Genomic DNA, 144179 nt, shown 5'->3' with positions numbered 1-144179 from the left:
ATGCAATATCAGGACTTGTATGCACTACATACTACAATTTTCCAATCATTGATCTATATGTGGTTTGATCTACCTCCTTATAATCATCATTTTTGGAAAGCTTATGTCCAGTTGACACAGGAGTTCCAACTGCTCTTGACACAGTGCAAGGCTAGGAGAATCCCCAAAGGAGATGTCCTATCCTCCAACAAATAACCACACAATGGAAACACAATAAGAATGCAAGATCTAATTTTATTCATAAAATAACTATTACATGCAACGTGTTAGGCTATAAGGCCTTCCCAGTTATGGCCAAATACAAAGCAATTACAATAACAGTTCTGCAAGATCCCTTAAGATCCAACCCAAACACTAGCCAGTCCAGATCCACACTCTGGTAGAAATCTCCAAGGAAGATCTCGACTTGTGCTTGCAAGCCCACCAAACAATCTCTTTATTTTCCAAGCTATAGCTACTAGCCCTTCTCAAACTTGATCCAAGATCCAAGTGTAAACTGCCTCACATTCGGTGCTCTGTCCACACACTCACAACTCCACCACAATCCTATTGTAAACTGCCTAACATTTGGCATTCTATCCATAGACTCAAGAAAAAATTGCTCTTCAGCTACTCTCCACACTCACTCCTCCTTTGACTAAATGAATCACTCCATGAATGAAACCCAAAAGACTCCACAAGACCCCCTACTTATACCCAACTAAGCCACAAGTTGGCCTAGCAATTAAAAATTAAAACAAACCCTTCATATTAAATATATGTTGAGCCATAAGTCGGCCATAAAAAAAATTAAATACCCATACATAAATTAAATGTTAAAAGTCAACTCATAGACAACTCGGCACCACCAGAAACCAAGACCAAGTCGAGCACTAGTAAAACCAAGCATCACCGAGCTCCCACAAGCATTACTAAGTTCCAATGCATGCCAAGTGCAATAGACCATGTTGAGCTCCGTAGACCATGTTGTCCTCCCAGAGCATGTTGAGCACCAGTCCTTCCTCAATTGAGTATCAGTCCAAGCAACCTCCAAAGCAACTACTAAGCCTCCTCCCATGAACTCCAAAGTAGTCACCGAGAAAACCCAAGATGCTGCTGCATCAGACTCCCTAGCTAAATAGATAAGTGTGTCCCACAATTTGATGCCCAAAGAAAGATCAACAACTGTCATCATCTTCACCAAAGCCTTCCACTCCAACAGGGACAAAAAAAACCAACATGAAAATCATCCACATCTACATCAAGCTGTCAAACACCATAATCTCAACCATCTAATCGACATGCTCACTCCTAGGAACAAATTGAACATAATGCTTCAACATCAAATCCTCATCGACATCAACAACTAGTGAATCCACACCAACAACAACAAAATATATATTAGCAACAATATGCAGATCTCCATCAACACATGCCAAACTCACAACACTAACAATCTCATTGCTCACAACAAGATGCTATGCAACATACAAGTCACCACCAACAACAACCAGATCATCCATGACCAAGTGCTTTGGAATTTCCATGTCAGACCCAACCGACTGATCATGAAAATTAACCTCTGTCCCAACATCAACAAGGTTAGGAATATACTCAACAACAACCCCTAGTTGCTCTGCAGGTTCTATATTAGGTTCCACAAATTGATCAAAAAAAGCAAACTCTTCCAACTTGACCTTGCTATATCATCTTCTCTCTTGAATAAGTATCTTAATTGGCTAGACAATTCTCTTCCAAATCAGTAGACTCTAGCTCCACAAACATCTATGGAATGCCTTCCTCATCCTATCCTTATCTTGATCAGTTGAACTAGTTTCAAACTGAGAAACCACCTCCTTAGCTCAATCAATCAAACTAGCTTCAAAATGAGTAGACATCTTAGAGAACCTCCTCTCCACCACATCACAAAGATTTGCAATCATCTCAAGGTCCAATCATCTTGGAACCATCTCCCAAGATCTTCGTAAACCCTCTGCAACAAATCCTTCCCACGCTCCTTGTGACAAAACCAAATTGTTTGCAAGTTAGATTGCAACTTGCCACCTTGCATGAACAATTAGGAATCACATCACAAGTCTAGGATCATAGATCTACAATCCATAAACTCTCTTTGATCATGCCTCAACAAGATTAGTCTTCCATCTTTGCATCCATTGATCCATCTACAAGCCCTCTATAATTGCAAGTCAAAATCACAATTTTCCACCTCACAACCAAGAGATCTAGGACTCTAGAAAGAAAATCCACCACCAGGTCAAGATCAACTCAGATCTACTTCTCCAACCCAATTTCTGGTGCAAACTACCACAACTTTGGTGATCTGTCTATACACTCAGGAACAACCTTCACTCTGATAAACTTCACCCAACCAAGGTCTTGGTATAAAATGCCTCACACTTCAGTGATCTACTTGTACACTCAATAACAACTGAGCTCTGATACCAGCTGACACAGTGCAAGGTCAGGAGGATTCCCATAGGAGATGTCCAAACTTTTAGCAAATAATTGTTGGAAATACAAATGGGAAATGTATACTTCTAAGAGCGGGGGAGGGTGAATTAGAAGTGTTAAATGCTAAACAATAAAACTTTCAACTTTAAAACAATGCATGCTTAAACATATTGAAATAACATGTAAAGTAAATGCATTCACATAAACACTTGACACCAGATATGAATACCCAGAAACCCTCCAATGAGAAGGTAAAATTGGGGTGGGGATGACATCCACAATTCTTCACTACTACAGCAATAAAGTTCACCTATTAAGGTTACATGATTTGACCATTCTCAGGATTTGCCTTGTGAAAGGCCTGCCCTATTAAGGGCTTACAAAGGATTGTTAGATCCTACCTTGTTAAAGGATTTTAACACCCTGTTAAAAGTGTGCCTGGCTAAAGGACTTTAGAAAACTCACTTGGAATGTCACCCTATTAAAGGATTTCTCAATGACTATTAAATCAACCTTGATACAAGGATTTCATCCTACTGATATAGTTGTTAGAAAGTACACTAGAATGTTTGATCTGTTACACTTACAATCTAATATTGCTGATTTTAGATCTCAATATAGTTCATCTCGATCCTCTTTGATCTAATATGAAATTGTTGTAACTTTGATCCTCTGTTCTGCTAACTGATTCTATAATTCTATTCTTCTTCTAAGTCACCTTAAATGTATGCTGATCAATTCACCCCTTTCACTACTATCAAATATTTTCTAGCATTACCTCCTCACATGGATTCATACATACTCATCACTAAATTATTGGGCTTCATCTCCCTTTAAAAAGACTTTGGTGGCTTAGGGTTAGATATGAATCTATGATTGAAATTCATCCAACTTTCCCGCTCAATTCCCTCCATTTTTCTAATTGGTTGCATGTTGATCACACAGGGAATCCAAATAGATTTGATCTTATCTTCAAAGCTTCAAGATCTATCCATATGTTGGCTCAAAAATAGTTTACATAGTTGTTTTGTGCCATCACAAACAACTAAGTCAATTCAGTGTTACTCGACACTTGTTGATACTGATGCTCGGTACATACTATAATTCTATCTAGCTCGTTACTTGAACTTGCTCAGCACTAACTATTCACTCAACACTTTAAACTTGCTCGGCTCTATATATTTGCTTGACACTTACTATTACTTAGCACTCATTGCAACTCAACATCTATTACACTTGGCATATGTTACTAGCTCGACATGAGCTTAGTAAAATTCTTAAGTGTGTTGACAGTCAATTGTCAAAACCAATTTTACGATAAAAAATAACCACATAGTGAAAATATAATAACAATGCAAGATCTAATACCAAATTACAATAATTTATTCATAAAATAATTGTCAGATCCAATGTGTCAGGCTATAAGGTCTTCCTGGTTACAACCAAATACAAAGCAATTACAATAACAATTCTACAAGATCCCTCAAGATCCAACCCAAACACTAGCTAGTCCAAGTCCACACTCTGGTAGAAACCTCCAGCGAAGATCTCAACTTGTGCTTGCAAGCCCACCAAGAAATATCCTTATTTTCCAAGCCACAACTACTAGCCCTTCTCAAACTTGATCCAAGATCCAAGTGTAAATTGCCTCATATTTAGTGCTCTGTCCACACACTGACAAATCCACCACAATCCTATTGTAAACTGCCTCACATTTGACACTCTATCCACAAACTCAAGAAAAACTCCCTCTTCAACTACTCTCCACACTCACTCCTCCTCTGACTAAATGAATCACTCCATGAATGAATGCCCAAAAGACTCCACAAGACCCCATAGTTATACCCAACTAAGCCACAAGTCAACCTAGTAATTATAAGTTAAAATAAACCCCTCATATTAAATATATGTTGAGCAACAAGTCAGCCACAACACAAATTAAATACCCATACATAAAGTAAATGCCAAAAGTTGGCTCATAGACAACTTAGAACCAACAGAAACCAAGACCAAGTTGAGCACCAGTAAAACCAAACATTGCTGAGCTCCCACAAGCACTATCGAGTTCCAATGCGTGTTGAGCTCCATAGACCATGTCGAGCTCCCAGACCATGCCGAGCACTAGTCCTTCCTTGACTAAGTATCAATCCAAGTACCCTCCAAAGAAACTACTAAGCCTCCTCCCATGAACTCCAAAGTAGTCACTGATAAAACCCAAGATGCTCCTACATCAACTCTTGAATCTTCCATTCCAAACTTCTTTAGTATCTTCTTGATATATTTAGATTGAGTAATGTAGATACCATCTTTCTTTTGTCAGATCTACAATCCAACAAAGAATTTTATCTCTTCAAACATAGACATTTCAAAGTCTTTACTCATTTCTTCTGAAAATGCTTTGCATAAGTCATCATTTCCTGTGAATAAAGTATCATCTACAAATATTTTTGCCAACACAATTTTTCTGTCTAGTCCTTCTTTGATATACAAATTGTTGTTATCATTTGTTCTTTGAAAACCAATCTTTATCAAGTAGTTATGAAGTCTTTCATAGCAAGCTCCAAGAGCTTGCTTGAGACCATACAATGTTTTGTGTAATTTGCAGACCATATCTCTTTTGCTAGGATCTACAAAAACTTTAGGTTGCTCTATGTAAACTTTCTCATCAATAATTCCATTCAAAAAAGTATATTTTACATCCATTTGATAACCTTTAAATCCTCTGTGAGCTACATATGCTAGTAAAGTTCTAACACCTTCTAATCTTGCAAAAGGAGCAAAAGTTTCACCATAATCAATACCTTCTTCTTGAGAATAACCTTTACATACTAACCTTGTTTTGTTTTTGGAAACTTCTCCATCTTCATTTAGCTTATTTTTGAATACCTACTTTGTGCTAATTACATTTTTTATCCTTGGGTCTTGGAACAAGATTCCAAGTCTTATCTTCTCTATCTGTTCTGTTTATTCATTCATAGCTTCAATCCAACTTTCATTATCCAAAGCATCTTTAACATTTGTAGGTTCAAATTCAGCAACCAAACATGTACCTTTCAATTTGTTTCTTGTCATTATTCCATCTGACTTGTTTCCAATTATCTAATTAGGTGCATGATGCCTTCTAACATATAGATTTGGATTTTGTTCCACTGACCTCTTTATGATCTTCTATATTAAGCTCAGGTCCCACTGTCTATGACTCAGGTCTATCAAACTTGGTTTTCTCTAGCAATAGCTTGGTAGCTTTTAACTGTGACTCGAGTCCTTCAAATTGTGACTCGGGTTGTACTAGTTGCAACTTGGTAGCCTTTGGAGATTTTGAGGACTTGGGAGGTGAGGCTTGTTGACTTTCAAATAGATTTGGCACTATATCGAGTTCAAAGTAAATAAATCTTTTTTAATCCTCAGGTTCCTTGTTGCTCTCTTCTTCAAATCTTTTCTGCAAAGTCATCAATTCTCACATGTGCACTTTCTGTGATTTTATGAGTAGACAAATTCAAACATTTGTATGCTTTACTTCTACATGAGCATCCTAGGAATATGTCTTCATCACCTTTGACATCAAATTTACCTTTTCTAGATTCTTTCAAGATATAACATTTTCTACTAAATACTTTCAAGTAACTTACATTAGGTTTGTAGCCATACCATAGTTCATAAGGAGTTTGATTTGTGTCTTTCTTCAACTATACTCTGTTCAAGGTATGTATTGCAATACTGATTGCTTCCTTCCAATATTTGATTGCAACATTCTTTTCTATCATCAATATTCTTGTACAATCCATGATGGATATGCTCCTTATTTCAGCTATACCATTTTGTTATGGTGTACCAGGGGCTGATAACTATCTTCTAATTCTTTTTTCAATGTAGAATTCATTGAACTCATTGGAAATGAATTCACCACCTCTGTCTGATCTCAAACATTTTAGTTTCTTTCTAGTTTCCTTTTCTACTCTTGCCAGATACCACTTAAATTTTTTAAATGCTTCAGACTTTCATTTTAGATATATTACAGTCATCATTCTAGAATAATCATCAACAAAAAGAATGAAAAAATGATCTCCATTGTAACTCTCTATTCCAATAGGTCCACATAAGTCTGTATGTACAAGCTCTAAGACTTCTTCAGAATGACAGTTCTTGCTTTCGAAACTAGTTTTTCTCATATTTACCAATTTGACAATTTTTGCATAGACCCATATCACGTTTCCTCAAGCTAGGAATACCTCTTACTCTTATGTTTTTGCTTATCTTGACTATATTACCAAAGTTCACATGACATAATCTTTTGTGTCATAACCAACTTTCTTCTACTTGAGCAATAAAACATGAAGTTTCACTGAGATCTAGGTAGAATAGATTACCTTTTGTTTATTTTCTAGACCCAACTAGATTTCCTTTTCCATCCAACAATTTGGCCTTCCCATTCATAAATTCCACCTTGAATCTAATGTTATTCAAATGTGCCATATCAGTAGATTATGCTTTAGTCCTTCAACCCAATAAGCATTGTCACATGTAAGTTCATTGGTTAATGAGATACAACCTTTTCCCTTTATGAAACAGGGTTCATTGTTTCCAAATCTTACACTATCACCATCATAATGTTTCATGTGTTCAAATTTTGTTTTGTCTCCAGTCATATGATGCAAGCAACCACTATCAATAATCCATTTATCATTTATCATTTTTGCTAACATGAGAGATAAGTGCCATTTTATCTCCTTCATCATCAAATTCATCTTTTACAACAATATATACCATTCCATCTTCATTTTTATCATAATCTTTAGCCATAAAACAAGATTTCTTACCTTTGTTCTTGTAGTCCTTGTAGTTCTTGAATTCCTTCTTGCCTTTGAACTTATTACTTTTCTTTTCTTCTCTGCTTTGTTTGTTGGGACATTTTGTAGCGATTGACCAATTTCTTCACAAGAAAAATATATTAGAGGAATCTTACCTTTGTACTTTCCCCTATCTTTGGAATATTTCCTTGCAATAGGGCTTCAACAACTTCAAGATCACTGTGTGAACTTTCTTCTTCTTCTTCACTTTCACTTTCTGATTGATTGACTTTTGATTTCTTACCTTTTTTCTTGAGTGAAAGCATGGCTTCAAATTCAAACTCAATACCTTTAGAACTAGGGACATAGTTATCATAGTTATCCAACTCAAAAGTTGTCAATCTTCCAACTAGAGCATCCAAAGTTATATTGCTATTTGGATCACATCTCATCTCTTGAATAGCGGATGCTCTAATTTCATAGATAGGAAGAAGGATTTTGAGTACCTTGCTCACAATTATTTTTTCATCAATGTCTCCTCCAGATGCTTTGATTGTGCTTACACTTGCTTTAATTTTCTCAACATATTTTACAATGTTTTCATCTTCTCTCATCTTCATCTAATCAAATTATCCTCTAAGACTTTCAACAGTAACTCTTCTTACATTTTCATCTCCTCCATAGATGGCTTTCAATTTGATCCACTTATCATAAGTTGTAGTACAACTTTTGACTTTATCAAATTCAACATATTTAAGAGCAGAAGTAATATAAATCATCATTATATTATGATTTTTCTTTTCAATAATCTCTTCAACTGACAATGTTCTAATAGGAGTCTTGTATTCACTATCAAGATATTTACAACTTGAATCACTAATAGTCTCCAGATGTAACCTCAAAAGTCCTTGCCATGCTACAAATTTGTCTTTGTTCAACTTGGGAATCTCTCTTATGTAAAACATCCTAATCTTTAGCTTAGGTCCTTGAAACCTTCTCTACAAGCACCAAAAGCTCTGCTACCAATTATTGGAAATATAAGAGGAGTAACCAAGAGAGGAGGGGTGAATCAGTTACTACAAAAATAAATCCTAGATCCCTTAGATGTTAATACAAATCAAAACTTTGTGTAAACTGAACTCTGTTGTAACTCGACAAACACACATGCAAAATGTTGTAACTTAGTAAATGCTTAACATGAAAATCTTAAGATATTATCTGTGGTTAATCTTACTTCAACTTAGTTGTATACACTTAAAATAAAAAGCATGAAGACAATTGACACCAAGATTTAACATGGAAACTCAATTTGGGAAAAACCACCAATTGCAACTAGTTACTAATTTTTACTCTTCTGAAGTGAGTCTTGTTAGGAGCCAACCTTGTTAAAGGTTACAAAGTACACTATTAGGTATGACCCTATTAGAGGATTTAATCACCCTATTAAGAGTGGCCTTATTAGAGGTCTTTAGACACTTCAATAAAAATGTCACCTTGTTAGAGGATTTACAAATAGTCATTAAGCCAACTCTATTAAGAGATTTAGATCACTGCTACAATGGTTAGAATGTAACAATGAGATAACCTAATTTCTGATGTAACTCAATTGTTGATTATTGATCCAAAGGATATTTTCACCAAAATTTTAAGGATCTTGAAAACTCCAAAAAATAACACCATGTTAACGTTCTCAAAATTTTGAATCCAACACAACTCGAATGGACGAAAATGGAGTCCATATGCTCAAGATATGACTAGTCAAAGTTTGGTCAAACCAAGTACAAAAGTCATAAAAAATAATGAATTTCAAATTGAAGATCTCGTCGAGAGCTTTCTAATGACGTTTGTTTCATCGAAAATAAAATCCACATGTGAAAGATATGGCAGTTTGAAATTAAGGTAAAAATATAAAATTTGGATGATGTCAACATGACATCATCATTTTGACAAGAGAGCTTGGGCAGCAAGTGGCAAAATTTCCTAATGAGATTCAAACCTCTGACCACCAACCCCTAAAACCCGACCAATGACCATCGCATCACAAGTCATGTTTAATAATCACAAGTCATGTTTAATACTTATATGCACGACATCATATTTGAATTTTAAATTGCCGCCAAGTTGGAAGAAGGGAGGCCACTGGCGGGATTGGAACCCCCGACCGACTGCTTGATAAAATATTTAATTGCCAACATACCATTTGTGCAATTAAAAATATAATATGACGATAGGCTATTTAACCTTAATCCAACCACCTGCCAACCTTATAAATTAAGGTTGTTTGTTATTTTTTACCCCAAAATTGTCATGAGCCAAATCTTTCAAAAAATGGCTAAAGGGTTAATTTGAGAGGGGAATTAATTGGAGGGTTATTTTTGTAAATTTTTGTTATAGCCTTATTTTGGCTAATTTTGTGTATAAAAAAGGGGGTTAGGAGGCTTTTATTATTCATTTTGAAATGGAGAGAACATCCAAGTGCTGAGAAGGAAAGAGAAATTATGAAGGTGTGATTAGTCCTCTACTTTGGAATAGCATGATGTTGTTGTATTTGAAGGGAGTTATTTTGTAAACACTCTATACCTGATCTTGGAGCTAATTAGATCAGTCCCCCTATTGGAGCAGGACCCGGAGACATAGTCCATATGGACGAACTTTGAGATCAAATTGTTTTGTGTCTTCTATCTCTTAATTTTCCTTCTGTCAATTTAATTTGTGTTGTTTCGTTATTTCAATTATGTTAGTTGCTTCATTTAAAGCTTTAAAATTTACTTTATGTAATTAGTTAGCATTCCTCTGTAATAGTCCTAGATCCTAATCAGATCAAATTTGGTATCAGAGCTCTTGTGTGACTAGTATTGTAGATTTGAATGCTAAGAAGATCCAAGATCGAGAAAGGTGAAGGAAAGCTTGAGGAATACAATCTTGCGATTGGAAAATGAAGGACTAAACCATCATCACAAATGGCAGATGAAGGTGGTGGACAAGTTTTTCAAGGTAAGAGTATCCAGAAGACATTTTAGAATTTGCAAACAATGGTAGAAGTTTTGGCACATGAAAGAGAAGAAAAGATGCGAAGACATGTAGCTCGGAAGGGCAAAGGGAAAAAGAAAGGAGATGATCATGATCCTCCAAACACACCTCCTTCTTCTCCTTCTTCCCCCTCTCTCCTTCTTCTACCCATTCTGAGTCTTCTAACATTTTTAAGGGTGGACATAAGCCTCGAATCAAGTTGGATGTAAAGTTTGGCTTGCCAAAGTATTGTGGGCAGTTAAATGCTGAGAAATTAGATGACTGGATTCAACAAGTAGAAGTGTACTATAGAGTTAAAAACCTTGTAGATGATGTTGATAGAATTCAGTTAGCCACTCTTTAGTTAGGTGGTGTAGCTCTAACCTGGTAGGAGAGTAGGACTCAAGATGAAACTTCACAACATGGTAAGTTCAAATTGTCTTGATCAGAATTTGCTAGTGCTTTAAAGAAGCAATTCTACCCCCTAGGCCACATGCAATAGTTAATAATGAATTGGAAATATTTTAGGTAGGGAAAAGGTCAGTCTATCTAGGAGTACACCCATGAATCTCAAAAAATGGCTATCTCATTAAATGTTCCATTATATACCTAGGATACTTTACTCAAGTACATAGGTGGTCTTCATTCTTACCTTAGACATTCTATTTTGGTTTTGAATCCATGTAATTTGGATGAAGTAAGTGTATAGGCAACACACTTAGAGTCAAGGGGTAAGGTTACTTTCATTGATAGGGTTGAAAAGAAGCCATTTAAGTTTGAAGGTAAATCCAAAGACAAAGGGAAGGGAAAAAAGATAGCTACAATAAAGAAAGAGAGTGAAAAACCCACATGCTCACATTACAAGAAAGAAGGGCATGATGACTCTAAGTGTTGGAAGTTGAACCCATAAAAAAGGCCAAAGAGATATGGTGGAAATAAAAGCAAACAAAAGACTACTAACAAGATCTGGGATCTAATTCCAGAGATAAAACAAGGATCGTTTCCATGGGGATCCAAGGTAAGGGAAAAGGTATATCTCTCCCATCAGCTACAAGTTCTTCTAGCATAAGTGCAAGTACAAGTAAAGAATATACTCCTAAGAATGATAAGCAAAGGAATGAATTATTTCACAATCAAATTGTTATCAAGCATACTAAGGTTGATACATTATTTGATACAGGTTCTCAAGTTAATTTGATATCTGAGGAAGTTGTTGAAAAACTTAATTTGACTACAACACCTCATCCAAAACCATATCCTCTTGGATGGGTTTGCAATGATGCATAGTTATAGGTAACTAAGCAATGTAAGTAAAGATTTGCTATCACTGCAAAAATTGTAGATGATATTAGGATTAAACCACAGACAAAAATAACAATTACATACAAATATAACCAATGACAAAAAATAATACATCACACAGAAAAGAACACAAGACACCAAGATTTAACATGGTTCACCCAATCCCTGGGCTATGTCCACCAAACAACAAGTTTGATATTATTACAATCCAGTGATTACAAATTGATTACAATCTGTAATCCCTTACAGCTCAATATCGTCGCAAGAACCAATTTTCACATCACCTACTATAAAACAATCCCTAACCCTAAGCCCTTTTATACAAGTATTTTATGTCACTTTAGGATTACAACATGTCGGCCATATGTCGGCCACAACCCAGAACCCCAAAGAATTTATGAAGTATGTACAATATTTCCCTAATCAGCCACCACAAAGTAATAGATGAGGTAGAAGCTGATGTAGTCCCTTTAGATAATTATGGTCTTGAACTTGGGAGTCCCTATTTGTATGAGTGATAGGCTATCTTCCATAGGGGGGAAAAATAAGTATCATCTTTTTAAAGATAAGATTGAATACATTGTACAGGCACATAAGATTAAGACTAATCTGGCATTAGTCAATGCTGGTTAAATGAAAAGGTTAGTCAACTCTAGTAAGAATTTGGTGTTAATGATTGTAAAATCCAAAGAAGAAGAAACATCTGAGGCATTTAAAGGATGTCATCCAAAACATAAAGTTGAATTGGTCAAAGTTGTTTCTACTTATGATGACTTGTTTTAGGAATCAAAAGGATTGCCTCTTAAGAGAGAGATACAACATGAGATTCAATTGTAGCAAGATGTGCCACTTCCTAATATTAACATGTACCACTTATCAATCTTACAGAATGAAGAAATCAAGAAGCAAGTTTAGGAACTAATTGGGAAAGGAGTTATCCATCCTAGTACTTCTCCTTGTGGTTCTCCTATTGTGTTGGTTCTAAAGAAAGATGGGACTTGGAGAATGTGCATTAACTATAGGGCTCTGAACAAGATAATGGTAAATAACAAGTACCCTCTTACTAGAATTGATGATTTACTTGATCAGTTGAAAAATGCAATTTATTTCACTAAGCTAGACTCACATAGCGGATATCATCAGATAAGAATTATAGAAAATGATATTTGGAAAATTGCTTTAAAGACAAAATAGGGACTATTTGAGTGGTTGGCCATGCCTTTTGGGCTTTGTAATGCACCAACTACATTTATGAGAGTCATGAATGATGTCTTTTATCTCTTTATTGATGATTTTTTCATAGTCTATTTAGATGATATCCTCGTATTCAGCAAGTCTTGGGATGATCATGTAACTCATGTAAAAAGAGTCTTGGATGTATTGAGAAAAGAAAAACTTTATGTAAAGATGTCTAAATGTGAATTTGCTAAGACATCATTAGTGTATTTAAGCTATGTCGTAGGGGATGATCAATTGAAAGTAGACCCTGTGAAGGTCGAATGTATTGTACAGTGGCCTAATCCATGTACAGTTACAGAAGTCAAGAGCTTCTTAGGTGTAGTTCAATACTAGAGGAATTTCATTGCAAACTTTTCTTACATTGCATCACTATTGCATGCATTAGCCAATATGAGGATAATTTTTTAGTGGGGAGGTTTGCAATAGAAGGCTTTCAATACTTTGAAAGAAAAGTTGAGCACTACAACAGTTCTGGTTCTACCTAATTTACATCAACCATTTGAAATCAAGACAGATGCGAGTGGGTTTTCCATGGGAGCTGTATTAATGCAAGGAGGTAAACCAGTCTGCTACCACTCTAAAAAAATTTCAAGAGCAATAAGTAACTATCCCACTTATGATAAAGAACTTTATGCTTTAGTTCAGAGTGTTAAAAAATGGAAACACTACTTAATGGGAAAAGAAACTATAATCCACACTGATCATCAACCACTTCAATATTTGCACCCACAATCTAAGTTGCAACAAAGTAGGCACTTTAGGTGGATGGGTTTTCTACAATAGTTTCATGTGGTAATTAAGTACAAGAAAGGTGTCCATAACAAAGTAGCAATATGCTCTTTAGGCCTCCTGTTAAGAATGCTTTGATAATCCTTCAGAATAGTTATATGATTCATGAAAGTTTTTAGGGACAATATGCTAATGATGAGAACTTTAAGGATATCTATACAACTTTAATCCAGGGTAAGCATGTAGAAGAGAAAGATTACTATGTGCAGGATAATTTGTTGTACCACTTGCGAAAACTATGCATTCCTAAAGATGAATAGGCACATATGATCTGGGAAGCACATACCTTTTTGATTGCAAGACATTTTGGGGTAAGTAAAACATTGGATCAATTACAAAAATATTGTACTGGCCTCGTATGCAAGAAACTGTCACTAAGTATATTAAAGGATGTGTAATGTGTGCAACTAGCCAACCAAGTAATAGGAAATTGGGTTTGTCCACACCATTACTTGTACTATCCCATCCATGGGAAAGTGTATTTATGGACTTTGTGGGGGGTTTACCTATGTCTAGGAAAGGTCATGATTATTTTTATGCAGTAGTTAATCGGTTCAGTAAAATGTGTATTTTAGTGCCTTGTAAAAAGTAGGTCATTGTTGCACTGATAGCTCATCTGTACTTTCAATTTGTATGGGTTCATTTTGGGTTACCTACTTCCATTTTATCGAATCAAGATTCTCAATTCTTGGGGGAATTTTGGTCATCTTTATGGGGACTCATGGATACCAAGTTGAAGAAGAGTACAACCTTCCATCCATAGACCGACGGACAGACAAAGGTAGTCAATAGAACAACTGTTCATCTGCTTAGAGGTTACTACAATAATCGTCCTAAGTTATGGGATGAAATTATTCATCATGTGCAACATGCTTACAACCATGCAACACATTCTTCTACAAAGAGGTCTCCTTTTGAGACTTACTTCGGTTATTTGCCTATGACACCAATGGATTTTTCTTTTGGGAAGGACGACATTATTGATGGACACCATGATGCAGAAAGGGCTTTAAAGTTCATCCAGAAGGTCCAAGCAATCCATCAGGTGGTAGAAGCATAGTTGGAGCATAGCCAAGAAAAATACAAGGCTCACCATGATAAGCATCACATTGATCACCATTTCCAAGTTGGTGATAGAGTTTGGTTACATATCAGCAAGGAAAGAATGCAAGGTGAAGGAAGGAAGCTCAAGCCTATTAGGTGTGGTCCTTTTGAGATCTTGGAAAAGATTGGTACCAACACCTTCTGCCTTAATCTTCCTCCATACATGCAAATTTACTCAATTGTCAATGTAAAGACTCTGAAATTGTATGAGCTTCCAATGATCTTGGATGAAGACACCGACATTCAGATTCCATTAGTTGATGATCTTTCACCAGAGTATGTGTCAGAATTGCCAGAAGATGTTGTCCTAGACAGGAATGTCAGAACTTCACGAAGAGGAACAGTTGAATACCTCTGAGTGGGATTGAAGAGGATGCATCCAAGCAAGTCAAGATGGACAGAGATTGGTAAAGTAAGGGAATTATACCCTCACCTACTTTATGAGTAATCCAAACTTTCAGAGGTCTGAAAGCTCTTTAGTGGGGAGGATTGATCCGAAGGATATTTTCACCAAAATTTGAAGTATCTTGAAAACTCCAAAAATCAACAACATGTTAAAGTTCTCAAAATTTTGAATCCAACGCAACTCGAATCGACAAAAATGGAGTCCATATGCTCGAGATGTGACTAGTTAAAGTTTGGTCAAACTAGGTACATAGGTCGTAAAAAAAATCTCGAAAGTGGTCAACATGGATTTCAAATTGAAGATCTTGTTGAGAGCTTTCCAACGACATTTGTTTCATCGAAAACAGAATCCATATGTGAAAGATATGGCAGTTTGAAATTCAGGTAAAAATATTAAATTTGGATGATGTCAGCATGACATCATCATTTTGATAGGAGAGCTTGGGTAGCAGGTGGCAAAATTTCCTAATGAGATTCAAATCACTGACCATCGGCCCCTAAAACCCTGTTAGTGGTCATCACATCGCAAGTTGTGTTTAATGCTTATATGCGCAGCATCATATTTGAATTTTTTACTGCCACCAAGTTAGAAGAAGGGAGGCCGTCGGTGGGGTTGGAACCCCCAACTAGCCGCTTGATAAAATATTTAGTTGTCAATGCACCATTTGCAAACTTTAAAATATAATATGTCGATATGCTATTTAACCTTAATCTAACCACCCACCAACCTTATAAATTAAACTTGTTTGTTATTTTTTACCCCAAAATTGTCATGAGCCAAATCTTTCAAAAAATGGCTAAAGGGTTAATTCGAGAGGGGAATTAATTGGAGGGTTATTTTTGTAAATTTTTGTTACAACCTTATTTTGGTTAATTTTGTGTATAAAAAGGGGGGTTAGGAAGCTCTTATTATTCATTCTGAAATGGAGAGAACCTCTAAGTCCTAAGAAGGAGAGAGAAATTATGAAGGTGTGATCAGTCATGTACTTTGGAACAACGTGATGCTATTGTACTTGAAGAGAGTGATTTTGTAAACACTTGTACCTGATTTTGGATTTAATCAGATCGGTCCCCCTATTGGAGAAGGACTCAAAGATGTAGTCCATATGGACAAACTCCGAGATCAAATTATTTTGTGTCTTCTATCTCTTAATTTCCCTTCTGTTAGTTTAATTTGTGTTGTTCCTTTATTTCAATTACATTAATTGCTTCATTTAAAGCTTTAAAATTTGCTTTATGTAATTAGTTAGCATTCCTCTATAATAGTCCTAGATCCTAATCAAATCAATTATAGATGTCAATTCTGGCTTGTATACTTGATCCTTCCTGATCGAATGTATCTTTGTAGCTCAACAAGGATATTATTCATATCCTTCTAATTCACTTCCTCTAAGCATCATCAAATCTTCAATTATGTTCCACACATTGAGTCCTCAACTTGACCTTATATTTATATCTTACACATTTGTCAAGTTGGCTTGAATACAACTTAGAATAATTAATATTCATCTTCTTATTTGGCTAGAACCAACAAACAAATCAATTGAACTCAATATGTCAAAACAAGAAAATCCTTCATTAGCTGACCCTGCTTAGTAGATACTAACTCAAAGCAATTTTCTCATATTAACCAAGTGAACTCGGTTAACACTACATATTCACAAAGTTCCTTTGGTAACTGAGTGAGCTCGGTTAACACTAGTTTCATCCAACATTTCCTTCATTATCTGAGTGAGCTCGATTAACACTCAACTTCTACAAACTTTCCTTTATTGCCCGAGTGAAGTTGGTAGACACTGTCTTGTGAACTAGGCAAACTCTGGAATGCTCAACAAGCATAGGAAACTGTCTTCAATGCCTAAGTGAGCTCAGAATATATTGACTAGCAATGATATGACATTTTGTGTAACATAAAAGACAATACACAATTAATCAAAATTTTCCAACAATTTGCATGTTATTGACAGGGTCAACACCATTTAATAAAGGTGAAAGCATCATATTTCAATGTGGACCAATGGTACCTAAATCTTAATATTTTATTGTCTAGGACCATATGACTCATGTGGGAACTACAAAGTCTAGCATAAACTTCTTGTAGGGTCGTAGCAGTCTTGTTCAACTCTAAATACCTAGAGAGGGTCTCATGATACCATCTTTTAGATAAGCATGAATTTCATGGTACCATAAGGATTGGGGACCAACCAAAATGTACACCATTTTCAATTCCTTGTTCTCATATGCAAGTGCATCGAAATGCTTGACTAAAAATTTGAACTGTGAAGCATCCCAGGGAATTTTGAGGAGTGAGTCGATAATCTCCATGGTATTTTCAACCTTGTTCTATTATCGAGGAACTTGTGTGAACTAAATTTTGATAAAGTGTTTCATTATTTTATCCACCATTTCTTTGATGGTAGTAGCTTATGATCCTTTGTCTAATATTTATTGATGACCCATTTGATTATCAACTGAGAGCCACCAAAGATGTGTAAATCTATGATGTTCAATTCAATATGTGTTTTGATTATTGCAATAAGTGCTTCATACTCTTATATGTTATTTGTACATTGAAAACCTAATTTGAAGGACATAGGAATGTAGTCACTTTGAGGTTTGACATAGATTATCCCTACTCTCAATCCATGAATTTATAGAATCCATCAAAGTATAGTTTCCAAAGAGGTTATTCCTCAACCATGCATAGGTTCTCATCTTGAAACTCCATAACTGGGGGAAAAGGGGTCTACTAAAGGTGCTTTGACCAGTTGATCTACAATGAATTTCCCCTTGATTTCCTTTTTGTCTATGTATTGGATATCAAATTCACTCAATAGCATAACCCATTTAGCCATCCCCCCATGAGATGTGTACATGAGATAATGTATTTCAATGGGTCCACCTTATAAATGAGCTTAACTGTATGACTAAGCATATAGTTGTGAAGCTTTTGAGTTGAGAAATTTTTGCTAAACATGCTTTCTCCATAGGAATGTATTTGAACTCATAGCTAACAATGGTACAACTGAAGTAATATATTGCTCTTTCTTTGCCATTATAATTAAGTTGAGCCAAAAGCACCCCTAGTGTAGTTGGTGTTGTAGATATGTATATAAATAATAGTTCTCTACAATGGGTGGAACTGAGCTAAACTAGTTATCTAGGTACTCATCAATCTTCTTTAAGTTCTATTGACATATTAGATGCCACTTGAAGTACTGATCCTTACATAGTAGGTGAGTGAATGGTTAGTACTTGTCAATGAGCTATGATATTAATCTTCAGACCAATTGCAACTTGTCTTGAAGGTTGTGTAATTATCTCAATGTTCTAGGAGGTAGCATGTTCATGACTGTTTAAACCTTTATGGGTTTAATCTCCATGTTTCTTCATAATAGTATTAATCCCATAAGCTTTCCTAACATGAGACCAAAGAGACACTTTTTTAGATTCGTCTTGAGATGGTATTTGTTGAGGTGGTTAAAGATATCTTCTAGGTTACGGTGGTGATCCATTTTGTGAACTAATTGATATATCATCCACATAATCCTTCAGTTTTTTGTGGATCATGTTGTGAGATATGGATATCATCGCCCTTTGTTAAACCATAGGTATTGTGTTGTAATAAAAGGTACCCTAGGGGGTTGTGAATGTTGTCTTATGTTGGTCTTCTTTTTCTATCCATTTTTTATTGTATCCTAAAAATTAGTCCACGAGAGATATCTCATGTATAATTGTGAGATTGATGATCATATCAATAATAGGGAGAAATAAGTCATCTTTTGGACAAGCCTTGTTGAGATCCTTGAAATCCATGTAGATATGGATGTCGCCTAATGACTTTGTGACCAGTACCATGTTAGAGATCCATCCAAAATAATCTATAGCCATGATAACTTTAGCATGTAGGAGTTTTTCCAATTTGACTTTTACTAGTAGTGAAACCTTGGGATGCATCTTGTGTAGCTTTTATTTTATTGGTTTTTCATTTTTATCTACAACAAGATGATGCACCACTAACTCTAGATCTAATACTCACATGTTTAGTCAGACCATGTGAAGTTTTTGATGTTTTCTTTGAGGAATTCAATGAGGCAACACTCTTCCATTTCTGATAATGATGTTGTGATGTATGTAATTCTTTAGATCTCAGCTAAATCCAGGTTAATGGGATTCATTTCCTTGATCAAGATGGATGATACCTTTGGTTTTTAATCCTATAAGGGAAGGAAAAAATCTCCACCCTCTGGCACCTCAGAAAGATTTTTATCATCAAATACATCCTTTATTTTTACTTTTTTTCTTTGAGTCAGTTGGCACTCCATAGGATTTTTCACTAAGAGCCTCTATTGTTTTCTATATTTAAAAATTTTTGTTTTCTCTTTTTCAATTTGAGATTTCTTCCTCCTTGAACTATCGCTTTGGGTCCAATTTATAGATGTATGCAGATGGAGGCTCTGGTTATTTGTGTGGTAGTTTAGATCCCATGAATTTTAGGAGTGAAACCTCACTTGAGAACTCATTAATGTGCAGTACTCTTGGTTGGTTCTAATCAATGAGTTCAAGATGGATAAGGGGTATGATAATGAAGTGAATGGATAGTTTGCAGAGCATAGAGGCTCCTAGGAAAAAACCATCTTCCAAAATATCACCATAGACTCTCTTTTATTCCTCTTTAGGGGTTGTCCTCAACTTCCATGAGTTCACCTTGGATGTTTATGAAGGTAATACCAGCCTCATTAGTGCCCACAATTATGGGTAGTCTGAAACCAAGACCTTGATTATAGGGTTGAATGTGGGTGTACAAGGGGTGGGATACGATTGTGATGGTAATAAGTGCAATCTAGCATGAAATAATGATGCACCTAGGCATGGGATGCAACTATGATGATGGTAAGTGCAAATTGATACCCAAGACCTATGATTTGGATAACTTCTAAACTAGGATGCAAGAATTTTCCTAAAGTCTAAAGATGGGTGGTGCAAATGGGACAAGATGGATAATGTTGAGATGGTGAATGCAAGTCCTAGGGATAAGGTGTTTTAAGGACCTAAAGATTACTTGATGCCAAAAATGGATGTGAGTTGTGTTATAGTGGAGCTTGATGGGGTGGATTTATTGACCTAAGATAGACTGGTGATATTTGGAAATGTGTGATTGTCAAGTGTAACCCAACCTATAGATCAAGGTGATATAGATCACAAGTGACAAGATTAGCTGACCCAAAACAACATTTAGTCAATGGGAAATTTGCATGGATGTGTAAAAGGTAGGTGGACAACTCAAATGATAATGACACTAAGCTTTTGGGATTGAAATGGGGTTTGATTCGATTAAGGTTTGGTTTTCTATAATATGATTTTATTTAAGGATGGTCGATCTATAAATTCCTAGAGGATAATGTCTAAATGATGAAACTAAATGAAAGAATCTAAGATGTGATGGTGACCATACGAGTGTGTGTGAGAAAAGAAAGGATGGATCTAATCTTAAAATTGGTAGTTCACGAAGGAAATAAAGTTTATGTTTACTCTATGTCTAGCTTCCATATTTTGTACTTTGGTTTCCCACTTGACTTGATCTATGCTTTGGAATGCTTCTTTATCTACCAATAGGGATTTCACTATCTCTTTGCCTGGGTTCAATCATTTTCATTTTGTTATTTGTTCTAATAGAAGGTTTGAGCTTAATTTTTTTGTACTTTGGATGGGGTTGATCTGGCGTGTGGTTCAACTTTGAAACCTCTTGATTTATAACTTTTTAAATCCAACTAGTGACTATGCTAAGTGTTCCCTAACTTTGGTTTGGCTACATATGATGATTTTGGGCCAAGTTAATAAATAGTCCCTCAAAGGACAAAAAAACTTTGGAAGAGGCAACAAATGGATCTCTTGTGGAAAAAGGACTTTGATAAACCAACTTTGTGTATGTTTTGACAATTTTTTTCATGAAGTCAAGTCACAATAATACACTTCAAGAACACATTATCCCCATGGTCATTTGTTCATAGTACACTATTCGTAGGTCTACAAGGAGGAGCTTAGTCTTGACATTTTTTGATTCTCATGCATTGGGTCCCTCTCAATCTAAGAGGTAAGTCAATGTAGAGATGAATGAAAACCAATTACATGTAATAGAATCTTCAAGGTATGGAAAATAGAAGCCCCCTTTCTACAAGGTTGATGACTCTCGGAGATAAAGCCCAAGTAGCCTTATGCCTACAACCAGGAAAAACACAAAAGGAAAATATCTTCAGAGAAACCTTATATTCTCTTGTACTATGAATATTATACCAAGATAAAGGTGTGGTTACTAAGTTGGTTCGTAGTTAGATCCAGAGTCCTCCCAATCCATTTGTACACATGTGACTCACTTAAGACCCTAGTTGACCATGCCAAAATTGTAGGGATATTCGCCTACCTAGAACTACCATCAACACGCATCACTCAAGCTTGAGGGGACAAGATGAGAGTTTAATCAATGTCTTATTTGTACACCAATTGGGATGTTATTAATTTGAAATTGTCTTCTAATGGAGAAGCATGATTCCACTAAATAAACCTTTCTAGAAGTGAACCAAGACTAGTTGAGATTTCTCATCGCCCAAGTTCCATGAAGTCAAGGGGATAGGATACAAATACAAACAACATTTTTCCTCGTCATGTATTTAAGGGTGGTAAGAAATGCAAAGAAAAGCTTAAGGTAGTGTTGAAAAACACTCCTTCAAACACACACAAACATGTTCATTTCCAAATTGAAAGCTATTTAATCTAAGTGTTTTCTATCTAGGACATTAAATACTAATGATTAAGCATGTAAGGTTCTTTTTGGAATTCAAAATTTGCAATTCTTTGGAAGGAAAAAAATTGGCAAAGTGTTACAATCCTTTAAACATTCAAGGTTTGGTGAATTCTTTTTAGATCTAAATGGAAAAGTTTGTAATTGAATTATTCCTTCAACCTTAGGCATTCAAGATTGTTTTTGATTGATTTTTATAACCCAAAGTTGAAGTGTTTGATGTTTCCCTTGTTCAATTTTATTCTTAGTTGATTTTATGTCCAAAAATAAAATGTGTAGTTTTTTTTTGGCATACATTGTTCATTTTAAACACCTAACTAAACATGGAATCATTTTGGTTAAACATATTAGGAGCTAACATCTCCACATTCTTGTACACTTGATAAAATACTATCAAATACAAGTACAAATAGTGATCTTGCAGGTCCCTACTTGTGTTCTTATCAATTGTATGTAGAAACCCATGAGCTAAACATAATGCAAATAAACCAAAAAATGCAAGGACATATAGGATATACATATCTGTAGAAATATCACATAGAGAGACTATGTTCTTGCTGGGGAAATTGGTAAAGTTACTTAGAAGTTGCTTGAAGGTTTTTAGGAAGTGATCCCAAGGGTCAACTTGTGTTCCGATAGAAGTTTTTTTTTAGAAGAAGACAAAAGATAGAAAGGAGAGGGTCTTAGGTTTTGGTTTATCATTGTTCGATGTTGCATTCTCATTGATAGTGTCTTCAATTCTACCGACCTTGCTCATGTTCCCACCTATAGATGTTTTTGTTGTTGTGTAAAAACTGAAAGCGAGAATGGTGGTGCCTTGACCTCCTTGCTAGCCTCCAATCTTGAAAAATGTTAAAACCCTCACAAAAACAATAAAACATCAAACAATGTTACATAATGGGTTAGTTTGCAAGCAAGTAAACCCAAAAATGGATGATTTAATGACCCTAGAAGTGGGTCCCACTACGTGAGACAAAATTTATGCAATGAAATGTGAGTTAGGAATGAAAAGATAAGATAAACATTCAACAAACAAAAAAAATACAACACTTAAGATTAGACCAAGAAAATAGAAAATAATGACAATGTAAACCTTGCAATACCAAGATCCTTTGTTGAAGTGGATGTAGTCCCAATGAATGTAATTTATGCCCAATGCTTCAGTGCTTTAAAGGATGAGGGATTATTAAACAAAGGAAATAGATAAACTTGTGGAGGGATTTTGGTATTATAATGGTATGGTTGTGCTTCTTGGCTCTCAAATGGGCATGATAACTTTGCATAAAAGGTGGATGGATAATGAAGGGGAGAGGGTTCACTTTATAGGCAAGGAGAGGGTGAAATGGACGGTCAAGATGAAACTTGGAAGATTCTTAAGAGTGGCTAATATGCAAGGAAAAGAGAACACATGGATTGTGCTTTCTCAAATGCATAATCTTATGACACTTGTCACAAGGAGAATGCATGTGAGAATATTACATTTTTTTAAGGGAATGTGACCATTTAAGGGGATGTAAAGGGAGAAAAGGTATAAGAGGTGGATGGAGTGTGTAAAAGAGGTGTATGAGAATTTAAGGTTGATATTGATGCATTTTGGTTGGGGAGTGGTAGGATGTAACTAGAGTTAACTTGGTTTGTGCTAGGATTTCTTAATCCTCATGTTTAAAGTTATGAAAATGATTAAGATTGGATTAGGTTTGGATTAAAGTGTGATTAGGATACAAGTGAGAATGTTAGGAGAATGCATGTGGGTCATTTAATTAACTAGATTTAATTGGTTAATCAAACAGGTTTAATATGGGTGAATAGGTTGGGTTGAGTCTGAACTAAGGTGTTAGGACTGGGTTAAGGGTTAGCCTAGGGTTGAGGATTTCTTAAAGGGTATTATTTAATAAAAAATGGATTTTTGGGAATTATTAAATAGGATTGTGCAATCATTCAATTTAATAGAGGAAGGGGTATTTAATTAATAATCATACTATTGCTTGTCAAATTGATTAATTAATTAGATTATAGTCAATTGATTATCTTAATTAACTAAGGGATGACATAAATTAATTAAATATTAAATATTTAATTAATAGAATCTTTGAAGAGAACTACATATGCTTACTCAAATTATGCAACCAAATTTAAGTGTCTACAAGTTTCAACTCTATTCTTTCAAGAGGACCTGAATAATTTTAGCTAACTATATGTTCAAACTGTTACACTTTGTCTTCCCCTATTTTAGCATAGAGTTTTCTCATTCAATATTTTTCCTCTAGGCGTAAAGAATATTTTCATCTAACCCCTAAGAAGATTTTTCAGCCAGGAAATTTAAGACACAATATTTCTGCACTTCCTAGATGTATGATATTATTTTAAGCCACTTCGATTCCCCTTTTTCCCATGTCAATAACTGTGAGTTCAATTCCCTAGAAGTTGTAGTGAGATCCTCATACACCTTCCTAGATTCTGATGCACATTAAATGCCTTGCTATAGTATGTGTTCCAACCATTTGTCAAACGTCCCAAGTAGCATTCTCCCTCATTCAACCTAATCAATAATCTGTTGACTCATAAGTGATATAGGATCAAAGGCATTTGTACCTTGAGCAAGTGGTTGTAGAGATAGCCCATTAATAAAATCTATATATTCAACCATGGTCTTGAGCATTTAATTTAATTTCTTCTTGTCTTTCTCATCTTTTCATGACCCATTCATTAGTTTATCAGCGAAGGCCTTGAAACGACAGTTATCCATTTCTCTATTTTTCATACCAAGGTCCATAGTCTTTGTTTTGTAATCTAAAGTAGTGGGTCCATCCACTTCTCCATCATTTACTGGTTCAATTATTTCAACTTTCCACACAACCATCTAATAATCAACACTTAGTTTGGAAGTGGTATTGAGTTTCTTAGCTTTTGAGGATGTATGAAGCTTTTTTTTACCATGTCATCAAGTGGAAGGGCTATAAGTACACATTTCTTCTTTCTTATAAAGACTTCTAGCTATTTTGGGGTAGAAATGTGGGCATTGGTTTGTAGAGTGTGTTGATGTGGTGTATGATTAATCACACTTAAGGATTGGGCAACATCAATAACATCATCAAAATTAATAGTCATGTGGATTTGATAGTCTATGTCCAACTTATCCAAATCCATTTCATCCCTAACATTTTTTTTTTAATCTTCTTCACTTGAGTCTAAGTTAATTAGAACTTCTTTCCTTTGCACCTATTTCTCCTTCCTTTTTGATCTAGCTAGGGTGACCCTTACTGAAGAAACTTCAAGTGTCACACTACTTGGTTTTTCTTTCAAAGTGGATGTTAGATAAATGAGAGGGGGGATTGGGGGGGGGGGGGGGGGGGTGAATCAATTGTAATCAATTATCCTACAAGAATTTAAGCACTTTTCCACAAACTTAAACACTTTAAACTTTTAGATCACTAGTTCAATAAACATATCAGACATTCAACTTAATCTTCCAACAGAATGTTAACTTCATATACAGAGTACTAGAGTTAACTTCACACAAGTATTTAACGTGTAAACCTTGTTATGGTAAAAACCACCTAGGAATAGCAACCCAAAAATTTCACTCTTTTGAAGTGAGCTATGTTAGGAGCTAACCTTGTTAAAGGTTATGTATACATTGTTAAGGTGACCTTGTTAGAGGATTTTCACCAAAGATTATCTAGACCTTATCACTCCTAAATATCTATTCTGTGGTTTGCTCTAAAGGACTTACAAAACATTCAACAAAATGTCACCATAGTATGGATTTACAAATAAGACTATTAGGTCTACTCGGTTAAGAGATTTTTTGTTACAATGGTTAGAGAGTAATAATGAAATGATCTGTTTAGAATAGCACTACCTTTGCTTGTTCAAGTCTTTGTCTTGTTGTAAGTCTTTCCTCTATTCATACTCTTTCTTCCTTCTACTCCCTTCTAACTGATCCACTCACTCACAAATCAACTTAACACTTCTCTTGCTTGATCTTGAAAATGTAATTTTGTTTGGTTATCCTCTGGCTATCAATCTTCTTCTTCAACTTGATCAACAATGATGAACAATGTGTTCATCCCTTAAATGAATTTGTTTTTTCGCTGCTTCACCAGATTCTTCCATGTTTTTCCACTTAATAAGAATCATCTAGTCTTCATCCAACTCAAATTCATTTAATCTAGACACTCCAGTATCATGCCTTCATCTTGAATTGTGTGCTCCACTTGAAATCATCAAATCTTCTTTGAATTTATCTAGTCATTGATCACATAGCTAACTTCATACTTGTCTTTGAAATGTTTCAAATAATCTTTATTTTCACCAAATCTCAGCCTCAAAGTAAATATTTTCCAAATTGTTCCTCCTTTCCTTGCTCAATAAACACTATAATTCACTCAATCAATACTAGGATCGATTAACAATGTTCTTTCTTGGTTAATACTGCACATCCTTCACTTCATCATTAGGTGCTCAGTAAAAACTATAGTAACTCAGTTAATAGTAGGACTCTTCATTCACCGACCAAACTATCTTTCTTATACATGATATCACCACTTAATCAAATCATGTAAAAAAATGAAACCAACATTATATTGTTAGAGTCGAACTCATTCAAGTGCCCATTGAATACCATACAGTTATCAACACTTTGAAATGTCCCTTTTCTGATTTTACATGATATTTCAAGCCTCAAATCAGTTTTTTAAAATCAAACAACTAATATCACAAAGATCCACCAATTTCTCAAATAAACCCCAAATCGGGTATGCCAGAAATGGTGCCAAAAGCTTCATAGCTTCACCTATTATTAATAAATCTGAAAATGGACATTTTTACAGAAATTTCAGCAGCATAATGGCCTACAAAATGACATTTCCAGATCTGTATAGCCTTTACACAACAACTCACAAATGTAGGACAAAAACTATGCTCATCGGGCTCCCGAAATTAACACAAAAATGCCCGAAAACACCACAAAACACTAATAAACTATCTCATAAGTTTAATCACGTCCCAATACATATATTCAGCTCTATTTTAACATCTTAAAGTCTGAAATACAGCAGCAACCCAAACTGATATGAAATACTCTACTGAAAACACCAAACTCATACCAAAAAACAACCCCGAAAACTCACAAATCTGCATTATTCAGCACAAAGGCAAACTCTGTATGAGCATGCACATGGAATGGCTTCAAAATCTCGTCCTTAGCCTTCCTGGAAACCTGCAAACTCCCGTTCTTGGGTCCCCCTGAAAACCTACAAACTCCCGTTCTTGGGTCTCCTTCTCCACAGGTTTGGCAGCCTCTGAAGAATAACAAAGAAATGAGCAAAATCAAGTTCTGGAATCCGCCCAAAATGCCTCCAAACCCCCTTAAAAGAGGGCATAACTGTAACTCATGTCCAAGAGAGGTTAATGAAACATATTTTAATAATAATTTTCATTTATTAGTCCAACGGTTTCCAAAGATTAACCCCCTTTTTCCGAAACTTCACTTTCTTGGGCCTGCCTGCCTTAGCAAAGATTATTATTTTTTAATTATTTGAAAAGGGGACATGCCACACTTACATCATCATTATACTTTCTTCAAATCCTTTTCATCAATCAAATGACATGACACTCTACTGAATTAGCCTAATGTCTCACCAATTAAGGCTTGACATCAATGAAAAGATAATAAGATACGACTCTTTCACATACATTAACACCATTATCAATTGGGGGTAACAGTGGATTTCTTGGCTTTCCTTGTTGAAGTACCTACATCGCATAGACCAAGGTTTTCGTCAGACAACTTAGTACTAATTTCATTTGCTTCTAAGGTCTTAACAACCTTGCCTTGCGGGGCTATAATTTATTGAACCTCTTTTCATTCAACCATTTTTAGTCCTTCTCATGACAATGAGGGTTTTGAGCTCCAAATCATCACTTTCTGGAATGGTCCAATCAATTTTTGGCACCAGAAAGGGTTGAGCCTTTTCATAACATCTTTCCAACCTCTTAACCAACCAACACAATTTTATGATGATGACATAAGATGCACCAAAAAAGGCTTTAAACCAATCGAATTATTTCAATGGGTTTGAAAGGTTCAAAAGGTCCAATGACCCAACACCTAAGTTTATCAAATTTACAAGTTGACTTCAAAATGGGGCCATGCCGAATGAAGTAAGTGACAAACTCTTATTCAGACCAGGAAACTCACAAAATTTGATTTTTTTGGGAAGGGTATTAACAAAACCATAATTATTCTAAGATATTGCCAATCCTAATACTATTCCAACTTAAACACATAGAACCATACAATTTTCAAATTGACCCATTTTGTCATGAGTTGGAGTTCACATATTTCATCTCCCATGAACATGAATGATCCACTTAATATTTATCATATTTAAATTAACCCATTTTTCTACGAGTTGTAGTTCAAATAACTCTTTTCCCATCAACATGAGGGGTCCACTCAATAGTATTATATTTAGATGGTATTAACACATGTTAAAGACCATAACTATTCCAAGAGATTACCAAACTCAATACTAATTTGACTTAAACATGCACAACCATTATTATTTTTCGATTGACTAGTTTTAAAATGAGTTATAGTTCACAAAACCCATCTCTTGTGCCCATTAAAGATCTACATGATACTTATAAAAAATAGATTGACCCAATTTTTCATGAATTGTAGTTCATGCAACCCATCTCCATGAACACGAGAACACCGCTTAATACTTAGCATATTTAGATTGACTCATATTTTCATTAGTTGTAGTTCACATATCCCATCTCTTAATAACATGAAGGATCCACGTATCATATTTAAATTGACTATTTTCTTATGAGTTGTAGTTGAGAGAACCCATCTCCCACAAACACGAAAGGCCCACTTAATGCTTATCATATTTAGATTGACCCATTCTTTTTCTTAAGTTTTAGTTCAAAGTATCCATCTCCCATTACATGAGAGATCTACTTATTATATACTATTTAGATTGACCATTTCTTTATGAATTATAGTCAAGTCCATTTTATACTTCATATATTTAAATGGTACTTACACATGACACATTAAGAATCCACATTTCCAAGAGATTATCCATCCCAACAATATTCCAATGAAACAATCGTAATATTTTTCCTAAAACAAGTTCCATTATTCCATTTAATAAGTATTATATTTAGATAGTATTTACACATGACACATGTTAAGACTTTAGCATTTCCAAGGAATTACCTATTCGAATAATATTCCAAAATAACAATCATAACTATCTTTCCTAGACCCAAATCCATATAATACAATACAATTTGCACATTTTTGAACACAAATGGGTCCCAAAACCAAGTGGGAATTTAGCTTATAATCACAACTATCTTTCCTAGAATCGAATCCATATAATATAATACAATTTACACATTTTTAACACAAATGGGTTCCAAAACCAAGTGGGAATTTAGCTTGTTTCCTAGGCACTTCCAAAAAAAACACAAGGAATAAGGGAGCTGATGAGGAAGGTATGGATGACAAATTGTCGATCTCGCTAAGTTTCGAATCGTCCAATACCCATTTCCTCCACCCTGCTCCATTTATTTATATCGGGAAAATGCAGCGCCAACAAATACCACCCTGCAGAGAGGAATTTGCATAAGAATGGCGGAGGGCAAGTTGGCGAGGGCCAAAGCGAAGAAGTATGACAAGCTCCGCTACAGGATTTTCTGCTGCTTTACTCGCCACTTTAACACTGGTCCTCGCGAGCCTCCCCAGGATGTGCGCACCCTCTACGAGACCTACTGCGACCCGGGTGGCTCCATGACTCCAGAGCTCTTTCAGAGGTTTCTCAACGAACATGGCGCCGCTGAAAATGATGCACAGCGGGTGATGGAGATGCTTCGGGAGCGGGGGCAATTGGCCTTCTACCACCACCACCACCTGCCCCTGGATTCATTCTTTGCGTTCCTCTTCAGTGATGATCTTAATCCTCCTGTCGATACGAAGGTAAGGTTTTCCCGCTTCTCACTTTTGATTCCGGAAATTTAATTGTAGATTTGGGTATAAGCTATCTATTTCAGTGTTCAATTTCATCTCCCTGCTTGCATTTCTTGTACAATTTCGTCTCCCTGCTTCGCATTTCTGGTGCAATTACATTCTTTGTGTTACTTGTAATGATGATCTCAAGGTTTTCCTGCTTTTCTGTTTTGCTTTCTGCACTTTAATTGTGGATTTTAGGTATCCATTTCTATGTTCAATTTCATTACCCTGCTTTCGTTTCTTGCTCAATTTCATCTCCCTGCTTTGCATTTCTCGTTCTGCAGTGATGATCTCAATCCTCCTGTTGATCAGAAGGTAAGGTTTTCCCGCTTTTCTGCTTTGCTTTACGCACATTCATTGTAGATTTTGTGTATCACCACCCAATTCATTGTTCAATTTCATTTTCCCTGCTTTCATTTCTTGTGCAAATTCATCTCCCTGCCTTCATTTCTTCGGCATTTTCATCTCCTTAACCAAATGGGGACGTGAGTATTAACAAAACCATAATTATTCTAAGATATTGCCAATCCAAATACTATTCCAACTTAAACACATAGAACCATAAATTTTTCAAATTGACCCATTTTGTCATGAGTTGGAGTTCACATATCTCATCTCCCATGAACATGAAGGATCCACTTAATATTTATCATATTCAAATTAACCTATTTTTTATGAGTTGTAGTTCAAAGAACTCTTTTCCCATGAACACGAGGGGTCCATTTAATAGTATTATACTTAGATGGTATTAACACATGTTAAAGACCATAACTATTCCAAGAGATTACCAAACCCAATACTAATTTGACTTAAACATGCACAACCATTATTATTTTTCGATTGACTAAGTTTAGAATGAGTAACAGTTCCAAAACCCATCTCTTGTGCCCGTTAAAGATCTACATGATACTTATAAAAAATAGATTGACCCAAATTTTCATGTATTGTAGATCATGCAACCCATCTCCATGAACACGAGAACACCACTTAATACTTAGCATATTTAGATTGACTCATATTTTCATTATTGTAGTTCACATCACCCATCTCTTAATAATACAAAGGATCCACTTATCATATTTAAATTGACCATTTTCTTATGAGTTGTAGTTGAGAGAACCCATCTCCCACAAACACGAAAGGCCCCCTTAATGCTTATCATATTTAGATTTACTCAATGTTTTTCTTAAGCTTTAGTTCAAAGTATCCGTCTCCCATTACATGAGAGATCCACTTATTATATAATATTTGGCTTAACCATTTCTTTATGAATTATAGTGAAGTCCATTTTATACTTCATATATTTAAATAAGACTTACACATGACACATTAAGAATCCACATTTCCAAGAGATTATCCATCCCAACAATATTCCAACATAAAAATGTAATATTTTTCCTAGAACAAGTTCCATAATTCCATTTAATAAGTATTATGTTTAGATAGTATTTACACATGAGATATATTAAGACTGATTTCCAAGAAATTACCTATTCCAACAAGAGACGCAATGCGTCATAGTTCCTGCCTAACGCATAATGGTTGTAGAAGTGTAGATGAGTGAGAATCTAAATTAACATTGTGAATGCATTAATTTTTGCCTAGAAATGCACTTGTGATCTGATAGGATTGCTCATATTTTGTTGTTAAATTCTCGTCCTAGAAATGCGCTTGTGATTTAATAGGATGACTCATATTTGTTGTTAAGTTCTTGTGCCATATTATTATATCTTTGGGCATTTAAGCCCAAGAATAAGAGGCCAAAGTCCCCAATATAACACTAAGTACTTAATATCATACTACAATCAGTACATATGCTTTAGACAAATTTGCACCTTCTACATTGACAACTTAAATTATGTGCAATGAGGAAAGATATTCATACCAATATTTGAATTATAGAACTTGAAGAAGTGATGAAGCATTTGGAGTATCACATTATATGTTTAAGCATACCATGCATGCTACTAGAGAATCATAAGTAGTTGGAATAACTCTCCCAACTATGTATTATTCTTATCTTAATTATCAAATGAAACTCACACTATTTTTAATCATTAGCACTAGACAAAAACTAGGATAGAGATATAGATAGAGATAAATATCAGTATACAACAATAACAACATAAACATATATGCAGAGGAAAAAAAAGGATAGATAATATAGAGGAGGAAGAGAAAGAGATATAAAATAGTAAAATAGAGTGATAACAACATAAGTTGTGTGTGTGAGAGAGAGAATTAAATATAATTATTTTTCTTAATAAAACAAATAGTCAAAATAAAATCATGGTTATAACAAAAAATTAAAATATATTATATTTTAATTAATGAAACTAAGAATTTAATTTTTATATTAAAACTCACATTTCTATAAGAAAAAATGAAATGTATTGAAATATAAAAATATTTTATAAGTAAAACTAATTGTTTAATTTTACACAATTAAAGAAGGTTTAGGCCCCGTTTGGTTGCTGGCATAGGAATAGAAAATTAGAATAGAAAAATGGAATGAGAATGGAAATGAGGAATGGGAATAGAAATAGGCAATTCCAATCATGTTTGGTGCACTTGGAATTCGACTGGGAATATGTTAATCTATTGTTTGGTTGTACAAAAATAGAATAGGAATAAGGTTAAGTTTTGTATTTTTAAAAACATTTTTCCTAAATTTTTTAAAATTTTTTTTTTTTTTAGTTAATTCATTTTCATTTTCATTTTTTTAAACAAATAGATATAATTTTAAAAAATGTTATTAAAAAAAATTTAACAAAAAAAATTCAAAAATAAAAAATCGAAAAAAAAAATTCAAAAAAAAAAAAATTCAAAAAAAGAATTAAAAAAAAAAATAAAAAATATTTTTTAATGGAAAATCGGAATGGGAATGGAAATGGCCTATTCCAATAACAGATATTTTTTGGCATAGACATATGCTCATTTTAAGGGCAAAATTGGAATATGTCTTCCTATTCCCAATTCTGATTGATCTTACCAAATAGCGAATATAAAACATATTCTAATTTCATTTTCCTATTCCACTCATATTCCAGCAACCAAACGGGGCCTTACTATTTAATGTTTTGTATTTCCAAATTTTTCATTAAATTAAGTAATTCTTAATTATGAAATAATATCTATATAATTTAATATGTACATTTGTAAATAATAAATAGATGTAATAAATATAAATTTGATGTTGATGAATAAATATGATGTAATAAATAAGAAATAAAATATAACTATTTAATTTTAATACATAATTTATAAAAACATAATAATAATTTATATACCTTTTAGAATTGAATTATTTCTTTAGTATATTTTTTGATATAAAATATAATTATTAATTTAATATTAAAATATATATTTAAGTTTTAAATGTATTTAAACTAAATGATAAATTGTGTAAATAAAAAATATTAATAATAATAAATGATATAATTTATAAATTGTAACACTTATCAATTATACATATTACAAACACTATTATAAAATATAATTAAAAAATAATATTGTTTAATTTATTTTTATAAAAGTAAAATAATAGTAATAATTTAACTACTTTTATTAATAAAAACAAAATAAAAATAAAAATTAGAAATTTGAATACAAAGATATAACATATTGAAATTATATTAAAAAATATATATTTATTAGTGTTATATATATATACACTTATGCATGATGATGTTTTAGAAACAAGTTATATCAAATAGTGAAAAATAAACGTCAATGTACAAGAGACGCAATGCATCATAGTTCCTGTCTAACGCATAATGGTTGTAGAGGTGTAGATGAGTGAGAATCTAAATTAACATTATGAATGCATTAAATTTTGCCTAGAAATGCACTTGTGATCTAATAGGATTGCTCATATTTTGTTGTTAAATTCTTGTCCTAGAAATGCACTTGTGATATGATAGGATGACTCATATTTTGTTGTTAAGTTCTTGTGCTATATTATTATATCTTTGGACATTTAAGCCCAAAAATAAGAGGCCAAAGTCCCCAATATGGCACTAAGTACTTAATATCATACTATGATCAATACATTTGCTTTAGACAAATTTGCACCTTCTACATTGACAATTTAAATTATGTGCAATGAGGAAAGATATCCATACCAATATTTGAATTATAGAACTTGAAGAAGTGATGAAGCATTTGGAGTATCACATTATATGTTTAAGCATACCATGCATGCTACTAGACAACCATAAGTAGTTGGAATAACTCCCCCAACTATGTATTATTCTCATCTTGATTATCAAATGGAATTCACGCTATTTTTATTTAATCATTAGCATTGGACAAAAACTAGGATAGAGATATAGATAGAGATAAATAGCATTATACAACAATAACAACATAAACATATATGCAGAAGAAAAAAGGATAGATAATATAGAGGAAGAGGAAGAGAGATAAAATAGTAAGATAGAGTGATACTAACATAAGTTGTGTGTGAGAGAGAAAGAATTAAATATAATTATTTTTCTTAATAGAATAAATAATCAAAATAAAATCATGGTTATAAAAAAAAATTAAAATATATTATATTTTAATTAATGAAACTCAGAATTTAATTTTTATATTAAAACTCACATTTCTATAAGAAAAAATGAAATGTATTGGATTATAAAAATATTTTATAAGTAAAACTAATTGTTTAATTTTAAACAATTAGAGAAGGTTTACTATTTATCGTTTTGTATTTCCAAATTGTTCATAAAATTAAGTAATTTTTAATTTCGAAATAATATCTATATAATTTAATATGTACATTTGTAAATAATAAATAGATGTAATACATATAAATTTGATGTTGATGAATAAATATGATATAATAAATAAGAAATAAAATATAACTATTTTATTTTAATACATAGTTTATAAAAACTTAATAATAATTTATATATCTTTTAAAATTGAATTATTTCTATTTTGTGGTTATTTCTTTAGTATTTTTTTGATATAAAATATAATTATTAATTTAATATTAAAATATATATTTAAATTTTAAATGTATTTAAATTAAATGATAAATTGTTTAAATAAAAAATATTAATAATAATAAATAATATAATTTAAAAATTGTAACATTGAACACTATTATAAAATATAATTAAAAAATAATATTATTTAATTTATTTTTATAAAAGTAAAATAATAGTAATAATTTAACTACTTTTAATAAAAAAGCAAAGTTTAAAAAAAAATAGAAATTCAAATACAAAGATATAACATATTGAAATTAAAAATATTTAATAGACTGTGATAATTAATATTGATTAGACGTGTGAGGTGGAAGATAAAATAATTGAAAAAATAAAATCTTATCAATTTGTCACAAATGTGGAAAAGATAAAGTTATAATTAATACATTCATTAATGCAAGATGAAATTGTTAGAAAATATTTGTATTTTTTATTGAAGAAAAATAATTTCCTTCCCCACCAAAAATAGTATGGACCAATAGAATGGATGAAAAATGTGATTTATAAATTAATGGAAAATTAGAAAAAAGATATAAACATTGGAAATCTCATATAATCTTTAAAATTCTTGGATTTGATTGATGAGTGTTAATGTCATATTTGGATTGACATGAATGCATAAGTATTCCTCCCTTGACAAGAACTAATAATATTCCAACATAACAATCATAACTATCTTTCCTAGAACCGAATCCATATAATATAAATATAATAATATAATTTACACATTTTTAACACAAATGGGTCCCAAAACCAAGTGGGAATTTAGCTTATTTCCTAGGCACTTCCAAAAAAACCAAAAAAAACACAAGGAATAAGGGAGCTGATGAGGAAGGTATGAATGCCAAATTGTCCATCCCATTAAGTTTCGAATCGTCCAATACCCATTACCTCCACCCCGCTCCATTTATTTATGAGGGGAAAATGCAGCGCCAAAAATACCACCCTGCAGAGAGGAATGTGCATTAGAATGGCGGAGGGCAAGCTGGCGAGGGCCAAAGCGAAGAAGTATGACAAGCTCCGCTACAGGATGCTCTGCTGCTTCACTCGCCACTTCAACACTGGTCCTCGCGAGCATCCCCAGGATGTGCGCACCCTCTACGAGACCTACTGCGACCCGGGTGGCTCCATGACTCCAGAGCTCTTTCAGAGGTTTCTCAACGAGCATGGCGCCGCTGAAAATGATGCGCAACGGGTGATGGAGATGCTTCGGGAGCGGGGGCAATTGGCCTTCTACCACCACCACCACCTGCCCCTGGATTCATTCTTTGCGTTCCTCTTCAGTGATGATCTTAATCCGCCTGTTGATAAGAAGGTTAGGTTTTTCCGCTTCTCTGTTTTGATTCCGGCACTTTAATTGTAGATTTTGGGTATAACCTATCCATTTCAGTGTTCAATTTCATCTCCCTGCTTGCATTTCTTGTACTATTTCGTCTCCCTGCTTCGCATTTCTGGTGCAATTACATTCTTTGTGTTACTTGTAATGATGATCTCAAGGTTTTCCTGCTTTTCTGTTTTGCTTTCTGAACTTTAATTGTGGATTTTGGGTATCCATTTGTATGTTCGATTTCATTGCCCTGCTTTCATTTCTTGCTCAATTTCATCTTCCTGCTTTGCATTTCTCGTTCTGCAGTGATGATCTCAACCCTCCTGTTGATCAGAAGGTAAGATTTTCATGCTTTTCTGCTTTACTTTATGCACATTAATTGTAGATTTTGGGTATTACCACCCAATTCATTGTTCAATTTCATTTCCCCTGCTTTCATTTCTTGTGCAAATTCATCTCCCTGCCTTCATTTCTTCCGCATTTTCATCTCCTTAACCAAATGGGGGCATGGGATTTTCTTTTTGTCGTTGGGGATCTTTTGGGAAAAAGATTTGAGAGTTCAAACCACAATTTCATCTCTCTTGGTACGGGGATTTCGTTTTGTCATTGGGCATCTAATGGGAAAACGATTTGAAAGGTCAAAGAGGGTCGAATTTCAACTGATGTGTAATTGGGTGCCTGACGACTAAAAAAGTGATGTAAAGTGTACAATTCTGGATTTTATGTTGGAAAAAGGGTGGAATAGATAGCACGGCCATTAACTTTAAGCGGGTTAAAGTTGACAGGTCGTTGGTTTGGAATCAGTCTTCCAGTTCCTACTGCCGCAGAAGGCTGGCCCATCACGATACAAACCGTTTAGGACGGGCTGGGCCATAGATACCACCCCAAAACATGATAGCTATATTTGACCGGAGGAAAAGGCATTGATAGTAACGAACTGTTTAAATATTAATATTCATTAAATATTATACCAAAATGCTATTTGTATATTATTAAGACTCGGTCAACCTTCTCCCCTACTAAATCTCACTTCCATAATTATGTCAAGTATTTTAATATTTTAAATATAAAAAAATAATGTTCAAGGTCTTTGGTTATAATTTGGATTAATAATGTGGAGACCTTAGTTTAATTCTTAAGGTGTATATAATGTGGAATTCTAAGTTTGCCTTTGGACTTTTGTAGTAGATTTCAACTTGGTCTTCTACAGGTGATTTTTAATGTGAAAAATACATTTTTAAATAGGGGCAAATATCTTTGCTTTGAGCTATGAATCAATGAGGTCACAAATTGGGAGCCTCATTCATGACATAAACACTTGACAATAATGGAACTCTCAATTCTACCTCCTTAATTTTCACACCTTGATTGTAAATATGAACATGATATTTGTAATTGATATTTAATTTAAAAATATAATAACCCATTTTAATTGTATTTAAAGTAATATCATTTTGGTTTAAAATAAGGGTAAATACTTTTTATCAATCTATAAATCAACGAGGCTACAAATAGGGGACCTCTTCGTTGACATAAACACTTAGCAATATTTGAATTATAAGTTGTATAAACAATTTCTAATGTGTTTTGTCTTGAAGAGCTTGTATTGGTCTAATATTGATGCTAATATAAGCATGATATTTGTAATTGATGTTCAATAAAAAATAATAATAAATTTTAATTTTTAAAACCCTATTTTTTTAAAATAGGGTAAATGTTTTTAAATAGAGCAATGAATCATTATGTTCACAAATAGGGCTCCTCATTCTTGGGCTTCCTTGGTTGGCTTCTAATGCGGAGGTGGTTTGTAAATAGTAGTGGAACTATAAGTAGGAATTTTTGGTGTTCCATAGCTGATTTTTAACGTATTTGATTATAAAGAGCTTGTTGATGCTAATCTAAGCATTGTATTTATAATATATAATCAATAAAAAATAATATTTTTTAATTGTATTTAAACAATATTACATTTTATTTTTTGGTTGGTAAGATATTTATTATTATTATTATTAGTAATAGTATAAGGTTCCCAAATTACAAACATTTGGAACCAATAAATAGAGTTTCTACCACCTACCTTGGCCTTAGGTATCTCATTAGACTCTACAATGCCATAAATACAATATCAAAATTTCAAACCCTAAACAAACTATCAACCCATTATACATTTACGACTTGTCATCCATTACATGCGTTGGTGAAAGTAACTATCCATAACTAGACAACACAAATTCATAGTCATGACATAATGGAATAAAAAAGTCAACTTTAACAGAAAATGGAGCTTGAACACTTGAATCACGAACATTTTGTCGTATTGCACGCAAGCCTCCAACATGCCAAAATTGCGACCATGAAAATGCACTAGATCACACCCAATATCCCCTCCCATGTCCATGCCTACATTGTCTACCACCCTTGCGACACTAGCCCCTGCCTCAATCACAAGTTAGATTTTTTCTCAAAAAGTTTGCCATTTTGAAGTTGAGTAGTTTTTTTTTATCAATTTCCTCCTTCATGGTACCCGAACCATCAAAAGAATCTTGCAGCTATGATTATAATCTAGATTCTAAACAATAATATATATAATTTGAATAGGGGTAAATGCATTTGATTGGAACTATGAATCAATAAGGTCACAAGTAGGGGACCTCATTCTACATAAACACTTACTAATAACATTTTAAATGGGGTTTGAACCTTGGTGGCAAGATCTACAACACCAAAACTTAACTATACTATGTTAATGGTGGTTAAAATAATTTTAAATTAATATGATGAAGGGAATAGTTTTTTCCAATATATATTATTTATGATTTTATATTATTTTTTATTGTAATTGGGGTATGGATTTGATTTTGCGGAAAATCTGATGGCTCATTGAATTTGACCAAAGTAGTATTGGGATGGATGGTAGTTATAGAAAGTTTTGATGCTTTAAAGTTGTGAGCTTTACCTAGGTGCAACGAGTGTTAAGCAATTTATGCTCACGAGAGATGGGTTTGTGCAAACACCAACCGTGAAATATGGATAATAGTTTTAACTCATAATTCATACAATTAGATGTGAACGAAACAACATAATTTGATACATTACAATAAATACCTCCTACTTGTCATTTAATATGTTTATTTGATTTTGTAGAAAATCTAACAGTGCTTTGAATTTGACCAAAGTAGTATTGGGATGGGTGGCAATTATAGGAAGTTTTGATGCTTCACACTTGTCACCCTTACCTAGGTGCAATGACTAAGGAGATCACTTATGCTCATGAGAGATGGGTTTGTGGGAACCAATATTTGTGAAATATGGATAATAGATTTGACTCAAAAATCATATAATTAATTATGAATAAAACAGCATTAAATTTGATGCATTGCAATAAATAACGCCTGCTTGTCATTTTAATATGTGGATTTGGTTTTGTGAAAAATCTAATGGTTCATTGAATTTGACCAAAGTAGCATTGGGATGGGTGACAATCATAGGAAGTTTAGATGCTTCCCACTTGTGAGCCTCTCCTAGGTGTAATGAGTGCTAAATAGATCATTTATTCTCATGAGAGATAGGTTTGTATGAATCACTAATTGTGAAATATGGATATTATAAGATTTGACTTGAAAATTATTTGAATATTAAATGAAACAACATAATTTGATACCTTGCAACAAATACCTCCTAGTCATCTTAATTATGTTAACTAATTAATTGTAAATATTTTTAAAACTATTACAATTCATATTATTTTAATAGGATATGCATTTTTTTAAAATCACTCGTTTAAGAGTATTTGTATACTCTTGCCAATTCTTTGGTAGTTGTAGTCCCATTTTGAGAGGATGGTTTAATATAAATAAATAACTATATATTTTGCAAGGTTTGACACATTCCCTTATATCATTATTTGTCTCCATTTACAAATTCTCCCAAACATGGTTCCTTCTTTTTGATATATCTAAAACATTTTTATATTGCATTACTATAACGTCAATTGTGTCGAGATGCACAATGAAGTATACAACTTAAAAAAATTGAAAAATCTAATATTTTGCTCAATTGTGGAGTTTTATTTGAAGTAGAGAACACCATGACGACCTTTTGAATGCTATCAAAGATTTAACAAATCATGAGTGCACTTGTTAATCTAGTAGATGCTACTCAACATAATCCTTTTTGCAATTGATTATAACAATTGCATTGCTTAGGCTACAATTTGTTCTATGTTTTTGGAAAAAATATTTATCTATTAAATGCCACTATTACACTCTTACATGTTTCTGGTCAAAAATATTTATATGGAAAATACCTCTATTTATTCTACTTTACATGGTTCTGTTGAGTTTTTGGTTGATGATTAGGTAGTCATTGTTAAGGCTGATCCCAATGCCATGCATTTATGCCATAATGTTGTCATGGGTTAGACCTCAACTACATTACCTTTGCAAAAGTATACCCCATTGATGTCATCTTACATGTTGACATCCTCCTCTTACTTAAGGTGGATACCCGAGAAAAGGTTATCCCAAAGGAAGATACATTGGATAAGCAAGACCTTCCAAAATAGAGTCCTCCTAAAGAAGATCCTCCCAAGGTAGAAAGTCCTAAATTCTACCCATGTTGAATCAACTTCAAAGTCTTCTTGATCCAAGTTCAACACATGTTTGGGTGATGATTGGTGAACCTTACACTTCACTACTTCTCATATTGGCGAAAATCCCCTACACTTAAGGATTTCCAAATCTTTTTTGTCGTGGCTATAAAGGAAGACTGCACTTCTATAAAACTAAGTGATACTTACCATGTTGATCATATTTTCCTATAATGATACCTTGAGTTCTATGAAACTCAATCGAGATATGGACCGAGGTATGAGTTTGTGGCCCTAATGTGGAAGGTATTTGAGCTCTTTTAGATTTTGAGCTTTGGCATTAAAATATTGGACTTGGATAAAGTACCACATCTCACAAGAAAAAAACATGGTTGAAAATCAACATGATTATTGCCAAACATTTGCCTCTCAAGTTAGTTCACCTTGAGTAATTGACACTAGTGCAAGATCTCAAAATGTTTTGCTAGACATTTCTCTTCGGACAAAGCTTTAGAAGAATTCATGGGTGCTTACATTGTTTTGCCATCTTATTGTCACAAGCTTTGATTTTGTTATTGCTTGGAAATCAAGCATACTTTGGAGAATCCGTTAAAGATGATGATGAGGAAGCAACCTTGTCTCATGATGGTAAGAATGATTCAATTCCACATCTTGAAGAGCGTAGTACCCTTGTGAGGGAGATACTGCCGATGTCATTATGTATTCAAGACTCCTTGAGAGAATCATAGAGATTAGTAAATGCCCCTCCATAGAGGAAGTTGTCACATGTTGATTTTCTACATCAATATTCCAATATTTTTGCTTTGTCAAATGAAGAATTACCCTGCATTGGTGAGTTTGTAGCATCTCATAATATTGTGCTATGTCCTAGTGCTAGGCTTGTCAAACAAAAGGTCCAAAAGATGAATCCAAGGGGCACTTCACTATTCAAGAGTGAAATAGAGAAGCGCCTAAAAGAACGCTTTGTCTATCCCATTGACTATTCATATTGGATATTGAATATAGCCCCGTTAGTGAACTTGATGGCTATATTTGCATATTTATTAACTTTAGAAGATTTGAATCTTTAAAAGATGATTTTCTGCTCCTTAATATCAATATGACTATTGAATTTGATGATAGGCCATGAATTCCTTTGTGGATGACTTTTTGGGTTACAATAAAATTCGTATTAACTTGAAAGGTCAATACTAGACAATCTTTACAACCCCTTGGGGGATATTTTGCTATGTGGTCATGCCAATTGGGTTGAAGAACATTGGTCTCACTTTCCATTATTTTATTCATAAGATCCTGAAAGACTTTGTTGATGACATCTTGTTGAAGTACAACCCCTTGGGGGATATTTTGCTATGTGGTCATGCCATTTGGGTTGAAGAACATTGGTCTCACTTTCCATTATTTTATTCATAAGATCCTGAAAGACTTTGTTGATGACATCTTGTTGAAGTCAGCGCTCCATCAAGATCATGTTGACTATCTTCAACCTATCTTGGAGAGACTTAACATCTACAAGATAAGACTAGATCCCCTAAAGTGTGTCTTTGGTGTAGATGCTATCATTACTCTTGGTATTTATTGTCTCTAACCATTGAATCAAAGTTGGTACGGATAAAATCAATACGATTGTTAACATGCCTTCACCCAAAACATCTATCAACTTTGTAGTTTGCAAGGAAAGTTTCAAGCCATATGGATATTAATGTCTCAATTGGCTGATCGTAACCTTAAATATATGCAAGTGCTAAACACAGTTGTGGACTACCAATTCTTTCACCTTTAGCAATCACCATAACACCTCAGCATTTTGCATCTGACATTAGAATAGACTTCCCATGTAGTTGAATCTATTAGCCTGCTTGCAAATATCAAATTTCACTTTAGACTAGGGAGATGCAACACAACATTAATCCTTCTTAGTTTAACATCAAGAAACTTGATTCTAACTTTACCTTGGCCAATAGTATTTAAACGAGAATTATTATCGAAGTACATCTTATCTTCATCAAATTCTTCATATTCAGAAAACTAATCTTTATTAGAGGTCATATGAAAAGATGCACCCAAGTCAAATAACCATGCATCATCACATGTGTGAGTGGCCAAAACTATAACAAATGCATCACCATTTTCCTTCTTGGGTCCAAAATTAGAATCAATTTTTTTTTTTATCTTCTTCTTTTCTTCCTTGCTGTCCTTACGGATGTGTCTAGGCTTACTGCAATTCCAACAAATAACTTTGGATTTTCTAGGAGGTATAGATCTCCCCATAGATTTCGATTTATCTTGCCTGTACCCTTAGGTCTTCCATGAATAATGAAGGATTCCTTGGCGTTGATAGATACCTTCCTCTTCATCTAATAAAAAAACAAGAACCCACCACATATTTAGCCTTCAGAATAACTAAAGTATTATTGATGGTCATTAGAAGAGAATACCATGAATCAGGCATTGACTATGAGGAAACATTTGCTCCCATTGCCAAAATGTGGAGCATTCAACTTGTTCTCGTCTTTTCAACTCAATTTGGATGGAGCATCCTTCAAATGAATGCCAAGAGTGCATTTCTCAATGGTGATTTGTAGGAAGAGGTTTATATGACATAGCCTCTAGGCTTTCAAGTTACAAGTAAGGAATGCCAAGTCTGCAAATTGGTGAAATCTCTCTACGACCTCAAATAGGTGCCTTGTACATGATACTTTAAGATTGATAAGTATTTGATTATGAAATTGTTAAAAACGATGTAATAATTGCATTATCAATGAACTCTTAAATAGAGTTTACAAGCGCTAATAATAGTGTGAACAAAAAGCAAAGTTTTCTTAATTAAGACAACATCTAAAAATAGAACTAAATGAGAAAACTAAAAAGAAAGCTTAAATGACTATTAACTAGAACTAGCTAAATATAGTGAGAGATTAACATAAAACTTATTCTAATACCCTCTCTTAATGGTCATTCTATCAACTATCCTGTAGAAGACAATATATGTCTTGTAGTCATATATAATTCAGAACATTTTGTTTCTAGTGAGATCCTCCCCGGATCTGTAGAAAGTCAATGACCAATAGTAGCCTAGAAAAAAGACAAAGAAGGTGGTCTCCTTCATTAGAATGATTTACTGGTGTGGGAGTAGAGCCTACCACAGACTCCTTCTAGTAACCCTTCAATGACAAAACCACTGACCAGAAATCACCCAATCTGATGTTGGATAATGAATTTTCATTCCCAAGAAATAGAGATACACTGAGAACATGTACAGAACCCTCCAAACTATTAAAGATGAGAAGAATGCTCCAAAAATGACTGCAAAATACTATGCTTTGAAGAGTACAAAGTATCTTTTTTTGGAGAAAAATTGTAAAGATTCTGAATGACCACGCAAACTTTGCATATTACAAAAGCTAAAATGATTTTTGAGGTGGAAAATTAGTCAAAACCAAACAATAAAAATCTGTTTTTGAGGAAAAAAATGGTAAACCCAACTAAATTTTTCTTGTTGGAGGCTTGCGCTGGAAAGACCGCCTATTCAAAAGAGGAGGAAATGTCATGACTTCCAAACTGTTACTTCCATCTATCCTATTGTAGAAGCTTGTTCAAAAGATCAAAGAATGTTAGGGCAGCCCGCTTTTCAGCAGGTTAACTACCATATCTTCTTCCTCCATCTTATAGCCAAAAACCACTAACTGGTCATGTAGATCATTAATTTTCAGTAGATGTGCCTGTAGAGTTGTTTTCTCATCTATCATGATAGAAAATAACAAATTCTTCAAAAATAATGCGTGAATCTTGTCAGACGTCTCATAAAGATCTTTCAAGATGTCCTACATTTCCTTAGTTGTCTTATCGGAAGGTACCTAAGGGATCATTTATAATTGAGAGTTTGAGTAGCATGACAACTTCCTAATTTTGTTCCTATCATTTATCTTGATCTATCTGATCTCAAGGAGGACATGCCTTTGTACCCAAAACGATCCTTTCAAGACAACGATATCCGAATATTGTCATCATGTCCTGCTTCCAAGTATTCTGATTGCAGCCATTGAACCGTCAATTCCCTTCGAGCATGATGCTGATCAAAGAGGCCATGACTAAAATTGAGGTTGCTCGTCAACCTAGTGAAGATTCAAAAATCAAGACAAAGAAAACATGCTAAAAAAAAATAAATTAGATAAACTGGTATTTATAAATCGCAGGTATGACTGGAAGATGCCAAAAACTTGACACAAAATGCCAAAAAAGAGTGCTACTATCTGCCAAAAAAAGTAGAGTGGGTAAAATGCCAAAAATGGCCAGGTTGGCATTGACTAGGTAGAGGCTGAAAAATTGCACACCAAAGATTGACTGAGAGAAGGAAAAATTGTTGTGTTGTCACATTTTAGGCCAAAAATGATGGAAGGCAACATGCTTGTTTTCTGGGCAGGGCCGCACTAATTGGAATTGGACTTTCAACGCTAACTAGACAGAAAATGCCGAAAAGAAAGTCCAATGCAACCCTAGAACAAACAAAATCTGCAACTTAGCTTTGATAGGCTCCTTCTTTCTTTTTAACACCGAAACCAAAGGAAAAAATTGCTGCATTGACTATTGGAGATGAACAAAAATCGTAGACAAAATGTGATGCGACTTTGACTCACTAATCATAGCTGGAACAAATACGAACTAATAGTCAAAGCCCTAATTTGGGTTTTGTGGCAGATTGGAAGTCATTGGAGAAAAAATAATTAATGTTTCTTCACATATTTATTTTTTTAAACATGAATTATAAAAAAAAAGCTCCCAAAATATTTGCTCAGACACCATGAAATTGTTAAAAATGAGATAATAATTGATTTATCAATGAACTCTTCATAGAGTTTATCAATGCTAATAATAGTGAGAAAGCCTAAACAACCATTAACTAGAATTAGCTAAAGCTATTGAGAGACTAAAAATATTCAAATAGATTGATCGATCATTTCACTATATTCCTTTTGATTATAATCAAGCAGGCTAGTGCTGCGATTCTTGTTGTCATTTATGCTAATGATCTGATCATTATTGGTAGTGCAACATATTTGGTCGAGTAGGCCAAACATAATTTGTGCTAGACATTTAACATGCCATATTTGGGACTTCACTTCTCAATAAAAGTATGTCAAAAGTTTGTTGGGGAAATTTCAGATGCAAGATTGCAAACCCACCTCTATAACAATGGATAAACTTACAACTAAATCCGATTCACTAGTGTAGAATGAATCCACATTTAGACAACTAGTGGGCAAACTTATCTATCTCATTGTCGCTAGAATTGGCACTAGCTATGCTTTGAGTTACATTTCTCACTTCATGTCAACCCCTAAGGTTGATCATTGGGTTGTCACGAAGTGTGTGCTGTGATATGTGAAGGACACTCCAAAGAATAGTTAAGGCAGCTTGTGAGGCAATTTGGTTTAGGCAAATGCTTTCTGACTTGTACATGCCTAAACCAATTGCTACTCCCTTGTTCTGTTATAATTAGTGAGTTTTGAAGTTAGCCAAGAATCTAGCCATTCTATGAATGGACAAAGCATGTAGACCTTCATTGCCACTACATTCGCTAGCTCGACGAAGATGAATATGTGATATAGTATTTATGCACTGAGGACAATATTGCATACATTCTCAACAAGTCTCTTAGTCTGGAAAAGTTTGTCAAGTTTAGGGGCAACTTGGTGTAGTTGATAGAATGACCATTAAAGGAGGTTCTTAGAATATTTTGTCTCATATGTTCTTACTATTTCTATCCAGTTGTTCTAGAGTCTTAGTTAATGGTCATTTTGGCTTTCTTTTTTAGTTGTCTTACCTCAATCTATTTTTAGATGTCTTTTTTTAGACAACTTGCTTTCAAGTTGACACTATTTTTAGTGTTTGTAAAACTCTTTATTTGTTTATTGTCAATACAATTTATTTTTTTTATAATAATTTTATATCAAATGTGCATCTTATTTTCATCCCCAAAATAGAGCAGATTACAAAGGAGTGAACTTTGAACTTTACTTGCAATCAATACTAGATTGTACTTCCACTCGTGATTAATACTAATATTCATAGTTGGGAGTAGCTGATATTAATGGAAGTCTTGTGTTGATCAGTAGTCGATATAAGATGGAGGGTAGATGGGCCATACAAAGAATATCGCTTGAGTTTCTAGCACCAAAAGATCACTTGAATCAATAATTGATCCATGCTCTTTAAAGTCACACAAATCGTTTATTATTAAGTCCCCTTATCATAAAGAGGGCTTGGTTTCATCTCGTTCATTAGTAGAGTGTCGAGTATTGTTTATGGAAGAATACTCTTGTGACCTCTCTCCAACTCTTGGTGGCAATGAAATCTTGTGTACAACTTACAGTATCCACCTTTGGCAGTAGTCTTTGATTCCACCATAGACAAAGTTCATGTAGGGTAATCTTTTTACTTGACAAGTATTTATTTGAGAACCTCAATTTCCATTCCTATCCTCTACCTAAAGTTGCATCATTTTCATATTTGCACCTTCAGTATTATGATTCCTGGCACCCATTTATTATTGTTGGCCTTGCTATTATAAGAATGTTCAATAATGTTTTTGATTAAATCATCGTGTCCCAATAACGAATCTCAAACCATTGTACTTCCATTGTAAAAATAAGATTGGCCCCATAAACTTATTCTTCAAATAATATAACTTTTGACGAATATAGCTCAATACATCCAAAAGGATTCTCTGCCATTTATGTGCAACTGCATGAAATTATAATATCTTGCCAAATGGTAATGTTTAGTGATGCCAATAACATGAGCAGTCGTCCATGAAATTATTAATAGTCCACATCAAATTCATGCCCTTAGATCATGATATGTAGAAATATTTTATTGCAACATATTACACTAGACAATTGAAAGGTAATAAAGTTTAAGATACAATAATTGCTTAGTTACCGATTCGGGATACGAATCCGATTCGGGCATGTGAATCGGATCCGTGGATTCGTGATTTTTTTTTTTTCCCGTTTAGGATTCGTGGAGGATTCGTGAATATATATATATATATATATATTTATTTCTCTCATTTATTAGTATATATAATGCATAAAAAGGTCATTTTAGCACTAGAAAGCCAAAGAATATATTTAAAAAAGTCATATTAAATAATTTAGACTCACTTGAACCTGTCGATCCTTGAGGATTCATGCTGGATCCTTGAGGATTCGTGTCTGGATTCATGCAGATCTGGGCAGGATCCTTGTTTTACACAGTGGATTCGTCAGGATTCATGGCCCACGAATCCGGACGAATCCACTGTGTAAAACAAGGATCCTGCCCGGATCTGCACGAATCCAGGCACGGATCCGGATCCGGATCGGACCCGAATCCGGATCCGGCCTCTAGGGCACGAATCCGGTAACTAAGAATAATTGTTCAATGAACCTTTAAATTAGCATTAGCTCCTTGAAATACAATTTTGTCTCCAACAAAGACTTCACAAAGTTTGAGATATTAGTAGACTTGGGAGGATCCCCACCTCTAGAATTGTGATTACTAGACTGAATTCTGCATTGGAAGTATAAAATAAGAAGATGGACGATTGATGCCTAAGCTCTTTTGTGAGAAACGTATATATATGAAATTTGCAAGCAAGATCTTGTCCTATATCAAACACAAGTTGGTGCAAGGGATGGAACTAAATGGCCTCATCACAAGAATGCATCAAGATATTGGGCCCAATTAGTCTTCAACTTCATGGGCTCTCAATATTTAATTTAATTCTTTATCAAGTAAAGAAGGGGATATTATAATCCTCCCAAGCCAAAAATTGCTTGTCCTACAGTAACTTGCTGCTCAAACTGATTATCCTCTGAAGAAAACCAGGATCCCAAACCAAAGGTGGATGTTGGTATGAAGATCTACCGAAGTCTCTATGCTGCACCATGCTGCAAGTACTTCCTCCTTAACTCACAGATGTAGGATGATAGCGTACTCCAATGCTGTGCAAATGTCCATCAAGATTTCGCTGTTCTACTCTGATATAAACATCACCATATTTAGAGTTGTGAAGCAACTGATCATGATCCCACTGAAGTAATGTATCAAGATCAATGTCCTCTTCCCAAATCATCATGATCTCATACCAATCAGCAGATGTTGGAAAAGGCAATCTGAATTCTCAAGGGCTCAGTTGCATCCTCTACAAGAATGTACACATTGTTAAGCAAGACTCAATCAACTATGCAAACATCTATGTAAACTCCCTCAAAGCCTGGTCCAAAAGATATATTCTGTCCTGTGTGAGCCTCTTGGAGAGATACCTTTTCGAACTCTCCTCAAATGACGAAAGGCCCAACCACCAAGTTGCTTGTGTTACCCTCTACATGAGTAGGTATAATACTAGTGGCTGATCACCAAGTACATGCACTTATATTCCATCTTAATCTATTGTTTGAGCCTGGTCCTCATGATGTATACACACATACCTCTTTTGCCCACACAAATCTGAATGTCCCTATTGTGTGTTCTTTCTCGCTTGGGTAGTCAACCACTTAGCCTTCATACCTCTTTGTAGCCATCTATCACATTTACTTTGTGACTAAATTACATCCTCCAAGATCCGATGTACAATATCAAATTCTTTGCAGCTTGAATCTTCAAAACAGTCTTCACACAAAAATTTAGTGTGCATATTGGGAGACTTCTCAATACCATCATCCTCATGTGAAGTGGTTGCTATCTCATTATTAAGGAAAGGTGAGGGATTGTTGTTGCCAAGCAAAAAAATCAGAATGTCTGTCATACTTATCTGTAGTCTTCTCAACAGCCTAAGCACTCCTTTGTTGAAGCTTCTTCATCAAGTGCCACTCCAAGAGATGTCTGCAACTAAAGATCACACACTTCAATCTTAATTCGAACCTTCATCCTCTTCACTGTCATTTTCATAGGCGCACCACTAATTTTTGTTGTCCCAATGCATGTACCCCACCAAAAACATCCTCCAGGGTGCTTACTATCCCAAAAACTTTCTGAGTTTAGGAAAGCGTAAAGTCCAATCAAGAAATCATTGCCAAAAATCAGAAAATTAGTGTTTTTTGAGTTTAGGGTAGCATCAAGTCCAACCAAGAAATCCTCCTCATGATGAGATGTCAAAACACAAGGAGACCTCTCTATTTAAGAATCATCACTATCATCTCCCGATGACCTGTAAGGAGTATAAACAATCTCTTCTCTTTTGATCGTAGTTTGATGCTTAATTATAATTGCTTCACTAGGGGGCTGCTCCTCAACACAGGCTGATCCACAAAAAGCATCCACTGAAAATTATATGAATCTTCTTCTTGATTGCAAACTACATTGTCTTTTTCATGAAGATCCTCCATACCCTCTACTATTTGTACAATGTCTGCAATTTTTTATTATGTTCCTGGTTCTTAAAGAGCCATTTGAGTATTCTGCAAGGAGTCCATAACATCCTTAAGCTGATAAGTATGCTTATCTACTTCATCTTCTTTTCCTCTCAATGCATCCAAATATATCTCTTTGGGTTGGAGGGGATGATCTCTATCTGAAAGCAAGAGTAGGAAGTTCAATTTTATCACAATTTAAACTTCTTGGAGTACTTGTAAGTCTGCAAGAGATAGTTCTCCTTTAAGGCCTTTGTGCCCTCCTCGAGTTTTCCACAAATAATCTAGCACTATCTGTTGAGTATCATCAATGGGAGTGAAAGATGCAATAACCATGTATTCATTTTAGCACTCAATTGACCTTCCAAGTGATGTGACTTGTTGACTTGAACATTTTCAAAAAAATGTTCTGATTTTTCTACATCTGTAAAGTTCCTTGCCTAATCTAATCAGAAATTTAAACTCGTGCTGAAGGAAATTTTGTCAAACAGTTGGAGTACGCATGCTGTATTAAACTATGAGGCCATTGGTAATAAACCGACTCTAACAATGTATGTCAATAGTCTAAGAAGATGTTCAATAAAGATAGCAATGCTAGGAACAAGAAGTCAGATTATTATTGTTTACAACAGACTAACTGAAGTATGGCGAGGACAGTGGAATGAGTTCAATACCATTACTTACAACAGTTAATTATAACCTTACAAAACAATAACTAATGAACCTGGAGATTTGTTGCTGAAGATGAACAGTCCACATGACCTGTTATGATCAAAATATTGCCGGCTACACTGTTTGACTGCAACCCATGGCACTCTTTCTTGACGTGAACGTGTGATACTGCTGCTGTGAGTGGTCCAACCTGGTGACTCCTGCCGCAAATGGAGGAACTCCGGCATGTCTGTTAGTCTACACCCGCAAACTATACTCTCTCTTCCAAACGATCTTCACTGGTGAAAGGCGAGGATACCGTGTATTGTCTGGGCATATGCTTGATGACTAGACTGTGGCGTACAACCCCATACTCTCCTTGCTCTGCTGTAGATTACCTAATCGACTGCCAGTGTGAAGTCACGCACTCAGTCCATATCCACATGATTCTGTTCTGGTTGCTACCATTCTTTCTCGGCCGGCAATAACAGCTGTGCAAACAGTATGAAGGAAAACCAATACAGCTGGTTCCAATTTCACTATATAATCTGACCAAATAACTTACTTCCAGTTCCTGAGATGCTGTTACTTCCTCCTTGCTGATATCTGCCTGAAAACTGTATGTTAACCCAAAAATGAGGTGCTGGGGTGATGTCCAACTTCCACACACAACCCGAGGGGTTTCGTCCTCAGAGTTACCAGTCACATTAAATCAACCGCCTGAAACAATCTTTAATATTTATCATATTCCTTGTGTGAATCCCAATGCAAAAAGCTTCCTTTTATCACCTCGAAGTGTGGGGACATACAAACAACTTAGCAATGTGGGATAAAAGAGTATTTTGTCTTTTAGTCACCTAAGTCAATTTGTCCTAAAATGACTTTAAATAATAAAGTACTTTACATTTCAATCCAATAAAATAAAGTGACTTAAACCTTAGGATTTTAAATCTCCTCAACTGGAACCCAAACTCTTGTGACTGGCCGACATCCTAAAACATATGCCGTTAGCCTATCCGGATGGAAAGATAGACCAACTAGGTGCCTTTAAGGCTAGTGCGGAGAAGGGGACATTGCAACATCTCCTTCCACAATGTTTCTTCTTCCAAAGTCATGCTCAAACAATGAGTATCAACATAACTCTGAGTAGGGTCATTCACCTAATGCTCTTCTTCAACTTCTGATGCAGAATCTAGCTGTGAGTAATCTGAATTTTTATCCTTTACCTCGTGTTTAACAATCCACACTTGGCTGTCCTCTTTGTAAGGCTTGTGTGATGACAAAGGACTGCTGGACAAATTCAGAAAATCAGAATCATATTCGTGCCCCTTAGACTATCTTTGTTGTCCTTTATAACATCTTTGTCAATGGTAAGTTACTTCTCCATAAGTGCTGGTTGAGGTATGTCCAGATGAAAGTCACATATTCTCCTAACTGCCTTAGTTGTCATTAAATGATCCATACCTGCACCTCGTGAGCTGTAAGTTCTTTGCCTTCAACCAGCTCCATGGTGACACAACCATGAAAAACCAGATATTATCAAATTGTACGATCACATTGTCAGGCAATCTCTTAGTCTCTACAATCAGCCCTCTAAGACAAGATACCTCTTGTAAACAAGTGTTTCTCCAATGTACTTCGGTGGATGAAACAAGAGAAACCAATCTTACTACATAACCAACTTTCTGCATTGCTTCATATGTGCAACATCATCACTATCCAATTCACCAATTAATTCTTCACCAACAAAATCTAGAGCTAGATCAGACAAAGGGACATTAATTGAATTCAGATTTCCAACTTCACTTGGTTTTCTTCAACCTCGTGGTTATCTCGAAGACTTATGTGTTCTCTACTTTTTAGGTGCAATAGTTGTTTCTTGCCTGTCCATGATATCCTCATCTGACTAAAGTGAACATGTGAACATGTCTTTATCCTCCTTAGGTCTTCCACTTATTTGGCTAGGAGTCCAAGCTTCCAAAAATGTTGATTGATCATTTTTGGGCTCAGGTTAAAAGAAAGCAATTCCTATTTCTCATTCACCCTTTCTTCACTCCTTGCGTTGGAAGAATCAGCCTTTGCTTTCTTTTTGGCTAGAATATTTTGCCCAAGATTTTTCTCTTTGCTGAAAGGATTGCCTCAATTCTGATAACTGTTTTGACACTTGCATCTGATGTTGTCCCTGTCCATGATCTTGACAAACTATCTATTGCTTCCATTATTTTTTTCCCCTCTTGCCAAATCCCTTAGTATTGCCAAAAGTTTTGGGTCTATTTTTTAACATTTTAGAAGCTTAATACATAGCTTTAGACTTGAATTGATATTTCACATGTAAATCAATAAGCAAATTAACAAAATTCAAATGCTTTCGTTGTCAATAGGTGGTATATGTATAGAAAAAATGCCTAAAGGCTCCAGGCTTCAAGCATGGATTACATAAAATAATAAAATGTAAACAATAGACATACTATAACTAAACTACTAAATACTAAATAGGAAACATAGAAGTCCAACTCCATAATTAGATGTGAATAATATTCACAACATCAAGATACGAGTAAATATATGGCTGCCCATAAACAACACATGGTAGGCCTAGGAATATAAATGAATATTAGAACTAAAACCTAGTCACGGCTAGGATGAGGGTTATCCTCAACCAATGGAACCCCAACCAATCTTGAAGGTGTGTCATCCTCCTCAATTTGCAAAGCATCTTTATGATTAACATCCCAACGTAAGGTTGGAGTATGACGATTCTTAGTAGTCCACTGATCTTGTAGCCACAATGCACTGTGGACAACCACTAACTTCTCCAGTTGTCCAGAGGTAAGGTTGTTCTTCTTGACTGATTCGATAAAGCTATATGTTGACCAATTCTTTGAAGTAGAGGAATTGACAACCTGTGAAAGAAGACGAACGAAACATATTCTTAGCTCTGGTGCATCCCTACCATTTCATGTCCACCATCCAATAGGGTCATTTTGAAATAATGTAGCTACATCTATCCTTACCTTTGGTTTGTCAAAGGTTGGACCATAAAGATTGGTGAATGTAAATTGAGCACGGAGTTTAGGAGAACCATATTCATTGTACATTTTTGCAAGGATCTTAAAGAAGGTTTCCTTCACCTGAGTTGAACAAAAAAAAATCTTATTAAATAATGAAGAGAAAAGATCATGAATGATCTACTTTGCTATTTAAAATTTTAACTTGAGAACCACCTCTTCATTACTAGATGGAGCCACTCTCCTAGGTCTCAATGCATACCATTTGGGGTTGAGAGCAAAAATTACCACATAAAGAGGGGTGCTTATAATGTTCCACTATTACGCCATAATGGGCACAAGATGCTCCTCATGAAAACCCAAATTAGGGTCTCTGCTATGAATAACTTAATCTGCCCAAGCATGCTATCAAAGGTCTCATAAATCTCTCCAAGGTTGGGAGAGTCAATATCAACATGTCTAATGACCCACACAATAGGCTCAATTAAGGAGCAAATGTATTTGCAAGTTCAGACAAGTTACAAGCTAGAAATATCTTAATTCTTAAATAATAAATAATAAAAACAACGAATACCAAAATCAGAAATAGTTTAATAAAATCAGCAATATCAATTTTCTTATATCTTGTGGACCAATAATTATTATCAAGAATTCTTTGCTTCACCCTTCTTCTCTCCATTGTGTTTGACTCATGCCATCTACCACTCTCTGCATTGACCACCATGCATTCTAGACCCTTGCGGACCTGAAGTATCCTGTCCAACAAAATAATGTAGCTGTCATATCTAGTGGCCATGGGCTTCAAGAATTCCTTCTTCGAAAATGTTCTGATCAATGCAAGAGAAGTGTGTCATGCTCCTTTGGTTGAAGCTAATTGGCGATATCCTCATCTTGTCCACACCAGTTTTGTGAAGTCTCTAAGAGACAAAATTACAAAAATGACATAATGGATATTGTCTAAAACTCTACTGTATAAAAATCTAATAATAAATAATAATCAATATATAAAAGGTAGATAAACAAAAATAATATTATCAAATAAAAAATAAAAATAAAGATATAATATAAATCAATATAATAAACTATAATTAAAGATTACCATTATTATAAATACAATATAATACATAAAACAATATAATAACAATTAAGTAGTAAATGAAATATAAAAACAGATATATACATAAATAATCTAACGTAATTATTTATAAGAAAACAAATAATATATTATTAATAATATCATACAAATTATTATCAATAAAATAATATATGACATACCTATCAATTCATATATGAATTGATATAAATGAAATATTACACGATTCAAATTATTGGAAAGTTGAGAACTTTGGAGGAATTACTTTGCAGGCTTTATATACATGTGGAACCACTATTTGAGGAGGGATATTGTAATAGGGATACATAGTGGCAAAATCGTCGGGAGAATGAGCAGTTTCATTTTCCTGTTAGCCACTAGTTATATTGATCATCATTTTATAGGGTACAATCAGCAATGTGAGGAAAAAAAAAAGTCTCGTATAAAACAAATTAGCTATTACTAGTTTTCAGGAGAGCATCACAAGTACATAAGGATTAGAGAGCAAATGCATTTCTTGTTGACTGGGGATAAATGAAATTTCAGCCTTAATCAGTAATTGAACACTAGAGGAGATTCTGGTTGGATTGATGTTTTGCGCCAAGAAATCAGTTGCGAATTTTCTAGGCAGGAGTCTTGGGAATTAGCATTTAAAAACCATAACAGTTAGTAGTGTTGTAATTTTATCACCGCATTATCATACTCCCCCCCGAACAGACAAGTATCAAGCTAAACTATATATATGTATGTATGCATTTATGAATGCATGCATGCATGTAGTTGGACATCTGCTCACATCCTCTAGCGTCAACAATATATTTGAGCAAGATGCTATACTTGGAAGACACAAGTGCTGCTTCACATAGTGTTTGAGTCCACTGTTCGTGGAAGTGATTCTAATAGAAAAATCCCTATTTGACTGATATTTATAAAGGTTTATCTTTATGAATTCTGAAGGCCTTGGCAAACAAAATTTATGTGGGGTCCCATAGGAATATTGCAAGAATTGACAAGTTCCTTTGTGGGGAGCATCAGAATATAAGTTAAACTTACATTTCCAATTACAATCCAAATCCTGATTTGGAATTTTAGAGTAAATCAAGTATTATCCAAATAGGGGACATTACAAAGTGGGATGGTTGCAAGTAAACATTATACCTTTGACATCCTTCCCTTTACCCATTCAATTATTCCAATGTCCAACAAGTTATTGTTCAATGCGATCACATAACATGGAGTTCAAACAATGGGCTTATAAGCACCTTACACACATGCTGAATCACTGACTACTTGCACAACATTAGAGGGTTCAACCTTTTCTATAGCATCTCTCAAAATTTAAAATTGGAACGATGCAAGTTGCTTCCTTCCTTTTCCGCAAACAATCTATGGCTCTAAGAAAATAAGAGTCTGTTGTGCTAGTGACAGTAAGATTGATGAGTTACCAGTGTTGTTGGTCCACCCATCGTGAGTATGGAGCATCCATCCCTCAACCATGTATGTCTCATATGCTTTATCAAAATACTCACTTTGGAGAACTCTTTTTCAAGAAGGATGTGCGTAGTTCAATTTCTCCAGGTGGAATGAGTGAGGGACCAACAACATAGATATCTTTAAACATATTGTTTAACATATGATGAATGTGAGACATGGAAGGATATGGCATATGCATAAGGGAATTTAGCAATAGATGATTCAGCTACCTCTTGTGCATGGAAATCAAACAAATCAGCAACATTGGTTTCTCTTAGTCTTTTTTGCCTTTTCTTTACTAGAAGTGGGAGTGGACATGACACATTCTTTCCTAAGAGAAGGATCATCTATGGATTTTGTAGTCATTGACAAATGAGCTTGCACATTCTCTGTTGAAGTCCTTGTTTTTAATGCCTTCCCCTCAATTTGCAATCAAGTTGCCCCAAGTTTTTGCAATTGTGTCTTTCACTCCTTGACCACTTTCTACAAAAGATGGCATTAGACTCTAGAATATCTGCACCTATATATTTTTTGGCACAAATGTCATTCTCATGCTTTACTACCCCTAGAATTTCTGTTTCTTATCCTTATAAACTCTCGTACCAACTTGTTGGAGAGGCTTCTGAGGCTGAATAGGCGTTTTGCAAAGTCTTGATGGGCTTTGGAAGGGCACTCAAAGGTTGCTGATTTTTCTACATTCGCATTGCTTGAAGATCCTAACAACTGCTCTACTACTAGCTCTATTTCGATGAGATGCTTCTTCCATTCTAAACTACTCCCCTCACTCCCACTACTGCTTATGATTTTATTCTTTTCAAAATATCAAATAGACTGTAAGTTCACAGAACTAAAAATAATAAGCTTACAATGCCCTCTCTATGTGTTGTTAAGATTGAAAAAAATTCTGAAAGAAATAGCCAAAAACAATTGGAAAATGGAAAACATACCTCTAATGAAGAAAATTTGATGCAAAGACTACCTCTTGCAACTTCTGTTCACTCCCTCGGAAGTTGTATCTCTTCACTTCTTAGTAAATGATAAAATGAATAAGTTTTTAGTGTTTTATCTTCTCAAATAGGGTTTTTTATATATTTTAATATCTTTTATTTGTCATGTGGGGCTGACCAAATGAAGGTAAGTTAAAATATGTTTTTTTAATGTTTGTGATGCCGCTTTTGTGGTTTGGCCGTGAGGATTGGAATCTGTCCCAGGGATGGTTGAGGGACAGCCAGGTTGTACTTGAGTTGCCTAAACCATAGTTCACAAACTCCCTGAATTGCTGAGTACTCTAATTTTTTCACTGGGCAAGTACTCACAAGTAACTCTAGCATTTTTATAGACACAAAAAGCCATGGGTAAAAATGTTGATGCAAATAAAACACCATTTAAAATGTGTTTTTGGCATGCTATTTTTGCTAGAAAACTATTGCATTTTCTCTTTCAAGGTGTCAATTTTTAATTTAATACATTTTTGTAATTAAATTTTACAAAACAAATATGTTTCTTTAAGAGATTTTAAATTCTAGTTCTTTCTAAGTTGTTGAGTTTTTGCCAAGCTTTTGTCGAGTTTACTCCGAGTTTTTGCACAGTTGAAAATCTTGGGCTTTCCAAGTACTCTCTAAGCCCCAGGTCTGCAAACTATGCCCTAAACAATTGGCTGGCTGTTTCAGGTATGGTTTTTTTTTTTTTTCAAAATTCTAATGGCATGGGGGATGGGAAATTGAAGTCTCCGTGTCCTCGTACTGTATTGGGGATGTAAGTGGACCATAAAGGCCAAGGGACACATCCATGTGGAGTATAGGATAGCATAGCTTTATCAAACAGACGACTTACCTTCATTTTCCAAAATAGAACAGATTACAATAGAGTGAAATTTGACCTTTACTTGTGATCAATATCAGATTGCACTACTCCCACTTGCAATTACTGATTGAGTAATATGGACTGTTGGTAGTCACTGATAATAATGGAAGTCTTGCATTGATCAATATAGATATAGGAAGGAGGGCAGATGATATGTAGAAAAGAATATTGCTTGAATTGCTAGCACTCTAAGGACACTTGAATTAGTATCCGATCCATGCCCTTTGAGATCACACAAATCTTTTCTTGTTAATTCCCCTTATCACAAGAGGGTTCAGCTTCATCTCATGTGTTTTTAGAGTTCTGAATAGTAGTTGCATCAAAATACTCCCATGACCTCTCTCAGACTCTTGGCTGGTAGAAGAATCTTTAATGCAGATTACAATACCCACTTTTGGCAAATCTTCGATTCTGCTACAGATAGAGTTCTTTCTCAGTAATGTTTTACTTGGCAATTACTTATTTGAGGACCTTAATCACCATTCCTGTTCTTCAACTAAAGTTGTCTGATTTCCATATTTCCAACTTCAGTATTATCATTTGTGGCTCCTACGGATTATTGGGCACCATTATCATTAGAATGCACAATAATCCTTTTGATTTAATCCTTGTGTCCTGATAATGAATCTCAATCCACTATAGTTCTACTTCAGAAATAAGATCGACCTCGTGCAATCAATTATTATTCAAGTAATAGAGTCTAACGATCATAAACTCAATATGCATCAAACAATAATATTTCACCAAAATATTAATCATAGTTACGCCAACAACATCGGCTATTGTCCATAACAATATTAATATTCCACATCTAAATCATGCCCTATAAAATTGTAATATCCCCTCCCAAATAAATTTAATTATAAACTAGGTTCCAAGTAATAATAATTAGATAAATGATTAATAATTAAATACAATTCCACAATTAGATAACTTATCCAATGATTAATACTAATAATAATAAATAATAATTGAATTCAATAAATAGCAATAAATTATAATATAATTTATTATTAAATATATTCATGAGCCAATATTATCATCTATTATTATTAGAATGATGTAGACATTAGAAAAATTCAATATAAATAAATAATATCTAATAAAATATAAAATAAGATAACATTGAGTTAGTCAAATATCTAAAGACACGACCTTTCAGTAGAGAGGATATATAAGGAGCTACTACAGTATGAAAGAGGTAGCTTCTTTTGGTATCTAAGCACCCATATCCGAATATCATGTAAGGGGAATTAAGTCTGTAATAGAAGGGAATCAATGGACAATATTAATATTATCTAGCACTCAGCAAAAGGAATATCAAGCGATCAGCAACCAAGTCAGACGATCGAGAAATTGACGGGGAAGATTATAATAAAGAGTATGACATGTACAATAGACAGAACAGATAACCAAGCATTTCCAAGATGTTAAATACACATCGAACAAAAGGAGATATATTCAGAATCCAACTCAACGCTAATATCAATTAGCATTGAAACCCAGCAATTACAGACATCAGGCAAGGAGGAGGACAGATCATTCAAGGAAATCCATTCACGCACACCCAACACTTTAGAGCCACGCAGGTAGAAGACACCTCATATGCAGATTGGCCCATGTTACATTGTACCAAAGCGGAGGATTATTTACAATTGAACACAGCGATAGATATTGAGCGTACTTGAATTGTACATAAAAATGCTTCTGGCTATCGAGTGAATCTGATCATCCTTGATTGGGACATAGGCATATAGAATGGACCAACTCAGATGATACAAAATCCACATATAGAGGCATAATATCGCGACAGGAATTAAGATGGACAAGGGTCAAATTCAGAAGGATGTAAGAATGCCAGTTCTGCAGAGAAGGGTGTCTAATCAGTAAAAATAAACAAGAAATACTCCAACAAAAAGGTACAAGTCAGGAAAGAGGGAAGGTTAGAAAACAGTAATCTTTACACATTGATATTTGGAGGAGCCTTGTTGAAAGTTAATATAATCCCATCAACATCGAATCTGAACCATATTGTAATCCTGTCAGCAATAGGAGGAGAAAATACAGTCACCATATAAATAGCCTTGGTTATAATCAGCAATCAAACTCACTTCAGTGACTATCATATTCACTTCAGCTATCTCTTCACAAGAATATATCATCTCAAATATATGTGATCTTCCTGACGAAAAGAGAGTATAACTAGACATATCTAGCTAGTAAAGAATTAAAGGATTATCAAGAATAATAGATGCTCTCCACAAAATTTATATATTTGCCCAAAAGTTACAGCAAGAATACTCCATCAATTGCATACACAATAACATTATACAAGATTTAAACATGTATGTTCATAACTGGGACAGCAGACATTCTATCACCTTTAGGTTCTGTTGGTTAACAGTTTGTGCTCCTATTATATTTGATAATCTTGACTCTTTGATACCCAATGTTTGGAGAAACAAAAGGATGTTTACCAACAAATGGATCAGTGTATGTATCCTATCACTGCCCTCTGAATTGATTAGGTACAACTCTCTATGATTCTTGCAATAATATGAAATGAATATGTCTTTATGTGATCAGAAATTCTTGATATTATAAGCTCTTAACCTGAGAGCAGTAAAGGATAACCAAGTTGTTTGTAGGCACAAACAGCTCAGGCAAGATGTATATGAATAACCTATCACACTCAATGGAATGATTGCAGTAGATTATCTTGATATTTTCTGATTACTAATTCTATTCTAAATGCAAATTACTGATCTAAATGCAGTAGGAAACAAAGGATTATACATATGAGGGCAAGTGGAATTGCTTTGGCTATTAGCCTTGACTGAAATGGAATTCAACAAGTATCCAATAGATTCACATACATTATCCTTTAATTCCCAATGAAATATCTAACATGTATGAAACTATCAAGAGAAGAAACAAAACCATATATGAAGCAGCAAATGGAATTACTGTATTGCACATATCAAAACGAAGTGGAATCCATCTGATTATTTACGGGATCATACACAATTGTCTTTCAACTCTAAGTGCAAAGCTATCTAATGCATGGACTACAAAATATGAAAAGAAAATACTGTAAATGGAATTACAGAACCATTCCCTCTCAAGTTTGCTGACCCCCGTTATGTTAAATGAGGTTACATTTATAGTTCTCTATCATTTCTTAATTCTGGTAGAGCAACAGTCATAGAATAAAAAGAAAATCAAATATGAAATTGTCCAATCATACGGACAAGTGGCATTTTCTCCACTGCTGATTCTAAATCCACTATGTTTCTAAAACACACGATGACCATTCGGCTTCCTACAATCTTCAGAAAATCTTATGGAAAATCACTGTTTCTTTTATTTTTTGTTGTTTCGCGCCAAACTGCTTATTTCATATTCCAACGGTCACTGCATTTTCAAATTCTGACTGTCAATGTTAAATCAACAATCGTGAATTAAACGTTGAGAGTTTCCTTTATAACTTCCACCACGAGTCCCTCCTTGTACATGTGTTGGATTGTCGCTTTGTTGCATAGAATAATGGCCAAGCAGCTTTTTATAGCGAGATAGCAATGAAGGTGGATCCATCTCAATTTGGCGGTGGTAATAAAATGACGTTACATCTCTTTGTTTCATAGCGTGGGTCCCTTTTTCCAACTAGGCACATCATGGCAAACAATTGGCACCATTCCATTGCTTGGAGAATTTAACGTTGACTTTCTTTCTTTCGTGGCACCTCGTGACTAGATTTTGACTGTGCTTTGTGAAATGTGATGGCCCACCAGACATGTGTCTTCACGTCGCTTTGTTGCATAAATTAACAAACACGCACCTTTATATAGCAATATTACAACCTCTGTAGATCTTCTTTGATTTGACGGTTGAAGGCATCTAACTTTCGTTTAATATTTTGAACGGGATCCAATACGACAGGTAAGCATCTGACTTTCAACTAGCCAATAACATGCGTTCTTTCGTTTAATTGACTTTTCAACTTTGTCATGTATTTGTGTGGATCAAATATTCACTGTCGATTTTATTTTCAAAACGAGATGTATCACCTTTGACTTGTTTCCTTCACCATTTCTGCATTTCGAATGTCCATTCCATATTGAATCTAACTGAGCTTCATTTTGAACTATTCTCATGATTTGCATATCAATCTTCCACCTCAGTCTTCAGTTCCTCTTTTGCATTTGCTCTATATATATTTATGAAAATGTATCCTTCTCTAGATATAGATCTTTGACTATGGAGTTAGAAACTTTCAGAGATGAAGAAATGCTTTCATAAAAAACTGCTTCTTAACATGAATCTTGTATTTAACATGATTAGGAACAAAGACTATGAATCATTAGAAACATCCAAACCTTCTTTTCATCAGGAAAAGTGCATAACAAAACCCTCCCAAAACCTAATTGACTAGCCACCCAAAACCTAATTGACTAGCCATGGATTGGAAATTTGCTCATATGATTTCCCACATCAGGTTATCTCAAAGGAAAGATGAGAAGAAAGGCCATCCTATGGGCAATCTATACTCAAACTCAATATATTGATACTTGACTTAACTTTAAACCCTAAAGCAAAAGCATATGGATTGAAACCTAGGCAACAGGTTCCTATAATAGAAATTACTACAAAGAAAGGTAGCATTACTCCTAGGATATATCAAGCAAATACTATTCTACGAATCATTCTTACCAGTCATCTAATGTAAGGAACATTGTTGCATGGAAACTAATCAATCATATTGACCATATTATTCATCACATAGTACAAGTCACAAGGTTTAGAAGTATAAGAGTGTGAAATCGAAGAATTCATCTGACTCTTGGAGTGGGGACATTACAAAAATCACAATGTGTAGATATTTTCTATTGCAACACAATATGCCAAACAGCTGAAATGTAATAAAGTTTCAGATACAGTAATTGTTCAATGAATCCTCACATCAACATTAGCTCCCACAAGTACAATTTTGTCTCCAACAGAGACTTCACAAAATTGGAGATATTAGCAAACTAGGGAGGATTTCCCATCTATGATGTCTAAGCTCTCACATGAAAAACAGACTCAGACACAGACACACACATATATTTATGAAACTCTCAAACAAGATCTTGCCCTAAATCAAACACAGGTCAGCCCAAGGGATGGAATTAAAATGGCCCCATCATGAGAATGCATCATGATATCAGGTCCAATTAGTCTTTAACTTAATGTGCCCTCAATAATTAATTTAGTTCCTTATTGAGTATAGGAGGGACAAACATGATTGCCTTAGTTGGATTTTAATATTAATAATGTTTTATGTGATATCATGATCGATATTGATGCTTAGTCAAAATAGATGTTATCTTGGCTTATGTTTTAATGCCAATTTCCAGTAACTAATATTGTGTGTAGGACCTAAACCATTTATTTATATTCTAAAATATATCACAGTTCTTATTTTTGACATTGTGGTTTTAAGGCAACATTTAGGAATTCCCCAAAAGGGACATGCAAATAACCACGTTGGGTAGTACCCATCTTAAAAAACAGATGAAATTGATGAATATCATGGCTGGAGGTGAAATTCTTAATATCAAAAGCCAAAGAAAATGGGCTGGCCTACCCATAAGCACCATGAGAGATTTGCACAAGATGAAAAATCCATAAGAAACGGATTGGATCAATTGTGCTTCAATTGGGGAGTATTGGAGGAGCACAAAGAACATTCATGAAAAAACTCCAAGCTTTTATATGGCAAAATTTCTCTTGAAGTAGATACACAATCTTGCAGGTTTCAACTGTTGAATGGACAAAAAGCATATTCACAGCAGATTACCATAAGTCCACAAAACAATTGCCTTCTTTATATTTAATTCCACTTGTGAAGAGAGTGATTGACTACAACTGTTGTATGCTCATTTGACTTGTATTTATTTATTTCATTGATGTTATCAAACAAATATGTGTTGATTTGCATTTGGCAAAGAGAGAAAGTAAGAAAAGATGGTCTGGTAAAAGTTCAAAGACACGTTTTCTGCAACATCAAGTATAGGAATGTAATATCATTTGAGAGTAGTTGGTAAATGATTTCACATGGATTATCTTTCATTTCCATTTTTTAACAAAATTTTATTTTTTATAATGTTCTTGTTTTCGGGTTTTATGCAGTCTTGGTCAAGTGTTTAGGGCGTTCATAGATGTTGATAATTATAGGGTACCTATTGCAAGGTTTGGGCTGATTGCATCACCTATCTATGGCATGGGGTTGTGTAGGCCAACAGTCCACTAAAACCTTGTAACAATAGATTCATCCCTGAAGTGTTTGATGTGTAGAGATTTGGTACTTGTTGTTAAAGAAAAATCAAAGTTGTGTTTATGAAAAAATAATGCCAACATACAAAATGTCCCAGCGGCAAAGGTCAAGAAAAAGGTTGATTATTGATATGTTTATATGGTGTTATTCGCAATATCTGCTAGAACAAATATTTCATGATTCTGCAATCCTTTCATGAAACATTTACCTGCAGGATCTTTGCCATGTAGATTAAAATTGAGGAGCATTTTTTAGGCATGCATGGAAATTGGTGCTGCAAAATAGAAGTATACATATATATTATTTTAAATACTATGACATCTTATTACACAAAGTGTTTGATTGATATAATTTTTATAAAATGGTTGAATTATGATGGTGTGAATTTCCTGACGATACTTATTCTTGCAGATCCACCATGATATGACAGCACCACTATCTCATTATTTTATATTTACTGGCCATAATTCCTATTTAACTGGGAATCAATTGAATAGTGATTGCAGCGATGAACCTATTATCAAAGCACTTCAGAGAGGAGTGCGTGCAATTGAATTGGATGTTTGGCCGAATTCAAATAAAGATGACATAAATGTTCTTCATGGAAGGTATGGATCCAATCAGTGGATATCTAAATTGACTGGGAAACTTGGTTACTAAAAACAATATTTATATGGATTCTAATCACCTGAATGTGTTCATCATGAATCATGAGAATTATTATTTTTCCTTTTAGAAAGGTTGAAGAGGTTGGACTAGAAGGTTGGTTGAGTTTGAAAATATAGGCGGTGGTTTGATGCATTGCAATGTTCAATTCTAATATAGTACCTAGGGGTTTGCACGTTGTTTTGAATGTGAAATTTAGGAGCTATAAAATTAAGTTGGTATTTTAATCTGATAAATGAATAAATCAACATGCAGTTACCTTTTGAGACCCACAATAAATGAAAAGGCTGATAGAAGAAACCTGTTTTCTCGAATTGGACTGTAGCTTTTCTCAGTACTAGAATTGCAGTATAACTAACAACTACTACTAAATAATCATAATAATGAAGATGTATTTTGTAATATTTTCTTTGTAAGAATTTTAAAGATAAAAAATCAGAGCTAATAAAGCTTTCGTTTGAGTGCATAACATTCAACATCATAACAGGGGTGGAATTCAGAAATGTGGTTTAAAAGTTCTCACAATTTTACAGTTGCATGTTTTCTATCACAAAAATGATTACCTTCTGATAAGTATATTATATTCATAGTTAGACCCAAATTTATCTTTCATATTTTCAGTTTATTTTGTCATTAGGAAGCAATAAGCTCTAAGCCTTACCCACTCATAAAATTTGTTAGGCTTTGAACATTCACAAGATTAAGATGGAATGCATGATCTGTAGAATCTCACGCTGGGCAATACTACAAAGCAGTATTCAGACAATTAGCATTAAGACATTTACATTTCAAAGCAACACTTTTATTTTTTTCATGACATCAACACTGAAAAAAATATGCATCACATGGAATCACCCTTAGATGCAATTTGAAATGAAATATGCATAGATACAGAACTCGTCTTGTAGAACTTTTAACTGATATCTCTGAAGTGCTTTGGTTGGTATACAAACTTCTAGAAAATAGTTGAGTGTTGGAATATGAGCGATTTTTTATTACCCTAATAGATTGAATTCTGTTTCTTGAAATGAAGGTTTTACATTTTAACAAGTAGTTTACACAAATCTTCTATAATGTCTGTGCGTCCCACTGTTGAAAATTTGAAATTGTTGTTTCTTCTTTTTGAAGAAAACATTCTTCCGTCTCTTTACAATTACATGCATATTGGAAACTGTACCTGAAGATCTTCACTGAAATAAACACCAAAACTTGCAAGTTATAAAGTCAGTGTCTAGTGGATCATGGTATAAACCTTGTTATCAGTTGTATACCATGCACAGTAAGTAAGAGTGTAGGTGCAGTTTCCTTGTTGAATTCAACCAAATAGATTGTAATTTCTTCTATTGGGGCTTAAACTCAATTTGCCCTACAATTCCTAAATGAGGCATGGATGATGTTGGGAAATGTAATTGTCAACATAAATCCCTGATTTAGAGCTTGCAAACAGATTAGTTTCAAAAGGTAAATAAACATATAATCCAACAATGCCACAAATAAAATTCTAATTCACTATCTTAAACTTAGAGTGTACAAAGGGATTCCTGTAAAGTTCTACCTGAATCAACAATCATCATTATGGAGCACAAGTTAGCAGATCATACAAGGTGCCTTGAGCCACGCCAGCCAGCCCAGGAGTATGGAAAGACAGCTGTCATTCAGCCTCCGAGCCCCTCTTGGGGCGCTTCTATCCAAATAGCTTCCTAGATACTTGCATTCCTCATATGCAATATCTCCCCTTCATAGTGGGATGGCCAATTGGACGAGAATTTTAAGGGAATTGTTATTTCTATCCTATTATGCATAGGCAGAATCATAGCAATATATATTCTACTTCGTAACAAATGAAAGATCAATAATAGCCAGCCAAATCATTATGCATTGTACTTAATCACCAAATATTATTTAGGTACATGAGCTGCTGATTGATATTTATATATTCTGAGCTTGCAATTTGATTAGACCGAATGCTCAATGAGTCCGATTCAACTTGTCTTGTTTTCTGTCTTCTCCCCTTGTGGCCTTCACCTATAACCTGTCATTTATTTGAGGGTATGCAACCCTCGGTAGTGTCTGTCTCTTGTGACGGAACATGTCTTTTTGATGTCCCTTGTTAAATTGCTGGCTATCAAAATTTGTTTCTTTCTTTGATTGTGTCGTCTCATTTTCACCATCTCCCCTCCACAATGGGATGACCAATTGGATGATAATTTTGGGTTGATTCTATTATACATAGGTAGAATCATAGCAAGAATATATATATATATATATATATATATATGTATGTATGTATGTATGTATGCGCGCGCGTGCTCAAAATTGGTTTCGTTCTTTGATTGCACTCCCTCATTTTCACTATCTCCCTTCCACAATGGGATGATAATTTTAAGAGAATTGATACTTTGAGTCTATTATACACAGGCAGAATTATAGCAAGAATAACTATATCTGCACACGTGTATGTGTGTTAGCATTGTAAATTGTATATACTTTCTAAGGTGTCTATTTCTACGCTTGATTTGCACTCATTTTAGTCTGCATTTTCTCTTCCATTCATCATAGGACTTTTGCTATGCATTTAATAAATAAATATTAAAAAAGGGAATTTAATTTTAATATAACTTCTAAGAGGGCCGTTAATTATAGATGTGCCCCTTTAACCATTTTATTTCACTGATTACCACTTGCACACATAGGCCCTATTTTATTATGGGTAGCCTCTAGTATTTATCCTGATATCAATCCTTGATTGTGCACATTTTCAGAATCCCCATATCCAAATTGATCTTTGACTCAAAATTGAGCCCGAGATTATCTATATAGGGTGAGTGGGTCAGTTTAGGGTGAGTCAACTAGCCCCATATTAGGATTTGCTTCATACATAATTTGAGCTCAAATTTGAATTGGAGAGAGGTATTGAGTTTTTTACAGGATACTTAAATCCACATTGGCTTTCTTCAAGTTTGGAGCCCCAAAATAGCTAGGCGAGGTATAAAAGAAAAGCTGCCTCCCTCATTTTGGTTATCTTGACTCATGCTATCCATTTCAGGCAATTAGGCACTCAAGCTTTCGATCTGAGGAGAAATCAAAGCAATATTTTCACATTTATATTCATCCATTTAGGGCCCATTTGGCTGCGGGAATTTGCTATTCTGGACTTGTAAATTCTGGACCCGTTTGGTTCATTTTGTTAGCATTTCTCTCTTCTCATTGATTTACAGTTGATGGCCAGAACAACAATGTTAAATCTGTCTACAAATCAGCTGCCAATAGGACATACTGTGACCGGAGCATGAATCAAAGTCGAGTATCATCTTGAGATGGGCCTAAAAATTTGAGTGAAATTATAATGAAAAATAGCCTACGTTGTGGGTTTTCAAATATCCTCTTAAAAATAATGCGGAAAGCAATATAACGCGGGCTGTCTCATGTCTGAGAAAAGCGATCTGGGAATTGCAAAAAATGTGATGAAAATTGTGATCAAAATACTGAAAAAGCAGGCTTAATGAAAACCTCGTCTGTCACTGAAAGTCCAGAGTTCGTGTGTTATTTTTAGAAGCAATTTTCAGCTGTGAAATATGCTCATGTGCCACGGAGTTTACAGTAATTTGCAATTTGTAAACACAAAACATGTGAAGGAATTCGTATTTAAAATGCTGGCTGCAGACCGAAGAATAGATTCTCATGTTTGCAGAAAGAACATATGCAAAACCCAAAATGCATCTTGTTAAAAGTACACAATTTCTGCAAGAAAATGACTCCCACAATTTCATAATAAACCCTAGCTTCTGCTGGCTGTCGTGGAGAATCTAAGGAGTTTGCTAGACCCAAAAATTTGATAAAATATTAAAAAATGAAATGGGAATTGTTCCACCTATTTAGGTGGAATATCAAATTCTAATTTTTGGTCCAAAATAGGAATACAAATTCCAATTCTGATTTGGCGCACGCAAACCGAGAATTTGAAATTTTAGGAATTCATAGATTCCTTTCCTAGATCAATTCCCACTAACAAACGGACCCTTAAAGATCAAGAATGGAAGTTAAGGAATAACGTCTAGACAAAATCATATGTGAAGGCATCTATGTTCTTCCCATCCTTGATCCAAGGTCAAGACAACATCAGAGATCATTTTCAAGCATTTTCATAAGTGATTCAACATTACCAAGGTTTGTCAAGGTTTTGCATCTTATCAAGCCTTTGCTATCAACAACACGCTACCATTTTTCAAGCATTTCAATTCAATTTCAAGGTTAATTCTTAAATATGAGCTTGAACAACACAAACTCTTCTTCACCAACATCGTTCCCATTTTCTCTATGTAGGTGACATGTGGTGTATTTGCAGAGACAACTACAGGAAGGTTTGACGGAGAGTTTAATGGCCTACCTTCTTTGTCACTAAATTTTGTGGCACCAATGACCCTAATTCAGCAACATTGAAACAAACACTTTGCATGTTGATGTAAAGTTAGCATATTTTGGTTTACCAACACAAAGGGATTACAATTAATAATCTGATTCGATTGTTTGTCAAGCATTCAAAGAAAACCTACACATATGGAAAGTGACTTAAACCTCATCAAGATTGAAATATAAAGCTACAAGTATTGCTGTTCAGAAAATTAGATATTCCATGTCTTTCAATTTTGTATTACAAGTTAACATTTGAGAGACAAAACTAAGCATAAAATACCTCCAAAAAGGTAATTTTTTCTTGTTGTCCTAGGTCTTTTTTTCGTGTGCTAGAGGTATCCTCTTGACCCAACCTAGTGCCCAACCTGCCTTACCTTGGTCTTACTAGATTGCAAGTTGGGGTCACGAAGGGGCTGGCTAAGGCATGGCTAATTCTTTGGGGGAAGTACCAAGCCGCCACAAGCTAGGTGCATGGGATGAATCCGAGCTTTGGAGTCGAACTCGAGACCACTATGGAGAAAACCTTGTCTTGGGTCTCGTTGATGCAATTTTTATGCTACTCAATCGATAGATAGAATCAAATACTTAATATTCCAAATGAAACACTAAATCTCCAATTCTCTCTTGAACAAGGAATCTCATATGCTAAACAATATATATGGATTGTGTGATCAAGTGAGACAACCCCAAGTTTCCTTCTATTTGTGGATTTTTACTCGATGGTAATAATGTGATATGCTGGTATCTCAAAGAGACTTATGTTGTTCAATTAATGGATACTTCAACTATTTCCAACCAAACAAATCGCGAAGGGAAAGGCTATTGGAAAGTGTAGGGCCTAATAATACAATGTTGTAATTAAAGATAGCTAGTTTGGGGATGGGTAGTTGTTAGCGAGGGGATGTGTTGGTTGGTCTTCCTAACCAACCAACCTCTATTTAAGAACTTGGGAATATGAATGTTATACTTGTTGTTTTTGGTAATCAATAAAATATATGGTTTCCCTTGTCAACTTTGATATGCACATGATAATTGCATTAAATGTTCTTTAAATTCCTGTACTTTGAATGTATGTTCTTGTATGTTTTGTTATTCTGGTTGATATCCATTCTACATTTTGGTGCCGTTGCCTAAGTTCAATCTTGGAGGTCATATATTAATAGAATGGAGTAATGGGTAGAGCATTCCCTCCATGAATACAAGTAACAAACAGTGACAGAGAAATGGAGGAAATATCAGGTAACACGAGATTTGGTGGTAGCCTAGGAAGTCTTTGTCAACCATGTACATGCAAAGGGAAGCCTGGGTGAGAGTGGTTCCAGAGAGCACGGTACAGGACAAACTTTCAGTACCACCAACGGTATATGACCTTGGACAAATTCCTCGGTTGCTGGCAAGGAACTTGGTATACATGAAGGAAGAAAGAGAAGAAGCACAAAGAGAGAGAAGACAAGAAGTGCTCCAATAATTTACTAAAAAAAGTACATGGAACTTCGAGAGAGAAAATCCAAGGAGGACAAATTGACAATAAAATAATTCATAATTCATTCTCCTCGACCCAAGGCGAGTATGACAAGAAGTTGAGGGGGAAATTGCCTTATGGAGACTCCTATGGAATAGGGAACACGAAGAAAGACACCGCCACTTAAGAGAACTTGTAAATGAATCCTAGGAGCCAAATCAACTTGAAGAGAATCTAATTGAAAATACAATAAAGGGCAATGCCAATTTGGCAATCTCAAAAGGATGGGGAAGGAGAGAAGGGTGGACAGACCCTGAGACACTTGCATGTAGAGAATGCTGCTGTATGCAAGAACAAAGTTCTAGCTATGGATATGAGGAACTAGGGGGAGAAGGAGAAGCCTCTGGAACAAGCACTCAAGAAACCTTTTTGATAGGAGAGAAAACAGTCCAGATAGGAGGAAGCACACTCCCGGTAGGAGGGAACATACTCCCAGTAGGAGGGAAAAAAGTCCTAACAGGAGGGAAGATGATGACCACAAAAAACAAAAACTTTCGAGGTAGGTTTATAGGAGATGGGACGGAAGACCTGCAAGGCATTGTAAACCTGCAAGACATGAATGAATGGCTAAAGGCATTTCCTGCCACCCTACGAGGAATGGCTATTGATTGGTACATAGACTTGGAGGTTGGGAAGAAGGCCACATGGAGGGACCTATGTATTGCTTTTTAGGAGGAATTCCAGCTCTTACGGGATGATGACAAGATTGTAACAGAGATATACAACACAAGATAAGGAAAATAAGAATCTGTGAGAGCATATGGTAGGAGATTGAAGGAGTTGACAGGGAAATTGGATAACTAACCTGCAGATGGACTGAAGAAAAGGTGGTTTATCAAAGGGTTAACCTCATCCCTACAAAGGAAAATGAAAATCGTCCCACCATCATCATTCAACGAGACATATAGGCGCACAATGGATATGGAGAGTGAAAAGATGACTTCTAAGGAAGGAGGCACATAAGTGGAAGCAAAAGTTTGGAAGAAAGTGGGGGAGAAGCCAAAACCATACAGGCATTGCAGAAAGATATGATGAGGATGATGAAGGAAATAATGGGAAGCAAGGAGGAGAAAAGGAAAGGAAAAGATCTATGGCGTACAAATTGTGAAAATGGGGACACACGAAAAACACTTGCCCCAGAAAGGCATTTTGCGACACTTGTTAGGTAATGGGGCATTCCATCAAGGATTGTCCCTACAATGTGAAAGCATGCAATGCCCAAGTATTGTTCACTCAAGGAGAACCATCCACACCTCCCTCTACTCCCCCACGCAACACAAGAACAAAAGCAACACCTAGAGGGTACTCAAAAACAGGAGGGGTAGCAACAACAACAATAATAATTGTGAGAGTTTAGGTGACTCTACAACACCTCCGGGATCAAATGAAAAACCAAGAAAACTTCCGCAAGAGATTGGCAAGACAATTGCACGAAGATGCAAGAATGCTATTATTGATAATGGACTTGATTGACATCCAATGGATTGATTTGAAATGTACATAATAGGCCTCCTTATATAGGAGAGGTGATAAGAGACAATGATAAGGAGAAGATAAGCTATCACCCACACAAGGTGGAATCACATGTCCACCAAAGGTGGATCATCCTCCATCATGCAATGAAGTATGTGCAATGATGAGGATGATAATGTGATAAGTACACTAAAGGTGGAATGAGATAACAACTATGACCACCTAGAGTGGAATTCTCCTACACCATGTGTTTAATTAAGGTGCAAACTCCTAAGTGTCTCAATCACAAACTACTATGCAATGCATTATCTAATGTAAGCTTAAGTAAGTGTAATTAGTGAATATTTAATTACACCAACACTCCCCCTTGAGTGCAACTTAGGGGAATGCAATTAAACTCACAATGCAAGATGGGTCCCGGCTACAAGGCCATTTTAGGTACCTATTTAAAATATGCAATGCAATACATGAAATGCAATTTCTCATAAAGTGGAGAAAGAGAGAAGTGGAGGAGGGATGAAAACAAGATGCATGGATGGATGTAGTACTCAAGACCCCCCAAAATTTGTATACATCATGTATATACAAAGAATGATCCCCCCATAGGAAGGAAACAAGGAGACATGATATCCCCCCCCCATAATGAAGAAGCTCCAATGTAGATGAAGAGTACCTGCAAGCAAAATATAATCCAATGCCTACAAGAAACATGTCTCTCCTTAGGAAGAGATAAATACATCAAAAGATGAAGAAATCGCTCCATGTAAAAAGTGAGGAAGGGGGAAGAAGTTCTCCATGTATGCATCTCTGAAGACTGAATAGGTGTCTCCAAGCTCAAATATTTTGTCACACCATCAAGCTGACCTATGAGATGTGAAAAAACAAGAGAACATGAAGAGTTGGGAAATCCAATCTCCAAAGAAAGTGAAGAAGTATCTCGAAGAGAAACTCCCTTAGATGTATTAACCAAATCTACATTATGAGACTCATCTGAAAGAGCATCCAAGAATTCATCCCACACTGCAAGATTTGAAGCATAAAGATCATCTTGCTAAATAGTAGAACTCATGTCTGAAAAAGCAGGAGGTGGAGGAGTAGAAAGTTCAACACTTGTCTCAACAACAAAATGATTCAAGTGTCCAATGTTCTCCTCACATGAATTATTCACCCTTGATAAAGGGTTAGGTACATCATGAATATCATCATCATTATCAACAAAATGTGCAAAAGAATACAAGTGTGATGTATGATCAACAACTCCCATAGCTATGACATCTCTAGTCTCCATGTCCCTAATATAGACATAATCAAGAGTGAACTCAACAATTTTACCTTGTGCCCCATGAGTAATTTGGTAAATGGAAAAGATATTAGTGGTCAAGGATGGTACAAAAAGAACATCATTAAATGTACCCTCTCCCATAGGAATAGAACCTTTCCCACAAACCTTTATTTATGTATTATTACCCATCAATATAGGTGGAGAATTACAAGGCTCAATAGAAGAAAATATATCCATAGAAGATGCCATATGATGTGATGCACCTGAATCAAGAAGCCATTTACCTTGCTCAGAATGTGTGGAAGCAATGAGTGCTTGTCCTTTGCCTCTAGATGATGATGTAGATGTAAATGTAGAAGTTGCCTGATATTGAGAACAAGAAGAAGACACTAATGAGAGCAACTGGATATTGTTCTTTTGAAGAATGTGAGTCAGTTTATCAATCTTCTTATGGAAACATTTATGCTCATCATCTCCTAGCTTTTTGCAATAAGCACATTTATCTCTCTTTCTTCTAGAGGATTCCTCTCTTGAAGAGGACTTGGATTCAATATTATGTTGTGAAGGAGAGTCATCACCTTTTTCATGTTGCTTAGGATCCTTGTGTTGTTTGTTTCATTTTCCTTTGGGAGCCTTTGGAGAGTAGTCATTTACAACCAATGCTTGATGCTTTGAAGGCTTCAATTGACCCATGTGTGCTAACTTTGCTTGTTCACTTGTGAGGTGAGCTGCAAATTCATCAAGAGAAGGCATTTTGTATGCACTACCAAGAGCATCCATAGTAGCATAGAATGTGGAAACAAAGATTGAATATTCACGACCTAGCTTGGAAAGAATAGATAATATCAATTGCTCATCATCTTTAGTAATGCCACAATTAGAAAGCTCCAATCTAATGGAATTAAACTTAGAGAAAAAGTCTTGAATATTGTCAAAATCACACGGACCTAGACCTATAAGCTCATTCTCCAATTTGAATTTTCTTATTCTATCAGGTTTACTAAAGATTCCTTCCAATATAGTCCAGCATCATGGGGATGTGTGCAGGATGCAATATGATATAGAAAATCATTGGAGATGGTAGATCTAAGAGAGCCAAGTGCTTTATCCCTTCTATCAAACCATTTCCTTCTTTTTGCAACACTTGTAGCTGGTTCTAGATCCTGTCCAAGAATCATTCTAAGCAATCCAATACCCATCAACTGATTAGAAACAACTTGTTTCCATTCATGATAGTTATAGGGAGTGAGTAATGGAACATTTGAAAAATCCATAATGAAATCAAATGATGTTTGAAATCAATTGATAACTCCTTCAAATTATTGATTCAATTAAGAAAATTGAAATCCAAGTATTCACCAAGTGCAAATATAGCCAAAAAAGACCTATTTCTGAAAGTGATATGTCCACTCCAAATCACTAAAATCTGAATACAGATATGGAAAGTAGAGAAAAATTCATGCACTTTCAAAAAAAATTGCATCTGAAAATGTTACCGAATGTGCCCAAGTAGAACCTTGAAAGTTGCAAAAAACGGGATTTGCAATTTTTAGAAAAACTCAAATACAACGATCCAAAATCACCTACACCATTGTGTAGATTGTGAAATTTTACCCCAAAACAAAAAAAAATTTCTTGGAAAAAGGAGTCCGTATAAGGGAGATATCGCTGTTTGAAAATCGCCTCTGGAATTATTTTTTCTGAATCGCCGCCATCGTATCTTCAAAAATCAAATGGCTCTAGATTTGACCTCAGATGTCCGATTTGGATGAAACAAAATTTGATTTAGGGGTTTTTGGACTTTCTCTATATTATGCCAACCTCTGATTTGCACCAACAAGCTCCGATTTTTACCTGCAATATTAGGTCACAAAATAGGACTCCCAAAATCTCCTCCAAATTGTGACGTCCGAATTGCCAAATGCTGCACCAACAATGAGTCAAGCCAAGATTGCACTTCTTGAGAAGAAGTCTTCATACCATGAGAGCTCTGATACCATGTTAGAGTTTTAGGTGACTCTACAACACCCCCAGGATCAAATGAAAGACCAAGAAAACTTCCGCAAGAGATTGGCAAGACAATTCCATGAAGATGCAAGAATGCTATTATTGATAATGGACTTGATTGACATCTAATGGATTGATTTGAAATGTACATAATAGGCCTCCTTATATAGGAGAGGTGATAAGAGACAATGATAAGGAGAAGATAAGCTATCACCCACACAAGGTGGAATCACATGTCCACCAAAGGTTGATCATCCTCCATTATGCAATGAAGTATGTGCAATGATGAGGATGATAATGTGATAAAGTACACTAAAGGTGGAATGAGATAACAACTATGACCATCTAGAGTGGAATTCTCCTACACCATGTGTTTAATTGAGGTGCAAACTCTTAAGTGTCTCAATCACAAAGTACTATGCAATGCATTATCCTAAGTAAGCTTAATTGTGTGTAATTAGTGAATATTTAATTACACCAGCAATAATAACACACCAAGGAGCCGAATTCAGTATGACTCTAGAGGACGATTGTGATACAATGTAGGAGATGTAATGAGTGGGGGAACTTTGCCCATGATCGCCAAAGTGGAGGTGGACAAAGTGGGGGGATGCTTTGGAAATGGTGTGGTCTCTAGAATCACGAGGATGCCAACTGCCCCAAGTAGAAGAGTGTGAACATGCTGGAGGTGGCAGAACCAGAAGAGGAAGTCTTAGCTATCACTTGGTTGTAGGCCAAAAAACTCACTTATCTGGATGTAAGTATGGAAAAAGAGAGGTTGGACAAAGCTAGGAAAGAGATCCAAGAGATATGGGTAAGAAAGAGAAGGTAAGTACTCCTAAAACCTCTTCCACTAAGTCTATTATGGAAATTAACACCATGAAGCAAGTCCTTGAGACCACAGTACCAATAAAGATTGGGGATTTGTTGGAGACCCTATCACAATTAAGGGTGGCAATAACACATGGAAACGACACTAAGGAGGAACCTATGAAGGTGGAAGAAAAAACAGGTAAAGACAATAACTCTATTTTACCATAGGAACAAGAAGAACTCCGACAGTATTAGAGATAGAGATCATGTGCAAATTGACCAATACTATTGTAGATGGAAGTTCGGGTGTGAATGTCCTCCCTGAAGAAACTTGGAAGGCTCTTGGGAAACCAACCTTGTGGCCACCTACCTTCTAGTTAGTAGGAGCTGATCAACATGGGATCAAGCCCAATGGAACCTTAATGGTACATAAAGTGGTGATTGGAACTTAGCATTTCTTCTTTGACTTTGTAGTAATTGCCCTAGAGAAGGTGTACGATGCATAAGTGGGGGGAGGATGGCTAATCACAACTGGAAGAAAAATTCCCTTTCCATTGAAGTTGATGGTAGGAAGTACACAATTGACCTAAGGAACCAACCGGCGAGTCAAGAAATCAGCTCTGATTTAGAAGCCGAGGGAGAGGATGGTAATGGAATTGAGTCAGATGAAGAATGTTTAGAAGATAAAACGAGTTCCCTTAATGACCTGTTTCATGAGATGGAATTTGAGGACGATTATCCAAGGTGTTATAAGGAGCACATAGAAGGCACGATTTCAATTGATGATACCCCAACACACACATTCCAGAAGGAGAAACAAATAGAGTACGAAGAGGCTAAACTAGAGAAGTTGAATTTAGGTGAAAAGGACCAGCCTAAGGAAATCTTTATAGGAGACAAGTAGAATACTGTTTTAAAAGCAATGACATTCATAATATTTCTTGAGTATAAAGATGTGTTTGCTTGGGTGTACAAGGACTTAAAAGGCATGCCACCTGAATTGTGCATCTATTGGAAACCTTTGGTACCAGGAGCAAGACCAGTATGAAGGAGACCTTATTGAATGAATAAGAACTATGCAGCCAAGGTTCAGGAGGAGATGAAGATGCTTAAGGCAGGCATAATATTCAAGGTACAGACAAACGAGTGAGTGTTGCCAATAGTTATATCTTTGAAAAAGGATGGAGATCAAATCTGGATTTTTGTGGACTCCACGTACCTAAATGTAGTGACTATAAAATACCCTTTCCAAATCCCCTTTATTGATAGTATCTTGGAAGAAGTGGCTAGACAGGAGATGTACTCCTTCATGGACGAGTTTTTGGGATACAACCAAATTAGCATTGCAGAGGAAGATAAATTGAAAACCACCTTTGTAGTGGAAGATGGAGTATATTCTTACAACAGGATTCCATTTGGGTTGTATAATGCACCGACCACATTTCAAAGAATTATTCTTCACATATTTGATGGGATGTTAGTAGGTAATTTCAAGGCCTTTCTAGATGATTGGTCTATCTACAATGTAAAGGAGTAGCACTTGAAAGTTATAGGACAATGCATGGAATGATGTAGAAGGATGAGGCTAGCATTAAACCTAAAGAAATGTCAGTTCATGGTTCTCGAGGAAAGACTCCTCGGGCATAGTGTGCAAGGCAGGCTTGAAGATGGACCTTGACAAGATCAGAGTTATTGTTGACATGGAGGCTCCCATGGATGTGAAGGGTATGAAGTTATTTCTAGGGTATGTGGGATACTATAGGAGATTTACAAAGGGGTTTGTAGAAGTACCCCTACCCTTGGAGAAATTAACAAGAAAAGGGGAAAAATTTACATGGGGAAAGGACCAAGAGGAGTCCTTTCAAGAATTGAAAAGGAGACTAGTGAGAGCCCCAATCCTCATTTATCCGAACTGGAACAAGGAATTTCATACCCATGTGGATGCATCCAAGTATGCAATAGGTGTCACTCTAGCACAAACGGGAAAGGAGGGACTGGACCAACTGGTGTACTTTGCTAGCAAATTACTTTCAAAAGCGGAGCGAAATTACAGTACCACAGAGAGAGAAGCTCTAGGTATGGTCTATGTAGCTCAAAAGTTTTGACATTGCTTATTAGCCACTCCTTTCACATTTCTTGTAGACCATTAAGCTCTTATGTACCTGGTTAACAAACCTATTATCCAAGGAAGAGTTAGCAGGTGGTTAATCCTACTTCAAGAATTTAACTTTAAGATCATAGTCCGGCCAGGGAAAAGTCATGTAATTGCAGACTAGTTGTCCAGAATAAAGTCAGAACCTGCTGGAAATGGGGTGAATGAAGACTTTCTTGATGGCCACTTGTTTCAAATTACTCCCACAATGGTATGAAAGTATTGGCCGATATCTATCTACTGCTACCTTTCCAAGGGACATGCCAACGACTAGGAGGAGGAAGATTGTATTGAAGAGTATAATAGTCCAGTTGATTAACGGGTTATTGTAGAAGATGGGGCCAGATGAGGTGCTAAGAAGGTGTGTGATGGAGGAGCCTTGGGGTTCTTAGGGAGTCCTATGAAGGCTTGGCAGGAGGGCACATGGACCAGATACTACAACTCGAGAGATACTCTTAGTAGGACTTTTTTCGTCTACACTACACGCAAATGCCCGGGAATGGGTCCTCAGTTGCGATACTTGTCAGAGGGCAGGGAAACCACTCAAAAGAGATTTCATGCCACTATTTCCCCCATAGTCACAAGAGCTATTTGAGTGTTGGGGTTTAGACTTTGTGGGCCTTGTGCTGATCAACAACACTCATAGATGCAAATACATAGTGGTGGTGAGAGAGTACCTTACTAAATGGATGGAAGCACAAGCGCTTCCATACAGCACGATGATAAGTACGACCAAGTTCCTTGAACAAATAGTGACTCAGTTTGGTATACCCTTTCAGTTAACAAGTGACAGAGGAGTACACTTTGTCAAATAGGCAATCTGCACAATGACAAGCGAGTACAAAATCTTCCATTCCTTCTCCAGTTCGTACTACCCCAAGGGCAATGGTCAAGCAGAGGCCATAAATAAGGTTTTTGTAACTATTCTATATAAGACTTGTAGTGTGGAAAAATAAGATTGGGAGGAGAACCTTCTAGTAGTCTTATGGGCTTACATAACTACTTACAAGATCACCTCCAGCCAGATTCCATTTCACTTAATGTATGGGTAGGAGGTTGTGATGCCGATCAAATATGCAGTATCGAGTCTACAAATAACAGTGAAACACAAGATAGGGGATATGGAAAGTTCAAGTGAATGGCTAAATGCCTTAATAAAATTGGATGAAAGGAGAACTATGGCCCAATGGGCTATTGAAGTGGCACAGGCGAGACAAAATTTTTGGCATGATAAACATTTGAAGAGAATGAACAAGGGCAACTGGTACTCAAGTATAATGGCAAAAATGAAATAAAACTAGGTAAATTGAAAATAAGATGGTTGGGACCATACATGATAATGTAAGGGAGAATGGAGCAATAAAGTTGACAACCCTAAATAATAGCCCCCTCAAGAACCTAGTTAATGGGTCTAAATTGAAACTTTATAAAGACAAAAATAGGAGTTTTCTGTTTATTCCATAGACAAAAAAAGAAAGTTGTCAGGAGGAACTAAAGGAAAATATAATAAATATAAAGGAAGGGAAGACTCAAGATGGATTAATGACATTGAAAAACAAAAGCAATCCTAAAAATTTGCATTTATATATCAGGAAGGGTAGCATCCAAGTGGAAGAAATTATAGTCTGTAGGAAAGTTGGAGCAACCAATAGTATGGTGCGAAAGAAATCATACATAGAAACCATTGAGGTTTGAAGGGAGATAAGGAAAGTTGGCACTCGAAGAGAAAGTAAGGAAAATGAAACAAGCATATGAATCCAAGTCAAGAATATCCACCAAGCTCGCTCAAGAGTAGAAGTAATAGATAAAACTGACATATGAGTACACTAAGGCCGCATACGAGTGAGACTTGCAAATAAAGTTCACGGTGTACGAGTGAGAGTACCACATAAAGATTGCTGTTTATGAGTGGGAGTGACAGCAGTTATACAAGCTCAAGGTACCGTACGTGTGCGAAAGGAAGCTACAAATGTACGCCATCAATGTAGTGTACGCCTAAATACAAGAGGTGTGATGGAGCTCAAAAGTTTTGTAAAAAAATTAAGACCTCCATGTTACATTTCAAAGGAGAAATCAATATTATGGTGATACGCTATTGGTTGATGTAATTTTAAAGACATTTATATGTATGATGACGGGCCATCTCAAGTAGTTGTGGAGAGAAATTTGAGATTTGTATTGTCAGAAGAATGCGGAAACAACACTGAAATACTTCAGATGGGCACAAAGTCAGACAATTTTGAAACTTATTTCACTAGTATATGATCCTCTCCTCTCATTGCTGGTTCATAATATGCAAACCCAGAAATTGCAGAATCCACTCAAGGATATGAACATGGATGGAATCAAACCATTAGTTGATTCTTGTGTAGAAATTGCAAATATCTATACCAGTGTAAGATTGCCGAGACATGATATTGACATAGTACGTACTATAGATTGTCATTGGTGCTCTTGGCAAGGTAAATGAATTGGATGGATCTGTAGAGTTGCTTAGACGAATCCATGACAAACACACAATTATCGAATCTTATTTTGTTTCCTTCAGAATCAATAAGATAATAATATATAGATGCAGCGATAAAAGTTATGAATTCACAATAAAAGATGAAGTCATATCCCAGTGATGTCCTCTGATCATACATCAATAATAATAAACAAATTGAAGATATGGAGCAACAGCCCGAGCGCCTAGACATGATGGAATGGTATCTGCCAGGAAACACAAAAAATAATAAAGATTCGATTTATTACTAATATAAGAGTATTTATGATGTGTGCATAGAAACAACACATTCAATGGTTGAAAATTGTGGAAGGAGGAAAGGCTAGTTGAACCCAAAAATACCGATGAAGCACTGTTGGAATCCCACAAACACCAAAACCATTCAATGGCATGAAGATGAGATAGTATAGGTTGCAGAAGCTTCGCTACGGGGATGCCACGAAAAAACTATGTGACTTCGTCATTGCCACTTGTAATAGAAGGAAAGTAACAAAAAATGATGGAGAAGTTTTGTTTATCGAATTGTGGCATCCAGTCAAAAAGTGCGATGGCAAAAAATTTACAAGGCAAAGAAATTCTAAAATAAAAGATCCCGATAACTTTGGGAAAAGATAATAATGTTTTCAAAACCATTGATAGAATTATAATTATCGGGTGCCATATGCTTTGGAAAAGGAAAATACTTAAATAAAAAATACACCAAGGCATCCTGGATTTTTATATATCGGGTGGGGTATGTAAGCCGCCGGTAATCTCCATGGAGAGGAGATATTTTAATTAGTTTTGATCACCGATAGAAGGATAATCAAGAGGTGTGAGGTGTGATTAGTATGCGAAAGGGTATAAGTTTTAAATTGAAAAGCCATAACTTTAGAATAGGAAGATATAAGTAATGAGAAGTCAATAAGACATTGTAGGATTCAGAACATTCATATTCTACAAAAAGTATTTTATATTACTTGTATGGAGGGATAAGGAGTTTAATATGGCTTTGTAATATAAATTCATTTATTTTATTTTATTAGTAAAATAAAAAGTCCTTTGTTTATTTCTAAATGGCATGGAGATTTAAAATGCAGATGAGTTGTCCTTTGCAATTATTTTTTGAAATTCTGTATACAATTTAAATGTCAGATAAGTGGACATGGTCATTTAGCATTTTAAATTCAATCATCACAGATTTTGTGAAATATCAAATTGTTTCTGTATCTGTGTCTAGTTTGTCTCTCTACCATAGGAGTTAAAGCTCAATCTGGACTAATTTAAGATTGCGTAATATTTGGTCTATCACATCTTGATTATCAAATTGTTGGCAGTTCAAGTGCATAAGAACTTTATAGAGTTGCGTGAAAATTCACTGAAGTTGACTCTATTGCCCAGATTAACAGAGGCATTGGTCTTTCTATTATTGAAGTAAAAAAATCTATATCTTCCTTCCTACAAGCATCAAATTCATTATAAAGAAACCTTATACAATTCATATAATTCAAGTACTCAACATCCAGTTTCATTTTAAATCGAGTTCAAGGACTTTGCTAGCCGAAGAACTCCAAAAGCTTAAATTCGCTATAGAAAAGCCTTGAACCAGGCAGTTAGTGTTTAAGGTGAAGGTTTACCCACTTGGGTGTAGTGGAGCTTGAAGTGTAGGGGAATCAAGGAATAGTCCCATTCGTTGGCCAAAATTGATTGAGGAGTCCTATTGGAGAAGTGGCAGGCTCTTGGATTTCCAATCTGCAGTTTTGGGAACCAACAAGCTGTATGAGTTCAAGGAAGCAACGTACGGGTGCCAAGAAGAAGCGTACAAGTTCTTCCCTCCACAAGACACATATAAAATCACAAAGGGCTCCCTAGAAGTGTACGCAATGAAAGGGATAATCTATTGGAGACCCTTGATGAGAAATCAAGCATGAGAGTAGGCGTACAGGCTTCTACAGCTGGCTCGGAGGGCTCCACGCACCAACATACCAGGAGGTATTACATGGGTAGTTTCATAGTGAGCAACATGTCATAGTCGAACTATAAAGAGAGGAGGGATAAGGGGTACGAACTACACTTTCAAGGAGAACCGTACCAAGGAGCACTAAGGCAACATGTGGAGACAAGAAACTGTTGGACTAAATGGGAATTGAAGTGACCTAGAGACTTGTGAATTACCATAAAATGGTGAAGACTAGCATTGGGAACCCAAGCAGAGGGAAAATGATTGATTCCAAGAAAGACAAAGTCTTGCAGTTGAAAAAGGTGCAGAAAATGACTACCATGAAGGACAGGGGGAAGAATGCAGAAGACATTATAGATGTCGATATTACATTTGAAAATGTAGCAAGGAGTGAGTGCCAGACATGGTGGAAGAATGCAGAGGAGACCCATTTGCTGAAGGAGGCATTACGAAAAGTAGAGGTAGATAAAATAATTTTTGTGCCTATTTTTGACTTTAAGGAGTTTCACCTTGTGCTAAGAACGATGGTGGCTGGATACAATGAGAAAGGTCATAAATTTGTTATTCAATATTTTCAGCAAACCCTTACAATCTCGTTTTCTCCAAAAGAGATAAATAAAGTTTTTGGGATTCCTAACAAGGGGCACGATGAAACAAAGACACCAACCAAGATGACAATGGAGGAAAAGAAGAAATGGCTGGGATTGATGTTTAGGAATGATCTTATAGAATAGGAATGAGATAGCATTCTGGGTAAGAATAACAGCTAGGGATTGAGGAAAATATTCATAGTGAACAATGAATGGAGGTGCATTGTAAATTTGGTGAAGAGCAAACTAACTGGGGGGAGCTGCACATTTGATATTGGTATTTGGATGCTATCCATAGTAAATGGACTGAATATTGGAAGGGTTTACAACTGGGCACAAGTTCTGTTAGAAAGATTGATGGAATTTTCATAGTTAAAACATAAAGCTTTCTACATGCCCCATCATGTCATAGCATTATTTTTGGAAGCAATTCAAACACAGATTTCCCTAGAGCATAGGAGAACCTTGATACCAGCAAGCCAAGTGGAACCCTATAAACCATGGCATATTGTTTCTATCTTGATATCTTTGGAATGAGACTTGGAGGTGGAGAGTCGGGGAAAAAGAAACTAAGGCAAACCTAATATGTCTCTTCAAGCACCAACCACAGATGAAGAGGATGAGATTTAGATGGAGAAGAGACTTGTACAGGAGCAACTTCTTTAGAGGAAGCAAAGAAATAAATTTTGGCAGAGTCATCTCAAGGGCACACGTGATGAAGTCACATTCTTACCCCTAGATGGAGGTCCACTACCATTGATAGTTCCAAAAATCCATGGTGAGCCACTTGGAAGTACCCATACACTACGGAGTTGTACGAAGGAGAAAACACAAGAAAGTGGTCGCACGAAGGAGAATGTTCACAAAGGTGGCCGTACGTTAGCCTGTATGGAGGAGGGAATGCAAGAAAGCAATATGGTGGGCCGTACGAAGGAAGGCGTATAGAAGGGCTGTATGGTGGGCCGTACAGAGGAAGGAGTATATGTTGAAGTTGATGAAAGATCAACACCACAGTTCCCAAGAATCACCTGCATGTAAACACTTGTCACCGAAAGAGAAAAGGAAAAGCTATGGAGGTTGGAATTCCCAAATCCATAGTTGAGACATTCTTGATGAGCAAAAAAGAAGATTGTTATTATCAAAAGTGATTCAATCAATAATTACAAAGAGAGATCGTCCTTATAAAGGAGATCGAAACCCTAAAAAGGTCTAACCTAGGTTGCATCATAATAATTAATAAAAGAATTAATTATTAGATGCCTAAAGTTTAGCTTAAACAAACTAGAGTTAATTAGAAAATATCTAATTACTCTAACACCCCCCTTAAGATAAATTTAGGGAGTAGCTAATGTTGTCAGTAAAAAGTATTATAGCCGACGGGTAGAATTGTATCCGAAAGGGCGCATGATGGTTGAGTCACCCCTTTGGGAAGGTATATGTACATCGTCGGAATGAACTATTGGAGCATCATTATCATTGTAATCGTTGTTTGCATACTGCTTATATGAATAAAGTATCCTGTTCTACGTTACATTCTAATACCTTAATGCGATAAGTATCCATTTACCCTATACGTTAAACACTTGGCATCGTTGCCAGTCGAACCTGGTATACAAGAGGTGTTATGAAGATTAATGTTGAATCTGCTTAATAAAGATAAGAGTAAAATAAAAGACAAGGATGACATACACACAACAGGCGTAGTGAAGACAAAAGTTTCAGCAACTTACCGACGGACACCGAGGAGGTGAAGGAGCACTAATGGAGGGATTGCATTCACCTAGCAGACCGAGGAGTGCCGAGTAATTGCTCGAAGAAATGCGACAGAGATTGAATTTGGTGGAAGAGACAAGGTAGGAGTTCCTTGTATATGCCAAGGGTAGAGAACCCAAACAAAAGAGAAGGTACCCACACGGCTCAAAGTGCTAAAGGAGCACGAGCGTGGGGTGAACTCTTCGTTTCGGAGACACTCGACAAACGAATATAGGTAGAGAATTGAACAACTTCGCTTGAAGAAGATCCCTTCACACCAGGTAACACGGTGGTCCAAAGTAGGGTAGTTGTCCGAAGTAGCGCAGTTGTGCAAAACAACGCGGGTACATAACAAGAACCATAGACTTAGAAGAAATTAACAATGGTAGGACCGAAGGAAAAACTACCGAAGTTTAATGGTGATGGGACGACTGATCCAGTGAGACTGTAAAACATGTGAAACGATCTGGATGGTGAACGGTGTAACAGACCAAGATCACTAGATCCGACAGTTTCCAGCGATCCTATGGGGTGTAACAATTGATTGGTTTTCGGATGCTGATCCTCAGAAATTAACTACATGGCCAAATGTCAAGAAAGAATTCATAGTAGAATTCCGACTACTGAGGGATGATAACAAAATAGCAGCGGAAATATACAGTACAAAACAAGGAAAGAACGAAACAATCCGAGTATATGCAAGAAGGTTGAAGGAACTGGTGGAGAAAATGGAAAGCCAACCAGTGGACGGGTTAAAGAAAAGATGGTTCGTTGAAGGGCTATGACCAACATTAAAGAAAAAAATGAAAATTGTGCCTTCAGCGTCATACACAGATGCATATAATCGGGTGATGGATCTGGAGAGTGAGCAAAAAACGAGCAAAAAGATGAAGAACAAATCGTTGGACTCAAATGATTCATCTTTAGAAAGCTGTAGCAGCGACAAAGAGTCAATTAAGAAGGGTTGAGCATTGCAGAAGGACATGTTATGAAAAATGAACGAGTTCAAAAATCTGAAAAAGAATCCTGACTCAGCGAAAGGTGAATTGTGGTGTACGGATTGTAAGGAGGGCCACACAAAGAGCTCCTGCCCGAAGAAACAATATTGCAATATTTGTCAAATTGCAGGACATTTCACCAAGGAATGCCCATTCAATATGAAAACGAAGGGACATCAACAAGTGTTACTAATGCAAGAAGTGTCCACCATAGGTACAAGAATGAACATGAACAATGATGCAACCTCAGGAGGGTACCGTAACAATAATTAACGCAGACAAGGCAGTAACAATAATAATAACAATAATGGAGGCTGAAGTCGGATATAGTATGACTCGAGTGGGCGGCCGATGATACAATGTTGTGCATGCAACCTCTGGGACACTTTGCCGGAGAATGTACCATGAAGGAAACACCACAGCTGTTGTGCAGATGGTGTGGTCCGGGAGACCACGAGGATTTGAAATGCCCTAAGCAAGGATGAACTTGTTAAGTATAGAAACATGTGAGGAGGGGACATTAGCCATCACTTACGAATAAGCAAACAAGGCAACGTATCCAAATGCAGGAGAGGAAAAGAAAAGGTTGCAACAAGTGTGAGTGAAATTAGAAAAACAAATGAAAGCCGAAAAATCACAAACAAAAGACATTGCCAACACCTCAAAGAGGAACCTGACAGAACAAAATATTATACGATAGGTAATGCAAATGGAAGTTCCTATTAAACTAACGACCTTCTTGCAATGCCTCAACTATGAACTACAATACTGAACATGACACCACTCTCGAAAGTGATGGAAGAGATAGGAAAAAATGGCAGCGGAACGATTGCAATAGACCCAATGCTACTGGCCTTTACTATAGGAAGACATCTTGCAGTAGTAGAGATGGGTATCCTCGGAACCATCCTCATAGACACAATTGTAGATGGAGGATCAAGAGTGAATGTACTATCAGATGATATATGGAAGAAGTTGGGCAACCTACGTTGTGGCCACCTACATTTCAACTACTCAGTGCTGATCAACACGGGATCAAGCCTTTAGGGACCCTGATGCCACAACCTATAATCATTGCGACACAACCATTCTTATTGGATTTCGTGGTCATACCATTAAAAAGAAAAGGATACAACACCATCCTCAGACGGGGCTAGCTGGTACCGGCGAAGGTGAAACATGATTGGAAACAAAATACTTTGTTCGTGGAAGGTAGAGGCCGGAGATTTGTAATCGACCTACACAGATGGTAGGAGAGGAGGCAGCATTGTTGGATTACCAAGTAGGAGATGGTAGGAGAGGAGGCAGCATTGTTGGATTACCAAGTAGGAGATGGTAGGAGAGGAGGCAACATTACCAAGTGGGTAGAGGCACGGGCCCTAGTAGACAACTTTGCGGTAAGCACGATGAAATTTATTTACAAGCAAATCATCATAAGGTACGAAATTCTGCTACAATTGACAATGATCGTGGGGGACATTTCGTCAATCACGTCATCCGACTACTCACCACAGAGTTCAAGATATATCATTCCCTATCGAGCCTGTACTATCTGAGAGCCAACGGGCAAGCCTAAGCATAAGCTATGAATAAAATCTTAGAGTAATATATAAATCTTGTGTAGTCGAAGGAGAAGATTGGGAAGAAAAGCTACCATCAGCATTATGGGCACACCGTACTTCATACAAGGTAACCACGAGACACTTTGTTTCAGTTGATGTATGGACAGGAGGTTGTGGTACCGACATAATTCACAGTACCAAGTTTAAGGATCGCGATTGAAACCAAATGAGGAGATATGGAAAGTCTTAGGTAAAGATTGAATAATTTAAATAAACTTGATGAACAATGACTATAGGCACAATGGGCCACAGGAGTTACACAATATAGATGCAAGGCATGGCACGACAAACACTTGAAGCTCAACAAATTTCAACCGGGCCAGCTGGTATCAAAGTACAATGGGTGCAATGAAATTAAACTAGGAAAATTTGAGGTGAAATGGGTTGGGCCATATAAAATTCGTGATGTTGGAGATAATGGAGCAATAAAATTATGGACGCTTGACGGGAGGGAAGTACTCGATGCAGTGGATGGGTTGAAGTTGAAAGTCTATCATGAAATAAATAACGTGCCTCTGCAGACGAACAACTCAGAGTGTTAAAATAAAAAAAAAAATAAAAAAAAAAATAATACTAATAATAATTAGAAATGTATATTTGTAAAATAAATAAGTGTAAATAATAATAAAGAATGTATATAAACACATTAAAATTTCCATTTTCCGTAAGACCATAGATAGAAACAAGCTAAAAAGACACCGTACAACCTTGCAGTTGTGAACGATCAAGGAGTCCATACAGTATATGCTATATACGATACGGTTCTTGAAGGAAATTTGTAGATTGCACAATAGCAGAGGCAAACACCGTAAAAAAAGCAGGGAAGGGCAACAACATAACCGTACGAGTCATAATAAGAGGCTAGTCATGTCATTGTACGATCATGGAGAAAAGGAACACACCGTACTGTCATGTGGGAAAGCCGTGGGAAGGGATAAAGCTCATTTTGTACTGTACGACGAGGTAAAAGAGGTAAAGAAGCAATTTGAAGAGCGGTTGAAGGAGGGCAAGCAGTATGAATGGTGCCGTACTGTCACACAAACTTAATAAATGTTTCAAAGGTCACATTGTACGGTAGTGTAACTGTATGGCCATGTAAGCTCAAAAGAGCGCAAAAACATATATATCGCAAGCGCTGATTAGGAGGTCACACCATACGAAAGGTTGGGTGGAAGGAGGACATACCGTACTGACCACAAGAAATTGTCTCCAATCAGCAATCACTGTACTATACTATAAAACAAGAGAAGACACTACCGTACAACGGGAATGATAAAAGAGCTGTTCTAGTGGAAAGATTGGATACCATACGGGCATTATTAAGATCACATAATTTGAAGGAAAGTGTAAAGCAAAGGAAAGCGCAATATCGAGAGCTGTATACTGTATAGCCGTACCAGCCAAGCCCTTGGGAAGTCGTATGGAGGATCCCAACAACTAACCTAATGGTTTTTATCGTCTTCACACAAAAAGGCAAGGGAAGTGACAGTTATGCACTTAGCGAGAAAGAGAGCTTGGAAAAAGAAGTTGGAGGAAGATACAACGACTGCAACTATGAACAGAAATGTGAAAACCTTGCTATCCGGAGTGCGTGCTGCAGGAGACACAAGTACAGGAGCAAGTAAAAAGAAAGGCAAGAAAACAACACAACTGGCTGCAACTGATAATCTCACAGCATAAAATTTCTTGTGGGTTTGAATGGAGCAGAATGTAGGAAATGGTGGTAGGAGACACTTGATAACCATCTGGTGAAAACCAACATTCGAAAGGCATAGGTTGAATGGGCAATATAGATGCTTGTATTTTGCATTCAAGACTACAAAGGGTTCCTGCGCACAATGATAGAGACGTACAATAGGTTCTCTTGAACTAGTTTGTTCACCTATCTTGTACACGACCTTGTAATATCGTTTAGAGAACCAAACTTCACACGGGTATTCGGAATACATGGTCATGCACAGGGTGGAAGGAAAATCAACAACAAATTGAAAAAATTGAGTTGAGAGGTCAAGGCACAACTGGTACAGTTGGTATGTGGAGATTTGACACAAATGGAGAGGTAAACCCTCATGGACACGTCAAAGGGTAAATGACTGAAAAAGTCCAATGTTCAGGAAGGGCACTGGCGTTGTCTTATGGACTTAGTAAAAAGTCGCCTCACAGGATCCAATCACGCTTTAGACATTTCATTCCCATAGGTGGCGATGATGAATGGGATCCTACAGGGAAGAGTGTATGCTTGGGCTGCATTGTTAGCAAAAATGATGTATGAATTTATGACACTGCAGCATAAGATGTTCTACATGCCGCACTATGCAATTGGGCTGTTATTGGAGGCAACGACACAGATGATTCCCCACAATGGGCTCAAGGACAAGCCTGGACCACTCGCTCCAAGAGAAGCCCCTATCATGGAATAGACACCTCGACACACTTGACAACAAGACCATGGTCGGACAAAAATGACCGAGACCAGATGGAGGAGATACTGATAGTGGTCGGCCGGAAACTTCTTCCGACGAGAGTGAGTTCGACGGGGAGGACGAACAAGAGGAGGTGGAAGTGATTATAGTGACACCATTAAGATTTCCGCGGCCTACACTCTCGACGACAACACACTTGGTTCCAATAGGTAATCATGACATTCCAGGGTTTGGCTAGTTTAGGTAGTCAGTGATGATGACTCTGGCTATCGTTGCGGTTCAACCAGCTACAGAGACACTACTCATTCTAGAGGCCATAATCGTAGGGGGGATAGAGTCACATCCGTTAGCAATGGCACAACCGTTTCAGAGGTAACATTGGAGCTTGTTCGAGAGGTTTTGCTAATCGTACTAGAGGCAAGGGCTGAGGTACTTGTACCCAATGATGAGATAGACACTCAGGAAGGAGCGATGGAGAGAAATGAGAGAGGCTTTGAGGACACCTGGTGTCCACTTGGATGTGGTAGGTTTAGACGCAATGGTTACGGGATGCAATGTTGTTAGCAAAGCCAGTGGAGGAGCCAAACAGAGAAGGTAAATCCTAGAGGTTGAGCATGTACTTGAGTATGAGATTTAACCGTACACCAGCACCACGGGCGACAGGTATTCTCACACCTGCATGGGAGGTAGCCCCAGAAGGAGATCCTGTAGGCACGCAGGTGGAGGAGAGTCACTCGACGCAGATTGAGGGGATATAACACTTCTCCATGGAGAGCATTGCTGAGCGGATGGTAGAGGCAGTGAAGATGACTATGGGCACCGAGCAACCTACAGTAGGGCTAGATGCATCGATGGGAGAGGGTGTGGAGGCATTTATTGCTGATATGGCTACTTAGGTTCGCTGAGCGGTGGCCTCTACATAGACACAGGCCTTGGATTCAGTAGTAAAGGAGCTTGAGCATGTCATATCCCTTATGAGAGCAGGGTGCCCAACTACCTTTTCAGTCTGCTTTGAGGAGCACGAGTGACTTAGAGTCGAGACTGTAGAGATGCATGAGGATTGGGCCAATACGAGAGAGCCGGTTAGGGAGAGCCGCATAGAGGCTTTGACTGGAGAGATAGTTTGTATATATAGGGATGCTTATTATGCCCTTCGGAGGAGCCAAGCAGACTAGGCAGTGACAAAGAGGGCTTGGGAGGAGTCAGCTACTAGGTTAGCAACGATGAAGGCGAAACTAGCGGCAAAGAAGGCAGCTTGGGAGTTTGAGGGAGCAGCTTGGTAATTCGAGAGGACAACATTTTTGGCCTAGCAGAGTCAGCTACAATAGGTGGTAGTGGAGGAGACGGACTTGGAGAGATTGCTGGAATGATGCAAATAGCTTTGGAGATTCAGATGGAGGCTGAAGTAGATTTGAAAGTAAGGACTGAACAAGTGTGTGAGCTACGAGCAGAGTAGGACGAGCTTAGAGCACGGACGTCTACTACACTAGGGACGCATCCCTCTTCTTAGTGTCCAAATCTTGATGTAATTAGTTGTTTCAGTTATAGTTTGAGTTTTGTTGTAAAAGTTGTCTCTATTTTGTCGTCTGGAGACGACTTTACTTTTTGGAGGGGATGATGTTGTCGATAAAAAGTATTATAGCCAGCGGGTAGAATTGTATCCGAAAGGGCATGTGACAGTTGAGTCACCCCTTTGGGAAGGTATATGTATATCACCCGAATGAACTATTGGAGCATCATTATCACTGTAATCGTTGTTTGCATACTACCTATGAATAAAGTATCTTGTTCTGCATTACATTCTAATACCTTAATGCGATAAGTATCCCTTTACCCTGTACGGTAAATAGCTAAAATCCTAGAAACTACTACTAAAAATAAATTTGGGTCTTGGCAACAAAGCCTGAAGAGGTACCCAAGCACAACAAAATCTTTGAAAAGAGGAGAAATAGAGAAAACCACATGGGGAAAACCCTACTCTAAAAAGAGATGGAAAAAAAGATGAAAGGAACTAGTAAAGGGCTGAAGAAGCCTCCAAACTAGGGAATGTCCTAGAAGATAGGAACAAAAGATGATCATGAAGAACACCACTGAAGCATGTAGAAGCTGCAAAGCTTTGTCAAAAGCAATTGCTGATTTGAAGAACCTCCACTGAAATAGAACTTGACCAGGTAGAGAAGATTATAATCTGCATCGAATTAGGAGGCATATAAAGGAAAACAACTGAACTCAAAGATACAGATGGCATAAAACACCAAAGCTTGAAGAGCTGATTAATCAAACATGGAAAGCTGCATCCAAAGTAGGAACGAAAAGAAGAGTGTCTATATGGTAGATGATCCATCTCATCGAAATGCATAGGTATCCAGCCACTGCATCCGCCTAGTACATAGGAACAAATTTTAGCGCACTCCATTGAACCAAGGAAGCATGAGAAAGAACAGAAGAACCCCTCTTAATTCAAACAAGGGTGAGGTGACAGACAACTGCAAAAGTGGGCCAAAAGAATTGTATGTCAAGGAATCACGATCAAGATGCACAAGAGAGTACACATGTGTGTACTGAGGTGATCAATCTTAGACACGTCATGAGGCTAATGTCATAGAAGGGAAACTTACTAGACAAAGGAAGAGGACATCCAAAGTCAAAACATCACTTCCCCATGGCACTTTAATTGGAGTAGTGCATGTACAATAAGGCATAAGATATGGTGAATCCCAAGAATACAATAATCTGTACGAGTGTTCTCAGATGACAGTCCTCGAATCAGAAGGCAAATCAAGGCAAAACCACTGAAAAAAATACAGATGCAATATGACAATTTATCTCAGTGCGTTTGCAAGAATGCATCCAAATGATGTCTAAATAGACTAGAAGAGACATAAGACTAATACAATAGATAGTACAAGTCATGACAAATCATCTGAAGCAACAAAATCGATCCCTGGACTTGAAACAACCAAGATATCCACTAGAATGCAAAAATGCAAAAGACTGAATAGAATGTGTTTGGAGAAAAATTTGGAAAAACAACTAGCATCATTGGAAAGAGATCTTAAAGACCTTTCCAACGATATAAAGAATTCCCAAATCGGAGATCGGATGCTCAAGATATGTCTCCTAGAGTGCAAAACTGTACCCCTGACTTTCATAGCAGAAAAACCATAAAAAAACATCAAAATTGAAAATCACCTATACCACTATGACGGGCTTGGAACTGACTTTCCGGCAATATCTTGTTTGTGGAAAATGAAGTTTGTATTCTCGAGATATGAGCAAAAAAGCGAAGGTAGGTCCAAACAGAGCTTGAAGGACAAACAGGCTAATGATGCAGTACTAACATGGCATTGATGCCAGCAAGGTACGAGCCCAAATTTGAAGGTCAAACAATCGTGAAGGCAAAAAATGATTGGAAAATGACCCCTGCTGGAAAAAAATATCTAGTCGTTGTAAACATGAGTCAGGCAAAGGGTTGGTGTTGGAAAAAAATCCGGTGGCGAAGGAGTGAATGTGCCAAAAAATCAAATTTTTTTAATAAAAACTTTTGCATGGCAATGCAAAAAACCACAGTAGAAATCTAAAACTATTGTGTAAATGCTTGAAAAGTCCACAAACTTCACCAAACTGAGGTCATGCATGGGCAAATACATGTACCTCCAAAGTACAAGGACGGTGTAACCAAGAAAGGAAACCCCGCAAACCACCATACAAAAAATAGAAACACACCATTGTAATTTAAAAAAAATCACAAACCATCATGCACACCAAAACCACATCACCACATACATGGTCACATCAGATGTTGGAGGGGCTTGAGTGAGGGCCTTCAAAATCAGGAGTGCACACAAAAAAGGAGCACGCGGGGGCCAAAAAGTAGCTAACGGGGCTGTACTCACCAATTGGTGGAGCCAAAAATTTGTATGTGAAAGAGAAATTGTCTATTCAAAGGTCAATACAACATTTGAAATTTAGTAACTGCCATGCAATCAGTCCGAAGCAACAGCACAGCAATGAAGAGCCCACATGCTTTGGCATGTTTGGAACAACAAGATCAGAACCACAACATCCAATTACCTCTCCTATGGTGGGTGGACGTGAGGAATCACCTGCATGCAAACACTTGTCACAGAAAGAGAGAAGCAAAAACTATGGAGGTTGGAATTCCTAGATCCATAGATGAGACATTCTTAATGACCAAAAAGAGATATTGCTATAATCAAAAGTGAAATTAAAAATAATTACAAAGAGAGATCGTCCTTATAAAGGTGATCGAAATCTTAAAAAGGTGTAACCTAGGTTGCATCATAATAATTAATAAAAGAATTAATTATTAGATGCCTAAAGTTTAGCTTAAGCAAATTAGAGTTAATTAGAAAATATCTAATTACTCTAATAGTACAGGAAGCCCAAGCCAGTATGAAGGATGGTACAAAGGGCACTTGTATAGAGAATGAGGGTGCTGGTTTGGAAGAGAATATGGAGGGCTACACAAGGAGTCCGTACAGACAAAGGGATCCAAGGAGGTGGACATTTACTTCCTCAATGGGGTGCTAAACGTCTTTCCTTTTCAGCGAACTTCATTTTTCCTTGCTAGTTTCCTAACACTAAGATGATAGATCTTTGTGGCCACAGGAAAGCTTCACATAGTGTTCGATTGGCGAATTCAAAGGGTATTGAGGTCGCTCAACCAATTGCCGTGTTGGTTCAACCTACTGGTAAGAAGCTGGTATAGTGGGAGAAGTCCATGGAGAAAACAAGTACATGTTTGCCACTAACACAAGATGAGGACACACAAATGTTGGCAGAGGTAGATAGTTTACTGGGCAAATTTGAAATGATATCGCCCCCTTCACCAATTTCCTTGGAAATAGAGATAGATGAGGACCATGTGGAAATTCACAAGGAGCCAGTAGTGCCAGTCAGAGCAGGGAGGACAGTATCTGCATTCGGTGAAAAAGCTGAAAACTTCCTCAAAGAGTTGCAAGACATGGAGCAAGCCACTAAGGAGATCATAAGGAAGGTTCAGGGGCGAAACTTGGATGCCATCATTAGGGCAGTAGAGTTGCTAGTGGCATTTATGAGGACAAATTGTCATATAGATTGGAATGTTCTTATGTAGAGTGGAGTCGTGCATGATCAGTCAACAGATATATGGAAGGCCGAACCTATAGTCCCCTCAACACCTGAGAAGCCACCTCTCATGCAATCCCTCACACAGATGGAAAAGCGTTTTGAGACACCTTTCTGGCATGGAAGCAAGAAAAGGACTTAGCAAGACGGCTGGAAGAAGAAAATGAATTGGCAAGGGAAAAGGAGGTAGAATGGCAAGTTGAGAAATCAACTTTGGGAGCCAAATTGACTGAAGCAAAAAATGATAGAATGGACGCCTTGCACCTACTTCAAGGAGTTCGAGCTAAGCACATGGCTATTGAGCAGGAGTTGGAGCATATTCGCCATTGAGGTTCCAGTCTAAGGATGTCCTCCCAGTTGAAGTATAGTTTCTTTTTGGTTTTGTTGGGCATTTGTTTGGGAGATGACTCTCTAGTTGGGGGGCATAGTTGTAGGGCCTAATAATACAATGTTGTAATTAAAGATAGTTTGGGGATGGGTAGTTGTTAGTGAGGGGATGTGTCACTTGCTCTTCCTAACCAACTGACCTCTATTTAAGAACTTGGGAATATGAATGTTATACTTGTTTTTGGTAATCAATAAAATATATGGTTTCCCTTGCCAACTTTGGTACGTATGATAACTACCTTTGTCACTCTAGAATAAAAGTGATCTAGAATACAAGAAACTCTGAATGTCTTTGTGACTCTACTAGATTCAGTTTAGCCATCAATCTCAACCAAGCTAGTGCAGTCTCCTAAGATAAATGTAAGAGGTTCAAAATATTACCATTACATTAATACCATTAATGGATGCATATCAATGGGAAAACAATAATTGAAGTAAAACTCATTAAACTTATAGTTCACCTTGTAATTTGGATACATGTCAATGGGAAAAAAAATCAAAGTAAAGCTCATTAAACTTATAGTTCAACATGTAATTTAAACTTATAATTAACAAGCAACTAGTGGTAAGGATTAGCATAGTTTCACAAAGATGGATCCACAATATTTTGCATTCAGCTAAACACTATTTCTAATCAACATTACTTCTACGCTAAGCGAGGAGATGTAGAAATTGTGCAACACATTAAAATAATACAAGTAATCCACCCTGAAGACCAACAACGAATTAACAATTACTTTGCTAACATTATAGCAACAATTTCAACAAGTTTCCATCCACTCTATCTATCTCTAATGAGATACAAATGAGAAGGCTTGACCCTTTTATAGTAGTTCAAGTACAATGAGTGGTCAAGCTTGATTCAAGATCAAGGGTCAAGATTATCCCAACAAAGACCAAATCTAACTAATAGCTACATGCTTTATATGCTTATCCAATAACATAAAAGCACCACTTTGGTGGCTAATAAAATTACAATGCTTTTGAGAGCCAATGAGAAAATAGGTTAGGTAGATGTATGCTGTGGATTCCAAATGTATATTTGGCAAGATCTGATTGGTTGAAGATGAGGGGGCACCACCTCAACATTCTTATCTTATAAACTTGATCATCTCTTTGTTGACGAGAAAGTATCTCTTAATACTCAACATTATCAAGCCTTCAATTGCGATGACTCATATTCCCAAATTTCTTCATCTTCATTTGCTTTAATCCATCCTTTCTCATTTTGGCTTTTTGACTGTGATTCTCAATTTTTTTTATTAAAATGGATAATTCGACTTGGTCCAAGTGAAATTGGATTCCTGAGGAGAATTAAATTTAATAATAATCCCTCTATGGCTTGTAGACTTGTTCATTCTCTTGGTTTGTTGATCTCCACCTTGCATTTGCATCTTCACCTTATCCTTGAGCTCGAACCACCTTGCTTGTTCCTCCTTGATGAATGGCTGGTCTTATGTAGATCCTTGCTTGAAGTCATGGACTTGATCTTGTCATTAGTCCACCTTGCTTTCAAGCATCTTTCTTCTCCCTTTCAAAGTTATCTTGCGAAACAAAGGAGACAAATGTATTAAGTTGGTAAAATGTTGTTCATGGACAATATTAGAATATTATCAAGACAATTCCAGCATGATGTTTAGGTGAAACAAACTTAACATCAAACAATCATCATTTTTTTCTAACCTGATATGTGTTTTGGTATCTCTTGAAAATAACAATGCTCACAACCTTGGTTTGATTTGACTTCGTGTTATTAAGGTCTAAAACCTAGATGTTTCTTCTAAAATTGAACTGCTAATATAAAAATTGTCAAGTCTCCAGAGCAGTTCTGTTTTTCTTGTTTGGGATTTGCTTTTGTGAGTTGAAATGTAATGCCCCCTTTTTGGGATATTAGAAAATTCAAAGACATTCATGTAGTATTAAAATTGACTTATGAGAGAATATTGTAAATTTTATAAAAAGGTCAATTTAATATTATGAAGTGGGCTAAGAAGTGACAAAGGAGGAATAAGAAGAAAATATAGGAAAAGGGAGTTGAAAGGTCACAACTTTGAACATTAAAAGAAGGGAAGTTTCATTCATTTGAACATGCTTGGATAGTGATTTTGGTCTTGAGTTTCTCTTGGAGAAATCTGTGAAGTGTTCATCAGCATTTTTAGAACATGATGATGGAAACCTTTAGGGTCTACTAGCCAGATCAGACACCAACTGGGATCAGCATTGGTGGTGAGTTCACATCAGAGTTCATATTTGGGTTACATGTTCTTTTCTATGTTTTCCAATCTGACTTTTGTTTTTATTTCTAAGATTGGATTTCTTTGCATGTTATTGTATTGCTGGTTTATAATGCAATAAAAAACTCTTCGGTATTTTACATGAGTATTTTGCTGGTTATTTGCTAGTTTTAAATTACATAAACTATCTATTGTATTTTGAAATTGTTTGGGATAAATTTTTGGTAAAAATATGCAGTGGGATACTACAATGGTATCAGAGCATCGAATCTGCCATCCTGTTGGGTATAGGCAGAGTTGGTCTTCCTACCAGCCAGTAAGGGTTAGTATCAACAAAGGGCATGATTACCTAGTTGGAATTTTGGGAATGGTTTTATTTGAATAATTTATTTACAATTCTGAGAAATGTAATATTACTCTGATTAGCAGATTAATGAATATATGGAGGTTGGAAACTAATGATATATTTAGTTAGGCCATCTCACCACATAGTATTAAAGAAAAGGATTGATATTGACTAATATAAATTTAAATGAGCCGACTGCTGAAGCTTCAAATATTTTTGATTTCAAGCGGAATTAGTATCCAAGGGAAAGGCATGAGTTTGTGAGAACCGACTTTGACTCTTGTTGACAAAGAATACCAGAGGAGTCAAAGGGACTGCTTATATCAACAGAAAATTGGAGTGGCAAGGAAACAAACATAGAGGGGAACTAAATGAATTGAGGTGATACCAATTAGTAGAAGGGAAGACAGCCGTCATTCTATCTCCCCTACCAAGCTTATCCCATTGGTGTGAAAAGATTTGTACAGAGATATGCTGGAAATAATCTCTCTTCATTGAAGCGCAACTCTTCCCTGAGATAGCACCTCTTAGGAAGATTTAACTTGCAGCCTTCGTAGACGAACAAGCAGTTGGAGTTTTCACAGTCACTTGGTGATTAAGAATATAAAACGAATATTGGAGTTGGTTGTAGAAGTTTGGATGTGCAAATTTTTTAATGTGCACACCATTTGACGAATTCATTAAACAATATCATTTTGGGTGTGACTACAGTGCTCGTGAGGCATGTAGATGATATTTTTCAGTAGAGACAATTTACAACATATTAGTGTTAGGCATCGATTATTATTTGGATGGAAGGTTGTAGATTGTGTGTTGAGTTCTACTAATTGGGGAAATATTTTTAAAAACTTCATCTCGAGCTCCTGCCTTAAGACAAAGGTCGAGAATATAATGTGAAGAGCAGAATATTTACTACTCAAATCACAATATTAAGTTTGGTGGGATCATTAATAGTTGTGGGCCTAATATATTTATGTATGCTTGCACAATAGAGCTTGGGGTGCACGACTTGCTGTTGAGTCTCCTAGAATGGGCTAGACTCCTAGAGTTTGAGACCCAAGTCTATGGGACATGGTTAGGTCAACTCCTAGAGTTTGAGCCCCAAGTTTATGACATGGAAAAATATTTGAACTCCATTGTTTCTCCTTGCATGGAGAAAACTTTGTCCTCTTGATCTTTTTTTTTTGGTTCCCATCTTGGTCCTGATCAATTGATTATAGTAGGAACTCTTTCCTTAGTTGAACCTAGTTTTTATGCTTGTTTTCATGTAGACTCGTTTTTTTGATCTCTTTTTACTTCAATATAGAAACAAATAAATGAGTACCCTCTAATTAGAAACATGCTATGCTGAAGAAGATGTATACTTACTTATGGAACTGATGATTGCAGTGAGTATGCCTCCTCTTAAAGCTCTGACAGGAGATTGCAAAAGAAAGTACAAACTAGGGCATCCCATGATAAATTCTGGCAAGAAAACAACAGATGTTCCCAGCTTTATAGGAAGACTTATTTTTTGAGAACCAAGATTCCCTTCAAAAACTGCCGATCCATCTTCTTGAGGAGATAGACGTAATTTTCTGGCCATTTTTCATGTTGAAACTCCATCTGATAGGGTAGTTCTTAGCTTTCCATGCACGGAAGTCCTGTTTTATTTAGCTCAAGTTCAATTAAATTCACAGATTAATGCTTTTCTTGAGGATATCTGGTATTATCTGGTATTACCCTTGGTGGTAGGGATGATTTTGCTTCTGTTCATGGTAACCAAGACAGACTGAAGTTAGTTTGTTCATGGGTTGAACCAAAGGCAGGGATAGTTCTGCTCATTTGTTTTCATTTTTCTGTTCCCATGTAGCTAAGGCTCAATTAATCTTTAGTCTCATTTGAATTATTGATTTTGGTCTACATTTTCATTTTGTATTATTAGTGTTAACCTGGTGTAAGAACCCCTGCTCAATCTGATTTGTTTTTTTCAATTTTGGATGTTTGATATCTTGTTGAACACTTTGCATGCAAGGTCTGATTTCTGATTTTTGATATCTTGTTTTGTATTTATTTGTTTTGAATGTCAAATGATGAGAAAACATGTAGAAATGAAAAAACAAGAAATGCATAAAATATAGACAACAAATTTCTCAATGAAAGACCACTATATTAGCCTCAAATCAGGTTTGTATAAGTCTGATAAAGACTGCAAACTCATTACTTCAGATTTGAAGTTTATTTCAAATCACAATGAATTCTCACATACTGTGGAAGTAAGGATGGAAGCCAACACCTTATAGATGGTACAGTTGCTTCAAAGGATGACCGTACTGGCTGATAACAATAGAAAATGTCTTCAGAAGTACTGATGTAAATCACTGTCCTTCAAACACTGGCTGTACCTTGTTTAACCTTTCCAAAATATGAAAACCCTTATGCCAAAATCTTGTGAGATATTCCAGCTATGATAAAATGTTGTTACACCTCCTACGACTCCCAAAAACCAATCCAAATTGTATTAAACATCAAAATGGGCACTTGAAACCCTAGCTTCAACAATCTTAAATTACGTCAGACTATAAATCCTTGTTACAAAGTGAAAATGATGCCAAATAGATGCCATGATCAGATTGCAAATGTGGTCGATTTCTATCAACATCCAAAACCCTAGTTTCCCAAGAAATGTGAAAATCTGCAATAAATAGTGTAAGTTTTCTGCAAATTCTGATAACACAATACTGATATAAAACTTTAGCCTTGCTGGAGATGATCCTTATATATTCAGGATAGAATATTTTGCGTTCTTGTAGTATGAGGTATTATTCTGAAAAATGTTTTTGTCTCTGCTATAAGTCGCTTAAGGCAGTAATGCTAGAGCCCAAGGTTAAGAGTGCCTTGTAAGTATCTCATAATGTGTTTGACTGCAACTAGGTGAATCTCCTTTGGCTCACGCATAAATTAACTTAAGGTATTAATAGTATGCAAATATTAGGTATTGTATTTACCAAGTAGAGAAGAGACCCAATCATCTATCTATAAAGAGTAGAATCTATGGAAGGTGATTCTACTGCCGCTTCCTTAAGTTTTTGTAGATTAGTCTCCATTGGAGAAGACATAGGTCTGCAGTTCCACATTCCAAATCTTCAAGATGTCTAGTGTATACTTTCCTTGATTAAGTATGATGTTGTTAGAGTTTTGCCACACTTCCAGTCCTAAGAAGTAATGAAGGAGCCCTAAATCTTTCATATCAAATTCTTTGATTAAATTTCTTTTGCATTGATCTATTCACCTGTGATTAACAAATCATCAACATATAGTATCAAAATTATCATATCATCTTTATTCCTTTTATAATAGAGATTTGGATCAACTTCATTATTAGAGAATCCTAAACTGGTGAGATATGTATCAATTCTTTCATACCATGCCTTGGGAGCCTGTTTAAACCCATAGAGAACTTTCTTGAGTCTGCAAACAAAGATTTTAGGATTATGAGTTTCAAATTCTTCAAGTTGTTCCAAATATACCTCTTTTATAACCTTTCCATTCAAAAATGTTGTTTTCACATCCATCTGATGTACTTTCCATCCCTTCAATGCTGCAATAGATAGGACTGCTCTTACAGAGGTGTATCTGACAATTGGAGCAAAGGTTTCTTCATAATCAATTCCCTCCTGAGAGAATCCTCTGGCTACAAATCTGGCTTTATATTTTTCAATGCTACCATTAGCAACATATTTGATTTTAAATATCCACTTAGAAGAAACAACAGATTTTCCTTTAGGCCTTGGAACAATTTCCCAAATATCTTTCTTAATAATGGATTGGTATTCTTCCGTCATAGCATCCTTCCAAGCTGTATGTTTAATAGCATTTGAAACATTGGTTGGTTCTGATTTAGATAAATCACTCATGTTTGCTGCATAGCTAGAAAATCTTTTGGGTCTTTTGCTTTCTCTGAAGGTTCCAGATGGTGCAACAAAGTCTTGTGCTTCCTCTACAATCTTAATAGCCCAAAGTGGTCTTTTCTTAGGATTTAGATCAAGATTTTGAATTTCACCTTCAATTTTTTCAATGTTCTCCCTTTGAAACTTAGATTCATGATTTTTTTCAGAACTAGGTATATGTGTAAGATCTTCATAACCTAGGGCTCTTCTGAATGCTAAATCTTTTTCAAATATTACATCCCTACTAAGTTCAATGTTTTTATGACCAAGTATGTAGACTCTATATGCTTTAGATGTTTCACTATACTCGACAAAAATACCTTTCCTCTCGAAAGGTTCTTGCTTAGTTCTCTTTTCTTTTGGAACATATATGTATACTAGGCACCCAAATATCCTAAGATGACTTATATTTGGTTTAATTTTAGAAAAGACTTCTTCAGGAGTTTTATCTCTAAGGTGGGAGTGAAGACTTCTGTTTTAAATATAGATAATAGTATAGGAGGCTTTTGCCCAAAGATAATATTCTAAGTTTTGATGAAATATCATAGCTCTTGTTGCTTCTATGATTGTTTTATTCTTCCTTTCTGCTACTTTGTTTTGGTGTGGATTATAAGGAACAATATACTCCCTCTTAATTCCTGCTTTACAAAAATCTTCAAACAAATTTGAAGTATATTCCCCTCCATTATCAGTCTTTAAGAGTTTTAATTTTGTGTCTTGATAGCTTTTCAGTTAAAGAATTGAATTCTTTAAATTTCTTAAGGATTTTTTCTGATTTTGTACATTTTAAGAAGTAAATCCATGTTTTCCTAGAGAAATCATCTATAAAAAGAATATAGTATCAGAATCCTCCAAGAGAAGGAACAAACATAGGTCCACATAAATCTGAGTGGACTAATTCTAAAATATTTTTAGTTTTTCTAGTGCTATCTTGAAATGGACTTTTGGCATTCTTATCTAGATTGCATCCTTTGCATATGCTTGAATGATCTTTATTCAACTTAGGTAAACCGGTAACCATCTTTTCCATAATCGATAAGGCTTTGAAGTTTAAATGTCCTAACCTTCTATGCCACATTTTGTTTATATCAGAAGCTTCATGAAAGGCTTGAATAGGTTCTATATTTAATTCATACAAGTATCCCTTTCTTTGACCAATCAACTTTGATTTCTTAAATGAAGAGTTCTTAGACCAGGTCATTACTTTACCGTCCATGAATGCAACCTTATGTCCATCATCTTCAAGTGCTATAATAGAAATTGGATTCCTCTTGATTCCCGGTACATAGAGTACTCTTTTGAGATGAAGAGAAATACTCGACTTCAGTCCCAAGGTGCAGTTTCCAATTCCTTTGACAGAATGAGTGGAATTATTACCTATGGTAACTTTGTCATTAACTTCTTTTGATATTGAGTCTAGTACTTCTTTATATCCAGTAATGTGTCAAGATGATCCACTATCAAATCCCCATGCTTTGCTTGATACTTCATTTGATAGCGCTGAATACAATACATGTTTCTTAGGATCATAGTTTTCCCTTTCTTGGTAACGTTTGTACAGTTTACTTGCTACTTTGTATTTTTAGGGCAATTAGATTTATAGTGTCCAAATTTTTCACATTTGAAGCATTTTATTTTGGATAAATCTTTCTTAGGTTTGTCATTTCTTTGATTACCCTTCTTCTTGAAGTGCTTCTTCTTACTTTTATAGGAATTTGTGTTTAGGACATGAAGTTCTTCATCTTCAGTTTTTAATTTTCCTCCTTTTTTGAGTTGCTTAGATTCTTCTTGTAGACAATCTCCTTTAAGTCTATTGAAGTCTGGAAGTTTGTCTCTAGCACTTACTCCTTGTGAGAATGTTTCCCATGAATCCGGTAACCCATCTATAGCCATAAGTGATAGCTATTTGTCTTCAATTATGGTCCCTATACTTGCAATTTTATCTCATAGACTAGCCACCCTTAGGAAGTAGGAATTCATAGATTCTCCCTTCTCTTTATATGAATTAGTTGCCTTTTTAGTGCAAGGGTTCTAGCTGCATTGTTAACCTTATATGCATTTAATAATGCACTCATCATATTAAATGCTGTATGATGTTTCATTAGCATAGGTACTATTTCATTTTTAACTCTGTCTTAAATGATTTGCATGACTTTTCTGTTTCTTTTACTCCAAATAGTTTTATGAGGACCAGCATCAAGTTGCTTGGATTCCTTATCAACAACCTGTATTAAATCATTGTCTTCAAGAATCATCATAATTCTGAATTTCCAAACAACGAAGTGGTTTTTTCCATCAAACCTATCTTTGGGTCTGTTTGCGCTAGCCATTGAAGGTAGAAGGTTGTTGCTAGATATTTAAATCTAATTGTTAATTTGCAAAGCCTAGGTTCAACTACTAGAGCTCTGATACCATGTAAGTTTTCTGCAAATTCTGATAACACAATACTGATATAAAACCTTAGCCTTGCTGGAGATAATCCTTATATATTCAGGATAGAATATTTTGTGTTCTTGGAGTATGAGGTATTATTCTGAAAAATGTTTTTGTCTCTTCTATAAGTCGCTTAAGGCAGCAATGCTAGAGGAGCAGACTTTTTGTAATTCGGGTGTCCTCTATCCACATTCTTACCTCTCTTTATAGTAACCCAAGGGACATGTCCTTATGAAGGACATGACCCTTTCTAGGTCGGCCCTCCACAAGATATATTAAGTTACCAAGATTGGGGCCTCCATTGGATTGACTAATAGTTAGTTAAACTAACTACAATTAGGCAGTTAATACATCAAGAGAATGTTCCCAATTGGATTGTGATCTGCATTATAATTTAGTATATTTTAAAGGCCAATTCACTTAAAGAAATTCTTTCTTTATCAGATATTGTACGATCTGCAGATTCAGATCAGTATGATGTCAGAGTTACAGAATTAACAAATATCATATATATGGATGCCAAAATCTGCCATAGAATTCTGAAGGGCAAATCTGTAATATTTCCTCACTTTGTCAATACCCACTTGGAAAATTTGGCAACAAAACTCTTTTAAATTGTCACAAACCCTAGCCAAAGCTAATATGATGTCAGAGTTACAGAATTAACAAATATCATATATATGGATGCCAAAATCTGCCATAGAACTCTGAAGGGCAAATCTGTAATATTTCCTCACTTTGTCAATACCCACTTGGAAAATTTGGCAACAGAACTCTTTTAAATTGTCACAAACCCTAGCCAAAGCTAATTAAATCCTGGCAGCTGTAAACCTGCAAAAAAAAGTACCATTTCCAGCTCCTTCTCAATTTCAAATGATGGCAAAATCTCAATGGAAAACCTCGGATGGATTTACCTCTCTAAGTGGTGTTGGGTTTTTGTTGAAACCACTGAATTCTAAGGGTTTCCGTACTCAAAACAAGCTGAACCAAATAGTTGCAACCAAAATGGAAATTCTCCAGCAATAACAAAATGCTCAAAATGATCCCAATGATTTGACCCTTTTTTTTTTCAAAGGTTCAGCGGAGTCTTTTAGAAGATTATGATTTAACCTCCTTAACAGCTTATATAGGAACATATAATAAAGTGATTCATAGATTTTAATTTATTCACTTTATTTCTTTTTAATTAAATTCAGTAATATTAAGTCATCCTTTTGAATTGATAATTATTTTTGGATAACTTAATCAATTAATTTAATTAATATCTCTTATGGGAAATTTGGGGTCATTACACTCAGCCTTACAGTCTGGGGCAGACCATTGTAAACGTCTAAAATTACAAATGGAAAATGCATTTTTTGTGCATTCTTCTATGTTTTACCATGTCCCTAAGTTGAATCCTTTGTTTCCTGTGGTCGGAGATGTTATTCCTTCTTAACTGTATTGTGACTATGGTACTAAAGGCCAGTGCTAATTAAATTTTGGTTGTTTGTTTGTTCATTCTTTCTCGGTGACAACTTTCTCTCACGGTTTCTTAATGATAGCTCTTTTTAGAGATACATTCCCCAATAAGCTATAATTTTTTAATTATTCCTAAATATTTCTTTATTGCTAACTTGCTTCTATTTCCCCAACATGACACCTTTATTAAAATATTTTGTATCCTCATTTGGGAATTAAGGATAGGATCTGCATAAGCTAAACTAATTAAAAGGGGATGTTACAGTCTTCCCCTAGTGAAACCAGACTGAAATTCAGAGTTTTGGATGCACTTAAGAATTTTCTTAGTTATGATGTTGCGAGAAATTCAACAAAGGTATCTTAGTAGATCTTTTACTATTCTCTCAGGCTGTGATTTCTTTGGTCTATCTTATAAGTGTGACTGTGCAGGATTAATATTGGTGGTTTGCATAACTAAAATCCTGTTGCAGATGAATTCTTTTGTAGAATACCAAAATTTATGAAGGAGTTGGGTTGGAAAACCATCAGGCCCAAAGGTTTTGTCTGTGCATAACAGACTTCAGGGATTGCCTGAATGAGCTTGCTTGTTTTACATGGTTGTGATAATGACAAGAATGTGCTAAAAGAAAATGTTCTTTTATTTCCATCTGTCAAATGCAGATTCTGTTAATAGCATTGCTACTTGGATGCAGGAGTGAACAGGATACTGGTGTGCATCACTTGTGGTTGACATGCAGAGTCACTAAAACTTGGGTGCATAGGAAAAAGGCTTACTTTATACTGGGCAATAATACAATATATGTGCATATGCATAGTTATACAAAAATCTATTAGAAATTCAAAATAGGTATACAGGTATGGGGTAAAGGTGTGCACTGGCTTTGCGTCTGTAAAATTTGTAATGGCTGTAAAATATAGTTCTACTTGTGACCCCTGTTTCATTTGGGCCATCATTCATTGCTTTTCATCTTTTTTTTGCAATACATTTTTATCATTTGGCAAAAATCTGTATTTTGGTTGCTTAATTTTTTCTGTATTGTCGTGGACATAAGTCTATGAAATCGGTCTTCCATGTAAATTCATCCTGTTTTAGCATATGAGTTAGCCTTGCCAGTGGCCAACCAGTACATGAGCAAGATAAGATTGTATTTGGTATTTCTTTTGAATCGTACTCCCAATATTTTCACGGTTCCAATATGTTAGTTTTTTTTTTTGCATGTTTAGCCTTTAGTCTTATATAAGATGATGTATTCTTAAAAGTAATCAACTTACTTTAACATTGTTCCACGAGTTTGTATGTTGTTTGGTCCGCTGGGTAGGTACTGGATGCTATCTATTTACTGACTTTTGCTTACAAGTTTTTAATTTTGAATTGGATCCACACATTTGTTTAAAAAAACCTCCGTTTTAAAACTATTTCTAATAAACTTTGGTTATTTTGGATCTGCCCAGAACACTGACTACTCCTGTGAAGTTTATTAAATGCATTCAATCAATAAAAGACCATGCATTTGTTGCATCAGAGTATCCTGTAATTATAACTTTGGAGGATCATCTTAGTCCAGAGCTCCAGGCCAAATTAGCCAAGGTAATTTGTGCATGTGTTCAAGGGAGCTATAGTTGGCCCGCTCCCTTACCCTCTAGCCAATATGCCCTGATTTTTTATTCTTTTAATTGCAAATAGTTTCAGAATGTATTTCCAACTTGATTTATATTTTTCAAAATAATGCTGTGACAGATGATGACTGAAACCTTTGGGGGTATGCTCTTCTACCCAGATTCAAATGACTACAAAGTGCTCCCTTCACCAGAAGATCTGAAACGTCATATAATCATCTCAACTAAACCACCCAAGGAATACCTGGAAAGAAACGATTTGGAAAATCTTGAGAGTGGGGGCAAAGTGGGAAAAAATGCCGATGAAGAGGAAACATGGGGAGATGAAATCCCAGATTTTGAGAATGTGGAGCCTGATGAAAAGGTTTCGTCCTATCAATCACTTCCAGTTGCATAGATTGTGTTAAATTTCATTTTAATTCTGCTCTTCTTCCCTTGATCTCTTTTCATATTTTATTTTCTCGTTAATGTTGCTAATAGGACATACTGCATGCTGCATAACAAGTGTACTTATGCTTCCAGCTTTCCTCTTGGACTGATAGTTTTAAGTGCTTTGGATTTTAGGATGTACATGGTGTTGCCTCTCCAGAAGAAGATATGGATGATGACAGTGGAGTTTCTCAAGAGAAAAAGGAAGCACCAGAGTACAAACAACTTATTGCCATTCGTGGTGGAAAAGTTAAAGGACTATCGTTGAAAGATACACTTAGAGTTGATGAAGACTATGTTAAACGTATCAGTTTAAGTTTGCCAAAATTGAAAAAACTTGCAAAGCTGTACCCAGATCACATTGTTAGGTAAGGCAGTATTTGTTTTTATTATCCTTTGTTTTTCTGTTTTATTCTTTTATGTAAGCTTACAAATGCTTGTTGTGCATTCTTCAATATTTTGTGACAGATTTACCCAGAAAAACTTATTGAGGATATATCCAGAGAGTACACGTATCAATTCCTCAAATGGTAACCCACTTCTTGCTTGGACACATGGTGCACAGATGGTCGCATTCAATATGCAGGTTCTTTTTCAGTCTTCCCTATAGCGAGTGCTGGCATTTTTGGCTATGTTGGTCACTTAAAAGCTACTATCCCACATAATTTGTTAACGCTATTTATAACTTTTCATTTAGACCTAATTCAGTGAGTTTTCTATCCTCTAGAACTGAAATACATAGCCAACAGCTAGATTTGCTTTGCTTTGTGATATTTAGTACCAGCTTAGTGCTAATGTGCAAACACGTTGACTTCATATTGTCTTTTAAGCTACTCCCTAGATGTCATTTTGAAGTTTGTTTCTGTCCATGTAGTAAGATAAGATTATGCTTAGGGAAATTCCTGTACCATTTTTAACAATATAGTAATATACAAAGCCACTAAGAAAAATAAAATATTTCCTTCGTCAGTTTCTGAATCGACAGGACAGCCTTGCTGATTTCTAGATCCATTTCCTCTTCTGGTTTCCAGCTTATGCTTGCTTTTTTGGGTATTGTTGCCTGCCACTTTTAATAGGAATGTGTGATGTATTTTCATGTTTTCTCATCTTTGCAGGGATATGGAAGAAACCTCTGGTTGGCTCATGGGTTTTTTCGGGCAAACGGCGGATGTGGTTATGTCAAAAAACCTAACTTTTTACTCACAAATGAAAATGATAATAGTGATGATGGTGAAAATATTTTCAATCCAAAGAAATCAAGGAGAGTTAAAAAAACATTAATGGTAAGCCTTGTAGACTTTACATATCTCGTTATTTTAAATATATCTTTGAATACAGTTGAAAGGACATTGTACTGCTTCTTAGCCTTGAAGCACTAAACCTTATTTCCAAAGTTCATTTATCAACATGCTTTTGGTATTTATTTTTTAATTTAAATCATTTGAATAGTCAAAAGACTAAAAGCCTGTATAATTGTCCCCGGTTACATCGTCTCAATCAATCTGAAAAAGAATATCTGAAACTCCAATTGCCAATAAGTGTACACAAAAACAAGGCTGTCCAATGAAATTGGAGCATCTCTGTCTATTGATTTCCAGCATTAAGGGATCATATATGCAACATATACATTTTTGTCATCAATAGAGTAACCTTATAATAGTATACTGGCTGAGATGTCTATTTGTTAAGCATTATTTTTTGTTATTAATTTCTATCATTGTAAGATTGTGTAAGACTATGAAATACTATGCTATTGTGGACCAGATTCTTTTCTTCTTTTCTCTCTTCCACATTCTCACATGATTGTTGCTTTCTAAAACATAAGACAACTTGATGGTAAGTTTTTTATTTGGTAGTTATTGTGTCAGAAGGGTGCAGTTTACGGTCTCTTGCATATGTCACTGGATGGTAATGTCAAAATTTCAGCCTTTTAATTTTGCTCAAGTTTTGAGTCATTGACATAATAATGAGAACTGTAGAATTAGTTATCATTATATCAGCATGCTGGTGCATGTCCTGATCTCATGCCTGTATCTTATTCAGGGACATTACTGGTCATTTCAAACACATAGGATTTAAGTGAGATAAGAAAACTGAAGTTTGGTGATATTTTAACCAAGCGAGAAATTCCTCCAGGTATACTTGTAAATTGTAATCACTGATCATTGGGATTATGTACCTTTGGAGATTGTACATAAATCCCACTTCAGTGTACCTTGAATTTGAGTGCCTTAATAAGCAAGGGATAGCGAATGACCCCTTAGCCTTACTGGCTTAAGATTAATGAAGCCTTGCTAAACCTGGCTTCTCACATTTTCCCAGGGAATTATTTGTTGTCATTTAACATAGCAATAGTCAGTATCAAAAGATTGATATGCTGCCGACTAAGTTTTAAAAATCCTGATTAATGGGTGACGAGGGTTAAAAGTCTCATTGTATGAACATTCAAATTCCATTTTGGATCTTTAAAATAAGACTTACTGTTTGTTTCCCTAATTACAGAAAAATCTAATTTTCTTAATGTTGTATTCAATTTTGTGTATATATGCCTAGATTTTCTAGTTTACAAAGAGGGATCTTTGTTGATGTGTAGCTAGGGATCCCTTCTAGGGCCGACTTAGTACACCTAATAGCTAATTGGCCTGTTGGCCTTAGCCATGTTGCTTATGAATATTGTCATTACAATCCTTAATTTGGTCTGACCCTATTTCTGTGATTCATGTAACTTGCAATTATGTTATTGGGCAAGATCTACTATATTGGGCAAGACCTATATGAATGTAGCTTGTAATTAATAGGTCTGATCTTATTCTTGGTGCCAAAGCTACAAGGCCGACCGGAGGTCTATTAAGAGGTCTTGATTCATAATATGTAAGGCCATTCTTGTATCAATAGAAAATGAATTCTGCGATGTACAAAATATGTAGTGTGCTTGGGGTGATGATAAGAGCTTGTCATCTATGATTGGGAAGGCAACAGATTTGATGGTTTGCCTGCGGTAAACGAGCACTACCATAAAATTAACATGGTATCAGAGTGGCTCTAGTAAAGATCCTCAATTAGCATAGGAAAATTGGAATTTAAGAGATGCAAAAATGGAGGGATTCTTATAAGAATGTGTAGCTGAAGAGACTTGGAGGATATGTTGGTGTTCAAATTTTTCACTCTCTCCTTGCACTATAATTTTGTGATGGCGAAGGATCTTTGGTGGATTACTAGAAAATTTAGGCAATAAGGAGATGCTTCTAGGACGGATCGAGAAGCAACTGGGTGATGAGAGATTTCATGCAAAGTTATGCAAGCTATAGAAATAAACATGGGGACATTGCTTGTAGCCATGGGATTGAATTGGTGGCACATAACTTCATTAAATAGAAAGAACCTATACAAATTGTCATTGTGATTAGTTTCTTCGAAGAAGAAGAAATAGCATTCAGAGGGAGACTATTCAGGTGCAGAAATCAGATCTAGAGGTAGCTTGAGTGGAAGATGTAGAATGCCAAGTCCTTTGTAGAGAATTAACAAGCTTGTGTAGTAGTGTGACATGAAAAGCTCATTGTTGGACAAACTTTGGAGCCAATTTCTTAGTGTTGTGTTAATCAAAGCTATGAGAATATTGCTCCTGTTGAGAGGGAATCTCGACTGAGAGGGAGTCTTGGCTGAGAGGGATTCTTGGCTTTCAAATGATCTTTTATGTGTTTTAAATGAGTTCTTCACGAGGGAGAAGTTCGAGGTGCAATCCCTTGTTAATGAATTCTTCTTTGTGAGGGAGAAGTTTAAGGTGCAATCCCTTGTTAATGAGTTCTTCATGAGGGAGAGGTTCAAGGTGTAATACCTTTTTAATGAGTTAGTTCTTTTCCAAGAGGGAAAAGTTTGAGGTGCAATCCCTTATTAATGCAGTCTTCTTTGGTTGAGAAGTTTGAGGTGCAAGCCCTCAATAATGCATCCTTTTCTAGGAGAAGCTTGAGCTGACAAGCCTTCGATATGCATTCTTCTCTGGGAGATGTTTGAGTTGGAAGCCCTCGTTCCACCCTTTGCGTGTAGGTATGGTGAATCCACCCTTTGCAAGTACGCATGGTGGAGATGCATTCTTCTTTGGGAGAAGTTTGAGGTGAAAATCCCTATTCCACCCTCTGCGAGTAGGTATGGAGGATCCAACCTCTGTGAGTAGGCATGGTGCACATGCATTCTTCTTTAGGAGAAGTCTGAGGTCACAGCCTTCATTCCACCCTCTGCAAGTAGGTATGGTGGATCCACCCTTTGCGAATAGGCATGGTGGAAGAAATTCCATGATGTAGCACTTTTGTTTATTCACCATCTGGGAGTAGCCATGGTGAACGTCATTACATTTTTGTGATGAGCACTTATGTTTACATTCATGGAAGTAGCCATGATGGTTGTCTCTGTGTAACTTGAATATTAAATGAATCCTCCCTAGCTAAGAGGGAGTCTTGATGTGTAGCTAGGTCAGATTCCTTCTAGGGCTGATCTAGTACACCTAATGACTAATTGGCCTGATGGCCTTTGTCATGTTGCTAACGAACTTTGCCATTTCAATCCTTATCTGGGTTTGGGCCTATTTGGACGATTCATGCAACTTGCAATTATGTAATTGGGAAAGGCCTATTATATTGGGCAAGACCTATATGAATGCAACTTGTAATTAATAGGTCTAATCCTATTCTTGGCGCCAAAACTACAAGGGTGATTGGAGGTTTATAAAGAAACCTTGATTCATATATATGCAAGACCATTCTCGCATTAATATAAAATGAATTCTTTGATGTACAAAATATGTAGTGTGGTCAGGGGTGATGATAAGAGCTTATCATCTATGGTTGGGAAGGCAACAGATTTGATGATTTTCCTGTGGTTAACAAGCACTACCATAAAATTAACAATCCTTCACCCTAGATTTTGTTCCAAGTCCAGTGAATAAGAGTTGTGTCCCAAATCTTTTGAGCCCAAGGCCATATTTAAACAAAGTTAGGCATTAGCCTCCAAATCTCTCTTACAAAGAATACTTCTTCGTGGACCAAAAAATCCTCTTTTTTGCCAATTCTATTAACAACCTCTAGTGGAGGAGCAGCCAGGGGAACAAATGGAGTTTAGGGAAATTTTCATGTTGATTTTTGGTGCTCGATTACCGCGAGCAACGATTTGCCCTCCCAACCATAGACAATCTTAGATTGTCTCCCCTGAGCACTGCATCTACTTGACAAAGATCATATATTTCCATCCTTAGCTATGTCAAATAGAGGAAGATTGATCTTCCTTTATACCAAACAAATAGGACCCAAGGAGGGACGCACCCATAACAAAGCTCGGGCCCTCAAAAAATATAATTAATATATTATAATAATAATATAATAATGCTGGCCCATAAAAACATATAATAATTAAAATATAATTTTTTAATACTAATATAATAATCACATTATAAATTAATTATCATAGAATATAATTACATCGAGTCACGGTAATATAATAATTATATTATTGATATGATTATTAATAATCAATTATAATAATTACAATCAAAGTAACGTGACTCGGATGGGGCTCGGACTCGGCAAGGGTAACTTGACTTGTGACTCGGCTCGGACTCGACAAAGTGAAAAAACCTCGAAATTTTGAGATTTTTTAGGATTTAAAGAACATTCCATGCACCCATTATTGAATAAAGCTTAAAAACATAATAACATCATTAAATAGAAGATAATTTGATCATAATACACATACTTAAAAGTTAAACATACATCGATTACATAAGTACAATGCTACAAAGGTAAATTGCTAAATACTAAACAGTAGCTGAAGGAAATATTATAAAAGTAAAACATAGATATATAAAATGATAAATCCATGCAACCCATCAAAATGTATATGAAATCCAACACATTAATAGTCATCATCAAATGTTCCGGATTTCGATCATATGTTAAGTTAAACAAAAAGTTAAAACAAGACTATAGCTATGGCTCCTAGTCCTTATTGTCATCCTCATCCTCATCCTCACCCCAACCTCAACCTCAGGCTCAGTATAATCTATAAAATGCCTCTTAGTAAGGCGTCTAAGGTAGGTCCTGGATGACTGATTAGCCATAGCATCAGCTTGTGAGGTGCCTCTAGGATCAACTGTAGTCTTTGGCTCTACTAGTGCTTGTGAGGTGCCACTAGGAACAATTGGAGCTCTCTAGTCCTCTGCTGCCATAGCCATGGCCTCAGCTTCTCTATGTGCTTCGTCAATCCACTCTAGGTCCTCATCATCAAAGACAGGATCAGTAGCCTCAGTGATCCACTTAGACTCTGGATCAACCTCCTCTAGAGTAATCAGAGAGGTGTCACTATCCAAAATCTCCCTGATCCTAATGCGTAGGTTGTAATTTACAAAGACTAGCCTATTCATTTTCTCTACAGACAACCTATTACATCTCTTCAAGTGGATGTGCTCAAACATGCTCTAGTTGCGCTCACATCCAGAAGCGCTACTTGGCTAGCTCATTATGCGGATGGCAATTTGCTGAAGGTTTTTGGTTGAAGCCCCAAACATTTGCCACCATCTATTTGAGTTTTGAAAAAGGAAAAAGAAAAAAATATTAGTCTCATTTCAAAATTTGAACTTTAAAGCTAGAAATTTACAAACTAGATTGTATAAGGTTTAAACTATAATTTTTACCTGGGTGCAATTTTGTACAACCTTCTTTGAAAATTTGACTTGAAAAAATGGGCCCTGATACATTATTAGAGGCATCCATCTCAAGCAATATATCTATGGCATTAGTGGCCATCTTTGATATCACAGTGTATAGGCCACTAAGAAACTCCTCATCTGCCTTGAAATCTTCACAAAAACGGTATGCCGGAGTGAGGAGATAGGCTGTTGCGTGGATGGGCTTATGAAGCTGATTTTCCCATCTCCTATCAATTATGTCCCAAATAGGGCCATATTTTTCCTCAACTCCTACATATTTGGCCTTAATAGCCTCCTTGGCCCTATCCATGCCCTCATATATGTAGCCTATAGAGGGATTCTCCTCATTAGCAACTCGTAGGAGGGCTACAAGGGGCTCAGTGATCTACAAAACAATTAAACAAAAAAACAATTTAGTGAATGATGAAACTTTGCAAAGTTGCACAATGCAAATAAAACAAAAATATGTATGAGATAAATTAATTTATAAAATTTTAAGACTTAAGCTTTTAAAATTTAAATTACCTCCACAATCTTCAAACATGGCTCCCAAAAACCTTTTTCATCATAAATACATTTTGTTGCATCTATCCCTGTAGGGGTGGTGGCAAAGGAGGAGGAACTCCATTGTGGACTAACAAACATGTACCTCAAAGCTAACTTTGAACTTAGCAAGGATTTTAGTGTGATAAAATTAGAGGCAAATCTTGTGATACTGGGATGAGCCAACTTCTTTCCCTTCGTGTATTCTCTCATAATGCTAAGGACCAAGGCATGATTATAGATGAACTTACAAAGATTTTTGGCCTTAGCAACACATGATTTCACCCATTCAAGCTTGCCAATATCCTCTAACATGAGGTCGAGGCAATGGGCCGCACATGGAGTCCAAAAGATTCTTGGGTATCTCTCCATCAAAAGTTTTCTTGTAACAATTTTAAATTAGTTAGTAAACAATGAAATTTTTTGATGTATTAAAAAACTTTTAATTTTCAAAATTTAATGAAAAACTAAAATAATTTTTTTAGAAATTTTTTTAGAACTTAGAAAGTTAGAAGTTAAAATTTTACCTGCAACAACATAATTCGCTGCATTATCAGTCACCACTTGGACAACATTCTCTTCCCCCACCTCCCTTATGACCTCCTCCATAGCCTCACATAAGAATTTTGCATTTTTGACATGTGAGGAAGCATCTATAGACTTCAAAAACATGGTGGATCCTGAATGTGAAAATTAAACAAAATAATTATCATTCAAGAATCAATAGTCAATAAAACAAAATTTTAGTTATTTAATAATACATTAAATTTTAGACATCAAGAAGTAGAGGATGACGAATTACCTCCGTTAGAAACAAGAAAATTTAGGAGGGTCCTATTCCTCCTCTTTGTCCATCCATCCGTCATAATGGTACACCCCTTTTGGCTCCAAATCTTTCTATGGTCCTCCAACTCAAGTTTCATCTTCTCAACCATTTCTAGTAAGAGGGTGCCACTCAACTCATCTTTAGTGGGGGCTTTAAACCCCACACGACAGATGGAAATTACATCAATCATCCCCTGCCAATAATGAGTCTTGTTACATTTATAAAAATATTTTAATTAGCATATTTCAAATTTTCAACATCAAGTTAAAATTATAAAATTGAATTTAAATTTTAAAACTTGAAAGTTAAAAATGTAAAATAATCAAATATAAATGAATACCTGGCTGCTATAAATGACATGTTGCAAAAAAATCAAAACTTGCAAATTGCTCTTATTCCAGCTTCATGATCTCCCTATTCTAGCTCAAGCTCTCAAGTGAGGGTTGTGCACCAGGAGTGAAATGCGGTACAAAAAAATTGTCCAACCTAAATTTTTCGACTCTAGGATGGAAGGTAAAGCTAGTACTACTAGAAGGGGCAGCAGCCGTAGCACCACTAGCAGTGCAAGGAATAGATTTAGAAGAAGTACAACTAGCAGAAGCACTAGGACGATAGGGGGGAGGGGAAGAACCTTCTCCAACACAACCTATTGAACCTAGCCCAGGTGTAAAACTAGACACAAAATCATTTCCAGATGAGCGTGGAAGGGAATTGGAACCAATCTGAGCTAACTTTGCTACTTGTTTGTTTTAATTCCGTTTCTTTTTCATATTTTTCTAAGGCAACATAACAAAAATGTTGAGCCTCAACAGTTCTAGTTCTACAAGGCTAAGCATCATTACCACGTATGCCAGCAATTTGGTAGTTCAATCTATTTATCCCCCCACTATTAAGGACCTTACAAAATAGGCATTTTGTTTGAGTTCAACCTCTACCCAGAAAGTCTATGGTGTACTTCCAACACGCATCTTTTTTATTGCCTTTGGAGAGCTTGGGTTTTTTACCTCCAGGAGCCATTATGAGTAAGGAAAAATGTAAATGTTGCTGCAATAAGACATTTTAGACCAAATATTACCATTTAAGCATTGTATTTTATGAAGATCTAAAGTAAAAAAAACCCATAAACATACAAAAAAAATTCATCCAAAAAACCCATAAGTATAGAGAAAAAAATCATCAAAATCTAAAAATTCATCAAAATCTAAAAAATCAACTCTTACCTCTTTGAAATGCTTTGGGAAGTGTTGAGAAGAACTCCTATAAACTCCTTGATGATCTAAATGCAAGCTCCAATGTCACAAATGCAAGCTTTTCTCCTCTTCCTTTCAGCTGGTTGCAAAACAATGACACTCTATTTCTCTTCTTCCTCTCTCTCTCTCTCTCTCTCTCTCTCTTTCTTCTTCTCACAATAGAGTGTTATTAAAGCCCTTTTAGGGTTATAAGAATAACGAAGAATAAAAAAAAAATATTAAAAAAAATTATTTTTATGTTTAACTCAACTAAAAGCCTGTTGCCGCGGCCGGGTCAAGTGGGTCGTGACCTGCGAGTCACGATGAGTTACGTCACTTGACTCGCTGAGCCTGGGTCATGGCTTATTTTGACCCGGCAGGCCATTGGTGACTTGTTGACTCGGGAGACTTGCTCGACTCACGGCGAGTCACGTTACACTGATTACAATAATATAATCATATTATCACATAATATAATTATACTATCTCGGAATATAATAAATATATTACCGATATAATTATCATACTATCAATCACAATAGCCAATATAATAATTGTACGATAATAATTATGACTCTGAGACTCGATGAAGCTGCTAAGAATTAATCTCTACACCTTTTAAACCTTCTTAGCCACTAATTGTAGAAAATGCAATTGCACAATTCTTTGGAATATTTCACCATCTTAAAGTGCTATAATAGTGTAGAATTTGCAATTCCTCAAGCTGATATTTTAAAACCCTTGTTTCAATTTCTTCTCCGCGCAAGCAAGATTATCAAAAGTACAGGTCATAAATCCATTTCTTCCTTTGAAGGCATTTATAAATCTCCAAATAGAAATTGATCTTGAACCTTGAAGCTTAAAGGCTGCACAATTTATCATATGAGCTTTTGTTGCAAGTTTGAAATATAATATTTCATTATAATACCCTCTATTCCTTCTCAATCCAAATCAACTTATAGCTTGAAGCTCATAACTCATAGAGTTTTAAACTTTGTATGCATTTCAAAGTTTGAATTATAATAAAATATTATAATTACCTCCAAAGCATTGGTATCGCATAAATTTTATTAAATAAACATCAATGCCCTTATCACACTTTATAAGCTTTAAATTAAATATTGAATAAGTCCAACTTAATTAATAATTATTAAAAAAATAACAAGCTTTTTAATTCTTCAATTGATCAACTTTGAATCTAGATATATCCTGCCAAGGCCAAACATTCTAATGCCTTGTCGAGAACAGCAATTGGGTATACTTGATTTACTATAATAGTAAGCCCCTGAAATTGAGCCTTTTGACAAATGAGGCTATCACTATGCATATCATGAGTATGGATGTCCCTCCCAAAAATAGCTTTGCCCATGAAGCTGTGCATATAAGGAAGCTTTGTTAACATCACCACAACTCCATACTGATTGTTAGAAAGTGAAGTCCACCAAGATAATTGGGGGCGGGGGGGGGGGTGTGTGAATTAGATATTCAACTATTAAAACATTTATCAACCTTCTTAATCCTTAACCATGTGCAATATAACCAACAAGCATAAGAAGATACACATTCACAATAACGCCGGATATGTTAACTAGGGAACCCTTGATCAGAGGGAAAACATCAGTGGGGATGGTACTCACAAAATGATGTACTAATATAAAAGGTCCTTGTAAGTGGATGGACTCTATTAGGAGTCAATGAAATACATTCAGTACATATCAGTCCCTATTAGGAGACTTTGAATCCCTGTTAGGAGTTGTAGAAGACAGAATTACCCACTGTCCAAACAACTTTAGGGGCAAGACCATCGAACTCATTGTCCAACTGATCTTTGTATTATTTGTTGCAGAATAATAAAAATGAATAACTTGAACTCCTCTGTCCTCTTAACTGGACCAAACCTCTTTTAGATCTCAATACCAAATCGCCAACTTTGCATCCAATAATCCCTTAGATTGCTCACATGCATTTACCAACTTCGCATATCACTTGCTTACATACAACAAAATTAACACACTTCACACACATCATCACAAGGAAAATAACTTTCCTATATGCCATATCCTCAAAATAATTCCTTGAGTCGGCCTTGAGGCTTTCCCAATTAATTATAATAGGATCTCATTAAGATATTACAATTCATTACGTCTTTTTGCAATTACAAAACAATGTCGGCTCACAGTAAATACAACTTTTCACACGTGCAACCTTTGACCTTGCGCATTTGCTGATGTCATCATTAGGCTGTCTACTATCACTAACTGTGCTCATCATGATTCTATCCCTGTTAAGAGATACAATTGAAACATTAGAAATCACTTCCATATACTCTATTTGCACACCATCCTCTATAATTTTTGAGTAACTCTAGCATGTCTTCGACTCTCTGTTCTCACACTTGTCCACTTCATCAGGACACAATGTAGAACATATCTTCAACTGCGCTTGACCTCATCATTAATACACAGTCCATACGACCTCGTTCTCTGTCTTCTACTCTGCCAATCTTTACATAAACAATACTATGTTGACATCAATGACAAACATAGTCATGAAGGCAACATGTCAATCATGCTAACTAACTCTCCAATGCTTAGGATACTCCCCCAAAGGAATACCATGAGCATTCATGCTAACAACTGCTACCCAACTGATTAAGTGCTATGCTAAAAATAGAAACTCTGACTTTCCCAAAATAGACACTTATTATAAATAGTTAAGTGTGCCAATCTGACTCAAATGAAGAGTAATCCTAAACATTCGTAACCTTTGGAGTGGGAATTGGTCTCCAACTCTACTAATCAGACCTTCTGAACAACACCATTAGCTTGTGAGGGTCAGGAAATTGGCCAATCCTCTGGAAGTTGACACCCATGAAAATGGGGATATTACAGAAAGGACCTTATCTGTTTTGTATATTTCATCATGACATCAAAATTTGAAGGAGATGATTGGAGTAGACTTCATTGACAGCTGACAAAAAAGGAAAAAGTTATTATTTTGCAGGTTACAAAGAAATGTGATGAAGTCAGAGGGAAATTCATTATTGGCCTCACATGAAAGAACAAAAAATATAAATAATGAAAGGAAAATTATTACTTTTACAATGTGGGGTGGGGGTGGGGAGAGAGGAAAAATTAAAATAATAATAACAAAGCACTTTATTTAGCTCATTTTACAGTCTGCAAACAGTTTTAAAAAGATCTCATTGTACAAACTCTTCACTAACCTTTTCATCACACGGGCCCCTAAATTCCTTTTTCACCATACAATAATCCTAGGAAATTTAAAGTTTGATTGAATGAAAATTTGTAAAAGTCTACACTGTGCAGCTGCTTTAGGAATTCTTCATTGTATGACTTCTATCCAAACATCTCCATCATACATTGTTTCTTCTTATGCTGTATACTGCTTTGTATTTCACTGTATATTTATTGAAAATTATGTTACCGTTGTATCCTTTGTTCAAGAATTTTTTTGTTTTTTTTAAACAATTCGCACAGGACAACCTTCAATTATCAATTTCTGCCGTGTATGTTGCCTGTTCTCTTATTATATGGTTTAATCATCTCTATCATTATATTGTTGTTAAATGACACACTAGCAATTTTTCATCCATTGTCTACAGTGCCAATCCACTGCTGCTCATGTACAAGTTTACTACCCTTGGTTGTGTATCTTGTTGAAACAATTTTTGCATCTTCTGTTATATCTCTACAACCTTCTGCAATTGGTTCTTCACAGTATGGATTTTATAAAACCAAGGAATTATTCTAGCAAGTCATTGAATTAGTGAAGGCACGTCCCATGCCTACGAGAGGATTGAACATGACTTTCGTGCTGGGCATAATTTTGGAATGCCTGAAGCACCATTGAGTACAATTTTAGCATTAAGTGTTTTTAGAGTCCAGTGCACATTCAAACATTACTAGTTTTTATGGTCCTCCCACATTTCATGGAATTAAATGGCCACGGGTGACTACAGTTCTTTACAGTACCTTCCGGATATGCTGATGATCACAATGTATTTCAATAGTTTTTCTTTTTACTTCTAGCTCAAGACACCATTGCCAATATTTAGCATAGTAACACGGGGACGCGTCCCCCCCCTTTTTGCCCGACGTCTCGGAGACTTCAACGCACCGGAGACTTGGGGACTCCGTCTCCCCGTCCCCAGCGGTGCCACTAGATTCCACCACCTCCACCGAGGATGGGGGACATCCTGCTATTCACTATTTGCAAATTCAACTATTTATGTTTAATGTTCGATGTTCCAATTCAATGCAATGTTTCAAGTATTCACTCTTTTACATCTTTACATCCTATATTGCAATACATATTTTCATAACTAACATTTTTAAATACCATATGCATAGATATATACACCCCTCTTGTCCCCTGCCGCCGTCCCCCCACCGTCCCCCCGCCGTCCCCAAATTAAGGCCCCTCTGTCCCCCCGTCCCGGAAACTTGTCCCCCCGTTTCGCCGTCCCCCCGTCCCCCAGGGTGGTGTAACTATGATATTTAGCTAGTTGCGCTCTTGTGTTAATGCTGTAGCTTCAGTCAGATTGATTTAACCATGAGATTTATTGTTATGATTACTAGTTAATCATTCTGATTAGTAATCATTGCACTATATATATGTGATTAGTATTAGACAATTTGTGTGTGTGTGTGTATATATATATATTGTATAATAATTACTAATCATAAATAATGAAATAGTATGTGTTAATGAATAGACATGTCCCATGAAGGGACATGCCTCTCCTTGTCTCATTCATACTATAATTACAAGAGAGATTGCTGTCTTTGGAAGACACAGAAATTACTGGCAGTGCTATTACATTTGCAGTGGTCACACTTTAACACCTTTGTCCGTATTTGGATGTGGAATGCCCATTGGTTGTGGAGTGTTCAGGTGTGTTGGCAAACAAAGGAAATCATTAGCATGATGCTCCTTTAGCGTTGTCACGATTTTGGAAAACTTGATATTATTTGATTTGATTTTCTATGCTTGTGAACATGGAATCCAACTGTTTTTTTGAGGGAGGTGAGAAGGATGATGTAGGTAGCATGAAATGACTTCATAATATTTCATTGTTGTTTGTATATGTCTATGTATTAGTATTTATTATGAGGCAGGTATTAGTAGTTGTCGATTGTGTTTTGTTTGGAATCATGAATTTTTTTATATAGGCTTTTTTTGGCAGTTGGGGAAAATAGTCTAACCCTTGGTCTACTTCTGTGTAAGGATTTTATATAAATATAAATATACTAATGTTACTCTATCTAGTGTGCTTTGTTATTTTTGTTCATTATTGCAAGTACTGGTCTTACTAGACATGCGTAAATACACTCTGTATTCGTTGCATCTAGGTTACCTATCCCTATACTACTTTGACATAAGCATGTCTGACTATGGAATTTCCCCCAAGATCAAGCGCACTTAGCTTGCTATCCCATTTCCAAAACCCTTAACAACTGTTGTGTCTTATGAACCATTCATTAAAGGGCCACAACAAGTATTCTTTGCTATGTATCAAAACTATGATCAAACTACAGGTTTCTAGTAGAACTCATTGATCAATGATTCTTGAGTAGGGTTTCATACAAACCCATATGTCGTAAACATGATTGGTCCACTTAACATTCAGTAGATCATGCTCCTAGGGGTGAAAGATTGGGACTTATTGGGAGGTCACCCATCCCAATGCTGCTTTGAATCGAGTGAGTTTAAACATTGTGTTTTCCCAAAAGTCAAGTTCATGTAACAAGTGTTGTGTCTCGTGAACTATTTGTTGTAAAGCCCCATTAGCTCCTTTGTGAACAAGTAGGAGGCATTTTTCACATATTTAACTGTATAGCTCGCAACTTGAGTCAAACTAATTGATCCATATTTGATGAGTGTGGGGCCTCACATGAACTGATCACTCATGAGCACAATGGTCCACTTAGCTATCACTGCATCTAGATGGTGCTCACAAATTTCTCAGGAGATTATCTATCCTAGTACTACATCGACTTGGGACTTCTCGAAAGTTTATACTCCCAAATCTAATACTTTACTTTTTCGTGAAGTTCTTAATAACAACATGTTACCTTGTGGAATTGTAAATATGATTATCTTTGTTGAACATAGATGACAGTTTTGTAAATCAAATCTCCTGGCTATGTAAATGACTTTCACATTATTACCCTTTGGATCACATTCCTTCGCAAAAGTTAGCGGTCATATAAACCTGCCTAAATTTCTTCAGAAACAGGTTTATTGCCAAAAAAGTGCTTATTTCTAAACATACATAGGAATACGATATCACAGCAATACATGGACATATTTCGACGATGAATGGATGATGTGCATACCTTTGCGTTGATCGTGCATTCTAGAATGCTTCTCATGTTAAATACGTTATACCTTTTGGTCTCATTCTGTTAAGCTCTGTTTATCATGATATTTCTACTTCAGATTTTTAGTTTTGCACCCAGCGTAATAAATGTATGGGTTAATGCCATCTGCCTTGAGATTTTTCAGGTCAAAGTCTACATGGGAGATGGTTGGTTGCAAGACTTCAAGAAAACTCATTTTGACACTTACTCTCCTCCCGACTTCTATACAAGGGTATGCGTGCTTTTGCCATCGATTGCAAATTATTGTACTTTTAGGTGGTAGCTTCCTTCACTTGCTTATTCTATTTCTATTGTTTGTATCAGCAAGTTCCATCTGCCTATTTTGACCATCCATGGACATCAAATAAATTTTCATTTTATACCCCAATGGATTTTAGTCTAGTTTTGGGTGGTAGCTTCCTTCACTTGCTTATTCATTCCTTCATTTTATTTTCCATTGGATTTTCGAGCTACAGGTTGGGATCGCAGGGGTGCCAGCTGATACAATTATGAAAAGGACAAGGGCAATCGAAGATAATTGGATTCCTTGCTGGGGTGACGAGTTCAATTTCCCTTTAACAGTTCCGGAGTTGGCTTTACTTCGTGTTGAGGTGCATGAGTATGACATGTCCGAAAAGGATGACTTTGGTGGTCAGACATGCTTACCCGTGGCAGAAATTAAGACAGGAATTCGAGCTATCCCTCTCTTCAACAAGAAAGGAGAAAAATACATGTCTGTGAGGCTTCTCATGCGCTTCGAGTTTGTCTAATTATGAGCGGCTAGAATATGTATCTTAAAATTATTGTTTCTTCCTTATTCTGTTTCGAAGTTACAGCTTATTGGACATATTTCAGAGGTGCCTTTATTGTAAAAAAGAACAAACGTTTTTTCGAGTCTAATATGCCTTAGAAATGTGCAACTTAAACTTGTTTGTATGGCTGTAGTTAAGGATTCAATAAAATTTTGAAGCATTTCTTGTGATATATTAATTCTAGTGCTTTTTAGTCTCTTTTCTTTAATATTGAGACAATGCAATTATCGGAATGAAGCTGTCTGTATGCAGGTATATAATACAATCCAAGAATGACCAAAAAAAGATACAATTCATTTAATAACTCAGACAAACTTTCTGATTCTGATTATGAATGTTCAAGTATGAAATTGGATAATTTACTCTTTAATTTGTTAAAGCTTGTCCATAGCATCCACTTTCCTTTTGCACAAAACTCTGGATTGCAAAAAAAAGATAAGTCATCTGAACGAAGATTTTAGAGTAAAGTTATTAAATAATAGTTGCTTGATAACAATTGAAAAAAAAACATTACGTCTAATTTTCCACATGTGCTTTAAACTGATTTATCTAATAGAATTTGCTACCACATTGTTATACACGACCACAAAAAAATTGTCTCTTTTTAGTTTAGAACATGACCAAAAATGGCTGAAATGTTTGCACAAACAACAGTCCATTGCTATTTAGTATGAATGAAATTCCAAATTACTATTTAGTATAATTTTCAAATTATATGTTTCATGCGGAGTTACAAGACTTGGATTTGGCTTAAATTGTCTCGTTGATTATTGACTCGGATTTGGACTTGGTGCTAGGATTTAGTAAAAAATATGACAAAGACCTCAAATTGAAAAACCCAAAAAATGCAAAAGATTTTTAAGGATTTAAAACTTGTTTTACGCATCCTTCAATAAATAAACCTTAATGACACAATAATCTCATCAAATGGAAGCTACTTTGAACAAATAAGTTTACATTGATCACATTAGTATACATGCAAATTTTAGGCTTTACGTGAAGGAAATATATCAAACTAAATAACATATTAGATATATAAGTAGTGTTAAATGTCTACAAAATTCATGGATATGAAATCCATGGCATGAAACATACAAAACAAATGCTAAAGCCTATAAGTTTAAGGCTAAGAGGAGCCAATATCACTTGACACTTCTAGGTGTGCGCATAAGATAGGTCTTGGAAGATGTTGCAACCATGATAGCGCTCATGCCTTAGACTCAGCTTTTGTGACATCCAATCTTGATTCACATCATTCTCAACCCTGAGCTCCTCTAATGAGTCTACTCGTGCTCTAGCCTCCTTTGCCTTTGCCTCTCAATAAGAAGTCTACCTACAACCATATAATGTCACATCATTTGTGTCTATTAGTTCTACATTCTCCTTATGTCTTGTCCAACCCTTTCTTCAAGACCTCATAGAGAAACTCCACATTTTGTTGTTGTTTTTATGAAGCATTAATGCACTTCAAAAACATCGTGCCCCTTGGGAAAGAAAAGAAGTGACTTAGTAAAATGAAGATATAAAAAACTTAATTACTAAATCAATATATTTTATAAAGTACAATTACTTGACAGGGAGGCACAAAATTTAGTATCGTTCCACTTCTATCAGTCCAACTGCAATCGTAATGGTACAACCCTTCCTCCATACCTCATACTAAAGAATTGTAGGTTTGACATCAACCACAATTTGGGTCAAAATGACCTTTTATCTCCTCATCATTAGGGGTTTGAATCTTGCACCATAAATAGTAACAAGTTTTATCACGATTTGCCAATTAGGGACCTAAAATAAATAAATTAAATATAACATGTATTCAATTTTAACTTTACAAATTAAAATAATCAACCTGAAATAATCTTAAAAGCAAAAAATTTAAGACGTAAAAATTAAAATAATAATATATACCTTGTTGCATGAAATAGAATGGTGTTGTTGAACCAACACTTTCCAAATGCACTATTTGTAACATCATGCTTCTCTTTATTCCAACCCATCTCAAGTGATAGTTGGGCACTTGGAATTGTGCATGAAACTAGGAGTGAATCTAATCTGGATTTTTTTAAAAACAATTATAAGCCTCTCACCAATGTTTATCATTTCTTCCATTTGTTTCTTTTTAATTCTTTTTCTTCTTGAAATTCCTCTAGTTGACATTATACTTCATGCATGACTTCAATGGGTGCTTTTTTACATGGTTTGACATTATGGTATGGTACTTATGCAAGGTGATAATTCAATCATTAATTAGTTTGAGACATTATATGCTGCAATATATTATACATGAAAAAATTTGACATCTTCACATTCTAATTAAATTAAAAGAAGAAGAAGAATAGTTAAGGTTTGCAACTAATCAGTTAAGAGAAAAAAAAAGCTAGGGTTTGATCATTGGATGCTTAGGCCCTAGAGTGTCTTATTTTTTCCGTTAACATAAAATGTAACAAAATTAAAACAAGTGTACAATACAATGGAAATGTGAAAGTAAACAATAAAAAAATAACACCTGCAAATTCATAGAGGCCTCATCACAATCCTTCTTTATCTTCCAAAATGTGTGAATACAAACTATTAGCGCAAAGAATCAACAATCACTATCTCCTCTTCAATCAATCTGTTGGTCTACCCTTTGGCTCAATATTTTCGCCCAAATGACTCTTTTTCTCTCCTTGTGTTTGAAAACAAAGAAAAGTGCTTTTTAGGGTTGGGAGGAAAATGAATTTTTAGAGTTGGGAATCAAATATAAAAAAGTTTTGGTCAAGTCAAAACACTTATTTTTTTCTTCTTGTTGGCGATAAAAGGGTTTGATCCATGAGACTGCTGAGTCTAGAAGATGTGGCTAGACTCTATGGGTTTCGGTCTTGGGCTCCCTAAGCTTGAGAGGACCCAACTATCCCTAGACTTGGTGAGGCCATATGAGTTTGAGCAAGTCTTGATGTGATTGATTCCTACTTTCACCACAAGGACAAAAAGAACAAGTAGTCAGTTAAACCATAATACATTTTAATTTATCCCCTATAGAACCCTTGCAACATAAGATTTTCTAAACCACTACATGAGTATGAAAATCAAATTTTGATTTCCATATTTGTGCACTCTTTTTTGGTAAAAAATTGATGCTAAATATGCATTTCCATTTCAAATTTAGACAAGGTGTAGGAGAATAGTAAGGTAAAATCTGCTTTTAACATACATTTAAAGAACTAAATTTAAAGTGACTATGAGTCAACCATTTCCACTCATTAAGAAGATTGCAATCCCTAGGAGTGCAAATTTTCACAAAAAAGGGCAATGGAGACTAATGAATGCATGAAAATAAGATTTTTTTAATAATTGTTAGTGTCATTAATTGTGTTTGGACTTTTAAGATTGAAAGATATTTTTTGTTGGTTCACACAAAGCAGTCACAAGCCCGCACAACAACAAATTTTTAGAGATTTACATGGAATCTTCTTTATTATATTAGTGTATTCATATTTGAATTGTGTAATCTAGGATGAAATTTATAATTGTGCTTGCGATGCCACTCTATCAAGATATTTCAATTGCTAGGGTTTTTGTTGGCACTTGTAGAAGACCTATAAATGACTCTAATTTATGTATTAGACCACCTATTTCACCTTCATTTGTGCAAGGTTATTTACCCCTCCTTGTGATGTGCCTTGAGGTTTATATTGGGGTCATTAAATAGAATGTCTTGGTTGCAAATGCTAGCTTAGATGGTGTCTAACAATGACCCAAGAGAAGTTTTTGATTAATGGTTAAAACTATGTTTTGAAGGGACCCGAAACCCATTATAACAACAAAATGTAAATATTTTCAAAGATAACCCCAAAACAAGATTCTACTAGTGCTTCAAAATTAGTAGACACCCAACACAACAATAGTATAGAGAGATAAACATTAACCCAAGTTGCCTCATTGGGTTGTTAAAAATCAAGACCTTACGATTTGCAAAACAAAAAGGAAAAACTAGGATATTATTTCTTACTTTAAACCATACATAATAAAGTAAGGTTGAACAATAACAATAACCATGCACAAAGAACTCATAACACCATTTTTGTTAACTAAGGAAACCTTGGCCAAGGGAAAACCCTGGTGGGGATGATACCCACAAGATAATATACTGATATATAAGTTCCTTGTTAGAAGATGGACCCTATTAGGAGGCAATGAGAAAATTCAGTATAAAGAGTCCCTATTATGAGACTTTGAATCCCTGCTAGGATATTCCAACCCTATTAGGAGTTGTAGTACAATAGATGCAAGATGAGCCCACTGCCCAAATATGCATTTCCAATTACAAGAAGAGCTCACTGGCCAAATAAGTAATCAGACTTCTGGAATATAGATTCTTTCTTAGTTCAATCTTGGATCACAAAATGGCTTCACAAACTTCGGATATATTGCTTTCACAAAAGTTCGTATACAATTGCTCAACACAACAATTACCACAATTGCACTTCATCACAAGATGTCCTTTGCATAATACCATGCCTTTTCACAAATTTTTGCTAGGTCAACTAAGACGATAATAAACTTTTCCAACTTAGAGTAAACATCTAGGATGTCAGCCCTAATTAGACAAATAATTATTTTGCAAACAAAATAATTCCTTTCTTTTAATTTTGTTGTCCTATTTCATTGCTAAAAAAAAATATCTCTTTTTCGTACAGTCCGTACAGACTTCTGAAGTTATAAACATCATCATCAACATGTATACTATCTCCATCTAACTTTGCTAGTCATAATATGACATCAGCAACAATTTATAATCAAAACAATATACCGTTGTATATCAAATTCATAAACAATTTTCTGAGTACCAAAAGCTAAGTATCTTAATTTTTGAGGTTTCTTGTAAGCATGTCCATCATGTGTTTCCATAAATGACAGCAATATATATCCTTGTTAGCCAATTCTCAACAATTTCCCCTTTTTGATGGCAACAACATAGGGAAAATTGGCTAAGTGACAAAAACTTAACAAAAAATAATATTACAGTAACATTACTTGTTCATTTTACATATGCTCCCCCTTACAATATGATTTCATACTTTACAATACTGTACTTAAAATTTTCTATAGTATCTTCTCCCCCTTTGACATCAATGACAAAGGTTAAGATGTCAAAAACTGTCCAAAAACCGTCCATTTGCTGTCAAAATTGTTGTAAACATCTACCTTAAATTGATAATATCTTCATGTAATCATCAAAATTTTCTTTTAAATTGTCCATACCTTTAGTCCATGTCTCCTTGATAGATTCAACAGTGGTGAGAATTGCACATAGGGCATATGATGCAATCTCAACTACATTAAGGTTTGAGTACAAAAAGTTAGAATAAGTGTCCTTAGCCTTGACACATTCCTCCAACTATTTCTCAACAAAAGAATTTTTTAGAGCAATAGACTCTCTGAAATCCGATACTCTTTTCAAAATTTGTTCTTTCTGAAGTTCCAGTTTCTTGATATCATTGTGAATACTGGCCACTTGTCCTTCAAAATCATCAATCTTACTAGTTGGATGTTGTATTTGGCTAGATAGAGCTTCTAGCTCACTCATCTTTTCTTCAATCTGATTGTCAATATCCTTAGTCAGTTTATGAGATAGGGTACACTTAATGTACAACATCTTACCATCTTGTTGACACTTCTAAAGTTCCTTGATACAAGTATCAACACTTATCAAATCATTTTTAATATTTTGATAAATGGTGCTAAACAAGTTAGCATCATGTGAGATTTGTGCCTTGTTTCTACAACACTCAACAAATTAGTGAATTCCTCATCAAATTACTTTAGAACTGCCTATGCCCTCTATTCTAAATCTGCCTCTGTGTGCTATACTATCAGAGTATTATGTAATCTGTCAGTAACCTCCATCAAGGTTTTCTATAGGCTCTTCACTATTCTATTCTTCTGAATGAGTTTTGATAAGGATGAGATCAAATCTATTTGATCATCATCATCAGTTGTCAGGCTAGCAAGTGAAAGTGGAGTAGATGAACTAAAAGGTTTAGTGTCATCCTCCCTTTGCTTCTTCTTAGTTGCCTCTTTGATTGGCGACATCAGACTTATTGCTACTACAGTCTCACTTCTTATCTTGTTCTTCTCACCCACCATAAATAGGAATGGTCTTACTTTATTTCTATAGTAAGGTGCAAGATTATTCAATAATCTCTTGACTTCTTCTTCGTCATTAGTCTTGCATATTATTCATAGCATAGACTTTCGAAGTTCTATGTCCTCTTCTCTTGCTGTGCCTTCTTCTCAATAAGTCTATCATAGACCTTTTAGTTCACCGTGCCTTCAATATCCTTCAGTTTCAGATTGTTGGCTATAATGTATCTTATAGTAGAGATATCAATCTGATCTTTTTCAAAGTTATTATACAAATCATAGAATTTGTTCATCTGAACAAAGTTTCTTTCATTAGCAATAATTGAGTTTATCTTCTCTATCTCTGGCTTCCAAGGTTGCTAAGCTTTTCTTGTTGATTGCTTAGAAGTTGTGTAATGCCTACCCCTACTTGAATTTTCTAATTTGTTCTGACTGGATTCTTTTAGGCATGTGTTGTGATTATGTTCAATGATGATATATATGTTCATGCATTGACTTTCAGTTATTGAATGATGTTAGTTGGATGAATGATTTTTATGCAGTTTCTATGGATACTTACCCCATACTTGCATGTGTATGGTGTGTGCATATGTTTTCTTTATGTTTGACGTTTTTGATGGGGTTGAGGAAGGGAGTCGTAGTCACCTGCTAGTCGGGATCTACATGATGAACCACTTCCTGCCATCGCTTGTTTAGTTTAGAATATTGTGTTTATACATGTTTGGACTTTATGTAGATTGTAGATACCGAGTATCGACTTCCTTGAATTGTTAGGATGAGCGTACCCTATCGTAGTATTTCAATGGTATAAGTGGGGAGATAACTCTTGAGTCCAAATCCTAAACCCTAAGCCAATTGTCTTAGAAAATAGGACAAGTATTTGAGTTAGTTTACCATTCGAATTTTCCAAGTGACGTGAATTGTGATTTTGACCTGGAGTTTGATTATGTTCTTTGCCTTCAGTTGAGTTGTTTTGGTTTTGTGGGTATGTGGTGCTTTTCTGTTATAATTAAATCAAATTAAAAGATAATTTAATGGAAATTTTATAAAGAAATTTGATATTTAATTATATTTAATTAATTGAGAAATTAATTAAATAAAAAAATTAAATTTAAAGATTTTATTAAAGTTCTATTTTTGACGTATTTATATTTATTTAATTTAATAATTATTATTTAGGAGTTTTATTTTAATAATAAACTCTAAATAATATTATTACTTGAATTAATAAATATATTATTAAAATGTCACGTAATTAACTTGAGAGACAAAACATAAAATTTATAAAGTTTATTTTTATTAAATTGCGTAAAGTGTATGCAAGAAATTTAAAGATAAAGTTGTAGTTCTAATTATGACGTATTATATTTATTTAATTTAATGATGATTATTTAGAAGTTTTATTTTAAATAATAAACTCTAAATAATGTTATTAATTAAGTTAATAAATATATTATTAAAAATATCTTTGAATTTAATTAAATAAAAAAATAAAATTTAAAGATAAAGTTATAGTTCTAATTTTGGCATATTTATAATTATTTAATTTAATAAAAAATTATTTAGGAGTTTTATTAATAAACTCTAAATAATATTATTAGTTAAATTAATAAATATGATATTAAAAACATCTCATGATTAATTAAAGTGAGAAAGAAAATTAATTTTATAAAGATAATTTAATTTAAATTGCATAAAGTTGTTGCATGAAAATTATATATAGAAAATTCAATGTTTAATTATATTTAATTAATTGAAAAATTAATTAAATAAAAGAATTAACTTTAAAAGATTAAATTAAAGTTCTAATTATAACATATTTATATTTATTTAATTTAATAATAATTATTTAAGAGTTTTATTTTAATAGTAAACTCTAAATAATATTATTAGTTGAGTAATAAATATTATTTGATTAAAAAATATATATAAATATGTGAATATTTGATTAATTAAAAACTAATTAAATTTATGTTTTAAATAAAAAGTCTAAATTTAGAAAATTGGTTAAAGAAAGATTAGAATATGATGTTATTAAATATGTACTTCAGTTTAAAATATTTATTTTAAAAGTCTAATTTAAGAAGTTGGATAAAAATAGAGTTAAAATATTAAAAGATTAAAGATTAAATATTGTTTTATTATGATTATTTAATTAATAATTATTAAATTAGAGTTGTATTTAAACAATGAGCTTTAATTATTCTTATTAATTTAAATAATAAACTATGCTTTAAATAGTGCTTACACTAATTAATAAGTGGAGGAAAAGAAAATATAAAAGAATATTTTAATTAAAAAGTTATTTAAATGTGCATAAAAGAATTAAATTTAAAAGATTTATTAAAATTCTAATTTAAGCGTATTTATATTTATTTAATTTAATAATAATTTATTTAGGAGTATTATTTTTAATAAACTCTAAATAATATTATTAGTTAAATTAATAAATATTATATTAAAAGCGTTGCATGATTTAATAAGGGAAAGAAAGCTTTAATTTAATAAAGTTAGTTTAATTAAATTGCATAAAGTGTGTGCATAAAAATTAAAATATAGTAATTAAAGACAAAGGGTTTTTGTATGATTGCATGATCAAAGTCTTGATTTGGGGGAAAAACTCTTTATTAAGGAAATTAGAGCTCATTTCTAGATACATAGGTTTGGAAGAGCCAATTTCCAAAAAGAGGGTTTTCAAAGGAATAGGAAGATTCTTGCATGTTTGTGTGTTCATTGTTTTGGCATTAGATCCAAGTAGGATCTTGTGAGTTTTTGCAGTAGTTGCTTGTTCTTCAAATTCCTATCTTCTTCATCTTTGTTGTGTTTCTGTTTTCATAATTTCTTTGGATTGAAACCTTTATTTGAGAAAATTAATTCCCATTATAGAATTGTCTGTGATTTAATATGAAAACCGTTAGTAAATATTAAACTTTAGGGTTCTCAAAACCTAATGAATTATGAAATTCACTTTTGTATACAATTTATGTGACGTGTGATTTATTAATGTTGGGGTTTTTGAGTTTGTCTTAGCTTTGGCTAGTCGGGATGTTTACCAGAGGTTTGGGGGTTTGTTTTGTGATGTCATGATGATGCATTATATATGATCTTTTATACTCAACCATGGTAATGTGTCTGGTGTGCTCTAGGATGTGTGTTGATCTATTGATTGTTATTGCTTTCTAGTGTTCTTTTGTGAAACTGAGGTGAATGGTGTGACCCATCTGATATAACCTTTGAGACTTCGATTAGTTGTTTTTGGATTGCTTTCCAGTCACTTGTATAGGACTGAGGTGTTTGTATGATTTGTTCTTGGTGATGTCATGTTATGACATGGATTGATTTATGTATATTTGATTTTGGGATCAGTCCTATTAGGATGATCGTATTGATGGATTCTATGATTATGATCAGTGTTTTTCAAAAATGATTAGTTGCTTGTTTAAGAAATGATGTATGGTATGTGATCTTTTGATTTTACTGAGCTTAGGGTAGGTTATCTATATGTCATGTTGGGAAGTGGCTTGCAATGGAGGCTGGGGCCCAAAGTGGCTATCAGGGTAACCCATTGTAGGTTATTTAATAAGTGATAATATTTCATTAAATGGGTTTAAAATGAATTAACAAGATATTGGTGCCATAGAAAGTCACTAAGGGGTCAAAGGATTAAAAGACTAGATGGGTAACCTTAGAGTTGACTCATTAGTATGTGTCAGTACGAAAGGATAATAGTGCTGCATAGAGTCACTAGGGGGCCAAAGGATTAAAAGACTAGCCATGTATCCCTAGAGTTGGTTTGTGCGATGACACTTGCCCACTTCCACAGTAGATTCCCTATATGTCTGTGTTTGCCTTTGGGTCTAGATGTTGATTTATCTTGGAACCTTTGAGTTAGATTACTTTTAGAGTTTCCTTGACTTAGATATTACTTTTGATTTTGGGATTGATATCTTGTTTGGGACTTGAGACTATCTCCTCAGTGTGGTGGGAGTGGGCCATTTAGGTTCCACAAGGTCGGGTGGTAGTGCTTTTTCTTATACCATTGAGATTCGACTGTCAGATGCCATTGATGGATGTGTTTTTGCAGATGTTCCTTTCTATCTGTTCTTATATTTCTATGATGGATGGTTATACTTAGTGCATTGTATTTGATTTCATAGATCTTACAAGATGATGTAATTTATTTCATGATGTATATTATTTCGGCCTTTCATACCTTGTGACCTTTAGAGTGGATGATTGTGCATTCTATTTATTGCCAAGTGGCATCATATATAATTGTATATTATTTAAATGGACTTGGACTTGTAATTATTCTTTCATATGGATGTGTTATTTATTTGACTTATTATTAATTATATTTAAATGTGACTCAACATCATGGGACTCGTAAGAGTCGTAACTTGTTTATGTGTTGTTGATGTATGAGTGTATGTTAATTGCTTCCACTAATCTATTATTGTTGTTGTATCTTTATCTTAAAACAAAAATGTTTGACAAACTTAGTGAAACTTTAGATTAACTTCTTTTGGGTCACATGGTGGGGCGTTACAAGTTGTTACCTTCTCTGTTTTTTTAACTTCTTGTTCTTGTTCTTGTTCTTCGCTAGACTCAACAATTGTCAACAATGTCTTTTGTCTCTTTCCTGGTCCAATGGCTTGTTGCTTGACCCTTTTAGTTTTTGTGGTTACAACTTCCACTAATCTCTTAGATTTGCTCTTCGGTTCACTTGTCTAAACATCTGACACTACTGCATATGGAATGCTTTGTTCCGAAGATGTCTCTACAATAGATACTGATAAAGGTTGTACATTTAGTATACCTTGCTTCATGGTTTTCCTGACTACTTGTGACTCACTCTCAATCATACCGGCCTTTGATAAAGCTTTCTTCATTATTGACTCTATCTTCTTGTGAGAAACCTTCTCCAAGGATGCTTGATGAGTTGACTGGGTAATCTCATCATAGGTTCCAAATCTATATTCAACTTTGTCCTTTTCTAAATTCAATAGTAAATCAATATATCCAATTGCTATATCGTCACTCAATTCATAACCTAAGGGATCAAGAAATGTTTCCCGAGGTTCTATTGCTTGAATATAAGTAAAATTTGTATTAACCATAATACATATGTCTTCTTTAAATCTATCTACAATTGCAAGTGCAATTCTGAATCTTTGTCTCATTTCATTCTGAAATTTCTTCATTATCAAGTTTCCACTATCCAATATCTTATCTACAAGATGTCTTCTACATACATGTGTGATTTTCTCCATTGTACATCTATCACTACTCATTATCTCTATGACTGATAAATATGAAAATATTTTAAGTACATGAAAGAATATGTGATTGATCAGTGACTGAAATCTAAACACACCATTCTTAGTCCTTTTGATATTTTCTAGGTTCTCAAGTAGTTGCATTCTTAGAATTTCACTAAGATTTACTTCTTTCTACTCTACATATATTTTGTAGGCTGCATAGATTAATCTGGTTGACACTTCATCAATCTTTGAACTTGCACATAAAGAGTAGGCAATGATTCTCTCAACTTTCTTCTTGCACATACTACTTTGGTATAACTCTCAACTTTCTTCTTAAACATTTTCTCACCTATAGGTACACTGCCTTGTTTACTAAGACCAATTACCTCATGAATAAGGTTGGCTGAAATATCAACTACATTGTCTTGCATCCATAGTTTCCCATCATGTATCCTACTTAATATGATCTGTGTCCACTCACCTATGTCCAATTCACGGTAGAAATGATATTTGAACAGGTCTAGTTCCTTCAAGTGTTCAAATCTAGGCTTAACAGTCATATCGTGATTGAAAACCAATTCCATATCCTTGTTCATATATTCACTCAAAATAGAATCAAACTTACTGGTAAGATAACTTCCTACATCTTCCAAATATACTACATTGTTCAGAGCAATGGATAATGCTGAGTTAGGGTTTCCTTCTATGGGTTTCATGGAAACAACCTTCAACTTAGGTCCATCCCCATTCTCAACATTATGAACTACTAACATATCCATGCTTCTAAAAAATATGAACTGTTATCGAATAAATTTTGTGGATAAATAATAAAATACCTCTTTTTGGAAATAGGGTTTGCTTTGAAATTACCTTGGCAAGTCGCTTCTAAGTGCTCTTTGCTTCAGATGTGATTACAATGAAGTGAAAATCAAGTCTGTAATCCATTTATTCCATCAACTTGAACTTGCATTAATTGCATACTTTGCAAACACGAAAAAGTTGTCAATTGCATTCTAAAATCAAATAACTACTCAAGATCATCTATTCGATCTTCAGATGCCACCCGAGGTTTACTATAGCTTCCTCCCATCATGACAATGCTCCTCAAGACTTCACTTTACAAAATTCTCTGTAAAAACATAGTTTTCATCTTCTGCTATAGAATTAACTTTTTTTGTAATACTAGTAACATTTAATTCCTTCATAACTAGTTTAGATAAGCTCCAAATTACAAGCAAGCTTAGGTACTATCTAAACTTAACTTGATACACCTTATCCCAACTTCGCTACCTCTAATTCAATCTCTGAATGAAGTTTTCAAATTCTAGTGCTATGAATAAGCTTAATTCAATTTGAACAAGCTTAATTAAACTGAATTGAATCAAAATAGATACCTAACTTCAATCTTCCTATGTCACCATCATCTAACTTATCTTTTGAGATGTCCAATCCTTTTACAAATGCCTCATTGAGTTCTTCTCAAAGTTCATTGAATACATTTCTTTGTTCCTCATTTTATTTGCTAGTTCTGGACTTCCTCTCATGGTTCCTTCTATCATTTCCAACGCTTCTGCCATCATTCCTTCTATTTCTAAAGTTTCTTCCATTTTTCCTTCTATCTCCAAAGTTTTTGTCCATTCTGCAATACTTTGTTGTATGTCTAAAGTTGTTGCATAACTGACATACTGGTGTTCTGTTCCTAGAATTCTATTGATCATCAGGTGCATGAAAATTTTGAGCTATGTGTCCAAAGTTGTTACACTTATAACACACAATCTGTCTTCTAACTTCATAAGCTTTTCCTTCTCTTCATGTTCTTTCATTAGATCTTCTTCTATCTGCGGGGTTAGTATTTCTAGACATTCTACTATTTCTTCTATCATTATCATATTTAGGTTTCCTACAATTAATTGATTTATGACCCATACGATGACAATTATGACAATACAAGTCCTTAACATGATTAAATGACTTATTTGTACAATCTCTTTCATATGACCTATCTAATTACATGAGAAACACTTACCTCTAAATTCATACTTGGTTTCCTTAGGAGATTCCATTTGCTTTGGTTCATCCAATATTTCAACTTCCTTGTCTTCTTTAGGCTTATCATAAGACTGACTAGATTCAATCTTATCATTAGATTTATCTTTTTCTTTTGGATCAAATCTAATATTAGGTTTCTTTGCAGACAAGATATCTAAGACCAATCTTATCATAAGTAAGTCTTTGTATTGACATTGAATCATTAAGCTTTTCTTTGCTAGAATAAAGCTTCTCAAGTTGTTTCTTGCACTGAGTTAATTCACCTTTCACAATAATATTGTATTTATGAAGTTCTTCATGATCTTTTTTTAATGTTTCAAACTTAGATGTCTTCTTTGCCATACTCGCTCTCAAATCTACATTCTCAGTCTTCAAATTAGATTCAATTTTGCTAAGATCATTTCTCAACGTCAACTTTAGATTCGTAATCCTTAATTCATGCTTCAAGATCTTGTACTCTATCTTTAGTTTTGAATAATCATCATCACTAGTTTCAGATTCAGTAGATTCATGCTTGGATTTGAGATGTTCAATCTTTTCCTTTAACTGTCCAATGTATCCTTTGGAGTCTTCATATCTATCCTTCAGCTTATCTCTTTCTTCAATAAGGAGATCAATTTGTTCAAGTGCCTCTTCAAGGTTCTTCATCAACTATTCCATATCCATAGGGATCTTACTCAAGCTGTTAAGCCTCTTCTGAGTAACTGTGCTTTGATACCAATTGTTAGAAATAAAGATTACTAAGAAGGGGGGTGGGTGAATAAGTAATCTACAAACTTTAGTTGCCAACTGAATATTATTTATTACTTTAAACCATACATAAAAAAGTAATAAAATAATGTTGAACAGTAATAGTAACATGCACAAAGATAACCCATAACACCATATTTTGTTAACCAGGGAAACCCTGGCCAAGGGGAAACCCTAGTGGGGATGATACCCACAAGATAATATACTGATATATAAGTTCCTTGTTACAGGATGGACCCTGTTAGGAGTTAGTGAGAAAATTTAGTATAAAGAGTCCTTGTTAGGAGACTTTGAATCCCTATTAGGAGATTCCAACCTTGTTAGGAGTTGTACCAACCTTGTTAGGAGTTGTAGTACAGTAGATGCAAGATCAACCCACTACCCAAACATGCATTTCCAATTACAAAAAGAACTCACTGCCCAAACAAGTAATCAGACTTCTGGAATATAGATTCTTTCTCAGTTTGATCTTGGATCACAAAATGACTTCACAAACTTTGCATGTATTGCTTTCACAAAAGTTCACATACAATTGCTCAACACAACAATTATCACAATTGTACTTCTTCATCGCAAGATGTCCTTTGCATAAATATCATGCCTTTTCACAAATTTCTGCTAGGTTGACTAAGAACATAATAAAATTTTCCAACTTAGAGAAAACATCTAGGATGTTGGCCCTAATTGGACAAATAATTATTTTGTAAACAAAATAATTCCTTTCCTTTAATTCTGTTGTCTCATTTCACTGCCAAAAAATGAATATCACTTTGTCGTACAGTCTGTACTAATTTTGAGGTTATACACATCATCATCAACATGTATACTATCTCCATCTAACTTTGCTAGTCATAATATGATATTAGCAACAAGTTATAATCAAAACAATACACTGTTGTATACCAAATTCATACTTAGACAATTTTCTGAGTACCAAAAGCTAAGTATCTTAATTTTTGAGGTTTCTTGTAAGCATGTACATCATGTGTTGCCATAAATGACAACAATTACATATCCTCATTAGCCAATTATCGACAAAATTTTTATAATCTTTTCTAATAATTGTGATCCAACCCTCCTCCACTATAGAAAACTTATCTTGCCAAACTTGAGAATCCAAAGAACTAATAAAGCAAGAGCCAACAATAATAGAGCCAAAAAGATAAGTCTAGATAGGAGTAGCATTGGTAACGTCGACCAGAGGTCCCATCAATATTTTGCTAGGCAGAAGTAGCAACTATAGTTATTATAGTATCATGTTGGACAAAGCTAACCCCAACAATAACATTACGATATTGTTGGATAGAGCTAACTGTTACAAATCCAACAACCTTATGATGATCAAAACTAGTTTGACTAGAAACACTCTCCACCCTTGCAGCCATCTGTTTGAAACTAATAGAAACAACATTTGTCATCATATCCAACATAGAGACACCAACTCCTCCATCACCTGATCGAAACCAACATAACCTTACATCACATATGTAGCATTTTATCCTCTTGAGAGAGATTTTTAACCACATATAATGCTGCGAAGAGGCTTCCTTCCACCATAAAGAGGGCTTCTTGGGGTTAACTCTTTCAAAATTACATTTTGTTTCCACGTGACCTATTTAAAAAAATTATGTTTACATCTGAGAGGAAGACCATAATTGAGTGGTTAAATCCAAGATCCTATTAGAGAAAAATGTTCAATCTCCATTTAGAATCCCTTTAGAAGCATCTATGCCAACAAGGATTCGAGCATAGGTTGAATGAAGGATATCACAAGAATCATAATCAACCATTAAAAAATATCCTAAAGCCTCACCCACCTCCTCTAGGACAAAATCCAACTTGAAATGTAGAGGAAGATTAGGGAGACAGACCCATATTAGCAACCCAAGAGAAGTTCTTTGCATGGGACAATGAATCTAAGGGACCCATTTGCTTCGGGCTCTTTGGTTTCAAGTTCAAATTTTAATGAGTAAAGATCAATAACCTTTCAAAGAAGGTTTCCAATCCCTTTATGGCTCTAATTGGGGCTTTGAGGGGGGGGATATTGAACAAAAAAATGTATTTCTAAATAATGGAGACAAACATCAATCAAAATCCTTATTCAATCATCTTGTGCCCTTTCCTACCCAGAAGAGGAAGTTTTACAAGAGAAGAATGAAAATGGGGATTTTTTTGTTGCAAAACATGCATTGATTGGGACATTTAGAGGTTAATTGCTAAGCTTGATATATATGCATCAATAGATCTCAAATACTTGACATCCAATTCTAACTAACAATGTAGCTTCATAGTGTCTCAAGAATGGGCATGCCAAGAGGTCTACTTGGTGGAGGGATGTCTCCCCCCACCATTACTCAATAGAAAAAGAAGAGCCATGTATGGAAGGTGATGATGAGATGGATAGATCTAATACATCTTCTAAAGTTGAATCCCATGAGTTATCTCCAAGTAGGCTCTAGTCTACAACAAAAGCTCCTTTTGGTTCTTGTTTGATAAATAATAGATTAAGTCAAGATAAATTCATCTTTGCGTAAAGCTTTGGATGGGAAAGATGAAAGCTCAATAATTGCATCCCTTGAAGGTGATAAAAATGCCACAAGGAATTTGGTTGGTTCTTAGGTTGATGGTAGTGATGCAGAGAAAAAGGAAGAAAATGAGGTTATATGTTTGTAACGTAGGTTTGTTTCTAAGCATTACACCCTAGGTAAGTTTTCTGACTCCATAGCAAGGAGAAGTATTTGGTTGGCTTTATGATAGTTAGTGATTGTTCTAGAAGTTTGCTACTTGCTAAGTATGCCATTGATGGCTCAACGATAATGTAATATTTTATATCAATATATAGTTGTATCCCCTTAGCTTCTATTTACTAATAAAAAAAATTCAAGTTTAGAGGGAAATAAAATAATAATAATATTTGTATAGATATATACAATTTCAAGTATTAGTAATCGAAATGCTTATAATGGATTAAAAAATATGAACACTCTCTCTTAAGAAGCTAAATGGTGTTTCTATTATTTTATATTAATGATTGATTATATGTACACTACCATGCTCTATAAGATTTTCTATTTTTTTTCTTGGATAGGAATGAAAATTGTGGATTTTATCTGATATAGAGATAAATTTTCTATACAAATCATGTAGGTTATATATGAATATGAAAAATAATTTATTTGATAAAATAAAATAATTTTTCAATTAAATTGTTAATCTATAAAAAGTATAATCTACCTAGTTATAATATAATTCATATATTAAGTTACAATATAAACAAATAAAATATTTTTTACATATTTTAGGATAGTTAATTAAGTACACTTTGATAAATAAACAATTCAAGAATAAAAATTGCATTAAAAAAGATGAAGCATCAATTGCAACTTAACTCAGTAAAATAATATATTTAGCACAATGTTAATTCACTCTAGTCATGTTTTCGAATTTGATTTGCCCTTTGTAGTAGAAAACTAGAGCAATTGATTGAGTCCACTAGATTCATGGTCATTTTTACAAATATAGATTTTCTCAATATAACAATGTAATCGATCTTACAAGTATAAATATAACCTACCAATTTGTAAAAATACCCTACCAATTTGAATATGATGGTTTTAAAACTTTATATTATAATCACCTCGCTTAGTTAAACTTGCATATTTAATTTTAATCAACTATCTTGGTTGTTCCATTTTTAAAAAACTTGCTAAAACATTATTGTTGATCATTTATTTTTCTTGTTGAACTCAAAGTACACAAATAACTAGCATTAAACAACATCTCATGTTGAATTAAATAATTAAATCATTTATTCATATCCATGCTTAATAGTCCATTTCATGTCTTATATGCTCTAGCATAATTATGTTAAATTTGTTCAATATTTCATTCCTTACATCAAATCTCTTCTACTATCATTTATATTAACAAATTATCAACAATTAAACTTGAGATTCAATATAAACATATCATTTTGTGTAAGTCCATCCCATCTCAAGCATATTTCATTTAGTTTACCTTTTTTGTTCAAAATATGGTAAGGCATCATGATCAATGTATAATGCAAAATCCTTTGGCAGCAAATAATATCTCCATTTCTTCAATGCTCGTATGATGTCATAGAATTATTGATAATCAATTGAATATGTTTCCATTGCATCATTCAAATTCACATTGAAATATGTTAATTTTCTTTCTTCTTGGATCAATACTATACTAATTGTGTTTCCACTTGTGTCATAATTAACCTACAAGACCTGGTCAAAATACAAAAACACAAGACATTGATTGTTCTATCACTTTAGCAATTCAAAATGATTAACTACTCTTCATGTTAGTTGAATTCTCTTTTAACTCCCATATTTTTTTCAAAAATTGGTTCACATACACTATTTAAAATTTTGATGAACTTTCTAGAATAGATTGTTAGACCATGAAAATATCTCACCTCCCCAAGATTCATTGTTGAAGACCATTAAATTATTTCCAACTTTCTCTAGATCCATTTTATACCAATTGATTGAAATAAAAAATCCCAAGTATACCAACTTCTCTATGAAATTACATTTTTGTCAAATTAATTAGCAATTTCTTATCATTCCTCAATTAGTCACCACTCAAGATAATGAAAAATTAGTGAAACCATTCACATTAGTAAAAATTAAGGAGGTAGTTTTCAATATGCCTATGGACAAGGCCCTAGGACTAGATGGGTACACTACTATTTT

The 144179-nt window shown here is 35.2% G+C and overlaps 1 protein-coding gene across 2 annotated transcripts; it reads left to right on the top strand.

Moving 5' to 3' along the window:
- Positions 1-29413: 29413 nt before the first annotated feature.
- On the top strand, positions 29414-125432 carry LOC149529123 (phosphoinositide phospholipase C 2-like). 2 transcript variants are annotated; one of them, XM_089807908.1, is made up of 9 exons: positions 29414-29881; positions 65058-65254; positions 108177-108312; positions 108463-108705; positions 108906-109138; positions 109239-109356; positions 109886-110053; positions 124594-124680; positions 124925-125432. In XM_089807908.1, the coding sequence occupies exons 1-9, from the start codon at positions 29537-29539 to the stop codon at positions 125216-125218; spliced, it is 1821 nt and encodes a 606-aa protein (XP_089664034.1). In that variant the 5' UTR covers positions 29414-29536; the 3' UTR covers positions 125219-125432. The 2 variants fall into 2 exon arrangements, with proteins under 2 accessions (XP_089664034.1, XP_089664033.1); XM_089807907.1 differs by lacking the exon at positions 29414-29881 and adding an exon at positions 35773-36226.
- Positions 125433-144179: the final 18747 nt, after the last annotated feature.

This window comes from Cupressus sempervirens, chromosome 11, assembly GCF_028749045.1.
Source record: "Cupressus sempervirens isolate cs-2001-9-10 chromosome 11, ASM2874904v1, whole genome shotgun sequence".
Lineage (NCBI taxonomy): Eukaryota > Viridiplantae > Streptophyta > Pinopsida > Cupressales > Cupressaceae > Cupressus > Cupressus sempervirens.
The sequence above is the reverse complement of the archived record's forward strand: the minus strand, read 5'-3'. Positions and strand labels throughout refer to the sequence as shown.

What these genes read in the sequence shown, in the direction of transcription:
- LOC149529123 (XM_089807907.1), top strand. Translation starts at nt 35,825, where the DNA reads ATGAGGGGAAAATGCAGCGCCAAAAATACCACCCTGCAGAGAGGAATG. An exon ending in ATAAATGTTCTTCATGGAAG is followed by an intron (nt 65,255 to 108,176) that starts GTATGGATCCAA and finishes GGATCTGCCCAG; the next exon opens with AACACTGACTACTCCTGTGA. An exon ending in TACCCAGATCACATTGTTAG is followed by an intron (nt 109,139 to 109,238) that starts GTAAGGCAGTAT and finishes ATTTTGTGACAG; the next exon opens with ATTTACCCAGAAAAACTTAT.